Source organism: Pollicipes pollicipes, unplaced genomic scaffold, assembly GCF_011947565.3.
Source record: "Pollicipes pollicipes isolate AB1234 unplaced genomic scaffold, Ppol_2.1 Scaffold_7261;HRSCAF=8764_pilon_pilon_pilon, whole genome shotgun sequence".
In the NCBI taxonomy this organism is placed as follows: domain Eukaryota; kingdom Metazoa; phylum Arthropoda; class Thecostraca; order Pollicipedomorpha; family Pollicipedidae; genus Pollicipes; species Pollicipes pollicipes.
The window spans coordinates 61,873,727-62,003,127 of NW_023597054.1; the positions used below are offsets into that span (position 1 = coordinate 61,873,727).

General features: G+C 52.2%; 6 protein-coding genes across 17 annotated transcripts in view; 2 read left to right on the forward strand and 4 right to left on the reverse strand.

Annotated features, from left to right (window-relative positions):
- Window positions 1-16,235: 16,235 nt before the first annotated feature.
- Window positions 16,236-18,133, reverse strand: LOC119112355 (lysyl oxidase homolog 3B). Its single transcript, XM_037236511.1, has one exon. The coding sequence runs from the start codon at window positions 18,043-18,045 to the stop codon at window positions 16,264-16,266; it is 1,782 nt and encodes a 593-aa protein (XP_037092406.1). The 5' UTR covers window positions 18,046-18,133; the 3' UTR covers window positions 16,236-16,263.
- A 2,227-nt stretch (window positions 18,134-20,360) lies between these two features.
- On the reverse strand, window positions 20,361-32,403 carry LOC119112314 (phosducin-like protein). Of its 6 annotated transcripts, none has more exons than XM_037236432.1 (9): window positions 32,150-32,230; window positions 29,291-29,392; window positions 27,504-27,693; window positions 25,970-26,088; window positions 25,525-25,662; window positions 23,924-24,029; window positions 23,318-23,431; window positions 22,109-22,233; window positions 20,361-21,465 (listed from the first exon to the last, which is right to left on the reverse strand). In XM_037236432.1, exons 2-9 carry the CDS (start codon window positions 29,344-29,346, stop codon window positions 21,387-21,389), a joined length of 927 nt encoding a protein of 308 aa, XP_037092327.1. In that variant the 5' UTR covers window positions 29,347-29,392; window positions 32,150-32,230; the 3' UTR covers window positions 20,361-21,386. The 6 variants fall into 6 exon arrangements, with proteins under 6 accessions (XP_037092327.1, XP_037092331.1, XP_037092329.1 ...); XM_037236436.1 differs by having other exon boundaries at window positions 29,276-29,392; XM_037236434.1 differs by lacking the exons at window positions 29,291-29,392; window positions 32,150-32,230 and adding an exon at window positions 32,301-32,403.
- Window positions 32,404-32,592: 189 nt separating this feature from the next.
- On the forward strand, window positions 32,593-35,995 carry RpL32 (Ribosomal protein L32). Of its 2 annotated transcripts, none has more exons than XM_037236728.1 (4): window positions 32,593-32,665; window positions 32,880-32,976; window positions 35,277-35,429; window positions 35,782-35,995. In XM_037236728.1, the coding sequence occupies exons 2-4, from the start codon at window positions 32,884-32,886 to the stop codon at window positions 35,938-35,940; spliced, it is 405 nt and encodes a 134-aa protein (XP_037092623.1). In that variant the 5' UTR covers window positions 32,593-32,665; window positions 32,880-32,883; the 3' UTR covers window positions 35,941-35,995. The 2 variants fall into 2 exon arrangements, with proteins under 2 accessions (XP_037092623.1, XP_037092624.1); XM_037236729.1 differs by having other exon boundaries at window positions 32,650-32,711.
- Window positions 35,996-61,722: 25,727 nt separating this feature from the next.
- Window positions 61,723-71,650, reverse strand: LOC119112132 (dnaJ homolog subfamily C member 5). Of its 3 annotated transcripts, XM_037236168.1 has the most exons (7): window positions 71,441-71,650; window positions 69,475-69,613; window positions 68,775-69,059; window positions 68,116-68,169; window positions 67,343-67,568; window positions 64,786-64,856; window positions 61,723-63,780 (listed from the first exon to the last, which is right to left on the reverse strand). In XM_037236168.1, exons 1-6 carry the CDS (start codon window positions 71,458-71,460, stop codon window positions 64,819-64,821), a joined length of 762 nt encoding a protein of 253 aa, XP_037092063.1. In that variant the 5' UTR covers window positions 71,461-71,650; the 3' UTR covers window positions 61,723-63,780; window positions 64,786-64,818. The 3 variants fall into 3 exon arrangements, with proteins under 3 accessions (XP_037092063.1, XP_037092065.1, XP_037092064.1); XM_037236170.1 differs by lacking the exon at window positions 68,116-68,169; XM_037236169.1 differs by lacking the exon at window positions 64,786-64,856.
- A 10,065-nt stretch (window positions 71,651-81,715) lies between these two features.
- LOC119112339 (transmembrane protease serine 9) lies at window positions 81,716-120,995 on the forward strand. 4 transcript variants are annotated; one of them, XM_037236476.1, is made up of 8 exons: window positions 81,716-81,828; window positions 90,564-90,699; window positions 90,995-91,709; window positions 91,943-92,031; window positions 92,669-92,804; window positions 93,306-93,444; window positions 94,668-94,813; window positions 120,084-120,995. In XM_037236476.1, exons 1-8 carry the CDS (start codon window positions 81,723-81,725, stop codon window positions 120,243-120,245), a joined length of 1,629 nt encoding a protein of 542 aa, XP_037092371.1. In that variant the 5' UTR covers window positions 81,716-81,722; the 3' UTR covers window positions 120,246-120,995. The 4 variants fall into 4 exon arrangements, with proteins under 4 accessions (XP_037092371.1, XP_037092369.1, XP_037092370.1 ...); XM_037236474.1 differs by lacking the exons at window positions 90,564-90,699; window positions 90,995-91,709; window positions 91,943-92,031; ... (1 more) ...; window positions 93,306-93,444; window positions 94,668-94,813 and adding exons at window positions 115,821-115,956; window positions 116,271-117,018; window positions 117,255-117,343; ... (1 more) ...; window positions 118,399-118,537; window positions 119,380-119,525 and having other exon boundaries at window positions 120,084-120,986; XM_037236475.1 differs by lacking the exon at window positions 120,084-120,995 and adding an exon at window positions 96,077-96,781.
- A 3,028-nt stretch (window positions 120,996-124,023) lies between these two features.
- LOC119111712 (uncharacterized) overlaps window positions 124,024-129,401 on the reverse strand; it is an 8,544-nt gene continuing 3,166 nt past the window's right edge. The window contains exons 2-3 of the mRNA XM_037235517.1: window positions 125,430-126,302; window positions 124,024-125,119 (exon numbers count right to left, since the gene is read on the reverse strand). Coding sequence (XP_037091412.1) covers window positions 124,676-125,119; window positions 125,430-126,032 — 1,047 coding nt within the window. The 5' untranslated portion in view covers window positions 126,033-126,302 and the 3' untranslated portion in view covers window positions 124,024-124,675. The remainder of the gene's footprint in view (window positions 125,120-125,429; window positions 126,303-129,401) is intronic.

Here is a 129,401-nt window from a genome sequence, read left to right on the forward strand (position 1 = left end):
AAATAGACGGGCAGTTACGGCACTTTCATTGACAGTCGGAGAGCTCCTCAACCACATGTTGTGACGTCCGCAGCACTTAGTTTCATGGCTCTTTCGCATGATAAGCATGAGTCCGCCTCCTCATTCTACGCATACATAAGTTGGTAGACAGTTCTACGCATACATAAGTTGGTAGACAGTAGCAAGGGAGTGGCCTCATCACATGCAGACAAACCCATGTGGACAAAAGCAGGGCGGCGGGATTCCTGGAGGGACGGCGCAGGGGCGAGGCAGGGGCGTACAGAGCTGGCCGGAGGGGCACTTCCGGGAACAACTTATTGGGTAGCAACAGTTGCCACGGGGGTGCTGTTTGCACATGGAGCCGGCGGGACAGTCGCCGTCAACAAGACATGCGTCCCGCACGCACTTCGTCCTCGTTGATGACGACCCTGGCGGCGTCAGTAAGATCTCCCAGTGGGTCGGTCTGCGCTCCACGCATCGCTCGTCCTCCTCGCACGGCGGCACACACTTAAGATGAGGGTTGTACGCGTGCCTCCCAGCCTCACGCTGTCGACTTCCGGACAAGGCGTCTGAGGTGGCGTCCTCATGGCAGACCTGGTGCGACGGGCAGTCGGCGTCCCAGTTGCGACCAGCCGACGGCCTCGACTCCAGCTGGTGGGAAGGCGTCAGCAGGCTCAGGCAAAACAGCAGAAGAAACGGACGGCCCATCGTGACGTCACGGCCCCTGCGGCGACTGCGGATCTCCCGTGGACGCTGCGCTTCCTGGACTAAATCACCCGTCTTTGCCGTTCTTTGCTCAGGTTGCGAGGAGAATGACGCCAGCCCATGCAGCCCGACTACCGGGTCGCAACTGGTTATGAGCGCCGCCTAGTCGACGCGAGGACGACTAGTCGTGTTCACTTGCGACGCAAATGCCCGTCACGTGTTGGCCACAACCGTGAAGATTGCAGTGGAATGGTTTTCCTCCCCGGCACGACGGGAGGGAGTGAGGGATGCGAACGGCGCCTCTGAACTGATCCCGTTTGATGCCTATGAGCCGAGCACATGGACTACGGGAACCGACCCTGCGTTTGTCACATAAGTGGCATTAGCTTCACATGTTATCTTAAGTATCGAACACCTAACATACGCCCACACGCCATCTTAAGTATCGAACACCCGACATACGCCCACACGTCATCTTAAGTATCGAGCACCTAACACGCGTACGGGTGGCCAGTTGAATACCCTTCGCTCGGGTGGGGCTAATTTCATCCACCGGGATCCCATTAACTAGGATAGCTAGAGGCACCACATTGTCAAGGTAAGTTTGCCTGTACATAACCTCACTTGTGTCAACATTTAAAGTTTCTAGGTCAGGACCTTAGAGTCGAATAAAGTCAAACAAGGCCAAACTCCAGATTGGTTTCTCAAGTGCTCCCCGACCTTCTCGTGTAATCGCCATGAAGCTAGATACCTGTGCTAAGCTAAGGGTCAATGATGTTTACTTAGAATAGATGACCTTGTTTTACCTTTATAAGGCCAAGTTGACCGAACACCTATTAGCAAATACCACCTATTTTGCCATTTGAATCAGCTTTAGGCATTGTCATAGGCCTTATGTTCCTAAAAGCAAAGTGTTGACCAGGGTCATTTGAGGTCAGTGACCTATTCCAACCTTTAAAAAGTTCATGGAATATTTCTGTCGCGGTCTCTGTCATTGATGAATTCGAAATGAGCAGCAGAAACTACCCCATAAACCAAGCTCTCGAGTAAAAAAGCAGATTAGTCTTGACCTCGGTGTGACCTTCATACTTGACCCTAAGTCAATGAAATCGGCTGTGATTTCAAATTTAATTGGTGCATTACCTTAGAAATTGTTTCAGACATGTATTGATTTGCTTAACACTTCGTTGTTGCATCACATTGAAAGATACCTTGGAAATGCCCTTCGCTGGCAGTCATGGCCTGGCTTTGACCTGCCCTAGGTCAGCGACCTTACAAGGTACATATGACATTTTATATCAAATGATCCGCTGTTAAATTTTCTACAACTGTTTAGATGTTAGCGTAGCTACGCCGCGTTGTTAGGAAATCATTCTGAAAAAACATTGGAGGAGCGGCCGAGAGTCTACGGCAGGCGTCATCGTTTGCGAGGGAGTCCCTCTGCGGCGCCACCAGCGTCATTCGGCTGTCACGGCCGAGAGTCTACGACAGGCGTCATCGCTTGCGAGGGAGTCCCTCTGGAGCGCCGCACCGTACGTCATTATCTCCACTGTAAATGCCGGTTGGATCACCGCAGGCAGGCCCGGGCCGGCCGCGCGATGCCGACGTGGCTTGTAAATAGCGACGTGACATTGGCAGAGACCGAGCCCGCTGCGGCCCGCCCGGCGCCCGCACAGACGGCTGCGACGGCCATTGGAAAGTCCGGATTCAGGCGGCCATATTTGTGCCATCAGCTGCCTGCTGCGCAACACCGGGAAAACCGATCTCGATCTGCTCCAGAAGCTCCCCTTCAGCCTGATGGTGTGGTGCATGAGGGCACCGGGTACTTGTTTTCCGCTTTCAGCTGCGATGAATCTGGGGTGTGTTTGGAAGCTGCAGAGGAGGAGAAAGACACCGCACACTTAGCGGTTGGCAGCGTAGTTAGATGTACATTCAGTGGATGGCAGCACTGTACATGCTCTATGTTCGCGACGGCTGGTAAATAAAGGTAGGTACCGAGTCGTGTTGTAAGTTGTGCGTTGTGAATGACGTAGTGAGATGTATAAAAATTAACGGCCCATTCGCGACTGCAAACAGTCTGCGTTCTACGTGACCACGCAGAATGCACAGCATTTTGAACAGTGTTGAGTGTAAATGGAAGGTTTTTATGATTGACAGTAGCTTGAGGCTAACAAGGAAGGCGAAACCAAAGCGACGGAGGCAGGTGCAGGTGCAGCATACTAAATGGTGGCGCGGTAGGTATGCTGCATGCGCGACCATTTCACTGCACGCCACCGCATGACACCGCTTCAAGCTTGGCTGGAGAGCGGAGCATATTGAACAGAGGCATGACGTCACAGGGTATGAATCCACCCCCCCCCTCGACAGCGAATTTCGTGCTTTTTCACTGCCAATGGAGTGAATAGATCCTGGTCCATGGAAGGTCCATGGATCCATGGAATCCAATAGATCCTGTGAAATCAGAAGTGACGTGGTGGCAGCGCACACGTTATAAATATAATGTCTGGTTTCAGCGTCAGCACCGTATTGAGCCAGTTAGTTTGATCTAGCCTGCACCCAATCCACAGCTGGCAAGCCGTTATACCGAGGCACACCTTTCAGTCACGAAGCCTACAATGCCACAGTGTAGCAGACGTTGCGCCAGCGGTACCTCCTGCGCAGGAATTCACATCGGTACACACCATGACCAGCGTGTGCTAAGGTAACTTCCGGCGTAGCCTTAGCACACGCTGCGAACTGCTAAGGAATCCTGGTCGCATACGGAATTTCCGGCCATGGAAAGTAGACCCACGGTGTCGTCATAGACGTAAAAATACCATCGCGAGTTTATCTCGGTCCCAGCGCATGTGCCAACATTCCACGGCATATCCTACGCCTGCTGAATGCCACAGATCGCAGGTAACACCCGTCAAACCAGCCATGGATGAGGCCACGCTTCTGGCCATTATGTTCTCGCCGCCGAATCGCCGGATGCCGCGATGCTGCCGATAAAAGCTCCGCCGGCATGAGAACGAAGCGCCGGCATGAGAACGAAAACCACTCTCCGCCTCGCTGTCGCCACCTCCGGCTCCGCATGCCTCGCCACAGCCTGGCGGCGTCAGTCGCGCCGGGACGCCCCTCGTTCCAGCGGAGTGGCCGCCGGTGAAGTCCCGCCCAGTCGAAAGGTCCGTAACGTCAGGGGATCAGCACGCCCGCGCGGCGCAGCGGCCGGCGAGGGCGGTCATCCGCCGACCTGGCCAGCCTGGGCGGCCAGGGATGGGACTACTGCGCTGCTTGTGTCGTGTACGCGGTGCAGAAGTGTGCCGCCGATGCGTGCACAGACAGCGGTGCGCCGTCAACGCGTGGGTGGATAGCGGTGACTAAGTTGTTGAGCTAGTGGCGTGTTATCGGCAATCGATTAAAAAATCTAGAAGAAGCAGTATCCACCTCTCATTTGGTGGCTCAAATCTAGAAGGTCAGTAAAAATCTAGAAGCTTGACGACACGCATGACGATGCTGAGTTCTAGTCGAAATGCGCGTGAATGCAAAACGAAACACATACCACGACTGTCGTATTGTCCAACTTTCAACAACAAAGACGACGCGTCATGCACACCAAACGAAACAGTTCGCTTATGCCGACCATATTAAGGAACAAAGGCCGCCCTAAAACAAACCAAAACAGTAGTGTCAGATGAGGCTCGCAACATTACCCCCCTGTCGTTGGTCGGGTCAACTTCAAGGCCATCAGGCGGACAGCAGTCACAGTTGCCCACCGAGGTTCCGCTGCCCATGGCCCGTCGGCGAACCGCAGCGTCTTGGGCGCGGGTGGCTCAGTCGCACCTGTCTCCCTCGAGCTGGCGAGGGGAGGGCGCCACCGTCTTAGTAGCCGTCCTTTTCCTCTGCAGACCATTGTCCTGGATCAGCACATGTGCCGCTATCCCTAGGCCCTGGAGCGATTCGGCCTATATGCTGTGGCGCTCTAACCTGCTCTTCTCACCTCCTCGCTTTCTGGTCGCAGACCTCGGCCGCTTTTTGTCAGCTGGCGTCGAAGGTGCGGTGGTACATGGGAACCGTGGGCCGGATAGAGTGACCAAAGAGTACCTTGAGCAGGAGAGCGTCCATCTATCCGAGGTGTGCTCCGGACCCCCAGGATGCCGCGGGTGAACTCGTCGCAGTCGGTGTTGTTGGCCACCAGCGTGCTCTGTTGAAGCCGATTCAGGGTCTCGACGGCTTGCTCTGTGGGGCCATTGGATTGCGGGTAGTGAGTGCTGGACAGCACTTATCTCACTCCTCAGCGTCGGAGGAAGTTCTGTGCGTGGTTCACGGTGAACTGAGGCCTGCCGTCACTCCGCAGGACGCTCTCTCCCGAAGCTGGACATGAAAGTCCATGACGCTGCTTTCCCTCGGCAGGTACTCCATCTGGCTGAGGGCCACTCACCGGCGGTCCTGTCTGTGGCTGGGCGGTATGGGGCGACAAGCCAGAAATGACGTCACCGGGCTGTGGATATGTTGGTCTGTGGCTGGGCAGTGTGGAGCGACAAACCAGGGATGACTTCGCCAGACTGTGGATGTGTTGGTCTGTGGCTGAGCAGTGTGGGGCGACAAACCAGGGATGACTTCGCCAGGCCATGGATGTGTTGGTCTGTGGCTGAGCAGTGTGGAGCGACAAACCAGGGATGACGTCACCAGGCTGTGGATGTGTTGGTAAACCGGCTGTCTGGCTCGTCGCTTCGTCCTGTCTACTCCCCGGTGGGTGTCGTGTGGGCTTGCAAACACTTTCCGTCTGAGGCTGTATGGGGTGACTAGTCGCACACCGCACACTAGAAGTCCGTCGTCTACAGACAGCCGCTACCAAACGTTCCAGTAAGGGGGGTCGGGCTCGGGAGATCTGCCTTGTGGTCGGGAAATCCGCTCCGAGCGATGTCAATCAGCGTCTTATACTCGTCATCCGTGCTGGCTGTTTCCTAGATCTGGACGAGATCGGCGTCCTGTAAAGATGACGGTGTTGTCCCGTCGGCGTCCGTCTTCCTGATCCGCGCCGTCTCAGGACGCTGCGCATTTGATTCGCTGATTTATGCTCCGTCTCTTGGTCTCAAGCGGGACGGCTGAGCCGCGGCAGTTCTTGATAGCGCGCCTGAAAGCGGATGCTTCTTTCCCGCCTTCCATATGGCCGTGAAGCTGGACGGCATCAGCTTCTTCTGCAGCCGTCGGAGTCCGGGGTTCTCCGTCTCTGTCAGTGACTTCATGTGGATGATCGATGCCAACGGCCTGTGGTTGCTGACGGTGTTGGGCTCTAGCACTCCTGGGAGGTAGAGGTGGCATTTGCCAAGGGCTGAGGTGACGGTCATCATCTCCAACTACTCCAAAACAGCGTAGAGCGATTCGACCTCGGACAAGAACCGAGAGCCACGCCGCACCAGATTTAATTCTTGATCGTGAAGCAGGAGGGGGAGGGGGGGGGGCGCATCTGAGGTCACGCAGCCGCGAGGCATCGGCGTGTACGGCTGTGGGCAGCGACGCGTTGAAGTACGCCAAAATTGGAGATGTCACCAGTGTTGCCTGAACGATTTGGAACACTGCCCGACGCACCACAGTTCACGTTCACAGGCTTCGGGCCTCAGTAGATTTCGCAGCGGCTCAGCCGCCCGAGCTGTGAGGGTTGAGATTGGACCGAGTTGGTTTACTAGTCTCATGTTGCTCCTCATGCCGGTGATGTCGGTCGGAACTGGAAAATCTGCGATCGCCTGAACCTTTCACCGCTCTGCCGCTCTGCCGTGCACTCGTTGGGACTAAGGACCTATCCGCAGAAGTCCAGTTTCTGCGCGGCGAACGTTACCTTTGCGGGGTTGTAAGATTCCACGAATGTCGTACCACTGCAGAATGATATCCTGAAGGTAGGACGAACAGTCTTTGCCATAGGTCAGGGTGTCATTCACCACCTTGCATGTATGCGGCACCGCAGCCAGGGCTATGTCACCGCGTCTGTACTCGTCCCCAGACGTGGAGGCCCATGACAGCGCGCTTGAACTGTTGGTGTCCCTGGGGTGTAATAAGACATGTCAGATCCTGATTTTCTTCCGCGATAGGTATCCGATAACACTCAGATTTTTCATTCAGCTTCGTGAAGAACCTGCTGCCCTGATCTATGCTGGTGACGACGTCGTGGTGCATGGCTGCCGGGTGAGCCCCATGTCGAACGTGCTGGCTCAGCCATTTTGAGTCAGCACAGCTCATCTGTTGATGTTTCGACACTGGAAGCATCCGGTGATACCACTCGGTTGCATGGGCGACGGGCGCGATGACGTCCTGTGCCAGCAGCTCGTCCAAATGGCGTTTAATGTCCCTCCACGCGACGGGAACATGTCTGGCAACTGTCACCGTATACGCATGAGCGTCTGGTCATGGCTCGATCCGCATCGGGTCGCCTGGCATCTTCTGCACCGGAGGCTGGGTGCTGAAAACGCGTGGAAGTTTTCTCGTGTCTGAGCTGGTGTCGGGTCGCCTTCGTTAACACCATAGGTCTGTCGAGGAAAGTCCCGCGAGATAATTACATGGCGATAGAGCCTTGCCATGACGGAAGGGCGCCGTCCCGGCTCGTAACCACGCCATGGCGGTAGATGTCTAGCGCTGCTCCGAGGTCAGCTCGGACGAGAACGAACCGTAGTTTTCCAGCTGGTTTCTGCCCGCAGCGAGCAGCCGCGCAGTGGGCTGCATTGGCCGCGCAGTAGCCGCGTAGTGCGCTATGTCAGCCGCACAGTAGCCGTACAGTGGGCTGCGTCGGCCGCGCAGTAGTCGTGCAGTGCGCTACGTCAGTCGCACAGCAGCCGTGCCATGGGCTACGTCAGCCACACAGTAGCCGTGCAGTGGGCTGCGTCAGCCGCGCAGTAGCCGTGCAATGCGCTACGTCAGCCGCACAGTAGCCGTGCAGTGCGCTACGTCGGCCCCACAGTAGCCGTGTAGCGCGCTACGTCAGCCGCACAGTACCCGTCCAGTGAGCTGCGTCAGCCGCACACTAGCCGCGAAGTGGGCTGCGTCAGCCGCACATTAACTGTGCAGTGGGCTGCGTCGGCCGTGCAGTAGCCGTGCAGTGGGCTGCATCAACCGCGCAGTGGGCCGCGTCGGCTGCGCGGTAGCCGTACAGTGAGCTGCGTCGCGTCAGCCGCACACTAGTCGCGCAGTGGGCTGCGTCACCCGCACATTAACTGTGCAGTGAGCTGCGTCGGCCGTGCAATAGCCGCGCAGCGGGCTGCGTCAGCCGCGCAGTGGGCCGCGTTAGCTGCGCAATAGCCGTGCAGTGGGCTGTGTCGGCCGTGCAATAGGTAGCCGTGCAGCGGGCAGCGTCAGCTGCGCAATAGCCGCGTAGCGGGCTGCGTCAGCCGCGCAGTGGGCCGCGTTAGCTGCGCAATAGCCGTGCAGTGGGCTGTGTCGGCCGTGCAATAGGTAGCCGTGCAGTGGGCCGCGTCAGCTGTGCAGTGGCCGTGTAGTGGGCTGCGTCAGCCGCGCAGTGTCCAGGTCAAGCCGCTTGGCTTCCCTGGCACCTCCTATTGAAGTCTCGGCCCTGGTGTTGGATGTCCACAGGAGGGGTCTTTGACCTCCCTGGTGTCTGACCAGGAAGTACACCCGCGGTGTTTTTTGTGCGGTTGCGCCCTGGTCGCTTACATCGCTGACGCACGGATTGTTCGCCGGACGTCACTCTATGGAATTCAACTGCATGCACTCACGTCCGGATCTTTTGCAGACCGATACATAATGTCTTTTGGAGCTGTGCGTGTGGCACGTGACGGTCCTTGCCGGGCGGCAGGCCAGCTGCTCCCTCGGGTACCACAGTCCATTACAGTAGCCCCACCGTCTACCGAGGGTGTCGGGGCAGCTGTCCCTGCTGTCCTCTCGATCTCGCTCGTCTCGGTTGTCCTGATGATCTCGCCTGTCCCAGTTGTTCCGAGATATCGTCTGTCTCCTCTATCATGGTGATCTCGTCTGTCTCGGCTATCCTGGCGATCTCGTCTGTCTCGGCTGTCCTGAGTCTAACCACGCCAATACGCGAACACGAAGTGCGAGTGTTTCCACGGGGTGCTTCTGAGCTATGTAGGGCTCTCGTCTCCGACGCCTCCTTCGCTCGGCAGATGTCGACCGTCTTCTACAGCGTCGGCGTCGCTTCAGCGAGAAACAAGCAAACCGTATCCTCACAACGACCGCCTGTGACGCTTTTGTCCCTAAGCCGGTTGTCAAGCACTGGGTGAATCAATCACAGCACTCAGCAAGCTCCTGCAGAGCCAGTGTTTATTGACCAGACGGCTCATCATCTGCTTGTTGCCTCGAGTGGAATTCCTTCCTGTCGAAGGCCACGCTCCTCTGGCTTTCGAAGATGTCACTCTGTCTGGTCTGGCAGATCGTCCACCGGCGCGTTGTCCTCGAGGCTGAGGAGTAGCGCACGACGCTTCTGAGAAGTGGCGCCGACTCGTCCTCCAGAAGAGCCAGGAGTGCGGTACGCTGCTCCGCAAAAGACAGGGTGATCAAGTCCGAGAGCAAGCGGTATCGCGGTGCCTTTTTCACCAGGTCGAAGTTCTTCGAGGCTCGCGGTGGGCGTCGGTCGAGGTGCGGGTGTCGTCGATGACAGCAGACGAGGTCAGCCGGCTGCAGCGTCTGAGGGGATTACGATGTCGTCAGCGGGCGCGCCCCTCGGCGTATTCAGCGGCACCTGGGCGACCACACCTGCCGGCCGCTGCTCGCGTTGACCGGCTGTGCTGGCCTGCTCTCATAATATCGTAGTGAGGCCCGCGATCGCAGCAGCAAAGTCCCACTCGTCCGATGTAGAGTGCTGTCGGCGGAAACGCTCTAAAAACAGAAAAACGGTAGTCCCCGCCCCTGATTCGATTTCGCATGTGATGCTAACGCGGTGTCGACCGCGCTACTGAGACTTCACCAGCAGAACAGCGCGGTGTGCTCTTTGTGTGTGTGTGTGTGTGTGTGTGTGTGTGTGTGTGTGTGTGTGTGTGTGTGTGTGTGTGTGTGTGTGTGTGTGTGTGTGTGTGTGTGTGTGTGTGTGTGTGTGTGTGTGTGTGTCATCGAGGCTGCATGACGCGCCAGACGCTGAGGCTGTATGGCGTGGTCTGCCTCTCACCCTGGCAGAAAGGGCGGGCACCGCGGGGAAGCGAACCCCGCACCTCTGGTTCCCCAGACGTGCGGCGGATAACGCAGACGTGTTAACCACTACACTTCCGGCACCCCCGGTGTGGTGTAAGCAGGTACCGTCGTGTCCAGAGTCGCGCACTGTCTTTGGGGCGACAGCGGTGAGCAGTGCAGCGACAACGCAATGTGATTGTAGTTACGAATATCGAGTATCACACTTGAAATTCGTACTTTTGCGCGACAAGGAACGACTGGCGGCTGTCATCCTTGTCGCCGGTCAATGCCGGCCGCGTCCCGCTTTTCGTCCTACCGCGTTCTCGCAGGTATTTTTGTCGTAGACCGCCGGCCGACCGCGCCATGTTCACTCCTCGCCGGGATGCGCGCGGATGTAAAGTCGAGCCATATGCCCCGACGGTCGTATTGACCAACGTCCAACATTTAAGACATCACGCTATGCTCGCCAAGGGAAACAGGCCGCCCCCGTCGACCGAACTAACTTACTAAGACTGTCCGCGAACAAAACACAATCAGCTGACAACGTCAGCCGGGCTCCATAACATCACAGGCATGGAGTGCACGACGTTCTTACGGGGGAAGGGTGGAGCCACTACATCAGCTTTGATTGCACGAGGAAGCATACGAATTAACGGAGGAAATCCACCCGCGCAGATAAAATCCCTACCGCTAGCTTGAACGTCAATTCTCACGCAACGCGCCTCACACTCCTTCCCCTCCCCCCACCCCCGCTCCATCCAATGCCAGGCACTGGTCCGGGAGCGGGCATAGGGGGGGGGGGGGGAGGGCATGAACCCCGGCCGGGCCAACCCCGGCCGGGCCGGCGGCGCTGGGCCGACAGTCAACTGTGACCTGCGCGAGGGAGCGGAGCGGCAGGCCGGCCGGTGACGATGAGCCGGGCACGTGACGCCACCCTGCTGACCGCGGCTGCGCTGGCCGCCCTCCTCCTGTCTGACCTCGCCCGGCCGGCTGCGGCGCAGTTCGTCGTGCAGCGTGAGTATGCAGCGGCGGCGGCGCAGGCGAGTGTGGGGTCACGTGAGGCAGTGAGCTTTGTGCTGTTTTTGCTTCGGTGAAAATCGGATGAAGACCGTGGCTTGGTAGCAAGCGGTCGAGACCCGTCATCCCATCAGCCCCCACAGTTCAGGTCGTCTGTGCGGATGTTACTCTAGCAAGGTGTGAGGGAAGACGACAAACATGTTTATCAGTTCGTGACGTTTCACCGCGCGACGAGGCTGCCGGCATACAAACACAGGGTGTCGGCAGTGGCAGCCGAACCGTTGTGTTGCTGGCACGGGGAAGCTCCATCAGCAATGAAAAAAAAACAAGCAAAGGCTAAATGCCTTCACAGCTTCCGACCTTCCGCCTTTGTCTTCGGGCACATAATTCCAAACATGGTATTTTTGCAGAATGAAAATAGAACCAGTAATGTAGCATAATGATACAGTACACGTATGTAATATGATTCGCGTCGCAAGAAAAACCTTCTTTCAATGGCTAGTCGAAGCCACCGTCTGCGAATTACAAAGCTTTCCATACGTGTGTCAACTCAATAAATTTTACCATGCAATCTGATATGTTCAATTGCTTTTAAACAAATTATAAAGGAAATATCCTACCTCTGCAGGCGTGCCTGTATCTCCCGATCAAATCCGTACAGTGACCAATGATCCGTTATTGGATGCAATCCGCAAAGAACGATGTGTAAGGTACAATGCTCACCATTTGAGTGTGTATGCTAAATATGTGCTTTTTGGACGGAAACATCAAAGGGTCTCCGTCACCATCTTAAAAAGGAGGAGAATATTGGGAGGTTCTTAGACTTTACTGCGCAGTGATTTGGTGCGTGTGTCTACCCATCTCATAGTGTTAGAGCATGTAGATGTACATGGCACGACTGGCCGCGCACACAAGCCGAGAGACGTGGCCCGAATGCCGCATATGGGGCGAATATTTTGATGACACCGTCGTCGCGACGGCAGCCAAGACGTCTTACGGCGTCATTCACCGCGCATTTGCATGCCTCGGTGGGCGCTCTGGCCTCCCGTCCTTGGGGCATGCATCACAAAGACGCAGTGCACGGTGCATGCTGCCTCGAGTTTTTGTTCGAGGGCGCGTGACGAATGCCACCTAATAACGCACCCTGTTCCACCTGCAGCCGCGCAGCCGACGTGCGCCACAGGCCGAGTGTTCCTCGGCTCGCTCGGCGACGACCTGGCCGACCGCGCCCGCTTCACCGGCCTCTTCACCGCGAGCCGCGACGCCGCCGGGGCTGTCACCACCTACCGGCACGAGCGGGGCGACCTCTCGCTGCGGCGGTACCGCCCGGCCGCCGGCGCACCCGTCTGGTACGTCGCCGCTGACGACCCTGCGGCGCTCAATTCGTCTGGCCTGCCGCCGGCCGGCGCGGTCGTCGATGGCGACGCCACGGCGCCGCGGTCCTTTATCCGCTCGCTCGGCGCCGCCGGCGACGAGCCGCCCTGGGCGCTCGGCTGGCAGGTGTGGACCGCCGACGGCTGGCGCTCGCGGCGCGTGGCGCACCCGAGGGCAAACGCGAGCGACAGCTGTCGGAGCACGCTGAGCGCCACGTGTGTCGGCCAGGCCTGGCGGCCGTGCACGGCCGGACGGCTGCGCGTGCGCGGCATGCCTGTCAACGCCGAGCCGGACATTGAGCCCACGGTGATGACCGGCCGCCTTCTCGGCGCCAATGCATCGTGGCCGTTCCTCGCGGACGTGAGCTCGCTCCCCACGGACGAGCTTGCCTTCTCCGCGGGCGAGGCGTCATTCTTTGCCGACGAACCGCCGTTCCCTGGGGACGGCCCGGTCGTGGGCGACGCGCCACCGTCGGAGGAGGGGGAACCGCCCTTCCCAGCCGCGGGCGTCCCGTCGGCGGGCGGCGGCGGCACGGGGCCGCGCCTCGGCGAGTTCAGACTCACCAACGCCGTGCACGTCGGCCGGCCGGTGTACCGGCACGTCCGGCACGCCACCTACCTCTACTTCGACTACCTGGTGACCGGGCAGAGCAGCCCGCTCCCGCTTTGGATCATCGGCCCGCCGTCGCAGCGCGTCGACTTCAGCAGCTCTCGGCTCCTGTACGTCGTCGACGAAGCGCGCTCGCCCGACCAGGCGCTCGGCTGCTGGCAGTTTCACGCACCTGGCGCCCACCACAGCGCGCTCGTCAACGTAACCTGCGAGGACGGCACGACCGGGCCGGCCGCGCTGGCCGCCGCCGACTGCGACTTCGAGCTGCCGGGCGCCTGCGGCTACCGCGTGTCCGCCGGCGGCCGTCTGGCACAGAAGCTGTACACGGCGGCGGAGCATAATACGTTCATGGCCGCTGGCGGCGCGTTCCCCGGCAGCTTCTACGCACAGCTGACGTCGGCGCAGGGCAAGGCGGCCGTGGTCACGTCGCCGGTGTTCACGGCAAGTTCCAACAGCTGCATATCACTCTTCTACGAGATGCGGACGTTGGCGTTCTTCGGCGTCAGCTTCTCACTCGTCAGCGAGAACAGCGCCAACTCGTCACAGGCCGTGATGCGGACCATGTTCTCCGCGGCGCGCTACTGGTCGCGCGTCACTAGCCCCGTGCCGCCGGGCTCCCACCGTCTTCAGGTCCACGCTCGCCTCCACACGCCCGACGACGAGCTCCTCCTCGACAGCGTGCAGGTGGTGGAGGGGCCTTGCGACGACGCGTCGCACCCCTGCGACGGCCAGCCGTGCCAGAACGGCGGAGCCTGCCTGCCGGTCGGCGACAAGACGTTCACCTGCCTGTGTCGGTCGGGTTACGAGGGCCCGGCCTGCACGGCCGCTGTCGCCTGCCCGCCACCGCCGGAGGTGCCCGACGCGCGTCTGCTTGACGTCGTGGCGCCCGGCAGCGCGCCGCACACCGCGCGCTACGCCTGTCGTGCGGGCTTCGCGTTTGACGTGCGGCTGCCGCGCGCGAGCGCCACGTGTCTGAACGGCACGTGGCGCGGCGTGCCGTTCTGCCGGCGCGTCCAGTGCAAGCACGAGCCGCACGAGGCTGCGGAGAGATCGGCGGACGAGGACAGTCAGGAGGACGAGGAGGGCAAGGCGCTGCCGTCCGCGCGTCTCTTCTGGTCGATGTGCAACACGACCGAGACTCCGGGCGCCGCCAGTCGGTGCACCGCCGGTCCGAGCGGCGCGCTCGACCTACGCGGCCGGGGCGCGCAGCCGCCGCTGCTCGTGCAGGTTGGCGAGTTCGGCTCCGCTAGGCTGGCCGTGACGCGACGCGGCCGCGAGGTCTGCCTTGGTCACTGGCGGCGGCCCTGTCCTCTGGCGTGTCTCCGGTCGGACCGCGCCGACGCCGACGCCAGCGCCCTCTTCCCGCCGCCGGGGGCCGAGCGCTGGCGGCTGCACGCTCGCCTGGAGGAGGCGACAGACGACTCCATAGAAGGCCCGTCGGCCGCAGCGAGGATGGCGCGCTCGGCAAACGGCGCGATGGTGGCAATGGCTACGCTCATAGTCACGCTCGCCACGAGGGCGTTGCTGATGAGATCGTAACGGCGTGTGGCGCTGGGAGTACGGCACGGCTGCTGATGTGTCAGTGGTGGTTTGGGAGTCAGCGAAGTGCGCACCGCACATTGCTGGCTTTAACACGCGTCCGAGTGACCAGTTGAATACCAAACGCCCGGGTGCAGTCAATTTGACCCCTAAGGTCTCAAAAACTAAGCAAGCTGGGAAAAAGCACAGGATGAATTAGTCTGTATGTGAATTCACTTACGTCAAAATTTGAGATTTCAAGTCTTTGCCATCGGGTCAAAAAGGTCAAACAAGGTAAAACTTAAGATTGGTGTGCAAAGTGCTCTCAGACATCCTGCCGCAGTCGCCTTTGACCTACATCCTTGTTGTAAGGAAGAGGTCATTGTTGGTCATTTTAGGTCAATGGCCTTTTGAGCTTATAAGTTTATGGTGACCAAAATCCTACGAGATTGTTCCCAAGTTTGCATTTGAATAAGCGTCAAGGATTGCGCTAGGCGGTATGTTCCGAAAAACAGCGTGTTGACCAGGGTTATTTTAAGTCAGTGGCCTACTCCTACCTTGAAGAGTCCATGGACGATGTATGCTGTGGTCCCCGCCATTCATAAATTTAACATGGGCATTAGAAGGTTCTCCTCACATCTAACTTTAGAATGAAAGCAGGTTGATTTTGGCTCGATTTGACTTTCATGCCTCGCTCAAGGCCAATACGATTTGCCGTAATCCTAAGTTATATTATTGCATTGCCTAGGATATGTAACCTATCTCAGAGATTGTGGTTTCACCTAGTGCTCCGTTGTCGCATCAGATTGAACGATTCCTTGAAATTGCCTTCGCTGACAGCCACTGCCTGACTTTGATCTGCAGTAGATTAGCGACCTCACATGGTGAATCTAATTTTAGATGTCAAAAAGAGCCGCTTCTCAATCCCTACAACTATGTAAAGTTTGGTGCGGCTAAACCACACCTTTCGGGCATTACTCTGGAACAACTTTCAGCGGGTCAAACTGACTTCCACCCGAACGCGTGTTAAGAGGGTTGGGTTTGACCGCATTGAGTATGCCGTTGCACATGTTTTGTTACATTGTGTATATGAACTTCCGTGCTTTGTGCTATGTACTCATGACTTTACTGCTCGCTGATCATGGTTACAAGGAAGGAGAATAAAATATGACGAAGCGATGCACGTCTTCATCACCAATCACAGCCCGGCAAGGAATACTTCTCACGGACTGGGTTAAGAGATAGAGTTTATTGTTTCCGAGAGAGCGCAAAATGGCTACGCGATCGATGTTCCCTCATCACCAAATATCATCATCAGCGGCGGATCTGCTGAGATCGGAGAAACCACGGTCACCACCACTCCAGGCCTGCTTCGTTGTTTATTGAGACATCGGATCTAAACGGCATTGAAAGAACATCCATGCAAAATAGTGGGTTCACCGAAAATAGGGATGAAGTCACTTTTCACTTATGTGCAAAAGATCACCATTTCCTACCGTTAACCACAATCTTATGGCAGACGAATACCTATCGGCAAACTCCTCGTAGCTGTCAAGCTACCGGCACAAGAGCAACAGTGTCCAGGTCACATCGGGATAAACGCTTTGCCAGTTCTACTCGGCTGGGGGGCTACTCGGTCCAGCAGTCTCTCAAAACGAAACGCCCTCCGTACAGAAATCCCATAGGGATGAGAGACGGCCGCTCACTCGCGCGCTTCCCGACATCCACCGCGTGCGAGGCCAGCACGCTACACCTCCTCCTCGCACGTCAACGCACTGCAGCCCTCCACCGTCCGCTCTGCCACCTGGTGTCGCAGACCAGAACGACGACGATGGCGCGCAGGGAGCGTCGGCCGAGACCCGCCGGCGCCGGCAGCGGGCGGAGCGAGTCCTGCGCTGTGAGCTCCTACTGCGGCGCAGCGCCGTGCCGCCGCGGTCAGGGCCGGCCCAGGTGACAGTTGTTGACGGTGCCGGCCGTGGCCGCGTAGTGGAAGTCGCACGTGACGGCGTTGTTCTCCCAGGTCTGCTCGCCCACCTTGTACTCGCCGTTGATGACGACGCGCAGCTGGTAGTGACCCGGGTCGATGTCGGTCACGTCCAGCCACTGGCAGTCGATGTTGTGCGCGTAGCTGTCGGCGCAGCCCACGCTGATGCCCTGGTCCCCGAAGTTGGCGCAGCTGAAGCCGGGCTCGACGCCCTGCGAGCAGAGCGAGTCCTCCAAGCAGAAGGAGGCCTTGTGGCCCTCGGCCACGCGCCGGCCGGCGCTGTCCGTCACCTCGTACGTCGAGAATACCTCCATGCTGTGGTAGTGCATGTGGCAGGCGTGCCACTCCCAGGCGTGCTTGGGCAGGAACGGCCGGAAGGGGGCCGTGCCGATGTTCATCACCTTGGTGGTGAAGCGGAGCAGACGGCGCGGCATCACGTGCCAGTCAGCGTTTTCCTTCCGGATACGGTAGGCGGACGGCGCCAGGCAGTTCTCCTCCATGGCGCACTGCAGGTAGAACAGCTGGCGGTCCTCCAGGTAGGCGGACTGCATCATGGCCTCGTGGTCGGGCAGCAGGTCGGCCATCTCCTCCTCGCACACGACGCTGGCGATGTTGGTGGCCTGGTCGCCCGGGCAGAACATCACCTCGTCGTGGCGACAGTCCATCAGCGAGTCCTCGTTGCCCACGCACTCGAGCCCCGACATCACCTTGGCCGTGCCGTTACCGCCGAAGAAGCCGGTCTGTAGCGACGCCGCCGCGAAGCCGAAGCCGAGCGTGCGGCAGACGATGTTGGCCGGCAGCAGGCTCCAGCCGTCGCCGCAGACGACGCCCCAGTCGGCGGCGCCCACCTTCAGCTCCAGGCGGCCCTCGGTCGGCAAGCGGCCGCCGCGCAGCCTCGCCTTCAGCTTTCCGCGCGTCGACAGCCACAGACTCGTCTTGGGCACCTCGGGCGGCGGCGGCGCCTCGGTGGGCTTCTCCGTCGCCTTGGCGTCCTCGAGGCGACGGCCGCGACAGCTGATGCCGGCCAGCTCGCTCGGCATGCAGTCGTGCTGCGCCCAGCCGTCGAACCGACACTCCGACAGGCTGCGCTCGTTGCCCAGGCAGTACATGTTGTCCATCCAGAAGGTAACGTCGCCGGCCGGGCGGCCGAAGAAGCCGTCGTGCGTCGGCTTCTGCGCCGACTGGAAGCCCAGCTGGCGACATGCAATCTCGGCCTCCGGCATGTCCCACTCGTCGTCGCAGATGTGGCCCCAACTGCCCGCGTGGAAGATCTCGATATTGCCCTCGTACGAGCCGCGGCCGCCGCTCAGCCGCAGCTCGCCCTCGAGCGGTGGCGGCGTGGCCGCCGTCGGCGCCGCCGTCGTCGTCGTCGTCGCCTCTGGGTCCACCCACTGCCGCACCAAGTACGTCACGTTTCCGGCCGTGGCCAGACGAGTACGCTGCCGTGCAGAACTCGCGGCCACCTCCGCGCTTAGCCGCCGCTCCACTGCCGGAGGCGGCGACGGCGGCGGCAGCGGCGACGACGACGCGGGCAGCGCAGTGGTGCTCTCACCTGAACCATCAAACGGCGCCACTGTCGACGGCTCCAGCGACGGCTCCACTGTCGGCTCCAGCGACGGCTCCACCGTCGGCTCGGGCGTCGGCTCCGTCTCCGTCATCGGCTCCGACGCCTGCTCCAGCCGCCGCTGGAGCATCCTCTGGCGCATCCGGCGCAGCATCATCAGGCGGCGCATGCGGTGTGAGGCGCCGTCGCTTTGCCGCACGACGGCGGCCGCGTCGGCCAGCGCCGCCACCGCCAGCCACACCAGCGTCCAGCGCACCACCTGCATGCCGTCGGCCCCGAGGCGCGGCGCTCACTGGCCGCCGCCGCCGACGGACGCCGCCGCCGCCGCCGCCGCCGCCGCCACCGCCGCCGCCGTCGCCGACGCCCGGGTAGCCTAGTTGGCAGGCCCGCCGAGATGACGGCCACTGAGTCAACATCGACTGTTTTGCCGGCGTTTATTTGGCGATGACGCTAATTGACGGCGCCGGCGCCGTGGCGGAGCCCGGTTATTCGCAGCAGGTGAACGGACCGCCGCACCCGGGGAACCGCGTGACGTCACCGATCAGCTGAGCGATGGACGTTGGGTGGGGTCAGGAGGAGCGGGCGGCTCACGCGGACCGAGCGGGTGTGTACACGGCTTTCACGGGGCTGGCTGATGGCTGGCTGATTTTCACCGAGCTGGCTGATGCATGAGCTAGCAGAGATTGGGAGTCGTGGTCCCGAACCTTGCACGCGTCGTAGCAAACGCTCGGCAAGGGATGCCTGCGACGTCAGCTTGTTGACACTGTTGACGAAATTGTTGACAGAGATTTAACGAGCCTAGCATAAGGCATGACAAACGACCAGTCGACTCCGAGAGCTTTCGGCCAGAAGCGCTTGCTGACTGGGCGAACGCCAGCGCTCCCGGGCAATCCATGATGGAACCGATCAGTTATTTGCATCTCCCGTCCTGCAGTCAGTTCTGGTCGTCGCCCTCCGCGTTTGACCTTCACGCAAATCAATGGCGCGATCGGCGGGATCGGCCAGCCGGGTCGATCTTCTCCGCGTCGTGTCAAGACGGCCGGCAGCCCGCCCGCGACGCCGGACGGGACGTCGTTGGACGGTTTTTGTGCTCCGTCTGCGCCCTTGACCGAGACGCTGGTGTCTGTTGTTGCCAAAAAAGCCGTGGCGTCGATCGTTCTGTACCGACGGCAAGACGGTCGGCAAGAAACGGGGCATCCCCGTCCAGAACGGGCGAGAAGAAACGGGGCATCCCCGTCCGGAATGAGACGATACGCGGATTATTCGGATAGGATCGCAGGCGCCCCTCACATCACAGACGTCTGACTCACTGAATCCCAGACTGGTTCGAGGAACGTGGGTCGCTTGAACTTGGCGGCCACAATTCGGTCGATGGAATGCAAAAGTTTTCCGCAATAAATTTGCCTGATGAACAATCAACATGGTACCGAGCAACTACCGACGCAAACACGCGTGTCTGAGATCAGGCACGATGATGCTGTACAAAAATAACGTGTCTTATCAGAGTTGCGAGTGGAATGCCCGTATTGGGGATGGCATCAGTGTAATATCAGCACCTGCTCTTAGCGTTCATTAATGCATGTTACTGCCATGCGATTTCTCTCTGCCATTAACTCAAAAGTAATTCCACTGCAATTGTCAACGCTGGAAGCAATCTGAAGCTAAGCTGGGCATTCCACAGCAGAGCGAGTACGCAGGGCGTGGGTTACGCCCCCAAAAGTGGTCGAGTGATATTCTCGCTCCAAGTTTCCATGCATCGTCGTCGGTTTTACTATTAATAAACTTCCACCGAAATGGGTGAGCCATATCCTATTAGGCCGCTTCTACGCCTGTCCGGGAAAGAGCGCGATCCCACGCTCCGACGCTTGAACGCCTGCATCCATTCAGCGGCCTGCAGCCATACTACGACGCCACCGGCCTCCAAACCCGGCCTAAGGTCGTCCGATTCCCCGGGGAGACAGAGCGGCACAAAAGCGATCGGCTTTAAAGTTTCCCCGGGCCATCCGGCCGCTCGCTCGACCCGATCTCGATAGGGCAGCGGCCGGTGCGGCGCCCACGCCGCCTGCTGAACGGCGCGCCCGCACGACCGGGCAGCACTCAGAGCTGCCGGAACGAGCGGCGGCGGCGCGCGCGCACGGGCCGCCGCCGTCTGACGCAATCGGCGGCGACGCGTCGGCGGCGACGGCTGTGATTCACGAGCGGAGGGGCGGCCCGGTGAGATCACCGCCAGGCGGCGGCCGCGGGGGAGAGGGGCGCGGGAGACCCGGGAGACGCGGAGGGGAGATTACAGGCCGCCATCGCGAGCGGACATTAGAACGTTGCTGCTTGTGAAAGATCCCGTGGGAGGGCCGCGATCGGAGTTGCCAGTTGAGGAGGGCACCTTCGTGATATCAAACTTGCACATCCGTGCCAACAGAGACTTGCGCGGTCTTTATGAGCTCAGAGCCCTTTTCTGAAAAAATCGCAATTATAAAAGTCGACAGCTGAAGTCATTGCCACGCCGTGTATTTTCTAGTATTTGCGGGTGTGGCCAGGGCGAAGCAAAATACGTCAATCAACCACTTAAATCCACTTGTACGCCCCAACACTATTTGACGGATCAGTCCAACGAAGTATTGTATTAAGTCATCAAAAAAATTCACGAAATCCGACAGACAGCACAATTCTTCAAATATGGGAGAAGCACAACACCTACCTCACAAACACATCACGTCATATGCAGACTAGATAACGTAAAGTACGAGGATTCTTACGGTCTTCAAGATCGTAAACAATAGTGTACCAAGATTGTTCTACACCTGTTCCAACCAGGCTTGCCTGAGCTGATGAAAAACGTCACTGTCTACATCAAGCGAAGCTCAAGCCTTTCAGCACTGCGCAGCGCAGAATGCGTCAAAACCATCCATAATGAGAGATCCGGGGAACAGGCCACAACCTCCTGCCTTCCAAAGAAACTGGCCGCACTTATCGGCGCCTGCCGTTCTCAGTGCCGGCCGCCCGTCTGTTCCTCTCACTACGGGTTACAAATAGCTTCCCTATCGCGGCTCATTCAGCGCGGGTCGACACCTGAATGATACACGACCTCGCGGCGGCGGAGCTGTCGGCACGTAGGCGTCACCACCTCAGCCCGCTCCGGGAATGGGCGTGGCGTGCTTCCGGGAGACGGACACATTGAGATCACCGCGGAGGCCGTGACCTCCTGCCGCGTCGCGCTGCGTCGTCGCGCGACGAGGGCATTAATGCACTCTCGCGTCGGAGCACGGAGAGTTCGCACCGCTCACACCACAAGGACAGGCCAAGTGTCCATGTGCCTCTGGCGTAAAGCCACGTGAGAGCTACGCGGTGGGTAAGCGACAGTTCCCTCGACCGGCCCGCCGCGGCTTCAGTCTTGTGGCCACCTCCACCCGGCCCGGCCACGTGACCGCACTCCCTGGCGTTAGGACGCGTCACGTGACCCGGGGTCGGCCGCAGTGCGTCCCCCCTGTCCGGCCCTGGGGCGTGGACCGGCCGCTAGTCGCTGTCGTCGCTATCGGTCGCCTTACTCCGGATACAGGCTGGCGCGCAGGAGCGGTCCTGCAGCAGCCCGTGCCTGGAAGGAGGCACGGGCACGGGCACGGTCACGGTCAAGGTCACGGTCACGATCACGATCACGATCACGATCACGATCACGATCACGATCACGATCACGGTCACGGTGAAGATCAAGACATTGGTCACGCACGGTTACGGTCACGGTCACGGTCAAGGTTACCATTACAGTCACCGGTCAGCGAGACCAGAGCCAGTCACCTTCGTACACACTCCCATGCCCGTGGCCATAGACAAAGTTACTCCCGTGTCCTGGGCCGTGATCAAGCATCTTCCTGGCTAAATGTTAAACATTCCAGATTCAGAACGATCGGTAAATCGAGCCGCCTGCTCGAGGTTGCATAAGATTCAAGTTGCTTTCAAAGATAGCTAACGTTTGGCAACCTTGGACCATCAATAACACAGTTGTGGTTCGGAATCCCTGGCCGCCGTTCTTAACACTCATCATGTGTGACCGGAATGTGTCATATTCGATGCACATCAAAACACTTCGGGGAATATCATTCACCACGACCCCCATTGAATTGGCTCCTTCCAGCCAAATTCCACGGAGTCCATTCCTGGGCGGCGTTCAAGGCTCACGCGGCGCCTGGGCGCCCTCGCACCACCTTCCCTCTCCTAGAGGCAGCAACGAAGCCACTCACTCGATGAGGAAGTTCTCCACGTCGCCGGCGCAAAAGTCGTCACCCAGCTCGTCCTCCATGCGGACGAAGTTGCCGATCACGGCTCCGGCCTTGTAGGCGATCAGTGCTGGCACGCCCGAGTCACTCTGGGGGACGGGCGACGGCCGAGTGAGCGGTTGGAAGGCGGTGTCGTCAGAGTCCGGCGCTGACACGGCAGGGGTGGCGGGACGAGGGCGGTGTCGTCAGGGTCCGGCGCTGACACGGCAGGAGTGGCGGGATGAGGGCGGTGTCGTCAGGGTCCGGCGCTGACACGGCAGGGGTGGCGGGATGACGACGGTATCGTCAGAGTCCGGCGCTGACACGGCAGGGGTGGCGGGATGAGGACGGTGTCGTCAGAGTCCGGCGCTGACATGGCGGGGGTGGCGGGCCAACTATGGTGCTCTTAATGGGCGCCGAGCGACCTGGACAGTCCAAGAAGCGACCACAACAAACTTCGGCTTCAAAGTTTCCCTACCCCCTCCCACCTCCCAATTAACGTCAAACGTGTCTTCCTTGAGAAAATGGAGGAAACATGTCGCAAATGCGTCGCATGCTGAGGGACGAAATGCGGATAGAAAAAGACACTGAGGAGGGGATAGGAGTGCCTCGAGGACTCACGATCCACCGTCAGTCCTACCGGTGGAAGGCAGGCACAACGGAGAGCGTTCCAGCGGCTAACGGCAGTCATGACTACGCTTTTACAGGCCCGGGAGTTCCGTGCCGTGACGGTCCGTTCTATGGCTTCCGCACGGCACTCCACGCTCGGCAGATGTCCAGTCTTTTACCACGAACGAGCGAGGCAGCGCGCAGCTGTATCCGCGTTCGACGAACACAGCCGCGACCGCCGACAATCACCTGGCCATTGTAGTCGCCCGCGCCCCACCACGTGCAGAGCAGCCGCGCGCACCGCATTAACTCGAGCAAAATTAAAGCCCATACTCGGAGAGACGCGGCCGACACGAACACCCGGAACGCGATCTGTGAGCGCTCCAGCCAGACTCCGCCGGTGACGGCAGCGTCTGGCTGGAACGTCGAGCGCTGGCGCCAGTGACGGCGGCGTCTGGCTGGAGCGTCGAGCGCTGGCGCCGGTGACGGCAGCGTCTGGCTGGAGCGTCGAGCGCTGGCGCCGGTGACGGTGGCCGCGTCCGACCCCGACTGATCGGCCGCGGCACCCGCCGCCAGCTGACTCACGAAGCGTCTGCTGACGCCGGCCGTGCTGGCACGCAGCTTGCAGAACTTGTAGCCCGGGTACTGCTGGCTGACGGTGGCCAGGCAGGCGTTCATCGTGCAGCAGCTGGGCGTGCGCTGCCGACGACGGGGAGACGGCGTCAGGGGTGGCACGCGACGCGGCGCTCCACGTCACATGGGCGCGACAGTGGCTTTACACAGGCACAGCGTGCTGCGGTCCACGGTTACGGTGCGCCCTGGGTTAAGCGAAAATGTGTTTGATGTCGTCCCTTGGGACCTCACGACGTGCTGTCGACTTGAATGGTGCGTTGCAGGGCTTTCTTTGGAGTGTTGTCATAAGATGTATATGATACTGATGGTTGGATATTGCTATTCCGAAAACCCCGACTCGACACGGGGCTGACGTCAGCATGCAATCAGTAATCAAGAAAAATCGTTAGCACAAAGTGTGTGCCCTGGAGCCTCAAATCAAAATCCTCCAGTAGAGTTCCGCGATTCGTGTGCGTGCGTGCGTGCGTGCGTGCGTGCGTGCGTGCGTGCGTGCGTGCGTGCGTGCGTGCGTGCGTGCGTGCATGCGTCCGTGCGTGTGTGTGTCAGACTGCTGCGAACCTCGTCATAGACGTGGACGATCACGATCACGTCCTTCTCCTCCTGGTCGACGGCGTCAAGGAAGTGTTCCGCGGAGTCCAGCGCGATCAGGTGCCCGAACTTGGGGCTGTGGGCACGGGCACAAAGCTCTAAAACCCGTCCTACAGGTCCCTCGGGCCTCCCTTCAATGAGTGGCAGATCTCGGAGATTTGACCATCACCACGTAAGCTCGTACGCCCCCAGCCGACATTTGAACCACGTTAAAGCCGCGGTTTAAGATTCCACCAAAATACCCTGCTCAGTGGCCGTACCAAATTAAGACGACGCTTGGCAAAGACACCTGGGCGGTGGGGCAACCTGAAAGCAAGGCGCCAAGCAGTGTGCACACTACACTCCGATACCGAACATGTCAACTTAAAAAACTGTCAAAATCCCCAAAATACTAGTACGTAACTATATCAAAGCGAGTGTTCCACCTTCGGGGCATATTTGAAAAACATACGCTAATGAAACTTCAGGACTAGTTACGTCTAGTAATAGCAATGTGCAGAGCCGCTACAGAACCATCAAGACATAGTAAGGATATAAATTCCAACTATGTTCTAGCTAACTTGCGCTGTTCACGCCTTGTGACAGCACTAGCGAGGGCTACTACGCTCCATCTCTGCAGCCGTGACCACCGTCGCCACGACAATAACCGTGCGCACCTCTACTGGTGCGAACAAAGGAGGTGTGTAATTGGCCCAGCGGGCACGGGCCTGTTACCGAGGAGCATACTGGTTGAAGCTTAAGCCAGTGTGCCACATGGGTCATATGATACTCCTTTTTCCAAAACCCAAGTGCGCCTCGAAAAGAGCCACTGTGGTACGCGTAGGGGAAAAATCAAAGTCACAGTATCAAGTTTCCTTGAATTCGCAGGATACTAGCTGCATGTTCGCATATATTTTCTCTCAACAGAGTGTTGCAAGTTTTTGTAGCACTTATTACATGAACATTTTAACACATCAGTTTTCCAAACATTACAGAACACACAGATTGGAAAAAGCAAGGCGAATAAAATGCATCACTTTCATAGTGGTAAGCAAGGAGTCAAATGAGATTTCTGCCGCAGGGTCGGCTACTTTAAATCGCAATTCTGAGCTATTCAAGAGAATTTTGAGAAAACTGGTATTACTGATCAAATCATGCACGTTTGATGTCACATTAGTGAAAAGTACAACATAGATGGGATATTCCCTTAAAAAGTGAAAAGCTGACAGAAACGGGCACGAGACAATATCAAAGGCAAGTTGGTGAGTTGTAGCCTAGCTCCGGCGGATGCGGCAGGTGATTTCCGTCCAATCTCTGGTACCAATCAGTGAGCCTTTCGTGCGAAAGTTTCCCCAACACAATGCCCACAATATACCCCAGCTCTTTATGCAAAGCCTCCATCATTCTCATATGAGGCATGCAAGTTCGTTCCCTTCGCCCGGTTCCCACATGTTCATGCGCTCGCCCGTCCATGCGTCCGTCTTACCGCGGAGCTATGCGTGCCCCACATGCGTGCCCCTTTGGCCTCCCCTCCCCACCACTGGCCAGAGGGTGGAGAGACCCCGGACCGGGCGGCCCGGCTCGCGCCTCACCCGTGCTGCCGGACCGCGGCCATCTCCTGCATGCGGCGCTGGATGAACTCGCGCAGCACCTCGTCGTCCTCCAGCATGCCGAGCTCCTCCTCCAGCTGCTGCTGCTCCCGCTTCTCCCGGTCATCCTCCAAGTGTGACCTGCGGTGGTGGACAGCGGTCAAGCTAGCGGCGGACGGCGGTCAGGTCAGCGGCGGACGGTCGTCAGCCCAGCGGCGGACGGCCGTCAGCCCAGCGCCGGATGGTGGCCAGGCCAGCGGCGGTCAGGCCGGCGGCGGACGGCGGCCCGCCGCGGTTCCGGCAGCTGCGGTAAGCGGATGGCGTGCGCCGAGTGCAAGCGTGATAGTGGATCGTGATCACTAGATAAATTTGCGCCACTGGAACGAAAAGAAGCTGCGTTTCATTCGCCGCAGCTGTGGAGTGCTACACACCAACGGAAAGTACGCACCGGCACGTCATGGTCAACTTTTTGGCCAGCTGCATCTTCTCCAGCGACTGTGCTGCCCTCTTCTCGGCCTCCAACTGCTTAAAGCGTTGCCAGTCCTTAATCACACCCTTCGGCCCCGTCTGTAATGCAAACAAAACGCCCACACACGCATCAGTAATGGGCTTACAAACCGAGACACTACCGAGATCATAAGAGCATATGTCGGCTTGTCGGCCAGCTGTTAGCAGTAAAACTGCGGCCTTTCAAGAACTTTGGAAATGAGGCGTGCTCAAGTGCGGTACTTCAGTCCCACTTAAGGTCCGCATAATCACAGTCAATCGATCTCATCCGCCAATGTATCGTGCCCCACGACATGCACACCGTAGCGACCACGCAATCTACAAACCGTTATCATCCGCAGACCGGATCCCCGGGAACACCGCTTTTGCTGCACACGACTGAACTTCTCGGACACGAGTGAGTCATGTGACCCAGGCACCGCTTCAGCTCGGGGTCCACCCACTCTTGCTGCATGCCATTAACCGCCACAGACCCGAGCGCGCCCTTTGACCTCTGCACCACTCCAGTTTTAAAGGATGTGTTTCACGTTTGAAGACATTGAAGCAAGCACCAGATATGATGAAACAAGCTCACTTATACCTTCTGGTATGCTTTTTAAGTGGGAACGGCAGTTCCACTCCTCCTCACAATCTCAGCGCTACTCCAGTTTTAAACGACATGTTTCACGTTAGAAGCTAATGAAACAAGCATCAGATATGATGAAACAAGCTCACTTATAACTTTTGGCATACTTTTTAAGTGGAAAATACAGTTCTAGACAACACAAGTATCTGCTCAGTAAAAATGCTTCTCAACGCGTCATGGTTCCGCGATGTCATCGTACCTTGAACAGTATTGATTGAGAGTCAATTGGCGGCCGTTATATCTGGAAATCGCGCTCACGAACGCCTGATATGAACGCCTCGGACATCATGTTTATTTTTGCCTTGATCACCGCATGGCTCATGAAATGACAGGACTTTAATGACGCTATTATAACATCGTGAATGCCAAGGTGACTTTGAAACACTCTCTCCGATTTACCTTCCCCATTTTCGCAGGCGTCTAGCTCAGAAAATAGGGGGACTTGGGTCTTAAGGAGGACAGGATTGTGAAGAACACCGCAAAGTCCTCAAGATGGCTATTTCAGTTCACAACCCCACATACATGTGTAACACTCACTCAAGCTTCACGCCTCCTGCACACGACCAAACTGTAGATGCTAGGGCAAGCCTCGTGACCACCTCTGTCTGACGCGTGTGGCAGAGGACCATTCAATGAGTTGAGGGAAGCTATTTTCATCTGTTCCTTTCCAAATGATGTCACACATCAGTGCAAACTTCTGGGGATGGGGTGGCTGCCTCCCTCCGACCCCGTCACCTTTCCTGCTGCTATTCCCTGTCATCCCTATCTGACCCTGCCTTTGACCATGCCTATGTCCCTGCCCCTGCCCCCCCCCCCCCCCCCCCCCCACCTCCGCCCGCTGCCGACTCACGTTGGTGGAGGAGCCGGCCCAGGCGTCACCCGGCGGGGGTGGGGCGGCGGGCTCGGCCGCGGCCGGCGCGCCCTCGTCCCCACTGCCGGCGCCCTCGTCCGCGCTGTCGGCGCCCTCGTCCTCGCTGGAGCTGCAGTAGTACTGCAGCTTCTCACCCAGCAGCTTGTCATCCAGAGTTGCCATGGCTAGCCTGAAAGGCCACAGTGAGACAATCACTCATGGCAGTGTCCTCCTGGCAGGTGCGAGTTAGGTTCCATCTAAATCGTGGATTCTTGCTAATCCGGTGGTAATGGGCGCTGTCAAAGCCAGGAGTGGAAACGTCATGTTGACGACACCATGGCGACACCATGGTGAAAGACCCAACATTGTGCAATGCGTGACCACGCGCTCTGGAAGCGAATAAAAGCAGGGAATATCGCACAGGCCCCCTAGTGTCCTTGACATGAGTCTTGTCAGTCTTGGAAATAGCAATCCCCAGACGCCTCTCGCGAATACTTTCAATGTCTCAGTAGGAAGCTCCACACACAGCAAATACCAGAGCGCACGTCGCCACTTCGGTTGTTCAAAGCCGTCCCCATACTTCTCGCCATGCTTGTTCCGCTGGGGTGGAGCTTCGCATCTATCTGCGGGGGGGGGGGGGCCATGACCCACAAAATGTCGAACTAGGCCCCCAATACAAGCATAAAAACGAACTAACAAGTTTGTGTTTGTGAGGGTCTCTGAATATCAAACTAGAGTTGCATTTTGTGAAAGGAGCCACAAACACCGCATCAATATCGATGAAGCGCGTCTTCGTCACCAGCTTGCCTTTAACACGCCTGCACAGATTGGGTGAGCCCATCGCTATCCATATGGAATGGGTTAACAGCTGGGTACAGGTTCAATTTACAGGTTCAATCAGGTTCAATTTATTTTCGAAAATTCGCAACATCTCAATAGGAAGCATGAGCACATGCATGGGTAGGATGCTAAGGTGATGTCAGGTGGACTGCCAAAAAATCATGATATTACTGCTTGTGGTTCTTTTGATAAAAATTGGCTACAGTAACAAAACACTTGCAATAATGAAAACAAAAGTACAAGTCTCGGTATCAGATTCAATATTTTTCCTAAAGAACACAAGTGCTAGCAAAATGCACATAGGTGGGTAAAAGATAGGTACAACTGATAAGGAATGATGAGCAGTGGGTAAGGGCATGGCCCTAAGGGCATGGCCCTAACGGCAGCGGACGGCCAAAGGAAATCCCACACATGAAGGTTTCTAGTGCCTGTGCATTGTCAGTACCCTCATACAGATATGGCCTTGTTGTTAACATGGACAAGTGTCACCTTATGGTGGGCATGTTACTGGTCAGGACTCCGCAGAGGCACAGCCAGTCTTGTGATCAAGTGTCACCTTATGGTGCACAGGTTACTGGTCAGAACTCTGCACAGGCACAGCCAGTCTTGGTAAGGAGAGGGCTGAATGGGCACAAAGCTTCATGCACAGCCATTGGTGAACACACTCCTTCAGTCACTCCACAAAAACACAACAGCACTGAATCTGGCACACTTTATCTTGAGTTGTCAATGTTTGCTTGTTTTCTTTCCATTCATGCCTGCCAGCATGTTCATTGAGGAGCCCAGTGGAATGGACATTGAGATGATCCCTTTTCTAACAGAGGCCCTGTAAAGGTGTATGATAACCATTGTTATATACACTTTTGCAGATACACTAAGATGTGTACCTTTACAGGTATCATTGCCAGTTCTCACTACAACTGCTTGCACACCTTCAAAAAGCAAACCTGCTCATAAGCACTTCTTCCTGGGTGTGAAGCTCAGCCCCAGTTAAATCTGACATCTGGCTGAGGAGCCACAGATCTATCTCTGGCAGGGGGCACCTTTTCCTGTAGTGGTGGAACAGGATTGTCACAGCCACAGTTTGCTGTAAGTGGTAGACAAATTAATTTGCCAGAAGCTTTCACACATTGGAGTGGGAACATTTTTATTAGTAAAATGATAAGAAAATTACTGAATTAGGTACACATCATCAGCTCATCACCACAAACTTTGTGCTTTTAATATTTAACACACTGTCTTAAAAGTTAAGCTTTCATCCTTATATTCATTGTGAGAATTACGCTACCATGGGTCTCAAACAAACTAAAAAGATGTGACATGATGTGGCCTTAAGGGTTCCCAATCTTCAAAAATGTGATGGAATGGTCAAGTAGGGCCCTTTATGTAACAACAGACACACACAGTATACAGAAACATGCACTGACAGAAACACATATATACATACACAAACAAAAACACAATTAAATTCTGTCCTGGAACCCCTCTAACAGCACTGTCAGTTGCAATCAAATAATGATGTTAGCTATGAACTAGACCTAGAAACTAGTTAGCTAGAAACTATGATCAATACATATTGTCAAAATAATAAAACAGGGTAATTCTTTGATAGGTAAATGGCAATTCCCTTCAGTGAGACTCCTTTGAGCAAATCAACAGCTCAAGACATTTTTAAAACTATTTGAGACAAAGTTGAGGGAGCACCCAGACAGTATGTCAGGTTGAGAAGATGCATTTGTATCAGAGCTATAAAAATTGCTTAGGTAAATTTTCCAAAGAAAAGAAAAAACACTATTGCAAGCCATATTTGAAAAGCACACCAAATCACTGTGTGCCATATTTCCACACATGCCCTCATATCAGGAAGACTGGGGCATGCAGTTATCTCCTTTTATCAGGATTATATTGCCTGGCTTAAACAGCTATTTCAATTCTCTACCACAGGTGAATCATGATTGCTCCTTTTATCTATGTAGCAACAGATGAAATCAAGCTGGCATGCAAAGTAAGACAGGTTATGATGAGATTCTATTACTTTGACTATACTGCAAATCCTAAATGTGCAAAAAGCTGTGGGGTCTGCCAGTGAGTGGCAGATCTCAAATGTGAAGTGTTAGTGGTGGCACATGCATATACAGCATCACAGGCAATTTCAAGATTAATTAATGAGGGGGCACTTCACAATAATTTGCAATGAAATCTGAGTTCAGTATGCCACAGCTGCCCCCAGTTTCTAGTTGGCAGTGAAATGAAATAGCATGCCCTTAATGTACATGTTATGGAATATGATGCCCGCAGGAGTTTTGTACTGTCAATATTAAACATATGCAGGTCAGGGTGTACCTTCCTACCTGACGTTAGACAAAATCATTGTACACCATTTGTCGTGTTTAAGGCAGGACATATCGTAAATGATCGCAAACCAGGTAGATTCATGCTCTTACCTTCAAATTCTTTATAATTACGATGGCGAGCTCCCGAGCGCCGCACACACACGGCAGCCGCGACACCATTACCGCGCGTGGTCACAACATTACCGCGCATCAAGCAGCATCAAGAACCATAAAAATGTATGGGGCCAGGGTAACAAGAATCCATGAAATTTGATCCTTGACGCCAACAGGACGACGGGCTGCAGGGGGATTGGGTGGGGAATGTAAAGCAAGATGAGAACATGGCAGCTAAATAAAAGCTCACTACATGGTACCTATATATGGCATGGAACATGGACACCAATGGCATGCTGGGTTGAAGGGGATATAGGGTGGGGAGGTTAGGTTAGGTTAGGTTAGGTTAGAGGTTAGGTTAGGTTAGGTTAGGTTAGTAGGTTAGTAGGTTAGGTTAGGTTAGTTTAGCTTAGGTTCTGGTCTATTCTCAGTTAGGTTAGGTTAGGTTAGGTTAGGTTAGGTTAGGTTGGGTTTGGTTACGGTTAGGTTAGAATAGGTTAGGTTAGGTTAGCTTAGCTTAGGTTCTGGTCTATTCTCAGTTAGGTTAGGTTAGGTTAGGTTAGGTTAGGTTAGGTTAGGTTAGGTAAGGTTAGGTTAGGTTAGGTTACGTTACGTTAGGTTAGGTTAGGTTAGGTTAGGTTAGGTTAGGTTAGGTTAGGTTAGGTTAGGTTAGGTTAGGTTAGGTTAGGCTAGGCTAGTTTAGGCTATGTTCTGGACTATTCTGGCCTGTGCATCTCACAAACATACCTAAACACGATAAGAAGCAATTTTCATTGCATTATTATTGTTACATTTGTCCCATACATTTTTATAGTTCTTGGTAAGCAGAAATATTGTAATTACATAACAGCAATGCAGAAACGGTGCTAGGGATTCCGGGCCATGTCGTGCATGCGGTGCTCGGGAGCTCGCCATCAAAGTTACCAAAATTTGAAGGTAGGAGCATGATTCTACCTGTTTTAAGATTATTTATGATATGCCCCAGCCTTAAACACAACAAATGGTGTATAAAAGCCTGCCAAGAACTTGGAAAGGAGGAGCACAAGCCCCAAGGGCCACTTTGTATTTGTGCTCTGCACAACATGCCACATGGTGTGTTCACATCACATAGCCAGGTGATAGTTTCAAAAACATAACACAGACCCACACAACCCAAAACACATAACACACCATCATCTGACACCTTCACCCTCACTCTGGGACTCTGATATGCTGAAAAGGCTGAGGCTCCCTTATGACAAAACAAAAATATACTTTTCATACGATAATCGGACGCGCCGTGAATAGTATGTTTTGAGGCACCATGAGGCATAAACAAAGACATCAATTTCCATGGCACACACAGTCGGACATGCTTACGTAGATCTACACAAGATAGACCCTGTGCCATTCTGTCACACACACACACACACACACACACACACACACACACACACACACACACACACACACACACACACACACACACACACACACACACACACACACACACACACACACACACACACACCTTTTATGTGAGTCGTTATGGTGGTTATATTTATCTAGAACGCGACATTCGCCCGGAAGAACGCCGCTCCCTGCAAAACGGAGTAAGCCATCACGTACAATTCGCTCTTTCCACCAGTTTTGACTTGACTGCGTCAGTTTCGTAAATAAAAACATTAAGAGTTTTGACTACTTCACACGTTTTAAATGTGAGGCTATGACAAAACCACCATGACACATTAATTTTTTTAAAAATTCAATCCTTTTAAGATTGTTTTCTGGTGCAAATATCAATAGACAATATCAAAAGAATATTAGAATTGTTAGTTACAACAGGACACACCCAGATTGTTTGGCGCCACCCTTTTCCGGTGTACAACCAAACGGGTAGGTGTCCGTGGGCGCGTGTGCGAAGTTTGTTTCGTGCACGTCGGTAAGGCATTGGAAATTGCATCCTGTTATGTCAATTGTGTAATATTATTTGTGGTAAGTCGCTCTTAGTTGTGTTGGAACAGGTTTGAGTGGTCAGTCAGGGCTAGTTGTTGGATTCTGTGCGCCGGTCTCGTCTCATCCGCAGTCTGAGACGTTGTACCGTTCTCAGAGCCATGGCACCTAAGCCGATCTCCAGACCGAAGATTGTCAAGAAGAAGACCAACAAGTTCAAGCGATTCCACAGCGATCGTTATGACCGTGTTAAGGTAACAGTGATGCATGATGATGAGCGTGTCTGGACTAAAAATGCATGTGATGTAGTAATAGCCACATCGCACGAAAAGCTCCAGGCTATATATGCTCTTAGTTATTTTGAGCAGCTAAATGTAAATGCTGCATTTATGTCAAAATGCATGTGTTTGCATGGCAATTGAAAGTGCTGTGAATTGTAGTTAATTGCATGATTGCCTATTTCAGCACCTAAGCTGAACTGAACAAGGGAGCAAATCTTTCAGGGAATTATAATGTTCCAAAAGTTATTTCAGGCAATCTTGCTCTGTACTGTGCTAAATCTGGCCTGGCCTGAGTTAGGGGTGTGTGCAATAGGCTCGGTACACTGATATGACATGAGGGTTGCCGATAGTGTAGAGGTTAAAGCGTCTGTGTTAATGACTGCTCATCGAGGTGATCAGAGGTACATGGTTTTGTTCCCCACTGTGCGTGCCCTTCGTGCCAGGGTGAGAGGCAGGTGATGCCTTGTAATCTCAGCAACTGTGTGTGTCCCAATGACATGATTTGATGTAGGTTACTTAATAAACCTACCAAAATAACCCAAGTGTGACTTGTTCCCAACATGCTTGGCATAGATAAGGTTAACAGAATATACCTAAATTGGTCTGCTTTTTGTCTCAAGTGCTGTTTCATCTAGGGCAGGAACCAGACTGTCTTGTTGACGTGTTGATATTAAATTAGGCAGTCTTTTTACAAGCATGCCAAATTAATCAAGAATGGGTGGTTAGGTATGTCACTCTCTATCCAAGTGGCATCACAAATCATATATTAGGATCAGAAAAGATAGGATTAAGCTGTGGTTCTCCCAACTATGAAGCAGAAGCATAATACAAGGTGTTGCTGACTCAGCAGGATCAGTGTTATACATTAGGTATGGGTATGTGCTGTGACCACAAACTGTGGCTTGGAGGTTAGTCAAGTGGTTTTCTGGTCTACATTTCTTAAACTTGATGACATTCTGCTACTGTGACTTGTGAGGTGGTTCTGCATCCCAGGCAAATGGCAGATATCAGACATTATGGCCTCTGTGCCAGGTGTTCTGTCCATGTCATTGACTAAATTACAGTACCTAAGTAGGTGTTCTAGTGATAGCCTCATCTTAGGTCAGTGTAAGACCAAAATCTCATAGTTATTATTGCATATTGGCAGAAAAGTCTTAAAAATAAAGCCATTAAGTTGATTCTGAGAAGGTCCACATGGAGAAATAATGCTAATGGTTTCCTTTTTTGGAAAAATATGGGATAATCTGGCAGATCATCTGCATGAAACCTGCATTACATGACCAAGGCATTTTAACTTATCCACATGTGTGTAGTGTGTGGATATTGTATTTAATGTTTTGCAAAAAGAATGACTGCAAAAAGAGCTAGTGGTGGATAATTGGTATTGGTGCTGCCAGGCAGTGATGTGCCTCAGATAGGGAGGGCAAGTGAATGGGAGTGAAACCACCCATCCCCCTACCCCACCCCACCCCTTTACTCAGAGGACTTCTCAGGGCTGAGTGTTAGGCTCCCAACACTGTGTGGTGGCTCAGACCTGGCCTGAAGTGGGAGGGATGAGTGGAAGGAGAAGGTTGCTGGGAAAAGCTAGGTGTTTGGTGTATCTACACTATGTGTGGAGAGGTCATATTATGGCACATTTGTTGCGCAGGGGAAAAAAGCCTGAGAGCCACCAACTAGTGTAGCACTTGGCTTTTTGCCTTTGGACAGCAGATATTTTACCTGTGTCAAATGAGGGTTTGTCACCTGCTGCCAGCTGAAATGTCTTGTATTCATGGGCAGGCTGTGCTGTAGCATGCCATTCCTGGGTACATGTGCTCTCCCCCCCCCCCCCCCCTGACATCCCCCAACCCCACTGAGAATGTTTTGTATGATTTGGCTGCTCATCTTTACACACTGCATTGCCTTTTTGGGGAGGATGTGATGGCTACAACCAGGGCATCATTTTATCAGCATTGTCTAGTGCATTTGAATGCTGTGTAATGCAGTGTTGAAATATCAGCTATTTTTACATGTTTTGTTTTTGAAGTATGCTATATTCATGTCTGGCATGACCAAGCATACAGGTGGCACTCATTAAACTCTCAAGGGTAGTGGCTATGAAGGAATGGAGTGTTTTGACCACTACCTTGTCTACTACCACCACCACATAATGCCACCATTCATAGTTGATAGGAAGAAAATGGTTCCAAACTCAAGTGCATGCTGCCTTATTTGTATGTAACTCACAACAGTTCACAACCTTATGGCTAATCTCTGATTTTTACCTTTTGCAGCCTAGCTGGAGGAAGCCTAGGGGTATTGACAACCCTGCTAGGCGTCGCTTCAAGGGCCAGATCCCCATGCCCAGCATCGGTTATGGCACAAAATACACTCACAGACACATCCTACCCAATGGTTTCAGGAAGGTTGTTGTCCACAATGTGAAAGTGAGTTTTTATTCTGGCTCTGCATACTTTTTGTTGGTGATAATATCATGTAGCCTTCCACTATGTAATTGGTTATGGGTACATGCACTATGAATGTTTGGCAGCTGTTTGGCAGAATGACAGCCTGTCATAGATGAAATTAACATTTAAAGAACTTCTGGTAATAGAATTGGTTGGCTGTGGTCACAAAACTATGTTGTATCAGTGCACCCAACTTCACTTCTTGACTGATCTCTAAATTTGGAAGTCATGTCTTGTTATTATGTCAGAATTGTCAGTGTCTGAAATCCAAGCCATGTGCATGCAGAATCACAGTTATTTTTATTATTATATTAACTTGCATCACTCTTAGGAGCTGGAGGTGCTGCTGATGCAGAACCAGCGATACTGCGCCGAGGTGGCGCACGCCGTGTCCGCCAAGAAGCGCAAGCTGATCCTGGAGCGTGCCCAGCAGCTCAACATTTTGGTGACGAACGGCCACGCGCGCCTCAGGAGCGAGGAGAACGAGTGATCCCGCCCTGTCAGTTGCACCGTTCAATCGTCAATACATGCCTACCGCGAGCTGGTCCCGTGTGTGAAGCATTCCGTCGTCGGCGCTGGTGTCGACCTGACTGGCTGCAGGACATGGTGCAGGAGGGAGAAGGCCAGGAAGCTGACAGATGGAGGCGGCCGCCGGCTTGTGGGCGTGGTAAGGAGACAGGAGATGGTTGTGCGTTGTGTGACATAGGGGGATCGTTAGGCGTGCTCGTGCGACCCAGTTGGGATGCCCTGCGAGCTATGGGACGCGACACGTTATGCAGGTAAAGCCTCCCTTGACCCTTCAGTGGAACGCACCGCCCGAAATTTGCTCATTGGCATGGCTTTTGTGCCTGTGATTTCAGGATTCAATAGCAAAGTCCACCTTGTAAAGTTGCGGACAATATGGGAGGTGCACGTGGCGGGTGGTCTCACTACGGATACTGCAACGCTGTGCCGTAGCGAAATTCGTCAGTCTGGTGCGTGGACGGTCAATACGAACCAGTGTTGGGAGACGTCTGCCTCCGCCTCCGCCATGGTTCCATGGCTATTCTTGCGCTGTCAGTTGACCCCGAAGCCAGACATCCTAACCTGCCCGTCTGATACGTCCTGCCTGAGGCGCATAGGTGCTAGGTTGACGGCTACCCAGCTCTACGCCGAGCGAGGATAAGAGCAAGGAGAGGACACTTAAGCACGGGTACGATGTTTTTATACATTCGGCCTCATTGGCATTCAGCGTCCGAAGTCTGCTACGCTGCCACTCCGTGCGGCTGTGTTTTTGCAAATTATAGTTGTAAACGCGATTGTCAGTGGCAAACGTACGGGGCAGCCTTCGAAAGCATGTGCCTCTCCCCCTGCGAAGGTTATGAATATGTGCCTGACGAAATGTTCTCAATTTCAAGCGCAAGAAAAGGCGTCAAAATAAACGATCGAGAACTAAACTAAGAGATAACCTAAGTTAACTATTCGGTTGTTTTATTCTGCCCTCCCCCCCCCCATCCCGCATTGACAAATTCCTACGCTCCCGATCACGCGGAAACAATGTGTGTTTGGGAGTCCTTCCCATTCCTGTTTCCCGGGAGATCAGCCACTCCATTCTCAAATGAAAGAAAAAAGGTTACTTCATTTATTGAGATATGTACGGTCGACGTTAACATGTGGTTTGATGTGATGTCGGATATGAGGGGAAGCACCACTAGGCCTATTTAACGTTATTCGGTTCATTCTCACATGAACTGTTTGATATTTTTCGTAATATCTCGATTACATTTCGCCATTCAATTGCAACGGCGAAGGAAATTTTACGTTCGCGACATACGGCAAACCTATTTCCCACATCTGTGTCATTCTCTCCGATCATGATGCTTAGCAAAGAACATAATGATGCCAGAAATTTTTCGAGACCTTAAGTGTTTGCAGTTCATCTATATTGGAGTTGATCCGTCTTCTCGACGGAAGGGAAGCTATCTGGTCCTCGTGACCTCACGCTCCGAACGACTCATGGCAGCGCGCTGGCCTTGTCACATTCTGCGTCTGCATCACTAAGCCCAGCTTGCCCCACTGCTGCGGACTGAGGGGTCGCACTGGCGCAGATCTCTGGTGGTGTAGCCCGTGACTGGCGACGGTCCTGCCATCTACGCTGAGGAGGCCGCCCGGGGTGGGAAAAAGGTTGCGGCGCCGCCGCTGCACGCGGAACGCCACTAGCGACTCGTCGCAGGTGGCGCTACTGCTGCTTTCCACATGCGCTGCCACCGTAGGTACGGGCGCCTCTGCCGATACAGCACCATCACATATCTTTTGACGGGTTTGCTCCCTAACATGGTACTGTTTGATGTAGTTTTATTACGTCACCTTGTATCGTAGTATGTTTAGTAGTACGTATAGTACGTCACCCGGTATCTTGTCCTTCCGTCTTTTTTTCGGGGTGCATTCCTGAAATGCTTCATAGCGGCCCGTTGATCCCATTTAGTAGTACCCGGTCGCACCGTGCGTGGCTTCGTCACCCATCTCTGATTGCTATCGTCTTTACTAGATGGCGTATGCGCGTGAGTTATCCCTAATGGAATTGTTCTCGGAGGTATGGCGCTTAAGTGGAACGCGGAGCACAACTCGCATGCAACGCTACAACACCATGCGAAAATATCTAACAAACTTTGACATAGCAAATAAAACATGGAGTATAATGCGAACAATCGCTTGTTCCAGCTCATAAAAGGTTTGGTTTGACAGCTGCCTTTGGTCATTTTTGTTTGTATTTTGCGCCGAAATACATCAGTGGCACGGATAATATATTTTTAAGCGCTTATTAGCGTGATAATGATGACTTAACTGTTGCTGAGCCGAGTACGTGTCATGTCTTTTTATCCAGACGGCCTTGGTATGCCGCCGAATGCAGCTTCTTGTTGCCAAAACAGAGCCTCTAAACGTGCACTTTAATCAAAACAAGATGAAATGCATTAATTGTATGCAGGAAAAATGATTTCGTCGATCTGAGTTCTTGAAGCCTGTTAAAACCCACTTGACCTGTTACTTTACCGGCAATATCTGATGATAGTCATACGCAACATTTGCCCGTATTTTTGTGTACCCCGTTTTCGAAAGTGGCAACTCCGGTCGACAAGTGGTGTTTCCGGGATACTGCACGTGCATGGAGATGGGGACCCTGCTGGGCACGCAGATGGCATTGTGGCCGACAGTGGCTACCACTTGGATGAAAACTTTCAAATGAATTTGCACAGCGGAGCTTACTTTATCATTCCAGGCGTGTGGATGGTGATGGAAGGATTGCTAAGCATTTAAGTATGAGATATAACTATCCCCCCCCCCCTCCCCCCCCACCCCACCCAATAGAACTGCGAAAGATAGAGTCCGAATGAATTTGATCAAGATGACACTTATTCGGGTTGATAAGAAGCATGCACGATCAAGCGAGCGATTGAGCGTGGTGATGCAGTTGACGAACATGTGGCCCGTCTCGATAGTTCAGTTGGTTAGATTACATGCCTCCCGATCCATCCATCCGTAGTGGGGCGGGTTCGAGTCGCTCTAGACGCTTGCTGTAAGGCCTTGACAGGCGTGTCCTGCGGCCGGTAGCAGCAGCCGCGTTAAAAGCCAGGTAACGTCATAGAGTAGGACGGACTGTGCCGAGCTTTGCGGCTCGGTAGACTCCCGCCATTTATTCTACTGTTGATCTGGAAAGGCACGATCGGATGGTAGGAATCAGGGCTCACACAACGAGGACTGCTTAGCAAGAACTCTGATAACAAAAATCCACCCATTCAAAAAGCTTGGATAAAGCCTTTTTGACGGTGGATGCTGACACGCAGAAGGCATGTGGGGTGATTGTGGAATATGAGAGATAATAACTCATATATCTGGAAAGTGCATTGAGGCAAATATGACAACTAAATGGCAGTGATCCACGTTTTTTTACGGATTTGAACTGAAAAGGCCATCTTAAAGATTATTCGGTGTCCGTTCACAGTCATGCCCTTCTTAAAATCTAAGTCATTCTAGTTTCTGGCCAACATACACGCAAAGATGTCTAGACTAATTCGGTGAGACCATTTCTTCTTCACTCAGGCATCCATGACTCCATAACACTATTCAGATCCTGCCATTATTTTGGTCATGCGGCGATCAAGTTCACGACAATTATAACCTTCAAATAGTGCATATCTGGCGCATGTGAGCACGATTTCCAGATATATCGCCTGTCAATTGCCTCTTAATCCGTATTCTGCAAGGCACAATGGCATAATTAAACAATGACGTATTGAGGAGCAAATTTACAAAACGGAGAAATCGTGTTGTCTAGAGTAGCCTGTTGTCCTAAAAAGTACACCAATGGTTATAAGTGAGCTTATCTCATCATAACTGATGCTTGCTTGAACATCTTTAAATGTGGAACATTCCCTTTGATCACAGTTTTCTAAGAATAAAGCAATCAGGCTCGATCCAGCTTAGCCTGCTTCTTGGTCAAAGAGTCCGCAACCGGCCCCATTGCCAGCACTAAGGCTGGTGTGTGGTGACTCTGCTGTGGGCCTGCAACAGTGGGTCCAGCGTGCACGACTACGACCAGAACGACCGTCCTGCCACAGGCATGCCGTGATGGGGCGCTACTGGAGGTGCTGCTTGAGGTGCTGCACTAGGCCCACACGGTTCCTAACTATGGCAGCACCATAGTCACCACTGTGATAGGAGCCGCTGCCGTCTCTCGACAGAAGAAGACTACTTGTGGTGGCGCGCTGCCCCTGGCGCCTCTGCTTCGCGCCTGCTCCAATGAACCCAGCGTGCCCTGCTGTTGACCGAGAGCTCGTACTGCTACAGCTCTCTGGTGGCGCTGTAGAGCCTGGCGGGCAGCGATGCTCTGACTGACCAGGTTACGCGAGGAAGCCGCCCCGGGGTGAGACACCGATAGCTGCGCCGTTGAGGTGCTGCCGCTGCCGGGCCGCCGGGCCCCCGAAAACGGGCGGCTGGAAGAGAATTGTACGGCAAAAAGTCGAGAGGATGGAAGTCGGTGGGCAAGAATGTCGAATCGGAGGAAGTCGGGCAAAATGTTGACAAGGATGAAAATGAAGGAGGAGAAAGTAGAAAGAAATCAGTCGGTACTGACAAAAGTAAAGGCGGAATAAGTCGGAATTAAGAATATCGACAGGGATAAAGGCCAACTAAACTCAGATTCGTAAAAGCAGGAAGGACGGGACCAGACACATTTTAAAGTGGCTCGTGAGGAAGCTCGCTTAATAAGGGCTTGGGTGCTATGCCAACATAAAGGTTCCAACTGTTCCGCACCATTACCTGGCTCTCGACGGTTGCGAAGCGGCGCGCGGCTCCGGTATTTACGGGCGGCGTTTTACGTTAGGGAGAGGGAGGGAAGCGGGATACGCAGGGCGTCTGCAGGACAGCGGATGGATGCTGTGTGGCTGTGTCGGCACTGAACCTTCATGTGCACTATGGAACCCTGAAAACACCACATTGTGTTGACCCTTTCCAGACACAAACTTATGGTGATTTGTATCAGTGAAGAATTCCTAAGCTTCTGATTGATCGGCGAGAGGCGTGGTTTTGACGAAATGAGTTGGGGAGTAAAGGAGGGTGAATGGTGCAATCTACCTCCAAATCACCAACAGATTGATTTCGCCTTGGATTCGATCTATTGTCTTCCAAAGGCTGGACGGCTCCCCCACACCCCTTCCCATACTAATAGGAAACTTCACTCCTGCATTCGGCGTTATGAATGCAGAGCTCCTATGCTGAGTTATCGACATCCAATATACCAGGATGCACGGATCAACGACGTTATAGAGTAAGCATTGGCTCTATTACCAGTATTTGACATTTCAAGCTGTGCATGTTATGATGAGCATATTACAATTAACACTCAATAGTGCCGTGGCCATCATAAACGAATGGGGCGCATGGACTCCCCGGCATGGACGATGTCCTTCCCATGTTTTTCACACGGTTTGCACTTAATTTCATAAACCACGTTTTTGCGTGCAAACCCCTTGAAACCCAGAAATGCATAAATGGCATCTGTTGCCCCCCGGGCACTTAGGCTTCGAGATGGAAAACTTCACCAGAGACTTTTTAAACTTCTTGTCGTTTTTCCAGGCTATGCGTGCGCACAGTTTTCATTTAGCAATGTGTTTGATTTTGCAAAGCAAATGCTTGTCTATGTAAGGTAGCATTAAGAATCTGTCTTCCGATAGGACGTCCTCCCACCTCTTACCACCCATCCCCCACGCGCTCTAGACTTTTTTTTACTTCTTCCAGCATTCTACCTCCAAGGGCACGCTGTCCGTGGGTCCATACAGCAGCATAATCATTGATGTATCTAGCTAAGAAAGTTGGTTTTAATGGGCTGCCGGCCGGAGCCTTCGTTTCAAATTGGTCTGAAAACATTATCGCCAGAGGAGGAGCGCATGGGTTCCCTATTTCTATTTCCAATTTTTGTGGGTAGAAGTCATCTCTGAACGAGAAAACCCTATCCTGGAGACACTGTCCCAAAAGACCGCAGGTACCCCCTTTTGACAGACCGAAAGCATCCATTTCATGTAAATGTTTGTCTAACTTAGCTTTCACGGCAGCGATACGACTGCAATATACCAGTCAATGGGACTATTGCTGCCGTTAAAGCTAAGTTAGACAAACATTTACATGAAATGGATGCTTTCGGTCTGTCAAAAGAGGGTACCTGCGGTCTTTTGGGACAGTGTCTCCAGGATAGTGCTTTCTCGTTCAGAGATGACTTCTACCCACACAAATCGGGAATAGAGATAGGGATCCCATGCGCTCCTCCTCTGGCGGTAATATTTTCAGACCAATTTGAAACGAAGGCTCTGGCCGGCAGCCCATTAAAACCAACTTTCTTAGCTAGATACATCGATGATTATGCTGCTGTATGGACCCACGGACAGCGTGCCCTTGGAGAGTTTTTAGGGTTCAAGAACAACCAGCATCCAAATCTAGCTTTCATGATGGAGCATACAGGGGACGGAAAGGGGTCCCATATTTAGACGCGCTAGTGATGGTCGAAAGGAAGAACAACCGCACAACGTTAGAAACGGAGCTTTTTATCAAGCCCACCAACTCAGGTACCATTCCGCACTGTGAATCTGCGCATCCAACTTCCACTAAGCACAACATAATTCGTAACATGTTCCATAGGGCTCCAAACAACTTGGCAAGGAGTGAAAAGGAAAGAAAGAGCATAACCAAAATATGGGTTTTGCTGATGGGCCACGGATATTTTCCGCAACTCTTAGGTAGAATGCTGGAAGAAGTAAAAAAAAGTCTAGAGCGCGTGGGGGGTTGGGTGGTAAGAGACGGGAGGACGTCCTATCGGAAGACGGATTCTTAATGCTACCTTACATAGATGAGCATCTGCTTTGCAAAATCAAACACATTGCTAAAATCAAAACTGTGCGTACGCATAGCCTGGAAAAGCGACAAGAAGTTTAAAAAGTCTCTGGTGAAGTTTTCCATTTCGAAGCCTAAGTGCCCGGTTGGCAACAGATGTCATTATGCAGTTCTGGGGTTCAAGGGGTTTGCACGCAAAAACGTGGTTTATGAAATTCAGTGCAAACCGTATGAAAAACATGGGAAGGACATCGTCCATGTCGGGGAGTCCATGCGCCCCATTCGTTTAAGATATAATGAACACCTGCGAGACGTTAAAAACAAAACAGGGAATATCCCTTTCGGTGGCCATTTTTTGGCTAAGCACGCTCGGGCTGAAATCGAGGGAAGTAAGAACCTTATGCTCCTTTTAGAACTCAAAGTCATCTACGGAGCACAGGACCGCTCAGACAGGAAAATAAGTAAATCGATTCTTATAACAAGTCGGCAACCAAATCTTAACATACAGGGCTCATCATGGCCGATTATGCGAACGTGATATGTGCCTTTATGTGTGATGTGTGCTGGCTCAAAATCGTTTACACGTGTAAGTGATGCTTGACGCGTGATGTGCGATGCCTGTTGATTTGAATTCGTTTGCATGCATAATTGATGCGCGATGTGTGATGCCTGTTTACTTCAACTCGCTTGCATGACTGAATAAAGCGTGATGCGTGATGCCTATTTGCTTGAATTCGTTTGTATGTGCTTGTATGTTCGCGCATTCTAATTCCTAGATAGACACTGCATCGTGGTAATGGCTGGCAATCGCCCTTTGTTCAATCCGCTAAATGTTGGTGTCCTGTAAAAACTATGGCTTGTTTTTTCAGTACAAAACAACAAAAACCTGAAAATCGAGTAGGATCGGCAGGCAATTTTGAACCCACTTTTGCTATGGTTTTGACAAAGGTACGTTGCCGAAATATCAACCCAGCTATATCTTCATTCTCGTGGTTTTTATCCGAGGAATGATGCTAATTCTACTGTCTTTTTTATTTCGACTTTGTCATTTCGACTTAGTGTTGTCTACTTTAACCTCCGACTTACTTAGGTTCTGTATTAGTGATTAGTGTGTGATCAGTACGCAGCGTTTTTCAACTCGAACTTTCTAATCCAGTTTCGCCCAATTCGACGTTATATCACACATGAACTGCCGACTTTTTGTCCTATGGCTTTTTTCTAAATTTTATGTCTTTTTATTTTGTTTGCTTTGATTTTTTCGGATTCGTATTTTATTCCAGTCTAATTTTATCCCTTTCGATTTGTTATTGCTCGACTTTTCTGCTCGACTTCTTTCCACTTTTTGACTTTTTCCACGTTTCTTTGTGTCTGGACATTTAGCTGCTGCTGCCTTCAGGGCACTACTGTCACTGCATCTCAGGTGGCGCTGCGGTTGCCTTCTTGGGGGCGCTGCGACCATCGGCATGTGCGCCTCTGCCGATGCCTCCCGAGCTATTCGATCTGCCTTTTCCATGATCATTATTTGTACAGTACCATGAAAAGGTCTCATAGCGTGCTAGCTCAGTAACTTGAGAATGACACGCTAATCGCAATTTGTCGCATCTTTATTCCAAATCTATGGCGCCACTGCATGTCTGCATGGTATGATTAACTGCATGTTACGATTTCATTATGCCCTACCTCTTGCCCGGTGCCTCACCCTCCCGACTCTCCTTCTGTCAAAGTACGCATTCCTGAAATATTTCATCGCAGCTCGTGTTACGTGTATCGAGTGTTGCTTTGGAGCGTATCTAGTATGGAGGTCCGCAGACGGCGCAGGCATCACTCGTGGGCCATGGTGATACTCGGAAGGCGTAAAGGCGGTATGTTCGTGCCGCATTTGAACGAAATGAAAGTACCAGTGTCATTGACACCAACTATTGAATCCACGCGGTTTCATACATGTATCATCACATGCACTTAGTATTGGCGACCTAATTCTACCAACTTAGTAAGCTGGTCAGTTGCTCCGAGTTGAAAGGTGAATTAGAACTAGCTTATTTTCGGCTGAAAGGTGTGCTCCACGGCGCAATATAAAAGTGCGCTTGACTGGATCCCCCCTCCTCCCCCTCGTGCGGCTATGATAAACCTGCAATAGCTCATGAGCCAGAATTCAAATGGGTAGTGGCGTTCCAGGCTTCGGTCAAATGTGGCATCTCCCCCTCCGATTATTGCTGAAGATCTCATTTTGAGCCAATGCACTGGCATGGCAAAAAAGGCGTTTTCGGGGCAGTCGTCCCCCTGTACTTTGGTGAACAGAAACGGCCAATGAGAACTTTCATCGCTGATGACGGTGAACATGACGTCATTTTTCTCATGACCTTTAAAACGAAATGTTTTTCCGTTTCTCTTCACTGTAACAGGTTCTTGCTCTCCCGGTAATGTGCGCGCCGCTGGCGCATGATCTTTGATGATGATGATTGGGGTTTTAGGGCGCGTCGACTTCTACGGTCATTTTGCGCCCACCGCACGATCTTTACCACCCATCAGTTGACAGTGTGCTCACCAATTATCAGCTATTTCCGCTTCGACTGTTTCAGCGGGTGAGGCACGATAAAAACAGAGGCGTGAGTTGGGGCTCAGGCTGAGTTTGGCACAATCCTGGTCAGGAGAAGGAGCTTTTCAGAGTGACCGGTTTGCAAAATGGGCTTTTACGTCGACTCTTTGTACAGTGTTTCAATAGACGACACGTATAAGACTCAAAGCGGGATTTCCCGTAGTGAGCCAACTGATCTCACGACTCCCACAACCTCAAAACTATCGAATCGTGAGCCGATTCATGATTCGGCTCGAGTCGAACACAAGTATGTTCATGCCTTGAACTTCCCAGTCGCATAGCGCATTGGAGTATGTATATCCACCCAGATCTCTGCATTGACACCTCATCGTTCCAAGTATCACCGGTGTGATGCGTCAAATCAGTTTTGTCTCAGATTTTGGTGGCCGTCATCAACCTTTCATCACACGGTGACTGGTGTGTGATTTGGTAACATGTTAACATCGGCTGCGCCTCGCATTACTTCAGCTGTCCTTCGCTGATGCGAATTTGGCAGCCATGCAGTTCAGGTTGCCACAAGACAAATAAGGAGACCACGATTCTTTCTTGTTGCGTAGTGCAATTTTTACGAAGTGAACTGGAACCTGAAAGTAAGATGCTGGATATTGTTGCCCTGAGGAACGGAACGGCAGAAATGTTTCTATGTCTTCCGTCCCATGCGGATCGAATTAAATGGTCAGTTTGGAACTGTATCTGTTCTCCGATGTAAGTCTCAACGAGGTCTCAGCAATTGAAGGGAGGAGTCGCCTCTCTATTGGTCCACCCTGCCAATGCATGCGCACCTAATGACAGAGTGGACGCTATATTGCCGGGTTTTCTAACCTATTCATGTTTTTCCGTGATTAACTTTCACTCTCCTCGCGCCCTCCAGTAAGCAGAGAAATTGCTTGACGATCCGTTTTTCAGAGCACCGGTGAATTGCCTTACAGACATGTTACGTCAGAGAAATATTCAACCATCTCTACTGGTTATACTCGTGCGCTTAAAAAGTGGCGAATGACGTCTTGCGTGCATAGTGCGAGATGGTTTCGAGATTCTTAGCACGTTTCACAACTGAGTATGTGTTTTATGCGCTTTGGCGCGTGATATTACAAAAACGCGGTCAAGTGAGAAATTTAGCGATGATGTCTCGATGTCTGCATCGCAGTGATGTGGTTGCCAATTTTATGAGGCCGCAGAGTGGCAGCTCTCAACACAGGTGATGGTATGCGACCCAAAACATGTCATAAAACACTGAATTAGGTTGGCCCTGACCCACCGTATGCCTGGATCGTGTGGTGAAAATGTCACTTATTGTCAAAATACGTTATTTATAGCGTCATTTAGTGTCAAAATGTGACATTTTTGGGGGTCATTTTGTGTGCAAATGTGTCATTTTTAATGGCATTTGGTGCCTAAATGGCTACCAGTCATTTAACCACCTAAAAACTACTTGCAAACAATTGCCTTCACGCATCAATGCCGGCCTTCCGTCCCGCGAGCCAGTTGTTTCCCATATCAGCCACGATTTATTCGGTTGAGGAAAACGACAACACGCAACGGAATGGGTGTCGAATGTGTTATCATATTGCATCGTTTAGACAACGGCAGTTATCACACTCACGAGTTCAATGCTGGGAGCAAAATATGGGGGGGGGGGGGAGTCAAAAAGCCCAGCGAAACTGTATCGGCAGTCACATGGGTTCATTCACTCAACCTGCATGGCTTGCAATGACTTTCCATGTCGAATATGGTCTCTTGTTGCTTTTTTATTCGCTTTCATCATGGTTCGACATTTTTCATTAGGTTTAGCTTTGCAACCAAAAACAAATGCTAGAACGATGGGTTCCACCAATAAAATTTGTTTTTCACCTATATGCATGAAGAGTTGCGGCATCTTCTTATTTGTAAGGCATGATTTTTTTTCCTACAGCTCGCCCCTCACGCTGTCAACTTTCTGCAGAGTTTTTACTTTGACATGTGCCCTGGGGGCAGCTACAAGATAGTAATACCTGCACTGCGATAGTGTATTACGCCATCGCATTCTGACCCCGCAATGCATTTGCTGCCTTTGGCTTATTTGCTTGCCGGTTTGGCGTTTATTGGGTTGAAACAACATTTTCCTCGCAAACCCAGTTTTTCCTTATTCTAAAAGATGAAAAGTAAGCGCATTTTTGGAGGGCGCAATCCCCCTAACGGGATTTAAACCACACTCATGAGCCCACGCCGCGAGCAATGCGAAGAGCAGACGAGAAGGGCACATGGCTCGATCGTGGGCAGGGCAGGGGGCTGTGGACGCACCGAAGGCGGCGCATTCCAGCCCCGTTCCCTGTCCCCGCGCGCGCACCCTTTGACTTTGGTCAAGGTCAGACGGCCGCCATTGTTGACGCAGTTCCCCGCGTCCCAGTGCGGCCCTTCGCGGCCGTCCCGTACGCACACCGCGCATAGCGGGGGCGCAGAGGCGGCGTCAGGGACACCGCTTGGGGCGCGACGCGGGGGGCGTAATGCATCCCGTCCACATATATTGACACGTGCTTGGCTACATAGCTGGTCAAATCCCCGGGTAATGCCACGAAAGAGCGCCGAAGCATGGATCTTGCTGGTCGTCGGTTATCTGGCGGAACCGGCCTTCGTCCTCTCCTGCTGGTCTCCCCTCTGCACCGCCTAGATAACGCGGCGTAAACATCCGCTTATGGGAGACGGACGCCGCGTGCGACCGTACCGTAGCTTTGAACTATTGAACTGGCAGTTGGTTAGGCGAGACCAGTCGGGGGTAAAACATTTAAAATTGCGGTATTTGGTGTCAAAACTGAGCCCTTTAGTGGCAATATTTGAATAGCACTTGTCTAACTGCATGTGTTTTTCTATTACGATGGTATGCGACTACCTTTTCGCCTGTGCTGTGCTAATGTGAACACAGCAATGACAGCAGTCTGCAGCTATCTTGTCAGTGACGCAGGGCTGAAGCCGAGCTGTTCGAGAACAGCGCTGCATGTGGAAATTTTCTTTGTTGTCTGCGATCTGCTGATACAACAACAGATCTATATCTGATCTAATAGCGGACACAACAAAATCACAACGGGATTCTTTAGCAACATCTAAACGCAATAAGCGATGTGGTTTGCCGTCGCCTTGAGCCAGGCGTGCGCAACTTTAATAAAATATAACTTTTCTTACGGACGGAGTTATGCTGTTTACATGAGGGGAACACTAAAAAAAAAATGTAAGGGGTGGCGAGCCACAGTTGCAATTCAAACATAGAAACAAGTTGAAGCCACCTGGAGATGTCAGACTCAATTTCGCTGTGACCCAACATCACAGCTCTCGAATAATGAGTAAAACATTATGCTGCGAATGACCAAGTAAGAACCGCCAGCTCTGAAGTACAGATTTGGCAACGGAAAATATTCGTCCGCCTCGCGGTAGTGCTAAATGCAAGATGGTTAAAACACCTTTCCCCAGAAAGGCGTAGGTGTCCTGATTTTCTGAAGAGTCAATACTTGCACTAGCTAGGGGAATGATGAGCTTTCTTGGAAAATTACGGCAGCAAAAAAAAAGTTACGTAAAACAGGATGAGTATCCACTTCGCGTAACAACGGGTTTGGCATCAGTTTGTCGTGGAAACGATGGTTATCCCCAAGTCATGCGACACATGGGTCGTGTGATGAAACTTCCCCACTCGTTTGAAAGAAAACGATATTAAGCGACTATTTTAGTACGTCTAGCCCCAAAGCATTCCTAAAGACCAAGAATCCGGTGGACACTGGAACAGAGAGCCACTTTGCATCAGACGTATATGCCGGAAATGAATCGAATTGAGGAGATAATCCGTTTTGTGAGCGTCATAAAGGCTGGGATAGGACGTACGCTTTTCAGTGAGGCAGCGGTACGTTCAGCGAATGGGCAGCAATCGGTTCCATCCTGACTTAACGAAAACTATGGTGATTTTGAAGACGAGTCTGGGTTCATTAGAAGTAAAGCGCAGGCCTGCTCCACGGTAAAGAGCCACCCAACCACCTCTGCCCTGAAGTATTTTTTAAAGCAACTTTTTGTTTCCATTGGCGGTGCGAGGCGGTGCATTACCCTGCTAGAGCTATCTCTCAATTTGTTTTTGAAACCCTTTTTGCCTCCAACAGAAGCGCAAAATTTGTTCCGTGCGGCTTTTATGGGAAGATTGTATGACGTGCCACATGTGCACTACAATGAGAGGCTTTAGCCGACGCATTACGCATTTAGCCATTACGCATATTTCGGGAGCGATTAGCTAGATGGTTGTGAGAACGTATGCTACAGATATGGCATATGACAGGCTCTCGCAGTGTTTGCATAATCCGTTTGAAAACACATTTGCTTGTGTGTTCCCCTCAATTTTCAAAATTTTAAGAGAATGCTCAAAATGATTATCAGCTTATTTGAAACAAGCGGGTTCTTTTGAAGGCCCGATATTCTAAGAACTTTTTCAAACGTACATTTATGCATGCGGCTTGCAAAATAGTGCAAGGCCGCCCCTCTTTCCGTATTTTTTTAAACTAAACTTTCCTAAATATCACTTGCGTTCGCTCACAATGAGCAAGCCCACGCCCAAAACGTCCTACACCAAGCAAACCAAGCGCGAACACCCACCAGCGCACTTCCTGGTCTTTGTTAGAGGGCTGGGGAGGGGTGCCTCAGCCGCCCGAGGCAACGGCGTCCCCCCTCCCCTTTACCCAGCCAGGCGGTGCCGTCTCCCTCCCCGTCTGCCTGCCCCTTTCCTCGCCCGAGGGCAAGAACAGCTGCCCCCCCCCCCCCCCCTCCCGCCGGCTTCCTCCGATGCCGGCAGGCATCTTCATCCGCTTCGATCCTGACAGCCAATGGCACAGCGCACCTCGGCGTCGGGGGCGGGGCCACCGAGACGTCATCCAATGAGCGTTCGGGACAACTGCCGACGGCGCCGCCGCACTCTACGCCGTCTGCCGTTGACTTGCGCCAGCCACAGCCTTCGCCGCCGTCCACCTGGGAAGACGTACGTCGGACTGTGCTCGACCGGCCGGCCGCGGGGTCGTTGGCGACCTGGCTCACACTGTTGCGCTGTGACTAGATCGAACCAACGTCCCTGGGACCGGTCGCGCCCGCCGCGTCCCGAGCCGACCGGTTCAACGTCTGCCGATGCACTGCTCTGTAGCTGTATCACAGACGATTAGAGCCATCGGGTCGGGGCTGACCGCATCGGTCTCCAGGTTCTGCTGCCGCCGCCGCCGCCGCCGCCGCCGTCGTCGTCGCCGCCGCCGCCGCCGCCACCGCCCGAGGAGTTCCGCTGATGGTCGGGTCCCAGTGCTTTACAGCTGTGACTAGACCAGCGGGGGAAGCTCCTCGACGGCGGGCCACGATGCGTCCGATTCGCGCGGGTGGGGCACTGCGATACACGACTTACACGAGCTGTATCACAGTCGCTTCACCTGAGCGGCTCGCCGACGGCACGCTGCTAGACCGGCACGGCGCCAAGACGTCACGCGAGCGCTCAGGCAGGCGGTGTCTCTGGCGATGCAGAGTTCTTGACTTGTATCACAGAGGAAACGCTTCTCCGAGACTCGCGGTGCTTCGGATTCGACAGCACGTGGTCGGATAGGCCGAAGTGAGGCAAGAAATGAGTCTGGGTGAATGCGTGGTTCAAGTAAATTCAAAAGTGTTTGTCAGGTGGTGTTTGTGGTCACGTCTTTTGTGACAGGTTTCGACAAGTTTCGCACGTTGATTCAATGAATTGCCGGTCATTTACCATGTTCAGTCATATTTGCATGCTGCTTTACAATATGTTTCCGCGCTAAAATGCCAAAATGTGACCATCATTATGGGCATGTCGAGTTTTGTAAAACATATATTTGTACCTAGGGGACGGAGTGTATCAAGGGGGTGGAGTTCGCTTTCACATAAGAGGCCGGGTTTCGTTATCTGTGGCCTCTGGGCGATGCAGACTGCTGCAGTCGCTTGTGCAGCAAAGAGCGGAGTAGCATCAAAATTCATTTATTCAAACTATCAGAATGAAGCTCTTTTTGAAAAGACGGTGAAAAACAACCGCTCATCTAAGCGCTTTAAATAGATACCTTGTGGAGCTCCCACTCGAATGTACTGTTGATCCACGATATGTTAACATAATTGACTAATTCAATGCTTCAAAATATAAAAAGCTCATTTTTGGGTACGCGTTTGTGCAGCGCGAGTCGGCACAATTCAGAGATGTTTATGCAGATTTCAAAACGCCTTCTCTTTATCACGCGCAAGACGTGCCTGCGCCCAAAAAGAGCGAAAATAATATGCAAAATACATAATGTCATTGATCTCGACGACGAATATGCCGACCATCGTCCGATTTTTTTACAACACCGAACGTCATGCAGCGATGGTTTTCTTGTGTGAGCTTGAATCACAAATTGCTGGGTTTATACTGTTACCTATCCATACTTGTAACACCCTCATACATACACACAAACGCTCGCACATGACTTGCACCTATATTTTCTTCTTTACTGCCTTTGGAAGGTTTACTTATCAATTTTGCCATTTTGTTTTGGGGCTGAGGGGGGCGGAGGCTGGGATACAGTACTTAATGCTGAACTTGTCAGCAATGAGCGGACCTTCTCCTCTGCCTATGAGCCGCGCCTCCGCAAGTGCTCAAAATTGTTAGGCACGAAAAAGTGCCTAAATTGCCACGCGGTAGCAGCATTTGATCGTCTTGAAGTCAACGGTGCACGTTGGGCATCGACAGACACGCTTGATACTTTCCATCCTATCATTTCTCCACATCGTTTGGGAGCAGTTTCACACATGAGCGCCTTGCAATTACTGCTTAAGAAAGGCATTGCAAAAGGGAAAATAAGACCCCCGCGCCCAATTTGCGCCGAGGCACAACCTCTGCATCATTCACGTTGAGACTCCCTCTCCCCTGTTTGCTGCCGTCCCCGCTCACTCGGCACCCCTTTGCTAATGGAAAGCTGGACCCGCGGAGTGTTCATTAGCCTCGTACGCCTTACATCTTTTATGAAGATCATGTCAAACATTCCTCGTGGCTGATTTGCATGGTCGCTTCAAACGAGTGGTCAGATTTCACTTCCTATCTGATTATCTTAGCATTATCATTCTGCGAATCACATGTGATTGTTTTACTTGTGTCGAGACATGAGAAACAGAATGCCTGATATGTTCGGGAGGTTCGAGCAATGTTTTTGATGGCTGATGATCGTGGTGAGATGCTTTCTAATCCAAAACCTGGTATGGTTAATCGTAGCTTTCTAGTTTAGTCCCATGTGTTTCGTGGAACCCTTAGCGTATCGGGATTAAGATGCGAGAGCTTTGTTTATTTCTTAACTGCATATTTTTAGTGGCAGTATCTGTGTACATTTTCTGGACACGCATGTCCCTTTCAGCTGTGCATTTGTATTTGTATCTGTTCAAAGGCCACCCATGAAGTGGCTTTTTAAGTATTCAGCCCGTTACGGGTTTCGCTAGGTTCGCTTCGTTACACGTTACTAAAAAATACTATAAAATACCATACCACGAAATAGATTGTAAAAGCAATGATATCGTGTACATATGTATATATATATATATATATATATATATATATATATATATATATATGTGTGTGTGTGTGTGTGTGTGTGTGTGTGTGTGTCCATATATACGTAAGAAATTAAACGATGAATATGATATACATGCTAATTTGACACAACACGATGTGTAATGAGAAGACAAAACCCAGAGCAGACAACCAAACATGAATGAAAACAAGTGGTAAGTAATGGGATCCGCATTGGCATGCAAAGATCACATACATACATACATACATACATACATACATACATACATACATACATACATGCACACATACATACGTACGTACATACATATATGCATGCATATATACATACATATGGGTGTATAATCACACGAGTCCTCGGCATGAGCTAAAGCCGACGCATATGACGTAATGTCAGCGTTTTAAAATGAACGTTTTTAATCCTATCAGAGATGAAAACGTGGTGGTGGCCGGAGGCAGGTGGTTTCCAGTAATTGCTGCGCCATAAGGAAAGGTTTGTGTGATGACCTCCAGTCGGCGCCTGGGCAGATGGAGAGGCACTGGCATGAGGAGCATGGCTCTCCTTGTGAAAAAGAGGAACGTGGCTTGGAAAAAGACTGGACATCGCGGGCCATTGCTTGCACCTTGGTGCTTTAAATATTTCCGCACGTCCCTCTCTTTCACCAAGCCAACAATCCTGGGCCAGCTTGGAGGCTCCATCGCCAGTATTATATGCCGGCTGCGTTTAATAACAGCGACATTTTCAACAAATCAGGTGTAAAGTAATACCTACGGTGTTACAGCCAGACTAGAACCCCGTTGGATTTTTGCACAACTCTGACGACATGCTTCTCTCACGAAAGCGTCGAGTCCACGATCACGCTGAAACAATGATGTTCCGTGAAGGCGTGATAGCCTCTCCATCTGTCGCAAAGTGAAAATCACAGCTTTCTTTTAAACTGCGTTCTGCACCTATAATGACAAAATCGGTTTTGTCTTGGTGTTGCTTGCTGGTCCAGAGAATTTACACTGAACCAATGTCGAAGTTCGCAAAGTCATGTTTCGAGACGACGGTTTGGTGCACAAAGACTGTTTGTTGGAAGGAGCATGATCAAAGGATCGAGTGTCATCTGCATATGAGATGAGGCGTCAGTGTGCCAGGAGAGTGGACAAATGTTTGTGAATAGGGCTAATAATAGAAAGCAGACAATGAACCCATGGGGTACTTCGTAACGTAAGATAGTCAGTCCTCCATGCAAAACCCGACCCCGATAATTTCAATAGCCTGACACTAATCGGGGTCCACGCCGTGTCACTGAATATTTGCTATAAGCAAACCATGATCAACGCTGTCAAAGGCCTTGGACAGGTGCTACTGTTATCGAGGATAGCTCTCTCTTGTCGATGCTCCTCACCAGCTCCTCCAACAGCGTCGAACGGAGCGATCAGTGCAGTGACCTTGGCGGTAGGCATGTTTTGAGCAAGGCTGGGAATACCATTGCTGTGGAGATACACGTGGAGAACCTTGTCCACCTCTTTTTCCTTCCATTGTCGTCGCCAATTTTCATTTTTTAGAATCTCAACTAACATTCGCCTGGATATGGCCATCGTGTTGTGCACAAACATTGGAGTTTGTTCCGTCACAAGGGATACAACATCCGCATGATATTCGGCCGATGTCAAAGTTCATCTGCCTTAAATGTATTTAGCACCTGTAGCAAAAAACTTATACACTTACCTCCCGTGGCTTCACAAGAGTAGCTGCCTTCCATTACACCATGTCATTGATGGGGTTTCCCTCAACAGTTCATCCCTCTTGCAATCATTGTGCAACGCAATTCCAGAACTTAGGAGCTTGGAGTTTAGTTAGGGCTTAAGAAACTCACTCCCTACCCTGCAAAGTCAGTGAGATTTTTAAAGAAATCATACACTGCCACAATGGAGCATCACGCTACTAAAGCCTGCTGGACAGAGCCTATATCCATTCTCGCGAGCATTCGTGCGATTTCTATGCACCATAACCATTTTACGTGTGATCTCTGCTCATCAAGTTTATCTCAGTCACCAAATCAGTCTTTAGACCTCGGGCCTCAGACATCCTTCGACGGATATATTGCATGTACATTGTATATATATATATATATATATATATATATATATATATATATATATATTCATGTACAATCCAAAGAAATCGAGCGATGTTGTATCCGATTCCCTCTATCAGAGGCTGGATCCTACGTACGCATCCGTTCCTCTTACCCTCCGTCTTGCTTTATCCTGCATCCTGGAGACTCCCCGCTTGTCCGGGGCAGGCTGAGTGCGTCGGCCACGAGCGGGCCGAGAGCCCCGTGGGAAGGGGGACCCCGACCGGGTACCCAGCACGCATGCGCGGGTTGAAGCTCGGCGGTTGGCCCCCCAGGCGCATGCAAGTCCGCCCCACCCTTAACCATTTTCCCTCATCCCATAGCCCTGAAATGATCATTTCTGGTCGAAAGGGCTCTAATAAAAATCAGCCTTCGTGCGCGACGCTGCATCCTTTCTCCTTTCATCATATACAGTCTCCATCCGCTCATCAGGGGTCAGGTCCGTATCTTTTCGCTGTACGGTCGCTGCTACGGTACTAAGCGTGCATGCCCGCCGGAGCGGGACTGCGGAGACGTTGCAAACTTGACTTGAGCCAATTGCATTCAATTTGATGGGCCATCCGCCATCTTAAGACAGCCGCAGGACTGAGGAGCACGAAATGGGCCGTTACCAGTCTTTTGTTGTTGAATTTTGTCCTAGCCTGTCATGCGTGGAAACTGTGAAGAGTTCCCTCCCCCATGCCGCATTAGCTGACGAAACGGCCGAAGCTGGCCAATATTAAGTTGGCACATGACCAAATGGGAAAACGTCTCCGGTGCGTACACAATATTTTTGTGGTCAATATTTTAGTATACCACGTGAACCAAATGGCTACATGGCGGTGTATCTACCGCGTTCAACGGGCGGGGTCCAGCTGTTGTTTTGCTCTGGACGTGGACGTGGCTATGTCAATGCTTTCTTTATCCTCGAATCTTAATGTATCCAAATAACACGAAGTTTTCCGCCAGGTAGCTTGCTCTGTGACCGACTGCACGCCCTAGCATGTATTTCATATTGCCGTGGGCACTTAGAAAATTATGTGAGAAGAAATACGTTCGGTGCACATGACAGCAAGACGCGGTGAGAGTAAGGGTGGTAGTGCAAGAGAACTGATTATATGCAAGGGAGCACTACGAGCCAAGCGTCAGTTTATCTCCACTTCAGTCATATCCGGATGTACAGTTATCAGTCCACATACCTGTCTTAAACAGCTCAAGATCGCAAGACTGAGCTCAAACAAATCACACGCGAATCATGTAAGAATATTAAGAATAATATGCCGGCGAAAGGTGCTGCTCTCTACGGAAAAAGGAGGTGCTGCTCTCTACGGAAAAAGCCGACAAAAGCCCGGAAGGTGGCCGCATTGGAAACGTTAAGACGCAAATGTCAACATGACCAATGTATGCTATTAAAACACCGAGCCTTTATCAGTGTAGGTTCGGTGTTCAAGTTTGCCAGGTCAGGTTTGAACTCCCGGAGTTTGAGCACGATCCATGCATCACAAAATGTAAGTGAGGCTGTCAGTACGGTCCGACTGTCGCTTGGAGCCAGCGAGTCGTTTACGACTGGGGCACTGCAAGCCTGCTCACGAATGGGGCAAAACGTTTGGAAACGGCGCTTCTCACGAGCCCTTGACCCCGTATTCACGTCGAAGTCCGAATAACAACGCTCCAAGAAACGGAATTTGACCCTAAAGCTACATCTACCCCTTGAGATATGCTGGATATTGTTGCTCCTTTCGTGGGACGTTGTACGTATGTCACGACGCGCGGTGAGCCTTCGCAGCAAAATCCGCACTGTGATATCAATTATGGTTGATTGCCGAGCGGATGGCAGTGCATGGGCATGTACATACCTTGGTATGTACTGTCCTGATGTGCTCGATCAAATATCAGATTCATCTGATATCCCAATCAGATGAATGAGGAAATCAATGAATCAGATCAGATCAGATAACGATGTTCGATCAGAAGCTCCCAATGTCTGACTGCCACCCAGTCTGTCAGCCTCGTCTGCTTAACGAAGCTCGGGGCGGGACTGGCCGGGGCGGCGCCGGGTGGGGATTGGGGTGGGGGGCTAGCACCGGGCGGGGGTCCTCGGTGGAGGGGGAGGGGAGCCGGTGCCGGACAAACAGCCCAAGTCCAACCGAAATTCGCAGAAAACCGGGCGAAAACAGCCGTCCATGAATGTCACCCCGTTAGGCGACGCCAGCACATGAATAGGGGGAGGAGGCGACAGACGACACCGCCGGCTGGCCCGCCACATGGCCGGCTGGCGGGCCGGAGGTGTGGAGCAAACAGGGGGTTTTGGAGAAGGGAGGGGGGGGGGGGGAGCGCAAGAGGGCGCGCATTTTTGTCTGCTTCTTGTACGTATCTCATTTGGTTTTGGAAAAGATTGTCGTAGTTCATGCATTTTCGTGGATAACTTATGGCTGCGTATTCTACTTCAGGCTTTGCATTCCTGTCTGAGGAAATTCTGAGCAGGTCCCTGGCCACAACTGCGCATTATCACAGGACCAAAATGCATGGTTGGAGGCACATGCATGCCGGCGTCCCGGTTGATCACAACGCCATGGCCAGTTAGCTTCAAATCAACGAAAACCTTGACAGCATAAAACGCATCAGTTGCGACGTTTTTGTTCAGCTGCACAGTGCCAAGCTATAAAGCGTGTGACGCCTTATTGCGCTGCGTTGTTTCGTAATCGTCGGAGCAGTCAGACTGAGAATGGGCTCATGAGCACACAACATAACTCGTAAGATCAATCGAAATGTTGCTGGAAGGCTGCCATCCCTGAACTAGACAAAGGTCCGAGGTGAACCTCAGTGTCTATGTCCCGACTCGATCCTTTGTGAGCACGGCATTTCCAAAACCATACTGCTTGTCTCTTCGTTCTTTGTATTGGACAGCGCGTTTTGTGGACTTGGCAACAAACATCCTGTGGTGCGCCAAGATGTCAAAACGCACGAAGCAATTTTACATGCAACTTAGTTGGATGCAGTGATGTAACAAGTCCCATGGGCAGCCACCTTAGAGAGGGGTGCAGTTTTCCATTCCTTTGGACGGGGAGGCTCCACCTCCCGAACTTTGAGCAGAAAGTGGGCCAACTCTGGCGGAGAACACGTTTATTGGAGCATTTTTAAGGTAGGTTGCGTAATTTTTCACTAGTCAGCGGATATGCGGTAACTGCACTGACCGAGGAGGTTTATGCAGCTTTTCATGGCTAAGATGGCGATGACCTGAGGTCACCAGCTGCAAAGCGTCTGATGAAATCTTGGTAGCTCTATCTACCTATCGACACCGATTTCTAGCAGAATGCCTTTCCAGTTTCCACACTTGGACTCGGCGGCGGTGCCAGGAAGCGGCTTATGCGGTTTTTAAGATGAAGGTGGTGACCTGCGGTTTCTTATTTCAGATTGGCTAATGCAATCGTACTCCACCGAGTCTCCAGTGGTAAAGAGACCTCATGGGGATCGCTTAGCTCGCTTCCATGTTTGGACTTCGTTCCGATACTCCGAAGTGGTTTACGCATACTTTAAGATAATTGCGGTGACCTCAGGTCACCGGGGTGCCGATCGTATAGTGGGTACGGCGCCTGCGCGGCTGGGAAACCAGGGGTACGTGGTTTGATTTCCCGCGATGTCTGCCGTTCTTGCCAGGGTGAGAGGCAGGAGACAAGGTATACCTCAGCAACCCAATGGGCTGTAGTCACAATGACGATCTGGGGTCACCAGTTTCAGAACAGCTCAATCAATTGTGGGTCCTCTTTTTGTTTTTTAAACATCAATTCAGCGGTTTCTGAATTTGGACCTGGCCACAATATCCCGAAGTGGTTGATGTGATCCTCGAAAATAAATAGGGTGACCTAAGGCCGCCAGTCTAAGACCGCGAAGAAAATCCTAACTACTCTATGCATTGGGGAAGACTTCGAGGTAATCTCTTCAGTGGTTTTCGAGTTGGGATGGGCTGCGATGTCCCAAAGTGGCTTCTGCTGTCTTTCTAGGTGAAAACCGCGGGCCGAGGCCGCCAGTGTCGGAACGGTTGGCGAAATTTGTCGGCAATCTTCCTCTTTGTAGATGTTTCCCGGGATCACTGGAGTGGTTTCCAAGTTTGAATCTGGCTGCAATGTTTACAAATGGCTTATGCGGTCTTCTAAAGGTGAGGATGGCAGCCACGGATCACCATTTCCTGAAAGGTTAAAGTTAAACTTTGCTCCGATGCCCCGTTGGGGTTTAGACGGTTTTTGAAGGTGGAGGTGGCGATCTGATATCATCAGTTTCACAACTGGTTCACTCGTAGATGCCCGATTACCCGGCAAAGCCTTTGATGAAATCGGTAGAGCGGTTGCCAAGTTTGAACTTAGCTACATCGCCCCAAACTAGTTTGTGGTTTTTAAAGGCGAACTGATGAGATGAGATCCCGAGTTCAGGACAGCGAATGAAATCGTCGATGCTCTGTCCATTGGTGAAGGCTTTAAGGAGATAGGTGGAAGTGTTTCCGACGTTGGACTTGACTGCAAAGCCCCAAAGTGGCTTTTACGATTTTTGAAGGTAACCATGGTGACCCGGGGTCACCATGATTCGGCAACGAGGTAGCGTGATTCCCTCGATATTGCCATTTGACCATTGTTGCTCATCTGGCAAGCTGCTTGTAGCATCTTCCTATGCGGTATCAACAACTAACAAAGCTGCAAAAATCCCAAACGTTAATTACCAAAGTGTAACCACCACTGGACATCTAAAATGCATGGCACCGACCGGGCGCAGCAAGACGCACTGAAAAAGACCCAACAAGAAGCCGTGCGCCTTGTTCCGGCCAGACGGCTGGCGTCCGGCCGGCCTGGCACGCGCCCCCTCCCCGGCAGCGGGTGGGAGGGGAGTCTAGCGCCCCGGGCCACACTCCCGGGGGAGGGGGGGGGGGAGACACGAGACGGGCCTGCGTCTAAGCCGACATGGCAAGGGCGCGTTCGGCGAGTCTGGGCTACAGGCCCGGCCAGCCATACTGCATCTTGAATTTACTAGTTGGTAAGAGGATCGAAGAGGATCGAAATTTAGGAATGTAGCTGTTTGTCAACATGATTTGTTCATGCTGTCGCGTGGCGGTCAAAGTAAATCGCGCTGCCACACTGCGATTGCTAGTGAATTTAACTAGTCGGGAAACGCGCAGTTAACACGAACGCGTCGTAGCACGCTCGTACTTCGAACCGGATCGCGTCACTGGCTCTCGCAGTTGTGCGCCACATATCTATCAATAAAATAACTGACGCTTGCTCCTAAGCTGCGAAGCGGCTCCTCCGTCTGCATCCACTTATATTCAAATGTCATGCACCCATGTGGCTGACATTGTGGAACCAATCAGGCAATCAGGTGCCTTGCCAGCGTCGCTTCTTGTCACAACACGTGGCCCGGCCGGGGCATGTGTATTTGCACTGACGATATCAAAGAGGGGACCAACGTCGCTATATTGTCTCGTCGCCAGCGTCAGGTATCTTGCCATAAGGAGACAATGACTGTGTCGCATAAGATCCGCCGTCAGCTTTTTCTGACGCCGGATAGCAGGAAGGTCAGGTAGACCGTTTGATGGACAGGATGAGTACAACACGATAAGAGTAAGTCCAGTAAGGCTTTCGCAATTATGTTCTGCACTGGGACAAGCCAACAAGAGCCGAGTTTATTGAGCGCTGGAGTCGTTTTGTGGTTCCTGAGAGACAGCCGCTGTGCTGGTCACGAAGTGGACTTTTGGGCTATGGCGCGCGCTCGGGTCGGGTCGGGGCTAACTTCTCTCTCGCGTAACCCACTTAGAATTTGGAATTCCGGCTCACGTATGAGCGGGCGACTCCCCACGTCTAGAATCACCCAGATATTGCATTCTAATAACACCACCTGACGCTTATTCACGCCGTGGCTTAAGGACGGTGTAGAAACCCTATCTGTCTCTACTCCTTCCGCTTACTGGTAACCAGACGAGCCGCCAGCAGACTTTCCGCCCGCTGTTCAGCTCTGCAACGCTTCTATTCGCAGCTGCCCATCCCACCGTATTCCGGGCATTTGGAACTGCTTCATTCGGTCCTGTCGAGCATAGCGCTCCCGCAGCCTCCCGCTTATAAATACGCAGAGCTGTAGAGATTTTAGTAATAGTGGCATTTGCTGAGCTTCCCACTTAGTGTCTTTATCTTTGCCAAGCGTATGCGCAGTTGGCAAACATATTACGTTCATTACCACACCCGGTGCATTTGCTCATTGTTCTACGCCCGCAAGCTTCAAAAGCTGGTATACACACACACACACACACACACACACACACACACACACAATGTATATATATATATATATATATATATATATATATATATATATATATATATATAGCATATCGGTACGCGTTCGTTGCCGCGTTTCCTCTCGATCTGGCATCCATTAGCACAAGAACACACATCAAAACTCACATCAAAATATACGTTTTTTCTACACCCTGCCATCGCCGCCCAGCTAAATTTCGCAACAAGATATCGTTCTTCTTGAAAAAGCCCACCACTGGTAGGCTTTCTGGTGGTTTGCTGGTGGGTGGGCTATGGTAAGCCCACGCAATGCGCGAAAAAATGTGGTAGTTACACATGTTCGGGCTGAAGTCCTCCATACGCGACAATGTCAACAGTCCATCCGAGCTGCGACTGTATTGGATCTCAGATTATCTACACTTATACGCAAACGTCACAGGATTACACCCATACATGCTGGCGCTCGCTCCGGCGGCGTCGCCTGACACCGCACGCGGCGCGCCGCACTTCGATCGGGCGGCGCGTCCGTGTGCGCACCGGACCCCAATCGGGCGGCACGTCCGTCTGCGCGCCGGACGGACGCACCCGCTGTGTGCGGCCGTCCACCACCGGCCACCTATGCCTTGATCGCCACGCGGACCGGGGTGCGACGGCGAGGCGTCGTCCGATGCCGCCGCTTCGTCGGGATAAGCCGCAGCAGCGCGGCACGCCCGCGGTAGGGAACGAAACCAAAGTTCACTGGTGTGCCGTCAGATGGCAGACCACTCCGCGGCAACTCCCGGGACAGAGTAAGGTTAACACGTTACGACCCGTGATAAGATGTATGCACAAGACTACCAGCAAAACAGGAAATCAACTATATATATATATATATATATATATATATATATATGTATATATATAAATATATTCATAGAACATCTTTAATTTTCAAGGTTCAAAGTTTTCCCTACGTTCCCCATCTGTTTTGCTCATGGTACACAGTTAACTATCTAGGAACGTCGAAAGTGCGCACACGTTTGTCGTGCGGTGCTAAGAGTGAAGATCAGAGCAAGAGTAATGCCCGATAAGACGAGAATGCACGCAGAGCTCGAAACGTCCCGAGGCCGCAGAGGCCAATGAACACCCAACATGCATCCACTAGGACAAGGTGTTAGCTGAAGGAACTGAGTTGGTGGTAGTCTCAAAACTCAAAGCAGTATAATCGGGACAACAGCCACGGGCACAAGGACCGACCACGGTTGACGCAAGCTCGGCAGACAGGCCGATGCCGAAATGCCGAGGGGCTGTAGTATATGCAGTCACGGTCATGGGGCAAAGAACAGGCGGATATCCTGGGAGCACATCGCCACTTAGCGGAGTCAGAGGCGAGACAAAGCCGCAGTCGTTCCCCACAGTGTCAACGGACAACTGTGCACACCTCGAAAAAAACGATATATCACAAAACAACGGGCTACTGCGGACGCCGCGCAGAAAGTGGGTTTCCTGGGGTGGCGACGGCCGAAAGGGACTGCTTCATGGGCCTGTCATTCGGAACCAAACACACGATCACAGCATAACACCAGGCAAACAGCTTTGCGGTCACATCGAAGAACAAGAAACATGGATTATTACAGTTTTTCCCCTATGGATGGTCAAATACTGAGATACCTCAGCTAAATACTGAATGGGTGGTCAGACGCCTGGACTGGGAGACGCTTGTATGATTGAGACGGCATATCTCCGGAACCAACGGCAATGAAGCTGACCAATGCATTTTCTCCGACCAAATGCGCGTGATATCTTTGCTGTTCTCATTTGGTACCTTTCAGCGGACTTAACTTGAACTGATGAGATACACCCAATCCCACAACTGAGAACCTCGCGCAGCTTGCCTTAACAATCAACAGCCACTGAAGGATGCATCATGCACGCATCCGCAAGGATGAAGCCCACGGGTTTCTAAACGGTTGACGAGTGCAACTGCCTGATAAGCAGATTGACACCGACGCACGTGAATATTATGGGGGCTCGGGACGTCGTGAAAACACAGAAAATCTTCCCATAAGGGTTTACAATCACATTACACAAAGAAAGAAGGCCCGAATAAGATAACAAATAGACCTAGTTAGCATATTTCACAAAATATATTTCCACCCGGTTGCCCTTGATCCAACATTCCCAATCACCCGCTACGCCACCGCAGACCAATCGACGGCAGCGCCACCACGTGGACGAGCCAGTATAGATGACGCGGCGGTCGCCAGCCGAGCCGCGCGACCCGCTGCGTCCGCGGTCGTCGCCGAGGCGGCCGGCCGCGGCGTCCGGGGCGAAGTCGGCCGCCGCAGGAGCGCCCGGGGCCGTTTCGCAGGTGCGCAGGGAGATCGGACGACCGGGGCCGACGGGACGGGCGTGGCCGCAGGTGACATGCGGGTCGCGACCGCACCTCACTGCTGGCCGGCGTAGCCTGTCGGGACCACGCACGTCGCGTCACGCGCTGTCCAGATGAGGCGACAGGGAAAGAGGAAAAGGATCATGTAAGTCGTTACAATCTATCACAAAGGACATCATCATCCACAAAGCAGTATCTTCCCCCTCATCCCGTCATATCGCTGTCCACTGCTGAGGGTGGCACGCTAGACGTAATGTAAAAACGAGCGTGTTGCAGACGCGATGACAGCGACGTGCAAATTGGTTTGATGTTACACAGCGTCGTAGGGTAAGACATGACAGACGAATTACTAGAAGGGCCGATGACTCTCACTAATATACAACAGGAAGATGTTAAGCTCGAAACATTATTTTGGGCGTCTCCCAAAGACAGCAGTAGCGTCAAATAAATGGTTAAACGTACTAAGACTGCAAACAAGACGCTTTAGGTGATAGCCGAAAGCAGCTTAAATCTAAGGGTAGAAAGTGTTGCGTGCTGCTGTTTGTTTCCGACAGTAACACCACGATGAACATTATAAGTGGTTTGAAATCTAGATGGAACGCAACACATTCGTCCTTAAGTCTAAGGAAACAAGAGGACTCACCACTCAATCAACGCTTTATGCTAGAGCCAGGTTTGATCAAAGATATAAGGATAGATGGCAAAACCGAAAAACCGAACCAGTGAAGAAGGCATCAGTTACGACGGACACAAATGTCACGTAATTATCCATCCAAAGACCTGGACGACTAAATTTCATAGCGCCGTTCAGCTCAACACGAGCAAACTTATATTAAACAGCGAGAGGAAGGAGGAGGGCAGAGATCTTGCCGAGTCCAACGACATGAGAGGGCGGGAGACCCAGTAAGTTCCCACTCTCTGTCGTAACAAAATCACGACTTACGAACAACCAAGCGGAACAAATATCCAACAAACAAAAAACGAAAAAACAAAAACAAAAGCACTGACATCAGTAACAGCGAAGCAGGAATGTGAGGACTAAAACAGAAAAAGGAAGAACAAATCAAAACGATGGCTTACGCTGGCAGTAGCGGCTATGGGCTGGCACCAGACCTAGGGGAAATGTGACTGAACTCCCGCCTGTGTCATGCCTGCAAAACAAAGGAAACGGCAAGGGTCATCACACGTGTTTCTGAGAGATCGTGGATCATGCGCGGGAGGGGTGACGGGTTTCGGAACGCAATGATCCAGGATTATTTAGGACGAACGTAGACACAGTGGGGGAGGGAGATCAGGGTATAGCGGAATACCGACCTTCATACCTGATCCTAGGTCAGTGAAATTTGTTCATTCAATTGTTGTGTTGCCTAAGAAACTACCTAAGAGATGCATGATTTCGTCTCACAGTCCTTGTTACATCAGAGTCAATGAATCCCTAGAAGTTGTCTTCGCTGAATCGATGACCTGACTTTGACCTGTCGTAGGTCAGCGACCCTTCCAGGTACATCACATTTTTTTATATCAATCAGTCCGATTTTCAATTGTCTACAGCTACGCAAAACTTTGCTTTACCCGAAAGTTTTACGAGGGGGAGGGCAAATTGACTCCCACGCGTGTTACAAGCGATTTCACTATGCTTTTCATTATTTGGTAATCATGGCAACGCAGACGATGAAGCGAAACCTTTTCTGTCTTACTAGTGAAAGGAAACATTTTATGTCTTACTAGTAAAAACGAAACCTTTCGTGACTAAAGTAATGAAATGATTGGCTTCTTTAGAAGCGTTTTTCATTGATAGAACACTAATGAAAAGCTCCCCAAACAAATTTTTCACACAAGGGAACGATATAATCCTCGCAAACCAATTTTCATTCCCGACATATGCAGAACAGAGACAGGCATCGCCGCTTGCCGAGTTAAAGTGACGTCACAGTAACAATACAGCCGTTGGTATCGCCGCATTTCGGTATACTGCAAAGTTGAGAGTATTGCTATCCCTGTACGGAGGCTGGGTTTAAATCCTTAACTTGTCAAAAGTAACGCCGCGTGACCAGGAAGCGCCCGGCAAAAACAAAACGTAGTTATTTTCTTTATTTCTATGACATAATAATAATAAATAATAGTAATCTCCAAACTTATTTCATATGTTGAGGGAAAAATCTTGCTTTGCGCATATTTAGCAAAAAACTTATTAGTAAATGCGTACTACCACTTCAATCTCGGAGCACACAACATTGAAGGATGTACGAACATACTGTATGCACAAGGCCTTTGATTCATTCATCGAGGTAAGTCTGGACCTGGAATATAACACATAGCAATAGATATATGGAGTAAAACTGACCTCATGTTAAAACATTGAGTTTTGAGTTATTTTGCTGACAGTTACCATATCCCATTGTGCCAGCAAATACTGGTTAAGCGACATTGTCAAGAAATATTGGTTAAATTGCCGATACCCGACGCTGCAAACTTTGCTTATGATCGCAAATGAACATAGACAATTAAATTGAAAACATAAGTCGCGAGAACCCAGGAAATGTTACCAGTCTTTGCAAGCTCTGACACTAAAAAGATGCGCAGGTTCATATGCCTTTGTTTCTAAATGTATTTTTTGGTTAACCTTGTCCACTCGTAACCATAAACACAGCTTGAAACGCCGGCTATCGACAACGCAGTTAATGTTTGCTGGATAGCGCCGTTCAACCAGCTCCTCTTGGTTTATTGAAGAAAGATGGCTGCCAGAATAAAAAAGAACTCTGAACTCATTATATCTAAAACCGGGACACCAAGGTCTTTCTGGCTCACTAGACAAACTCACATTACAGGTCTATATGCTTTCAAGATGCGACTTCCAAACGAACCAAACCGCTGGTTTCGCTTTCGAGATCCCGCCTTCAAATGCTCCTGCTTGGGCCTCAGGGTGTCTTACTTGGCTGCATGTAACAGACATATCCACGCCACTTGGGCTACCTGAGGCCGGCACCGCGCGGGCCGCATCATGAATCATGCATCATGCACACACACCACACACCACACACTGCATGACAGGGGTCGATATCTGCGACAAGCGATCGCTGCTTCCACGCGTGTGAACATCACGCTAATCACATAAACCGCTGTGTCACAGTTGAATGCTTTACACGGCTGAATGCACAGGATGCACGGTCGCTTCACGCTTGCCTCTGTTGGTATGTCCAGTGTCTGACCCGCGGTCACCAGAGACTGACCACAGGAGCTGACGCACAGCTGACCAAACAGGGTAGTCTCCTCAGCCACTACACCGCTTTTCAGCTCAGCCTTGAAACCGACTCACATGCCCTGGCCTGGCTCGCAGGTGATTTGTTTGACGGTCGTAAACCCTCTTCCCCACTATTCGCCTGCACACAACTAAAGCGCTATGGGGCCTTATATTTCTCTCCTCTTACCTGTAGACGCACTCCGTTTGGGGCCAAATTCTCTAACCCTTCACTCGGCGCCTAGCTCTCTATTCTGCCCCCCAAAGCGACGTTTCCGTCCCCTCACCTCGCGCGTGCTGCGCCTGCTGCAGTCGCAAGAGCCCGTCCTCAGCTCTCACCTTGCTCGCGGCCCTTCCGCGCCGCACACAGGCCAGCCGCCGCGCCGTCCGTCCTCTCACCTGGCGTGTAGGTGGTCTGCTCGCTGGTCTTGAGACCGGTGCTCTCCGTGGCCGGCGGCGGGGCCGGCATCGCGAACGGGTTGTTGGGGTTGGTCGACTGGTGCGGCTGGCTCTGGTTGGCCGCCGGCGGCGGGGGCATGGCGAACGCCAGCGGCTGGCTGGTGACCGGCTGGTCGGCGCCGTCGTCCGGCGGGCTGCCCGCCTCGAGGTCCAGCTCATCGTCGCCCTGGTGGCGCGGGCGGGTGTCGGCGTCATCGACGGCGGAACACGCCCGATGCAGAGCCCTCGCCGGGTCGGGGTAAGCTCGCTTGGTCAAGACCCAGGACATCAAACGCCTCCTTAAGAGAAGAGGAGCTCGAGTTCAATGCCCCCTTAGGGTCAGCGGGCCTAGTGATTACGAAAAATTACAGGATTGGGCTCTAGCGATTTACTCTCCAGAGAGCCGGGACAAATGCTTTCTCCGGAACAGGCGATCCTCGTCACACGGGGTAGCACACAAAATACGCAGCAACGTACCCATCTTTCCTTCCCAAAGCGCAGAAATACCGAGCACTGGACTGAAAACGCGAAGACCGATTTATACACGAGTCGGCCTTTCTCTCAAACGCCTGCAATTCTACCGTCGCCCCTGAAAGGAACACGTTCTCGCATGACAAATTTTTGCACTCCTCCTGCCAAAGCAAGCATCGCCCAAAACGACACGGCAGCAGCTGCACGCTGCCTCCAGCGCTCAAGGGGCGCACTACGCGGAAACTTCCGCTCAGCACTCGTACCTTCTGGAAGCCGGAGGAGGACGGCTGGTCGACGACCACCTGCGGCCCGTCCGGCTAACAGGGCAAGGCGGAGAACGGTTCAGTCAAGCTAGCAGGCGCCAGGCAGCCCAGCCGAACTACAGACGGGTGCCAAGTTGCACCACGCGATAGCGGTAACTAAATGTTGATGCGAAACAACAGTCAGGCGAATGTACGACACCGAGAGAACGTTCAGCACTACGCCATACGGGGAATGCATGATATTGGAATGCACCAGGAGTCCGATCGAACCACTTGCACTGCGGCTGTGGAGAAGTGGATTTAACGAGTGCTTCTCCGGGATTACCAGGCGGGGACAACAAATATGCATGCTCACGTTTACGATAGTAATAAATTCAGAGAATGGTGTCCACAAGAAATGGGATAAAACAGGCACCCGGATCGTAACACAAAAGCGTTGCAGCGGCAACTGAAAACGACCGAAAAAGAAGCAGGATTTGCAGCAAGCAACGAAAAAAGTATGCCCCAGCAAGCAAACAAGCTCATCAGGAAGCACAAAGATGGCATCCCGAGAATAACCATCTATAACAACACTTAACGTCCACGTCAACTTGCCACAGACCCCTCCGCGATACACGGAAGACCCCGCGGCTCACCGCCCACGCGCGTCGCCCACTCACGTCCAGGTTGTGGTAGGCGCCCGTCTCGTCGGGCGGCGCCGGCTTGCACTTGCCGCAGCAGAAGTTGCAGCAGCAGCAAAAGCAGCAGCAGAGGTAGCAGCCAGTGATGATGCCGCAGAAGACGAAGAGCGCGCGGCACCAGCCGGACGTCACCAGGAAGTAGGTGTTGACGTTCTCCTCGCCGAACTGCTCGGCGATGTACAAGCCGAGGGAGCCGTAGTTGTCGTAGATGTTCCGCTTCACCGCATCACTCAGCGTCGAGTGCGCCCGATTGATCTCCTTGAACTGCGGCAGGGTGGCCGGTGCTAAGTGCATGGGGGAGGGGGGGGGACACCAGTTCATCACCATCAGTTCTTTTTCCATTGGGACAGGGTGGCTGGTGTTCAGTGGGATTGAGCACAACCCACAGTGGTAGCATGGGTGATACTCACTGGGTGTTGAACCACAAGCTTATGGCAGGGAAGGAGGTGTTTAGGAGGTACAAGGCAGGAATAAAAGACTTAAGTTCACAGCAACAAGTGGTAAATCATACACAACATGTGCCATGTTGTTCTGTTCAAATTGTGGTACAGCACAGCTTTAGTGGGGTAGCAATCTGCCCCATGCTTGTTCACTGCTCTGTAAGGTGGCCTGAAAACTTCATGTTATGAAATTAAATAGTTGAACTGCTATTGTAACAAAATGTCAATGGCTGTTTTACCTTTTCTGCTGCCTCAGGATTGTCAGGATTCTTGTCTGGATGATACTTCAAAGCTAACTTTCTGTAAGTTTTCTTAATTTCTTCTGGGGTGGCTGTTTTAGGCAAACCTAGGAGCTGATACAGTGAGTCTCCTTGAGTACTGAAACATGACATGCACATTCATCAATCTTTGATACAATATATACACCTTTTTAACACAGCACATTCATTCTCATCACATTGGCTCCTTATTTGGGCTTAAATAATGTCATTAACATATTTATTACAACAGATGTAATAATAATGGATGAGTCCTTTGTTCTGGGCTAAAGCTTGAGTCTGTGATGCGAAGAGACCTTAAATTTGCACGTCACACATTGACACATGCAAAGTCAGCAGTCCTGAACAGTAGGGACAGCAATGCCTGTACAGTGTACCAGGAGAAGCACTAATGGAACTTCCAATGCCACTCCTGCATGCTCACTTCTCAGACAGTTAGTGCTCCTTTAGCCAAAACTTGCATGCACACATAATATGACATGAGACCCTTAGTGCTGCAAGGGTTAAACCTGGAAGCAGGAGGTAAACATACCTGCCACACCAAGTGACATGAACCCTCACCGTAATCTTCAGCTGCGCTCTAATAATATGTTGATTACATGCTAGGTGTATGCATGAAATGCCCACAAACACAAAGTTATCTTTATGTGATTCATGAGGACATAGACCAAAACATGATGCCAAACAAAAGGGCTTGTGCAGTCATTAAGGACCACATGATGCATGTTTTAGATCACCATGGCTTGTGATAAATATTTGATCAATGTTAGAGATAAGATATCAATCTGCAAAAACATGTAGTCTTTGCTTACATAAATTACATTAAATGACCAATGGTCTCCCCAACATACAATATGCAACAAGCCTTAGTACCACAGATATCAATCAAAATAGCCTGCGAGTGACAGCATCGATGGGGGAGCCTAAAACCACTTCTATACAAAGTAATTTCTGGCAGTCTGATTATCTATCCATTTTGCATGAAAGGAATACTCCCCACAAAACAATTCTTTTCAGTCAAATCCATAGCCAGTGAGACATTTCCTTACTTTACTTGCTTTAAGCCATACCATTACTGAGCCTTTACTCTGGTCAAGTTTGGTTTCACTATGGCCCATTGGGAGTTGATCATACTATTCCAGTATAAACTTATGTCTCCACTGGATTGACACTGTCTCACTATAGCCTCAACTGAAGGAGAAGTACAACTTGCTGTCCTGAGTTTGCCAGAGCTGAAAATATTCCTTTCTGGATCACAACTTCTATCTGGTTTAAGAACACATCAGAATGAACTTTATTTCTGATTTTATTGACTTAATTATAAGATCATTATAAATAAATAGCTAGATATTGTTATATATATACATGTATATATATATACATATATATATATATATATATATATATATATATATATATATATATATATATATATATATATATATATATATATATTACCTTGCCATCCATATTGCAATATTTACTTTTTCCAACCTCTTAGATGCAGTAAAACTTTCCTTAAAGCATTTTGACTGCATTGAGAAATAAAAGCATGTTTAACAGATAATTGTGGATATGGTGTCAATGTTAGCACCTACATACAGTAACCATTTACTCTATTCCACATGAATGGTGTTAATGCAACCTAGCAGAATTTTCAGCCTAACAACACATGAAGAAGTAGTCAACTGAAATTTTGTATGCACAATGTTACACATAACTGACTAAAACATTGTTATTGTTACTGTCATACATAAGAATCTGAGCAACATAATATAAGCCTCTCCCCCCAAAGAAGGATCTGATTTCAATAGATAAATGATATGAGCCAGCAGATGAAACATTCTGAAAGTCTACCTTCCTTATTCTTGTCAGGCGAGTAACCACAAATTTTGTGCAGTTTGACGGAAAAAGGATGATTACTTACGACAATTTCCTTTTGTCCATTTTCTTCTACTGACTTGTTCGTTGACTGACTGACTCGGCACTGAAAAAACACTATCTCCGCCCTTTTAACGGTTGTACTTATCTAATGCAGGCAATAACTTATTCTAAATTTGAGGATTGTTCCTATAAGTCCCACCAATATGGACCACAAGATTGGAGGGCGGGGAAAGCCCGGGAGCACGCAGGGAGAACCGCCCAAACGCAATGAATCATTGTCGCTGCTTTGCGACTATTTGACACAAATACGCCAGAGATGTCGAAAAAAGAAGAATCCGCTAAACTACTGTCAGCTTATGCCGCGACAGCAATTTAGCATCTCCAGTTCATTCATTGGCCCTATGTTTGGTAGCTACAGAAGCACTGATGCGCAGAAGGCACCTGTTTTTTATTTGGTGCATTGTTAAACCGCAGACAATGGGTGTCGATTTCTGAACATGATTTGAGTACCAAAGTCATAGAAGTTCCCAAAAGGGAACCGGTACGAAAAACTTCCCGCATTTCATCCTGTTTTGATCAGTGGCAGCGTATCTTGCAAACTGAACCCCCATCTGTTGAGGTAGGGGCAAAAGCATCTTTATGCTCCACCATGATGTCAGGTGGCCCAGAAGCGGACTTCGGATATGTGGTAGTGCTTACTTATTGCAATACCAAAGCAAGCGTAGAGGGTCTGTCTATTCCGGATAGAGCTCATCTTAAGGTCAGAAGGGAATCCTTTCGTGTCTGTGAAGGACCCAGGCCGGAAATGAGCCATTTTAAGAAAGGGAAACACTCATGTCACTCCCAGGCACGGTAGGGGCCTCTTTCTAGTCTGGAAACGGCTTATCGTAACCTCAAAAAAGGCCTGTCTCAGGTCGAAAAAATCATCGTCATCATCATCAAATCATCGTTTGCTCAGAGAGGCCCCTCTCAAGTCAGGAAAGCGTCCGTCATAAGTTCAGAAGAGGCTCTCTCAAGTCAGGGGAGGACATGTGATGCTTGGAAGCTTAAAGTTTGCTAGTAATTTTGGGGTGATATGGAGTTTCCAGTCCTTAAAGCCTGGATTTTACCTTAGAGCATGACCTTCAGATATCACACTGACGGACGCTAGCTCTTGAACTTATGAATGTTTTGTTGTTTTCAAGCTTAAAATCTGCCGGCAATTTTGCGTGATACTGAGTTCCCCGTCTTCTGAACTCGCCTTTAAGGGTGGTTTTGAAAGGTCAAGACTTTGTGACGGACACTAGCTTTTGCGCTTATGAATGTTGAATCGTAGCCTCGTGTCGCATCGTAGTCGTAGTTCATGGTCTTACCGCGAGTGGCGCCACTGTCGGTCATTGCGAGTCAGTCGGCCCGGAGGCGCCGTGCCGCGCGGTTGTTGTTCCTACTTCGTAAATTGAACTCACGTTAACGTTAATAAAGAGTCTGGAGACAAAACAACCTGGCGACGAGGATGGGACTTTAAAGTAGGGACAGGTGCAAGTGACGCGCGGACCGGCAGGACGTGTGGGACTGCGAGGACTGGCAGGGCATGTGGAGCTGAGGACTGGCGGGACGTGTGGGACTGCGAAGACTGGCAGGGCACGTAGAGCTGAGGACTGGCAGGACGTGTGGAACTGCAAGGACTGGCAGGGCGCGTGGAGCCGATGGCAGCAGTGTTTGAAAACGCAGGTGATCAATCGACGGGCTTCGGGAGTTTTCTGACTCGGTCGACGGGACAGGGCAGTGTCGTGTCATCCATTTATTGTCACAGTGTGTCAGGGGCAGGACAGTGACGGGGTCCGATAGCCCTGGGACAGGCGCAGGGGCGTCAGTTGCCACAAAGGCTCCAGGACTGACACGTGGTTTTGCCGTAGCGGCGTGCCGCCATTTTGAACGTTAGTTCAGCGGGGGCCCGGCAGAGTCGCTGCGTCGTCGGGTCAACGACCTCCAGAAGCGCAGTTCGGCAGCTCACCGACAGAGGTGCTGTGATAGCCAGCGGAGGCGTGACTCGCAAGTCAGCACGGCATCAGCTGATCGGCCGGAGAGGAGTCGAGCCGGCTGGGCGGCCGGGCGCGAGCCAGCTGATCGGAGCGTGGGAAATGATTGAACGCCGTGCGCGAGACAGAACAGCTGATCGGACCGTGGGAAAACAGCTGAGATCGGAGCGCCGGATCGAACAGCTGATCGGGACGTGGTAAAGCTGAAGGGATGGCGCTGCCGGGAATGCATCTGCCCACGGTGGCACCCTACGATACAGGGGAGGACTTTGAAAGGTGGGTGAGAAGCATAGAGCGGTATTTGGTGGCCGTGAACATAACTGATACCATTCAGAAATGTGCAGTGCTTCTCCACCTGGTTGGGCCGGACGTCGCAGATCTCAGCGAGACGCTGCCGGACGAAGACGCGACGGGAGATAACTTTGAAAAACTTAAGGAGAAGCTCACGGCGTACCTGTCGCCGGTCAAAAGCGCTGTGACTGAGCGGGCTGCATACCACCGAATGGGAATGCAAGCGGGTGAGGAATTCGAACAGTTCCTCGGGCGACTCCGGATTCAAGCACAGAAATGCGGCTATACAGCGGCTGAGATGGACAGGGAACTCCGGGACCGGTGTGTCTGAAGCAGCCCCGGGCTGAGAGAAAAGCTACTGCAGGAGGCGGCGACCAAAGGAGACGGGCTGACGCTCGCGAACGTCCAGCAGACAGCGCGGGAGTACCGAGACATGCGTCAGCTGAGCGCCCAGCTGAGAGAGAGTCAGCCAGCAGTCACAGGAGTCGACTGTGAGGGGACGGCCGTGAACGCAGTGCGGCCGGACCGGCCACAACGGCCACAGCGAGGCCAGTGTTTCCGATGCGGATCCAGACAGCATTGGAAGAGGGACTGCCCGGTCGGGGTGCGGGAGTGTGGCGCTGCCGACCGGCCATCGTCCGGGGATAATGGACGGCGTGAGGAGCGGCGGCAGCAGGGACAGACCCGCCGTCCCCCGCCCGTCCGACGCTGTTTCCGGTGTGGGTCGGACGCCCACCTACAGCGCAACTGTCCACAGCGCCGCACAGTGGACCATGTGACTGAGACTGAAGGAGGTGTGCCACAGCGCCTCGAGGACATTCTCCTGCAAATCGACATCCCGAGCGAGAGGTATGGCCTGCCACTCATCACAGTGAGGATCAACGGTCAGGACATCACGATGATGATCGACACCGGCTCGCCGGTGACAATCGTCGGCAGAGATGTCAATATCCCGAGACTGCGCATGCGGGCATCGGAGCTACGTCTGCAGTCCTACACCGGTCAGACGGTGCCCCTCCGCGGAGAGGCAACGGTGGAGGTGGAACACGCAGGCCAGGCCCGGTCACTGCGACTGGTAATATGTGACCGACAGGGGAGCGCGCCGCTGCTGGACGAGACTGGCTGCGCCAGCTCCGACTGAACTGGCGAGCGGTTAGCATGGTTGGCCGGCCGGGGGACGCTGACGGGAGAAACACGCCGGAGTCGGGCGCGAAGACGACGCTGGAGTCGGTCGTCAAGGCGCACGAGACAGTGTTCACCGACGGACTGGGGAAGATGTCGATGAAGACCCATCTCACGCTGAAGCCTGACGCGCGTCCGGTGTACAGGAAGGCCAGGTCTGCGCCGTGCGCCCTCACGCCTCTAATTGACAAGGAATTAGAGCGCTGGATCACGGAGGGAGTCGCAGAGAAGGTTGACCCAGAACAGAGACCGTCAGGCTGGGGGACCGCGCTGGTCCCAGTACTGAACCCCAACGGTCAGGTCAGGCTGTGCGCAAACTACAGTCTGACAGTGAATCCACAGCTCGGGGTGGATCCGTACCCACTGCCTGCGCCAGAGGACCTATTCGCGAACACACGAGGTCGAGTGTCCGCAAAGCTGGACATCCGGCGGGCATACGAGCACATGGAGCTGGACGAGACGTCACGGGACCTTACCACAGTGACGACGCACCGCGGCTCATTCCGGATGATCCGTATGCCGTATGGCTTTGCCAGCTGCGGCTTCCTGTTCCAGTAGGCAATGGACAAGGTGCTGGAGGGACTGCCGGGCTGCGTGTGCTACATTGATGACGTTCTCATCGCAGCGGAAGACGAGGCAGAGCTGGTGACACGGCTGGGCCGGGTCCTGACTCGGCTGGAGCGTCACGGCCTCCGGCTAGAACGCTCAAAATGCACTCTCGGGACGAGCGAGGTGTCTTACCTGGGATGGCGGATCACCGCGAACAGCATCAGGCCGGAGGAAGACGGGGCAGCCGCGCTGCTGGAGGCGCCAGAACCACGTGACGTTCACCAGCTCAGATCCCTGTTGGGATCGGTGAACTAATACAGTAGTCTCCTGCCCGGGCTCGCGACAACGCGTTGCTGAAGCGCGGCTCGCCGTGGAACTGGACGCCAAGGTGTTCGGCTGCAGTAGATGAAGTAAAGCGGCTGCTGGCGAGCGGCCGCGTGTTGGTGCGGTATGACTCCGCCCTGCCACTCAAACTGGTAACAAACGCCAGCGCCACCGGAGTCGGCGCGGCTCTCATGCACCGCATGCCGGACGGCACAGAACGACCGATCATGTTCGCGTCGAGGACGCTGACACCGACAGAAAGACGTAACGCACAGGTTGAGTGGAAAGCCACCGCTGTGCAGTTCGGGCTTCTGAGGATTAGCAGGTTCCTGTTCGGCCAGAAGTTTACTCTCACCGTGGACAATCGGGCTCCGTCCCGGATGCTGAGTCCCGAGCGCGACCTCCCCGGTCTGACCGCGGCACGTCTGCAGCGGATCGCCACGGAACTGGCAGCATACCAGTACAGCGTAGAGCTACGCAGAACGGCAGACATGGCGCTCGCGGACAGTCTTTCGCGGGTGGCGCTGCCGTGCAGCGGAAACGAGCGGGCGGAGGCGGACAGAGACGTGGCGGGAGTCCACTTGTTCATGGACGGCGCGGGAGCGCCGCTGACAGCCCGCGAGATTGAAAACGTCACCCGGCGCGACCCGCTGCTGGCGAAGGTGCTTGTGTATATAAGACACGGATGGCCGACAGAAACGGAGCTGGAGTTGGAGTCGTTCCGACACCGGGAGGCGGAGCTGTCCACAGACCACGGCGTGGTACTGTGGGGAGGCAGAGCGGTAATACCCCAGAGGCTGCGGTCGCGAGTACTGCAGGAGCTGCACACCGGACACCTCGGCAGCGCCAAGATGAAAGGAGTGGCGCGCCGGTACGTGTGGTGGCCGGGAATAGACACATAACTGGAGGTACTGGCGCGGGATTGTACCGCATGTGTAGAAAAGCGAGGAGCCCCGCCACGAAGCGCGCTGCACACCTGGGAGCCGGCTGGCGGCCCGTGGGAGCGAATCCATGTGGATTTTGCCGGGCCGTTTCAGGGCTCCAGCTTCCTCGTGGTACATGACAGTTTCAGCAAATGGCTGGAGGTGTGTCCGATGAGAGACTCGGGCACAGAGAGCACGGTCCGGGAGCTGCGAGCCATGTTCGCTCGTTTCGGTATACCACAGCAGCTTGTCCCCGACAACGGACCTCAGTTCACAGTGTCGCAGTTCACGGAATTCTTGAGTGGGAACGGTGCACGACACGTCAGAGTAGCACCATACCACCCGAGCAGCAATGGGGCTGCCGAACGAGCGGTCCAGACCGTTAAGAACGGCCTCAAGGCGGCGCTGAGGGACGGGGATCCCTGTCTCGCCGGCTGTGCACTTTTCTGATGGCATACCGCGCGGCGCCACACTCGACGACAGGTCGGACGCCGGCGGAAGTGATGTTCGGGCGCCTGATGCGCACCAGGCTCGACCTCGTGCACCCAAGCGTCACACGAGATGTACAAGAGAAACAGCAAGACCAGAGGGAGGCAGTGGGAGGAAGGTCGCGCCAGTTCAGGGTAGGCCAGACCGTGTGGGCGCGGACATATGGCGGCCCCCGACGGTGGCGGCGCGGCGAAGTGGTAGGCATCACGGGCCCCGTCTCGTATCAAGTAGACGTCGGCGAGGCCGTCTGGGCCCGCCATGCGGACCAGCTCCTGCCAACAGCAAGACGGGAAGAGCAGCAGCCGAACGAGTCAGCTCCGCTGGAGCCGTCGCAGCAGTGTCCGGCCGACCCTGCTCCCGGCTGGCAGCAGCATCAGATCCCGGAGGCTCACAGCTCTCTCGGGGAGAGGGAAGAGGAGGAGGAAGAGCGACCGGCGCCGGCCAGGGAAGAGGCAGGTGGTCGCGACCAGACCAGCACGGAGCCGGAATCAGCTCAACAGAACCGAGCTCCTGACGGGCCGGACGCTGAGTACCACCAGACGGGGCAGCCGCGCGCCGTCAGCGCGCCGCCCCTGCGGACGAGACAGGCGCACACGGCCAGCGCGCCGCGTCACGAGACGCAGCCGCGCCGATCAGCGCGCACCATCCGACCTCCGCTGCGTTTCAGGCTGTAGGGAAGCTGCAGTATGGGGGCGGAGGGTGTTGTATCGTAGCCTCATGTCGCATCGTAGTCGTAGTTCATGGGCGCAACGCGAGTGGTGCCACTGCCGGGCGTTGCGAGTCAGTCGGCCCGGAGCCGCTGTGCCGCGCGGTTGCTTGCTCCTGCTTTGTAAATTGAACTCACGTTACCGTTAATAAACAGTTTGGAGACACAACAATGAAGATTTTGACGCTTGCAATATTCATATCGGCCGGTAGTTTTGTTGGTGATATCGGGTTTCCCGTCCTTTTACACAGCCATTGACCTTGAAGGTCACATGATACGGCAAAATAAAGGTCATTTTTGATGTTGTCGTGCCATGATTCACCTTGAGACTGCTTCAGAGAAGTCGGAACTCGTCGCTGAATAAACCACTGATTAAATCATTAACTTCACGGACATGGTGAGGACTCGATATAAGCAGAGGAACGAAGAACTTTAAGCTCGGAAAAGGCCTATCTCACTTTTGGACCTGGGAAGAACCCATCTGTGATAGAGAACGGGCCTGCCGCAGGCCCAGAAAGTCAGTGGTGGTGCATTCGCGGGGCAAACCGTCCCCCCCCCCCCGTATGACGTAAGCGGCAAAACTGTCCCCCAGATTTCACGTAGCCCAAATGGGACCCCTGCAGATTTGCGGAAAAGATTGGCTTATTGTGTGTAATCAAAGTAAGCGAAGAGAGCCCATTCCAGGTCTGGAAAGGGTCAATTTCAAAGCAGTTAACCCTGATAGCAGTTTCAGACACGGCAAGGGTCCTTTTCCCGTGTGAAAAGGGCCCATTGTAGACCCAAAAGGGCCCGTCTCTGGTCAGGACAGGTCCATCGTAAACTTAGAAGGAGTCCGTCTCAGGTCTGAGTAGGGCTCGTCGTGAGCACAGAAAGGGCCCCTTCAAGTCTGGAAAGAGCCCATTGAGGAGTCAAGGAGGGCCCTCCTTAAATCACAAATGACACATTTTAGATTAAGAAAGTGGGCATCTCGGGTGCGGAAAGAGCCCATATAAACACTTAAACCCGAGAAGAGCTAGTTTTAGATCCTATGAGCTCCATCTTTTACGAGGAGAGGCCAAAGTTTTGGTAAAAAGAGGTGGGGGCGGCACGCAGCTCGATAAAGAGCTCCCGGTGGAAAGACACCCCAAAAAATCGACAGTTTCGATCATTTGATTTCGAAGGGACCTGGCTTTCTTCATTTGGCATCATAATACCGACAAATGCGTTCGCTGGGAGCCCGTTGGATTAAACACCAAGGAGACCCTTCACCTTTCGCGGGCTGGGAGCCCCGTAAGAAGAACACTAGGGAGCCCGGTCAGGGCTTGAAGGGGATTCCCGTTCCAACCCGCCACCTGGGGTAATTGCCGGCTACTTTTCTGGAGACACGGTAACCGGAGCCCTCTGGTCGATCAGAAGTCCCGCAGAGGGATGTATCATGCATCGCCCCCCCCCCCCCCCCACAGGACGCGCAAGGCCCTCCGACCGGAGCAGTTGATCCCGTATCGACGCCGAGGGCTTTAGTAACGCCAAAAGATCGCCTACCGACACAGGAGGTTTACTAATTGGCAGATGACTCCAGTTCGGTGTATCGGGCCCCTGACTGAAGTAGGGTAGAAATCGGGGACCACTTTGATTACTGGGCACGTGGCTGACACACGGCCATTTCGCTGTCTCATGATAGAGTCTTTAATTTTCATTTATCCTATCTCTTTTCATCATCAGCGGGCCCCGTCAACTTAAGGGGCTCCCTGACATTCGGCGTCACCTTCCTGTCCCTATTCAGAAAACCGAACCACAGCCGACACGGGGCCTTACCGACGTCGGTTCTCCCGTTAAGCGTACTGTCGCCCTCTGACCAACACACTCACTCACAACACTCAGAAACCCCAGCCAATGCAAAGAATCCTCTAAATGACAATCGCGGGCAACAGGATGGTCCCGGTTTTGGAAATGTACTCTAGGCCGCCACGGGACAGAACGGCCAAATTCGTGGTCGTGGGTCGACTGGCGAGCCCTATTACAGTGAGGGGACCCTAATCAGTACCAGAGGCCCCCTGATGGACATTTGAGGGCCAGGATCCCTTAATACAGTCTATGACCAACTCTTTGGGTCCTCTAATTGGGACCTTAACCGTCGGTCCCTAAGAGTTCCAAGCGCCGGTTTGCACCAAAGTGTAAAGGGAGGCATGCATATTCCTGGCATGTCCCCCCCCCCCCCCGCTTATGCCCACCTCCAATTTATGATGGGCCTGTCTCAGGTCTGAAAAAGAGCGCATTTCCAGATAAGAAACGTCATTTAAGTTTAGGCCTGGAAAAAACCCATCTCCGATCAGGGAAGGTCCATTGTAGACTCAGAAAGGACCCGTTTTCGGTTAGGAAAGAGCCGGTGGTAGGTTCAGAAAGGGCCCTCTCAGGTATGGAAAGGTTGGAGAAGATTCAAAAGAGTCCTTATTAATCAGGAAGGAATCCATTTTAGGCTGTGAAAGTAAGCATCTGGTGTGCCGTAAAGGCATTTGCATGCTTGAGACTTAAATCTCTTCACGTTTGAACGTCCAACAAGGTCGCTCTTGCAGCAGCCTCGTAGGCAGTAGCGAGGGAAAATGTCCAGGATCGACGGTGAGGGGGACTCATAGGGATTTTGAGCCTATTTTCACATGCATCACCGGAGCCTTGTGCTAAATTTCCCAAAAATTTGGGGTTTCTTAAAGCCCCCTCCCCGTAAAGAAATGAAGCTCCCGCGGCTATGCTCGTAGTGCTTCAGTTAAGATCAGGTTAGGTTAGGTTAGTTTAGATTTGCATCAGTAACAGCTGTCATGCTAGGTATCCAGAGGTGCCCGTTTGCTGGCCTCCCGACACCTCCTGTCGCGGTGGCTCTCTCGAGCCGCACAGTGCACTTGATGCACCGTCGAACTACAGCAATCAATCAATAAGTCAATGCGTTTCCGAAACAAAAACATGCGCTATGTACAAATACGTGCATGTCGCACTACTCTCCCCACTCCCGCGGCGCTCCTCCACATCCATAGCAACGTGGCTGGAACGAATAACATTTCCTCGATCAGTCCACGAAAAGTGATCATCCCCTCCCCCCCGTCCTAGAGCATCTCGGCGGGAACAGAGGCGACGGGTGAAACATGCAACGCCCGCAGATCTGCCGGTGGTGCCGAGGATTTTCCGCTGGTGCCGGGCATCTGCCGCTGGTGGCGAGGGCTCGCCGCACGGGTACACGGGAGGTGAGGTGGCGGCAGAGGAACGGCGGTTCCTGTAGGGCACCCAGCCGCTGTTGATCCACGTTATACACATCCCGTTGTGGCTACAAGCTGACCAGCCGGTCGGTACTACGGCTGAAAGGCCGGTCGTGACCTTGCTGTAGCCTCTTATTCAGTTGGGGTGAGCGAAATCCGAGGAGAGACCCGCCGTTTGTCAGTGTAACTTAACGGTAGGTTGAGTCTGTTTTTACTCCTCAGTCCCCCCCCCCCCCAATTGCCTTTTTAGCTTTATTGTAGCTACTACGGTGGTGGAAATCGCCGTTTGGGCGAGAGATGTGAGTCGACGACCTCAGTGAAGAATTCAGAATGGTACCTCTTGCACTGCACATAACAGCTGAGATCACGACCTCATCAATAATATAGCAATGAAAAATTACTGTCGTGGAATAGCTGCCAAAGAAGCCTCTCTGAGATTGCTGCGATATGTGAAAACAAATTCAGAAGAGCGCCCGAGAGAAACAGGACAGAAGAGACTGGCACGCTGACGTCTCGTGAATGCCGGTGCCCCCGGCCGGCGCTGGTGACCGCACAGCAAGCGGGGTCGGGCCCACGGCCGCCGCCAGTCGGCCACCAGCAGCGCTGCGGGGAGGCCGCGATGACGACCGGAGCGCTGATCGTGTCCGCCTGCCTGCTGACGCTCGCCCGCGCCGCCACCGTCGACAGGGGCGTGTTCGAGACAGACGATGCCGTCATCGTGGAAGGTGAGAGGCGATTGCAATGTTAGTTTGCTGAGATAAGGGGATAATGGTGATTGGCTGGCATGCTGTTGTGGGCCCATGCAAAAACGAAAATGAAACGTTTTGCAGCTGTGTGTGTCTTGTAATTATAACCACTGGCTCGCACGGTTTGACAACACAGCAGACAGTTTGACAGACAGCAGACGACAGTCAGGTCAGGGGGAGGACAAGAGTCTGAGTTCATAGCAGTGATAAAGCGCAGTCGACGTCGGCAAAAACCCGTGCAAACAGTTATCCATGTGACAGTGATCAATGCGATTTCCTCGCAAAACCGGACGCGGCATCTCGTATGTGGTTCGATAGTGCTTTTCACGACGACATACGGTCGGCCTCATACATATTTCAGTGTCACGCTGATGGCCGCGGCGTACTGGCCCGGAGCTGAAGCTCGAAAACATGAACTTCGAAACAAAGCATTACGCACCGCTTGCAGTAGGCCTTGGGCAGGACAAAGTTGAGTTCCGGCGTTAACGGACTCATGCTGTCTGCAGATGACGAGCCTCGCCACGTCACTGGAGCTTTCGATGCTTCAGGAAGGTGCCTCTTATGGCGATGTAGGTGCCTACGACACCTATTGCATACTGGACGGAACCAATATCTTAGGAGGCTGATTTGACTGTTCTTGGGCTGGTGATCAGGAGATAAACCTTTTTTTGTCGTAGCTCCGGCATGCACTGGTGGTGTTGCACAACCTGCATTGCGCTAAACGATGGATACGGCCATGCACTACGATGCAAGGCCGTAGCCGTCATTGCATTGCTGCCAGGATGCAATTTAATCAGGCCGAGAGTTTAGATAAGGTTTAAAACGACTGCTCACAAAGTTTTCTGTTTTATACAAACTAAAGAATTCCACTAGATGCTGCAAGGTGCCTGTGATTTTTGAATGAAACTGAAGTGACCTTCAGCTTGTAGCAAGCCTTCGAATATTTTCTCCGGAACGTTTATATTTTTCGGATAACATGCTGGAGCATTCACACATCAGGGAAAGCGATGACCATAAAATGTCAGTGGCAGCGGCACCCCTTCAAAAGCTATGGGGCAAACCTACGTTTGCTATTTCTTCCAATACGGAGGTAGAAAAACCTTCAGTTTTTCCAAAGTTCGGGAAAGCATAACAAGTTTGGGGGCATCCGTCTACGTTCGAAGAAAAAATATTCAGTTCGGTGAACTCACCTGCCTCCTCCCTCTAATCCACCGATGGTTGTTAATAAGCAGCATGTAACACGCCTATACACCATTACGTGCATTCCTCAGAACACGTTTCGACATGCCTACATCAAAATGTGCTTGTTCGCCGTCACAGCATATCACTCGATGTCATGCCGGTTGCAAAACAGCATCTTAATGCTCTAGGCGCTGTTGATCGGTTCAGGTAAGCTAAGTAACAATGGATCGATGTTGACATCCCAATGTAAGTGGGCGATATCAAGGCAATTTTTATCACTGTGGCGGAGGCGCAGTTGTGCAAACTGAGTTTAGGGGTGGGTTTGCTGGGCATTGAAAAATGACGTAACGCACCCCCAATATTCGCAAACAAACAGATTTTCCCGGATTTTGGACTTTTCTTCTTAAAGTCGGAAAGAGGCTGGGGTTGGGTGGGGGAGGTGGGGGCTGAAGGCTAGAGCCCACACTACTTAATATGAAACTATATCTCCGCACCGTGATGCTACAACCATGAGGAAGATAGACGCTCAAGAACTGGCTTACATGCCTTGAGCAGCTTTTAGAGGAACTGCGGCTGGTAGACCTTACCTTAGTTGTCACTCAGTAAGAAAGTTCGCTTGATTTATGCTTCAAAGATTAGCGCTGGCATGGGAGGTGTCGGGTATCATCATGGTGCTGTCACCAAAGCCTGGACTCAAGACATCGATATCAGCGATATCTGACCTTCCAAAACGTCAACAAAATAAGGTGAAACACCTAACGCGAGCTTGTCGTCGCGTTCAATGACGTCTTAAGGCAGTCAATTAATGCATTTTGTTCGTTCCATAACACTGATGTTTTTTTACACGAGCCTCTGAGAATGATCAGTGACGAATAAATATCTCCATCAATACCGAGCGCATCTCGATAATTCTGTTAACCTTTAGTATGCTTGAACAGGCCAGCTACAGCTAACTTACAGCAGTTAAATACATGGCTCAGAGCCTGCCTATTCCCTTGAGCAAGACAGGAACGATGATTAACGCATGCACAACAAGAAGACTGACAAAATACATGCCCCACTTTCTTCAGCTGGATGTTTCGTCAAGTTCAGACGTACAAAACCCTCTTGCCGTACAAAACCGCAATCCGGTTTTGGCGGCTTTTGGCTTTCACAAGCTAAAGAATACAGCCAACAAAAACTACCAAGAATGCCCGGCCCGCTCTTCCTTGTTCACTGAACGTGTCCATCAGCCTAGACCAGGAGCGAGATTGCGGTCTCCCCGCGGTCAGACCCCCAGTCCGCTCCGACCTCAGCACGCCCAGGCGGGCCGCACGCGCCATAACCCCGGACGTGCCGACCGGTGCCGGTTCAGCGGCTTCCTGTCCGGCTGGAAAGCACGGCTTTGTGGCTGTTGGTATTATCCCCACGGTTGCGGTGGCTAGGTAGCGACGAAAGGCATCAGAAAAAACTTGCTTGACGATCGCCTGACTGATCCGCAGCCTTTTCGAAGCCCAGGGCCGGCTCGGGAGGAACTGGCGGAGACCTGTGCGCGATGCCTCCCTCACCAATGGCAGTCCATGGATACAGTGCCTTGATCACCAGCTGCCTAAAGTTCCTCGCCAGTCAACCTCTTTCGGCTCAAGACCGGGCAGCAGGCCAGCAACGGGACCAGTTGTCCAGCCTGACCGGTTCAAGTAATGACTTGCAATAATGCACCCATCACATTGCCGCTGATCTGTCGCCTCGTGGTCGGCGCGGTCGCTGCCGTCGCCGCCGCCGCCTCCACCGGCCCCCGGACCCCAGCGAATCGTGACCGTGCTGGTAGCTGTGTGCTGAAGATATGAGAGTGGTGAGCCGCGGAAGAACCTCGTTAGCAGCGACATCCCTCTATGTTGCGCGCATGGTACAAATTCCATATGTTTTTCCCTTTGTAGTATAAATTTGCCCGCCCGTGCACCACATCGCCGATGGGTGATTTCCCAGCACAACAGGTGAAATGATTGAATACCATTTTTGCAACACTGCGCAGCCCAGCTTACTGTTAAGCACCGGGGTGTATTTGGTTCAGCTGACTGTTGAGCACCGGACTGTATTTGGCTCAGCTGGCTTTTAAGCACCGGGCTGTATTCAGCCCAGCTGACTGTTGAGCAGCGGGCTGTATTCAGCCCAGCTGACTATTGAGCGCCGAGCTGTATTCAGCGCAGCTGACTGTTGAGCACCGGGCTGTATTCAGCGCAGCTGACTGTTGAGCACCGGGCTGTATTCAGCGCAGTTGACTGTTGAGCACCGGGCTGCATTCAGCCCAGCTGACTGTTGAGCACCGGGCTGTATTCAGCCCAGCTGACTGTTGGGCGGCGGGCTGTATTCAGTCCAGCTGACTGTTGAGCACCGGGCTGTATTCAGCCCAGCTGACTGTTGAGCACCGGGCTGCATTCAGCCCAGTTGACTGTTGAACGCCGAGCTGTATTCAGCCCAGCTGACTGTTGAGCGCCGAGCTGCATTCAGCCCAGCTGACTGTTGGGCGGCGGGCTGTATTCAGTCCAGCTATCTGTTGAGCAGCGTGCTGTATGCAGCACAGCAGACGGCTCAGCCCGGGCTGTGCAAGAACCGTTGGGACTCTCTTCCGGCAGCTGCCAGGAAAACATTGCACACCGCGTGAAGACTGATCGATGTTGTAAACGTCCCTGCAGCATGGCGTAACCCTGTGGTTGAATCGCTCATCCCACGAGGTTGTTGTAAACGGTGGGCATGGCGGCATAGCACGCTATTTAAGGTACGATGTGATGTCATGCAACTAACCACAAATCCAATAAAATGCACTTTGATTACGAGAGCCCTCAGTTTAAATAACGAGATGACGTCAGGTTCTTCAAACGCACGTATGAGTGATTTGAGTGCAAGGTTGCCGGAGAGTGAATAATAGCTTTCTGCTCAGTTTTGTACTTTGTGTTTTCTTTGTGTTTTCTGCTTATCGTATGGAGCCTGTAAGCATACATCTGAAAATAAGTACACATAAAAGCAAGAACGGAACTAAGAACATGGTTAAGTGTATAATTGCAAGAAGAAACAACGTCACTGAAAAATGTCGTGCCAAGTAACATACAATGCGCTATTATTTTGGAGAAAGCAACGTCCTTGGCGTAAACATGCATATTTATTTTTGGCGTTAGCTCCAGGGGCTATACATAGCAGATTTGGAAACACCGGTCGGAAATTAAAACCTTTTAAATTATGATGCTTGTGATGCTTTATTTCGCAAAGTTATACCGTGCTATGAGATTGTGGAGACCCGTGCCTGTAACCATGACGACAACTGCAATGGGTTTTGTAAAGTATTAAATTTAGCACTACTGAAATGTTTGGCGTACAACAAAAAACATCTACTAAATTGCTCCGGTTTACCTTTATCGGTTTGCTTCGGTTATCCGGTTTACAATAGCAAAAGTCAATCAAAATTTTACAGCATACACTGAGCGCTCGGATGGTATTGCATTCATTTTTCACCAGTGGCCATATTATTGAGGAAAGCCGCATTAGCCCAGTGGTCTAGCCGATAAAACACCGTATCCGGAAACAAATCTAGGCCCCCGCGAGTACGTCACTGGTAACCCGGTTCACATGATATTTAGTACCAGTAGTAGTTCTTTGGAAGATGACCACATCATCGCGTGTGACAAAGATCACGAACACCTGCAGATTACGAGAAGTGAGTGCCTACATGTAGGTAAGATCTGCTGAATACAAGTAAACTTTGGATGAAATAAGAACACGATTTTGTTTAAGGACAGGTGCGTTGAAGGAGCCTCAAAAATGTACCAAAGATAGCAAAATGTGACCTAACGGACCGCATGGCAGAGGCTAGTGTACAATTTCGGGCACCAAGATAAGTCATCTGGTGTATAAGAATGTAGAAATCCAATACCAGAACACCTGAAAACATTTGATGGGAAAACAACCAACAGAAAATATACACAGACTGCACAGGAATCTAACAGAGCTACACCATGCTATTCTAAACGCCGGATTCTGTTCATTGTGCCGTTCATTGCCTGTTTCCTCGACTGCCAGGATGGCTTTGAAGGGGTCAGATCACATTTTAACCGCAAGATATTGACGTTCACCCTGCTCAAACCAGTACTACAAGGGAGACACAATGTAGCCTTATTTATCTAACGTCTTTACAAACACCTTGTTTGGGAAACGGGCTCAGGCGTAGCTCACCACTGATTGGCATGAAGTAGAAATTATTCCACACTCGGCCGACATGAATTCTGAAGACCCCAATGCTTTTTACCTTTCGGACCTCAGTTTGCACTATCGGTCTAAAAATCAGGAAGGCGCCTCCGTCTTGAGTTCCACCGTCGTGGCGCGGCATTGCAAGTACTGCACTGTCGGCCAGATCTACCACTTAATGGACGACATTCCCTTAGGTCGTCGTAAAGCTGTGCCACCACTTAATGCACGACATTCCCTCAGGTCGTCGTAAACCTGTGACACCAATTTATGAGCGAATATCAGCTGCCTGTTTAATGTCATGAATCTGTTCATTAACGAAGAAAGAGGCATCATTACATCTATTGCCTTTATCATGGCATGTTCAGCAGCAATTGCTTCCTTTGCCCCGTCCTCACCGAGCACCGCGTTGAGCCTTCTAACATTCAGCTCACAGCGATCGTCATCCTTATTATGGCACACTGCGCCGCAATGTTTCCCCCGCTCCCGCCCTCCCGACCGCAGAGCCCGGTCAGCGTCTCGATTCGGGGGTGGCGTGGGCGGCGCGGTCAGTCCACTTCCTGGGTGAAGGAGGCCACACTTTCTCCGGGTGCCTGGGCTCCGATGCCTTCATTCCATCCGGCTGCTGACCTCTACCGGCTGCGAGACGTCGGCGGGCGCCGTGCGGGATGAGCACGAAGATGAAACCCGGTAGTGGCATGAGTCACGTCTCGGTCTGCGGACTGCGAGACGTCGGCGAGCGCCGTGCAGGATGAGGACGAAGATGAGACCCGGTAGTGGCATGAGTCACGTCTCGGTCTGCTGGCGCAAGCACTGCACCAGCTTGGGACTTTTTACGGCATTAAGTGGCCATGTGGTTGGGTGTGTCAAGACTGTTGATCTTATGTGGCAGCTGTGGTTATCTGCTACCGGAAAGTTACGTGGTTATCTACTACCGAAAAGTCATAGCAGATTCACTTCAAAGCAAGCGTGTATTAGCAAACACAAAAAGGCTCTCGGGCAGACATGTGAAATAATGGTCGCACGTATCTATCCGCACGTTGTTGAATGAAAAAGCCTTAAGTTATACAATAACAGCAAATAGATGGAATTATGGCTGATCATACTGAAAAAATTAAATTTGAGACGCGAGGAAACGTTACATTTGGAATGGCGGCACTCTAAGCCCCAACGGTGTTGACCTTCACACAGCGAGGCAAGCCAAATTGCTTGTCTAATTCACTCATTTTCACACGCATGCCTGTCTGTTTGTCCGTCTGTCTGTTCGCATTGCTTCAGCCAGACTCAGAGCACAGAGGGCTACATGTATGGCTGTAAAGCTCATGGGTACGATGGGTTCAACGTTATAAAATAAGTTAAGCCTTCGCGACGGACTCATAACATAGATTCACGCCCACACCATGCCGGTGTCAGTCACAGCGCACGTGAGAGCGTGACGTGTTATGACACTCAGCAAGGAGACACCTTTTCTATTCCTAGGTATCAACGCCTTGCATCCACGCTTATATGTAGGGGAGATGAGACGTGCAAACGTCTGGCCTATATATATATATATATATATATATATATATATATATATATATATCCGCATGAAGGAAAACGCCAAATCGCTCAGGTGCTGAAACATAAGGAAGACTAATAAATCTGCTGAGCTTCACTGAGAAACGCACCAATGTGATACGCCTGAAGGCGGTGCTACAGCGATGCCGACGACTCCGGCTCTCTGTGCAGCAAAGCCAGCATGGACTACAACTAAACAGTATCTATTTGATATCTGGAGTGCGAACAGCAGCGGCTGGACTCTAGACGGATAGTGTGCGTCCGTGTGATCCTTGAGCGTAAAACAGCTTACAACACTCATCCCAGGAACGTGGCCAAGGGGAGGGGTATGAGGGTTGTGGCACTCCTGAGCTATAGGGATTGTATTGAATGCTCGGCGATTGGACAGAAATTCGGTCAAAAGTCGCGGAATTTCAGAGAAATTTATATATACATATATAAACTTCATTATATACTTGTATTATATACTTATATACTAACATATATATATATATACTTGTTAAGAATACTTATACTTATACTAAGAATATATATATATATATATATATATATATATATATATATATATATATATACTTGTTTCGCAAGTCACATCATTGGAGAGAACGGCGGGTTTAGTAGGAAGGGCTTCCAAAGCCGTAAATAAGTACCAGTAAGGTTTTCAAATGGTAAAATCTCGTCACAAAGATCAATTCTCAATACGAGTTGACCTTCGATGACCACGTTGGTGGTCAGGTACCTACCGATGCTCTTTTCGTCACTCATTCTTTGTCACACTGTTGTTAATGTGACACCATGGATAAACAACCGCACAGGGATCCTCTTTTGCAACCATTCATCGACCTGTGTTCATGGCTTCTACTGGTCGCTACATTCTGGTTTTCTCTGTTCGCTTCTTTGCAACTGGCAGATGTGAAATCAATGAACACGCGGCCGCCGATGTTCCTCGCTCCTCTGATGAGGTTCAAATGGCGCGGAGCCAACCGTCACCTATGTTAACCCTATGGTGCAGGTCAGCTCACATTGTGCCGGTACGCTGGTCCGCTCTGAAACAAAGGGTCACATGAGCCTTCCTCCCGCCACGCTGCTCAAAACCTGCCAGGTTTTGGGGTTCTGCCACCGACGGTTCTCGAGTTATTAGAGGCCAAACGACAGAGCTTCCCTTCATCTTATGAGCAGCATTAAAGTGATTTTTACATCTTTCATATATGTTTTTTTCAATATCCAAATGTTTGATAAGATTTCAGTGATTTGCCACGTAGGTGACGCGTCATTTTGTGCCGGCCTGGTTTTGAGGACTTCGCGGCCATCACTTTTAAGGCCATCACACCAGATGAAGGTAATTTTTGACCGTTCTCCGAAGGCAGGCACTATACAAAAACGTGAGTTGTGAAAACGACATCAGCAGCTGATATGCCAGATGACAAATAACTTCTTAAGCAACTCATGGAATCGAAAATAATTGCACGAAGTAGTTTGGCTAATAGAAAAACGAATGCCATTTTTACTCTAAATCTGCCATCGTCACCATTTGGCGTTTTACAGGGTCTGAGAATGCGACCCATTCGACTCCCGGCTATACCACTTTATCTTACCCTATAGCCAAATTGATCACTGACCGCTTTCTGGAATGGTGCCACATTCCCTTCGCGCTCATTTTTCTCTGACTCATGTTTGTCCTCCACTCCCCCGCCGGTAAGACAAGACAAGGCTGCTTCTGGTGCGTTACAGTGTTGTTGACGAGCAGCCCTTTTCAGCGGCTGGTCGGGAGGAGACGCTCCGAGGAGGGCGGCAGCTGACGAACGCATTTGAGTGGCCGCAGGCGGCGGCATCACCTGGCCGGCCCGACAACCTGGCGGGAGGAAAGAACACCTGTGCTACACCAAGCGGCCGGTAGGCGATTCGACAAAATTTGTTAGAATGGGCAGGGTGCTGTCGTATGAAGCCTTGCCTTTCCTTTGTTTGCGCCAGTACCCAGCGCTTGGTAATCTCCACGTAGGCAAAAACACTAGTACTTGCTGGCTCGGATGGTACAAATGCGTGAGCCGAGTACCATAGATATATGAAACGCCTAGCTAGTTCCATCCCCTACGGTACAACTACAGATTGCCCAAGTCATGCCTTTGAGTCTGAGTTTTTGAAATGGTCGATTTCAATGTTGATCACGGCTCTCCATCGGGTGGCGCAGGTCAGGCTTCTGTGTGGCTTGGACGGTATGCTACTGGACCCGAAACCTGCCGGCCAATGACGCCAGGCTCGCGCGGAGCTTCGGCTTCTGCTTCTCGTCGACCGGGCACGGTCGAGACAACTCGGTGCGCAAGGTCTGCTGCCCGGGGCTTTTCGCCAGCACGCCGGCCCCCGCCACTGTCACAACAACCAGGCAAAGCACAAACATTTCCGGTGAACCGGATGGAGTCACGGCCCAGCCCAGTTCCGCTCCGCCAGTGGATGTCACCAACTGGTGGCAGACCACGGCCGGCACCACTCAGCGGCCGAGCACCAGCTCTGCTGGCACCACTGTGTCGCGTCCGACGGCGTCTACCATCCCGCCGGTCTCGGCCCTGCCGCCAGATCAAGTCACCGGCTGGTGGCAGACGACAGCCGCCGCGTCGGCCACCACCACCAGCGCCACCACAACCACCACCAGCGCGACCACTACTACCACCACCCCCACAACCACCACCACTACCAGCGCCACCACCAGCGCCACCGGCAGCGCCACCACCAGCGCCACGACCACCAGGCCGACCACAACCGCTTGGTGGGAGACGACGACCGTCGCATCCGTCGCAGCCCTTGCGAAAGAACCCAGCGAGGACTTCAGCGCGTGCGGCACGAAGAGCAAGAACGCCTACCGGATTGTTGGCGGCAATGAGGCCGTGCCCGGCGAGTTCCCCTGGATCGTGAGTGTTGAAGCTGAGGAGAGTTCTTGGCTCTGGTTTACATGGCTGGCTCGTCAGCATACTGGGCGGTGCGCACAGCACGCATCATTACTAAGAGTACAATTCAAGCCTGCTTAAAATGGATGCAGCTATTTTTGCCCTCAAACAGTGAACAGTACAGCCATTTCTGATGACATTTTTGAGCAGTGCCATGCACTGAGAGCGGTGAGAGCAGCATGTGTATATGTTGGCAGGCGGGTATTTTCGATGGGAGTCGGCAGTTCTGTGGCGGCTCTCTGATCGACAGGAACCACATCCTGACAGCCGCCCACTGCGTAGCCCAGTGAGTGCCGGACTGCGCCACCGACACCGAGCAGATGGCGCTTCCCACCTGAGTGAAATGCACGGCGCCTGACTTGTGACTCAAACGCCGCCGTTTTGCCCATTAATGTTTGAGATGCCTCGAGATCAATGCTAATGGTACATACATGAAATATCATGCACCAATCTTCTGTGGATCAATAACATACTAAAAGAGCACGCAGCAAACGTTCGCTTAAACTCTCGTCCAGTTTAATAGCGTGATTGCGCTGGGGCGTAGTTTCCCAACCTAAAATACGGAAAGTTAAGCAGAGCAAAATGGACTAAAGTGTGCCGAAAATGCACAAAAAGCGGAGTTTCCACAGTTTAATCAACTCTGTTCTCAAATTTAGGTGACTGGGGCCCCAGCTGAATAAGAAAAGCTCGCACCTATGATTGCATGCCTGTGAGCTCGAACCTGCGTCGACTTGTGCATGAATTAGAGCGGTGTGTGATGCTAAAATGTACAGGCTTACGTATTTTGGAAACTAAGAGGCCATTTAACCATGTCAATATCGATCTCTCAGTATCGCTGTAAGTACAATTTAATGCACTCGTCGAGGCCTCTAAACTATATCGGAGGCCACGTGCATGTGAGCCGACCTGCTCGTGTCGTGCAGCATCACGTCCGCTCGCGTGCGCCGGCTGGTGATCCGTCTGGGGGACCACGACATCAGCACGCCCGACGACGCGCCGCACGACGAGTACCACGTGGCCCGGGTCATCCGGCACAGGGGCTTCTCCGAACTGACGCTGGTGAGGCACCAGAGGCCGCACACTAGACGGTTGGAGCTGACGGCTACAGACTGGCAGACTCCGGAGGGCTGTGCGACGCAGCAGCTGATGACAGGACGCTGGGGGCTGGTGAACTCTGTGGCAGACTGCTGGAGACTGCTGCACTCTGTGGCAGACTTCGGGAGAGTGCTGCACTCTGTGGGAGACTTCGGGAGAGTGCTGCACTCTGTGGCAGACTGCTGGAGACTGCTGCACTGTGTGGCGTCCTGTGGGAGACTGCTGCACTCTGTGGCAGACTGCCATAAATTGTGAAAAACGCGTTGGCAGATGACTAGCACGTACTGGCGGAGTGCGTCAGGTGATGGCATAAGAATGCAGTAGTGTATTTGTTCCGTGGAACAGGATAAAAGTGAGATCAGTCGAGCCAGCTCGACTGCGACGGACTTTACCAACTCTTATGCGGCTGCATCCCGCTGCATTGCTGCATTTTTCCTGTTGGTGACCTGCACTGGTGGCTTGCAGTACAACGACGTCGCTCTGTTGGCGCTGACGGAGCCGGTGACGTATCGAGACAACATTCGGCCCGTGTGCCTGCCCGAGGGCGACGACAACTACACCAGCGAGGCGGTGACCGTGGCCGGCTGGGGCACCCTCGCGGACGGTCAGTTGCGGCGGTTTGACTGGGAGGGAGGGGTGCTGCGAGCGGGGACTAGGGCACAGCCGGGGGACGGGTTGTCGGACGTTAGTAGGAGACGGGTAGAGCGGAGTCAGCTGCAGGAATTTCAGCATGGTACTTGAAATTTACCGAACAATAAATTGTTGTGCCTGGATTTCACTTTCCACCAGATATTTGGCAACTTGCATTGTTCGTGATGCAGATATTTCGATTGCGCATGCTTTTTAAATTTAAGTGGATATCGTACCCAACTTTTTGCAAGGGACTGCGGAGGAAATGAATGTCACGTGGTGCACACAGCACACATCAATTTCAGCAAGCAAGTTATCATATTTCCTTGGGAACTGGCCGAAATGTCCCCGGTTTATTAGGACTCGTACGCACGACCTACTAATTTTGAACGAAGTGCCCTACCGAGTGCGCCGCTTATACCAGGGGGCGTGCTTGGTAAGCAGACAAATGCACCGGGGCACCCTGCACGAAACCATTGACCCCGTATGCCGTGGGAATTTGGTTCCTCCAGGTTAAAACGAGCAAGAGGTTGCCGTAAGATAACAAACAGATCTTTCATTTAATGGTTCATCGGAATCGGGGAAATAACATTCGATCTAAACCTCTCTGAAAGGTATGTTTCTAAGACGTAGTACGTATCAACACATCAAGCACATGAAGCGTAAACCCCATGTATTAGGAGGAAATGTACCTCGTAGGCCCGTCTTGCTACCAACTAGCTTAGACGGGGACCCGTCGGACTGGCTGCTCCGGCACTGGGTACATGATCCAACCCTTGACCTTGCTGCAGTGAACGGGTGCGGTGGATGTTTCTGAAGTTGTAAAGTAAGAAGGACCGTACCGTGGGATTTATCCCACGGTACCTTCGGTGCCTTTCGATTTTATGGTCCTCCCTTTATAAAGCAAGGATGAAGCGTGTTGGCGTGAACAAATTTAATTTGATCCGCTGATGACCGCAGTTCACTGTTCTTGGAGCAGCGCAGGGGTTAGTATTCAGACATTCTGAATTCGTTTCCAATCCGATGGAGTGGGAAAGTCGCCGCTGTCGTCCCTTTTGAGCAGTAGCGGACGTCACAGTCACTCGTCTCAGGCTGCACGCATCCAGACATTTTCTGCGAGCACAGGTGCTTGTGCGTGCCACAAACCCTCCGAACTAGAACAGCATGCGATAACCAAAGAATCGGGCTGTGTTTCAGGCGCCCCTCAGCCGGACAAGCTACAGAAGGTGCGCCTGAAGGTGTGGAAGAACGCGGACTGCGACAGCTCCTACGGGACCTTAGCGCCGGGAGGCATCATCAGATCCATGCTGTGCGCCTCGCGAGATGGCAAAGACGCGTGTTCAGTGAGTGCAAGGTCAAAGTCCTAGGGCCAAGCACCAGGACTCATGAGAATAATATGCGAATTTTTGACACCAATTGAGAAAAAGTACATAGATAGGCATTTAAACGCATAGGTTCACAATGAGAATTGAGCTTCATTTATAAAATTACGCATGAGATTACGAACAAGCAGATATCGCGAACGTGTATCACTCAAATTAACCAAGAACATGACATCGCAAAACATACCATCGCCATCGGCACTAACCCACATCCCAACCTTTTCCATACGCGCGCAGTGCATTGCTAGACTAAGACTAAACGTCACTCGACGCATCGATTATTTACAGACTATCAGTACGCAAACTGTCATCAACCCGGAAGTCACTTTTTGAAACACCACATGAATACCCGGAGGTAATGAGTGCATTAATTTAGCAGTTGATCGCCGCTGGTGATGACCTTCAACAAGCAATATCGGTCTTGAGCTTGTGTGAAGTCAGATTGTGCTCACATGTAGCAGACCCTTTTCACTGTCTGCGACCAAGACCAAAGTACACCTTTCCAGCCGCCCGGTCTTTTGACAAGGCCTCCTGAAGGCCTCCTGTCAGAAAGTCTGAAAATACCGGGAAATTATGATTTATTATGATAAATTATGACTTCTCACTCCCACATGACGGCCGCGGAGAAGCCCGTCCCGGACAATTTTTAGACACGTTACGGTGTGTGTACCACCTGTGGTTGCCAGCTGTATATACTGTGCCGAATGTGAGAGGGGTTGGCAAAACACCACTCCTAGAGTGCAGCCACACCCAAACCCGCGGCATAGCACGTGACCACGGACAGGTGCTCTAATCCACCGCCCCACACCAGGCTAGATAGCGATCACCGGAACAGGAACGGCGGGGGCGGGCGCACGGTTCGCTGCGGGATGATCCATGGACAAGGCGGATTTGCTGACGGGGTCAGGTCACGTGATGTGTGACAAAGTCACGTGATAGCCACATTTTGCCGGGATTTTGCTCTTTATTTTATTTGCTGTTGCTGCGCGCGCTCCAAAACTCCGCAGAGGGTTTATCTTTCTTTCGAACCACTAACATCTGGTATGGGTGTACCGTTCATTCCTGACTTGCTTCCCCGACCGATATCTGGTCCCGTCCCTCCGCGTCCCCTCTAACCGTCTCGTTCCCCGCCTTGCCACCGCGCCAGTGTCCCTTCCCCTCCCCCCCCCCCCAACCAGCACCAGCACCTACGTGGCGTTGACCCGAGCTCGCCGCCGGCCGCAGGGCGACTCTGGCGGACCTCTGATGCGGGTCGAAGACGGGCTGGTCTACCAGGTCGGCGTCGTCTCCTGGGGTCTCGGCTGCGGCGAGCCCGACCACCCAGGAGTCTACACCCGCGTGACGTCACTACGCGACTGGATCGAACGCAACCGACAGGCGTACTGAGCCGGGCCGCTGACCAGAAGGTCAAAGGTCACCAGAGGTCAAGGAAGGGTGCGGAGGAGTACCCAGTACAGGGCAGAGTGCAGTGGGGCATTGTGTAAGGCGTCGTGACCTGTCTGACCCCGCTGGCAGACCCGTGCCGTGTGCCTTGAAGATCGGGTTTGTGCTACGGTGTTCGGATGGACGGGAGTTCATAGACCGCATTGGCGCACATGTGACGGAAATGCATTGTTGGTTGTTGTGTTTGCCAGGCATTGTTTAAAGCGTTTATTTACTTGTTTTGACATCTTGGAATTTATTGGATACACGCGTGTTGCATTATCTTAAAACATGAAATATGGCTTGGTAGTATATTCATGTTTGGTAGGTGCTTAATGTGCAATGGCTTGGTGTTAGTTGGTCATGGCACTTCTTTCCCCGTTGTACGTTTCCAATATGTGTTTATATTACGCGTACGCGTTACGCGATCACCACGCAATTTCAAAATCCACTCGAACATACGGAATATATTGTTATCTATGCTACGCACGGTGGTATAGAGCACTCTTCACACTTTGAGTGGATCGATGCTATGAACACGCTCAGTCTCCAGCCCCAGGAAGTCCTTCAATTCATCGACGCCACGCGCGAGGCTGAGGTGCTTGCATATGAAGTTAGAACCGCTATTTTCAAACCAAGGAAATGGGAATGCCTAGTCATATCGAAATTATCACAAATCGTCCGCGATTTTCATTAGTTGTGCCTGAGCTTTAAAGCTCATTTAAGGGGAGTTATTTGTGCCTGAGCTGTAAAGCTCGTCGTTCATACGTGGGGTGGTTTGTGTGGTACAGGGAACATAATTTTTCAGTTCGGCCCTTGCAATTGTCAACCGTAACGTTTGGCAGCGCATTATATCGTGACCGATCATATTGCATTAACCGATAGCGTCTCACCCACCTTACTTTTTGAAAGGTAAATGTGTCGGAAATATTGCTACTTAGTAGTTTCATGTGATTAGTCACAGACTGTCGTATATCACGTCTTTTCAACAGTCTTGGCTTCTATTTTTAGTGGCCTGATTGTTAAAGGGTAGGCAAAGAACGGAATGAACATTTTTGACATTGTGCACTGCTCCCAATGGACTGTAAAATTGCGGATCTCTCATGGCGGGTTCTATGGGTTCATCGCAACAGATCAATAGCATCTGTACCCGTAGTGCCTGACCTATAGTGTCCGAATACTCCTGAATACTACTCATACTCCACCCCCCCCCCCCCCCAATGCTTGCTTGAGCCCCCTCAAAGCTCCGCTGACCCCCCACCCACAATACACATAAGCAAATAAGGGAATACTGGGCCGATGAAATGCAGCATAGCTCTGAACTGCTGGTAACTAGGTGCCTAAATGCATAGCTATCTTTATCATTATCATCATGTCATCGTTATCACCATGAGATCGGCGTCAAATTGGATATCATTCCCTGACATGAAAACAATTTGAAACCCACAAATAGTTTTTGAAGCAATCTTAACTTAACATTGGAGACGCAAATCCCATTGACCGAAATTCAGAGAGATATGATTTGGAGACGGACTAAGTAAACCTTATTGACTCAGGCTCCCTCCAACCGATTTTAGAAAGTCACGTCCCTGCCACCGAAGCATGTGGGACGCTCCCAAGGCTATGAGGTGGACGATCTTCTGTGTGTACCCTGTTAACCCCTAACTATGCCGATGAAGATTCAGTTCCTAGCCATTTTCTGGGACGGTCGCGGGCAACACCGGCGCACACGGTGTGAAGCGGTGCACGGTGACGGCACCTGTCGCGAGTCCCGTTTTCCATAATTCCTGGTGCCAGACAGAAACGTACCTGGCTCCCAGTTCTCCCTTCTGAAAACGTGATCTTGAATCCTTCGTTCTAGTCGGTTATTTTCCAAACCCCACCTTTTGGTTTCTGGTCATCACTGGTCCGTTCGTGAATATAAATATGGGTTCGTGGTTCTCACTAGTTCCTTCACCCACCCCAGAACCTTGTTCTTGGCTCACTTTGGATTTCCGCAAGCACTAGACTTAGGTTCCTTGGTTCTCACCAGCTCTTTTACAAACAGCTCTGCCCTGGCTCATGGTTTCCACTGGTGCTTTGGCTCCCACTACTGAAGTGCTCTCCGATCTTTTACCCCTGTCAACCTTTATCCCTTTCGGTCTTTTCTCATTTTTACCACTGTCGACTGCTAGCCCTGTCAGCTTTTTGTCCTTCGACTTTTTCCTGATTCGACGTTTAACCCTGTCGACCGTCATTCCTGTCGACTTTTTGTCGTTCAATCCTCTTCGTTCACCTTTTTGCAATCGGCTTCTTTCCACTGGAGTTTTTGGCCGGACACCAGGCAGTCGACAGGAGTGGGGCGGTGCAGCGTGACGGTACCCGCATGGGATTCGTCGTGCAGGTCGTAATGACTCGTGAACTGGAGATCCATAAATCCTGTTTCTGACTTGTCAGAAATATCAAATCAAACCGAAGGAACTTACGTATCCCGTCGCTCCTTTCCCATGACTTTCAATATTGTAGCCCCGCTATAATCTGTATGCTGCTATATGCGACAATCTCGATGCTGCTGTCTGTAACGTGGCACTGTAAAAGACGAGAGCTATTTTCCATATTTCATGAATTACATCCTTCGTCATTGGCCAGAAATGATCACAAATGACATTCGCAGTATCGGAGAGGCGAGGCACAAGCGATCGGCGCACCCCCTCCCCCGCCCCCTACTAGGGTCACAGTCGGGCGCAAGCTCAGATGGAAAATACACCGCGGAACTGTACTTCAAACCCATGGCCAAAGCTCGGCGCTCGCCACGGATACTTGTGTATCTTCTGGTCCCCAGTCGTGTGGGCGTGGTCGGATCAAAACGCCCATTCTTTACCGTGGGAACAGATACCCAGAACACTGTTTGTGGCCTGCTGCCGCGCCGCACGTCTTCAATAACAATATATCACGTCCGCGACGAGGCCGTAGAGATGCGACGCGAGACGATTTTGTACATGTAAAGCTTCCGTATATAGTTGACAAGTTGTGCAGACAGGCGAACGCTACCATGGCATCGAGTGGTTGGCACCGCATTAGGGCTAATGGTCCCGTCTTAATGTCCACGCTAGTTCAGTTGGCCGCGGGACCACGGCATGGCCAACTGGGAGTACGGTTTGCCACAAATGTGTCAGCCGGTTGAAAAGAAAATATGCATGGAGGAACGTGGCACAAAGTTTTCTTGTGGCTTCTACCCGGAGATATGCTCTTTAGGAGAAACGTAACGTAGCGTCCGCGACTGGTTTAATAAACACATTGGAGACGCACGTTTGCGGAGACCGTGCGCACTATACATATGCACAATATTAGTGTCATTTGGAGACTCAAAATGCGGTAAGCCGATTACCGATGCAGACAGCCTTGGTTTTCTGTTCGTTTTGGATAGCATGCTCCGTCACTTTTGGACAATGCGATTTTGAACATTTTGTATTAGGTTTTACAATTCGTCAGCAATGCTATGTGTAGCGGACAATACTTTTCAAATCTTTCCAGGCAGTTTTCAATTGCTTCCAATCGCTTCTTAAAAAGGCCGTATCACGCGCACTTAAATCACTGCAGCGACGAGAGTTATGGGTTGAAGGTCTTTTGCCCAAAGACATGGCCTCGAAGGTCTTTGATACTTGACTCACGGTATGACAACTCACCACAATAGACTAGGCTGAGCATAACACATGGCAAGCTACCACTGCATAAAACCTGATTCGACGTTTTGGCAATATTTTTCATGTACTCCCATGGGAAATATTGCACAGGACATTTATGTGCGCCCCTCTCGAAATAGGCTGTATCATTAGCACGTAAACCACTTCAGCAACACCGAGTTATGTGTCGAAGGTCTTTTGTCTAGAGGCATGGCCTCGAAGGTCTTTGATCTAGCCCTCGAAGGTTTTTGACCCAGAGACAATCGCGTCCCATGTGCCATGTCAAACGTGCTCAAGCTGATGGAACTGAGCAGATGTGCGAGGTGTTGCATGCCAATACAATGAGTGGTCAACGTTCATGTTCATGTTCTCGCGACTCGTTTTAAATGCAAACGCCTCGAGGAACAAGAGCAAAAGCCTGTCACGTCGTTTTTGTCCTTGTAGCTGGCTGCAGGGTAAGGAGCACTGGGCAAATTCATCCTGCGCGAACAGTTTGCTATTTCAAGGAAATGTTTCACATTTAAAAATATTGAAGCTTCTACTTCATCATATCTGAAGCGAGGTAGTTGAGATGAAATGATGACCTAGTCAGAATGTGGCATTGAGATCTTTCAAATGTAGTAAGGATGGCCAGGGCGGTGTCCGGTGATGTCGGAAACTTGTCGAAATATAGTCCAAATGAGAGAAAAATGGCGGATTCACCCAGCATTACCCATTCGCTACCAAAAACGTGCTAAAAATGTTTTCATCGCAAGTTTTTCCTGAAGAAGTTTTGGCCTGAAAATTTTGTTGACAACGGTTTTGACGCTGAACCAAGCGGAGCTGCAGGCCGAGTCAGTCTTAATGGCACCGAGACGGAAACGTCGTGCAGCTGGAGACGGCTGTTCAGACCCGGTGCCCCCAGTCACGCGTGTGGCGGGCTTAGGTCCTTCATGGAACCAGCCATCGAACCAACATGAAGTATTTGGTGCCAAGTAGCACAACTGATTTGAAGTTATGCCGTGATATTTGCAAGTGACTTGAATGCTGGTTGTTTGATCAATCTAGCAGCTTGTAGTGCCATCACTATTAATTTCACCCTCTCTCCACCCTCCAGGCCAAGATCTCAGCGACGTGGCAGGAACTAGACAGAAGGGGGAGAAAATACAATCGTACGTGGATAAGCGTCAGTCAATGTATGCCAGCCAAAGCGTGCAATCCGCACGTTTTTGAACGCTGCTAAGATTAAGTGTGCGATTTTGGTGACCAGAGTAGATAGAGGAAACCAACTTTATTGTGTAGACAGACGTACAGTCAGCAAACCATTATGCGATCTCAGTACCGTTCGGAGCACATGTGTGTGCCAATAGCACGGCAGCACATGCTACCTTTTTCGAAACGGGACATAAATGGAATACCAGAGACGCAGGATGGGTTTGAGAAAGGGGAACGGGGCACGACTAAAATGAACCACTGAAAAGCGGGCTTAGCGCGCTGCAATCGGGCCAAATATTGTGCGTTTCGTAAAACAACATTGTGTGTTCTCGGTGTTCTGTTTTGCATGCACTGCCTGGGTCTTTTAGCAGTCAACATTTAGTCGCGCACACCTTCCATACATTACATACATTACATAAGCACATAAATTTGGTAAAGGAGTCAACATTTGGTCGCGCACGCCCTCCATACATTAACATACATTACATAAGCACATAAATTTGGTAAAGGAGTCAACATTTAGTCGCGCACGCCCTCCATACATTTACATACATTACATAAGCACATCAGTTTGGTAAAGGGAGACCAAGCGCACCCGGTGGTTACTATATGTTACTATCAAGTGCTGTGCATCACACCGTGGTTTGGACGGCAACAAAGCGTAAACTTTCTAAAGTCATCCTCCTCGTCGATTCTCGTGGATTAAAATTTCCATGCTTCAGCAGGCCAGGAGGCGGACATCATCTACATGGTCATAACATCACGTCTGCTCACCTCTTCCGCCCCACGTCGCGGCCAACGTCCTCCGGCTGCTATCGCGACATGTCTGTCACGGCCGCCCGATGACAGCAGAGACCTGGCACGCTGACGTCTCGTGAATGCCGGTGCCCCCGGCCGCCGCTGGTGACCGCACAGCAAGCGGGGTCGGGCCCACGGCCGCCGCCAGTCGGCCACCAGCAGCGCTGCGGGGAGGCCACGATGACGACCGGAGCGCTGATCGTGTCCGCCTGCCTGCTGACGCTCGCCCGCGCCGCCACCGTCGACAGGGGCGTGTTCGAGACAGGACGATGCCGTCATCGTGGAAGGTGAGAGGCGATGAGCGGTTGAAGAGTTGTTATGGGTTTTGTGGTTACACTCAATTTGGCGCTGCTGCCCCGCTGTGCCCCGCTGAAATATGTTACGCTCACTTGAAATTTTTTTTCCCCGCCAATGGTAGGCGGTGATTACTAGGTTGTTAGGTATTTTTGGGTTCACTAAGTACTTGAAGACGAGGACTTTTATGCCGTTGCGTGTCACTATATTTTTGGTCCTTGGCTTGTGAAGTTTGATGTCAGTTGCAAGCTATGATAGGTGACGCTGCCGGAGATGATCAACTGAGCTGTTCCAAACCACTGTTAAACAAAAAGCAGCGAACCCTAAAAACTAGAGACTACAATGTTTGGATCGAGATGCAGGGAGGTGGCTTTAAGTGTCGGAGAAGCAGCTGCCTCCCTCCTCCAACTCTGGAAACATTGGCCTCAACGATAAGGCGCTGCACAGCAAGAAACGACTTATAAATCGACTTTACCAGCATCTTCATGGAGGTTTCAATGTCGCCGTTTGCGGGTCCGCCATCTTCCAAATGTTTTTTTTCAGAATGGTTGAGGAACGCGTGTTGAGAATTTAAGTAGGGATCCTTCTCATAAAACACCAGTATAGGTCATGTTAAAATACAGGATTATCTAACGTGGCTCAAGAATGCATGGAAAGTTTATCAAGAAAAAAAGCTTCCCTCTAAATAAATGGGAAGTTTTTTATGCGTGGAATGTACCATTTGACGCATTTAACAACGACAGATTGTAGGTTGCAAATTTAAACTACAACTAGATCTGAAATGTAGTACAATCTTACTTACAACTTTCTGCCGCGCACTTCCTCCTTCAAATATTTTCTGTGTGTTGCATAGCTTGGCCCTTTTGTTGGGACTTCCCTAAAAAGCATCGAAAGGTATGTGGAATATCGGAGAGCCCAATGATTGGCACGAGGCGAGCATTTGTGCAGAACGCTCGTGTTGTGGCGTTGAGTAATATAACATGGTGCATCGTGAGTTGCATCTCATGGCCTGCTCGCAAAACTAGGTGTGAGTCAGCAAGTTCAAATAGTACCAAACAAAATGAACCTTGTTCGATGGAGTACACTTGGTCGGTTGTGTGCGCGTTTTAATGCCACGCGGAATGTCATCCGATACATGGTCCACAGCTGCAGGGTGAAGCTATGCATTTCGAGCGGAACCCATGCGTGTACTGTTGGCAGCAGCCTTGAGCACAACAGAGCTTGATTGTAGTAGTGGCCATCTGTGCTCGCCGGCTTCCGAATGCAACTGTCTGGTCAATCGAGAGCACGGGGCTCATGATGCGTTAGGCACTGGCCACTGCACAAACAAACGATCTGTTTCTGGAAAAACTATCACGTTTTTCTTGACCGTGTACCAATAAGAAACGCGCTCATGTAAGCATGCATTGATGATGTTCGATAACTCGCGTTGCATAATATGCTGACCGTGAGTATATCTTAGTTAAATAACTAATGCATTTGATTGCATTTGAAGCTGCTGCTTGGCTACATTGTAACCGCCTTGGGATTTAACCGATCTGCATTGAGATGTGAAATTTAATTCGTTCCGTTTAACGCTAAACTAAACCATTTCTGTCGATGTTGTGCAGGAACATTAAGTTGCATGAACGATGCAAAAATGTCATGTTATCATTGCTGCGATTTGTTACTTCATATCTGTCACTTTGTCCATGCGAAGTGTTCGATATATTTATATTTGGTGCGCGGCAAGTTTTCCTGAATAAAAGGCAGCACACTTTATGCATATGTTTCAACTGTCAGCTATGATATTCAGCGGTTGAATACTGAGCGACTGTTCACGCACGCTATGACCAAACTTATACAAGATCTCGCACATGCCTTCGAGCACGTTCCCTCATACTTACACCAAATGTGCGATATTATGCAATATCATGTCATGCCACATGTCAGCTGCAGTCTTACCATATCATGTCATATGATGTCATGCTGTGACGTGCTGGCTGCTCAACGGGCTTGTAATGCGATTAGTGCCGTTAATCCTCTTCGGTAACTATGCAACGGTTCATTAGCGCCGGTTTAAATATGCCAATGCGCTGGCAGCTTTCGTTTATCCAGGAGGGGGAATTCACCTCTATCAATACGCTGTGGTTGCTCCTCTTGGCACTTATGGGAATGTTGAGACTTAAGTATTTGACTACCGCGACTCGTAAATGCTTTGCAGAACACCCATGACATGATCTGTGCTGAAAGGGTCTGCGGCGTCACGTATAGATATCGACGTGTTTCAGAACTGTTTGCGTGATTGTCGCAATGAGGCGAAATAAACACAGTATTGCAACTATAGCTTACATATCACTTCGCTATGCATCGTTTTACCACGTGCCATGCACGATGCCCGCTATTCACGTGCGCCACATGCAAATGAGGTTCAATACGCATTGTATGTCATCACGCAAACTACTCATCCAGCATCACAATAACGTCAAGGTATGCGCAACTAAAACATTCTGAATCCAGTAAACACTTAACTGCAGCATGAGCACAATTCCATGTACATCACAGCAATGCAGCTCTTTCGAATATTACTGACCTCTTGCATTAACCTAGATTCAAGGCTGTCGCCTGGGGCTCGTTGCACGGGTAGCTTCATTACCGTCGTCGGACCAGAGCGCATTTTGCAGAGCCCCTTGCTCTTAAAGACTAAAAACGCTGGAAAGCTGGCTAAAGCTGCCCAAGCGCGGGGCTGCTTGGGATAAATCGTGTAAAACAGCGTCGGATTAGCGTCACTGAGCAGCAGCGTAAGTGACGTTCAATGGGTCAGATAAGGACAAAAGGAACCAGGTATCCGTGATATCTTGCATACGCTGTGGTTGTCGGAAGAGTGATACTGTACAGCCCCCTCAGGAAGCCGCATAACGTGCTCATTGAAAGGCTTTCAGTAGATGTAATCTGCGACATGTCAAAATAAAGTCATTCGAATCGAGCCATATCTACCAATGCCACGCATCAAGTGGTTTTATGAATCATTCAGGGTACAACAGGACACGTAACGATGGGAAACAGCTATCAAACTGCCCCAGAATAATGGCCACAGCGGCTTGAAGCGCTCCACATTATATAACGAGGGTGAAATGTTATTTCCTGAAAGCCATTATATTCTCTTATCTTACATTTGCGAGTTAGCTCTGGCTTAGACTGATTGGCAGTTAGTTATATCAAATTTAACAGCCAGCACTTACTAGCTATGTGAAGTTTGTTGTTATAATGATGCAGCATGGACTGTGATGATGAAGAGCAAATTTCAAACATGGCAGTGCTTTAGACGGCATATTCTGCGACTGACCTACGTTATAAGAGGCATGAACCAAAAATGCGACCCAAATAACCTCAAGAAAAAGATTATCACCAATGGCCTATCAGGTGTTCACCAAAGGCGCAGATTGCCGTAAAGTGAGTAATTGTTAGCTTCCGTCCGATACGTTCACAACTTCAACGGTTATTTCAGAGTATCCCGAGGTGAATTCCTGGAACTTTCCTCAGGAACTTTTCACCTTTCAGGAACTTCCTGGGAGAGTTCCTGCGGGACATCGCCTTGCGAAGGTTACAGGAAATGGTGACCCTTCGAAAGTAATGCGACTTTGAAGTATTGGAGCTGAACATATCCGTTTAATAATATTTCACTCAAAATGCTGAACAGCAAAAACATTGATGGCATCACGTACATTGTTGAATGCTTTCATTCAAAGCTTTTTTCGACTTTTTGCTGTAACGCAAACCATCATTTGGAGTCAAAACATACCTGGCTCGACAGGTTTTATTTGCTGTTTCAGCAAAATATACAAGTTGCAATGCTTTTTTGCGATTTAAAATGTCACAAATGACATCATGGGGTTGAAAGACAGCTGCAAAACAGACCAATGCCGTTTCAACCGGCTGTTGCACCCAAGGGCTCCTTCACGGCTAGGGTGCCCCAATGCAGATGCACAATGGTACGGACAAAACTGTCATTCGCCGCTGTCTTGCAACCGTTAGGAAAGCATCATCCAACACCTGAATTCGATGCCACAGCCAAGTCATAAGAAGCTGGGATAGATCAATGCGAAGGGAAAGGCAAGGCCGCTATGCAAGGAATAGTCTGCCTCTTGACGTTGAACAAGCAGCATGAGCCGTAACATCTGACGGGTTTAGCCTTGGCTTACGACATTAACATAGACTGAATTGCTGGCATGCCAGATGGAGCAAAGTCGCCTAACGCGAACTTCTCGTCAGCCTCGGTGACACCGTACGGTAGCCAGCCACCGTTCGTTTCCCATACCCCGTCTTTAGTCTAAAAGCCTGAAAGAAAGCTCTCAAGAATAAAATATCGATATAGAGCGTTATTATATAATTATTTCAACACGTCGGATTTCTATATAATTCTGCTATTTTAGTTTGTGGCGCATCATGGATGTGAATTTTACCCATAGAATGAGTGCAGGTTATGAACTCAAAAGGATTCAGTCCCCAACCTTTGTATCCAGCTCGACACCGCACCGAGTTCAACGGGAGCATTCGCTAGTCACGAAGAAGCCCGATCCGGTTCGGCGGCGAGGTAGCGTTTCATCGAACTGAAAGCACAACATCCAGCAAAAATCGCCAATAATGTCCGGCCCGGACCGCTACTCTTTGTTCACCGACCCCACTCATCAGCTTAGGCCGGGGTCAGCGGCTGCGGCCTCCCCAGCGGTCATGGCCTACATCAAACGCGATCAGCTGCAGCGAGTCCGGGCCCGCGCAGCACGCCACAATCCCGGACATGCCGACCGGTGTCAGCGCGGTGGCTGTCTGACCGGCGGCAAAGCATGCATTTGTGGGCGTTGGTATGATCCTTATGGTTGCGGTGGCCAGGTAGTGGTTGAGGAGAGCAGGAAGAAAGCCCCGCTCGACGAGCTCCACATGAATGTGCAGACTTTATGAAATCAGGAATATCTCGGAAGGAAATGGTGGAGAATTACATCAGCGTCTCCTTTAGGAGGATTTGGTAGGGAGAGGCGTGACAAATTAAGATATGGTGCACCTGTTCCTAGACTCTTTTTTCTCACTTAATTTCTTAAAAAGGCTTTTAACCCAATCGGAGACATGTCGTTTTAGACTTCAAAGGGACTGTTCAACACTTCTACGGGTTGTATACTAAGGTAGCCATTTTCGCGGCAATTTCCTGCAGTTCACGGCTAAGCTCTTTGTAAAACTTTACATCATATCATTCTGAGCTAGACGCATGCGAACTTGTGCAGACCATTTCGCGCTGCCTTGGTGTAAGTGACCCAGAGATACATGACCTTATAGAAACATGAGACGAATTGCGCCTTTTCAATGGGCGTGTTGTGTTCAAGTTAAGAAATACGTCGACACAAATTGAAACATCGACGGACACCAGTTGGCTTTCAACCAGCTTGACGTGTTGCAAGCCCCGATTACGAACAACGTTTGGTAATACATAGTACAGGCATTTGGGCAGCTGTACTGGTTATGACGGACATGAAGCTGGGAATAGAAGAACTTAAGAACAGCACCGTAAATGAAAATGGAAATGCAAGCAAAGCATGCTATCGCGGAAAAATGTACAAGAACACCACAAAAAAGTAAAAATAAGCGCACATAACAATAATCAGTTTTTCACAAGCATAAGTTAACAAGCCACCTTGTCGCAAGCTGAAGTATTACAAGTGAGTCAGCCCACCCGCTGCAGTGATAATTCTGACACGGCCAGTCTGGCAGCGACTCTGGCATCATAAAACATTTCATGACTTGCCCAAACGATTGCATAACGAGCAGCATATTTTCTGAATTGTGATGTTTTGTCTCTAGAGCGGTCTGTTGCACTTAGAAAGCATTTATATTGTCACAAGTAAGCTTGTCCTATCATATCTGATTCTTATCTCAATATCTTCAAACGTGGAGCATTGGCATTGCCACCCTGCAACCCTTTGTAAATGCGCAGACGACAAGAATAGCCCCTGGAGATTATTCATAATTGTGTGTAGTTTATTGCCTGTGTCAGAATTTACTGATACATTCACTTATATTCATACCAGCTTCTTTGCAACTTCACAAAGCATGGACGTAACTGATTCAGCCAGACGAGCCCAGACCACTGCGCTCAGTACATAACCAATGAGGCCCCTGTCCAAACCAGGAACCCCTCGGGGCTTGATCTGAAAACAGTCATCCGAATCTTTGACTGGATGAATTGCTGGGATCAACGCCCATGACAAGCAGTGCCTGTTGCGCGAGCTTTAACCCCACCATCCGACCATTAAATTATGTGTTAACGGCAGCATTTTGTAGCGAAAGCTTACGCGCCGCAATGTTCAAAGCGGTCCGTCCCGCCCTCCAACTTGACCTGACCTCTAGCGTGGGCACTGCCACCGGCCGCAGACCATCCCAGTCAAGGGGAAAAAGTGGGCACTTCTAGAGACTCAAACCTACCCCGGCACGAGCGGGTGAACCGGGAAGCGTTCGTTTGAACCAGTTGATGAACTATCAGGACGGACCTTTGGCAGTCGGACCATCCATTCAAATTACCAGCACTACTAATAACAAAATGCATTCTTTTCTACCGTGTCATGGCTTAAATATCCCATAAGCTGGTGTCACACATTAGTGCCACGACAAAAATCCTACGGATAGTAGTGTTAACAACAGTTATCCAGGACATTACTTCGACTGCAAGAACCCACACAGACTTAACTGATACGCAACTTACCTTCTACTGCAAAGACTTGTGCACAACATGAGTACTACACGACAAAATTTATATTTCAACAACTTTTGCACATCTTTACATGTACCGCTAAGAGTTAAAGCCTTAACTTACACGCGACTTCACTTTTGTTGCAAAGACTTACACATGATATGAGAGTTCAACGATGCAATTTACTCTGTAAAAACATACACCCCTCATTACTTCTACAGCAAGGACTTATACGGTCTTTGCTCATGCGTGGCATTACTTCAAGTTACAGGTAAGTTACATAACGAGGCACTGGCGAAATGCTTTGTGTAAAAAAGTTTTGTCGTGCAGTACTAATGTAGCGTAAAAGTTTTTGCAGTAGAAATAATGCCGCTTACAAGTAATGCATGCATAAGCTTGTGCAGTTGAAATAATGACGGGTATAAGTTTTTGAAGTACAATTCTTATCTTGTAGCACTATTGGCGTGTTTAAGTCTTTGCAGTGGAGGTAAAATCGTGCATAAGTAACGACTAGAGATGTTTTTGCAGTAGAAGTAGTGACAAACATAATTTTGCAGCATAAATGTTGACATGTAGCTCCAATGTCGTGTATCAGTATTGACAGCAGAAGTTATGTCGTAGCAGGTCTGTCGGAGGAGTTTTTGTTGCACCACTGATTTCGTGGAACTGGAGTATTCCATGGCATATGGGAAATATTTATCCCCCATTTAACGTATTAATGGAGGCCTTGAGTTGCGTCGTATATACCGGTGACAAGTGTTGGTCAACAAGTACCGTGTCATGGTGCGAGCTGCCTAACATAGCTTGCAAGCCATACGCTCTCAGCTCAAGTTCTGAGAACGAACCAGCGCCGGGACCGGCTAGCCAGCGCAACCAGTTTCAAGTGTTGAGTTGGTGATAAATGCAGTTCGCATCACATAACTGTATTATACCGCGGTTGGCACGGTCGGCGCCTCCCCCTCCCCTGCCACCAGCACTCCGGTGCCAATGAACTAAGGACTCAGCGACCATCTTGCCTTTGAGACTCCCCCCGGGCTATATGCCGGCGCCGTGGAAATTCTCTGTCAAAAGTCTAAAAGCGGTGTGCTAATTTCTGTACGCACGATACAAATAGGATGCATTCCCCGATCAATTTGCGCGGCTTAATTTGCGCCATCGATCATATAACCGATGATGGGTGATCTATGAGGTCTAGAAGCGCGATGGTTCAGCAGTAGTTTAGCGGGCCGACGCGGCCCAGCAGATGCCGCAGCCTTGGCGGACGGTCCAGCTGACGGGGCCACCCCGTCCGCCGCCGCGCCGCCGGCGGCCGCGGCGCATCCGGACGCTGCGGGGCCGTTCACCCTCCGAACCAGTCGGGCTGAACTCGTCCCGGCGCGCGGCGCCACGCGGGCCGTACCGGACTCGCGAGGCCAGAGGCTGCCGCCACCTTCCGCCGCCCGCTCGCGTCCGATGCCGCCCGCCGCCGCGGGCACCGCCACCGCGTGCGCAGGCATTCCCCACGGCTGGCAGGTAGCTCAGAACCCTCTCAGCGCATGTTAACTGCCGCTGCAGCCCGACGAGGGGCAGATTGCGTCTGCTGCTGCTGAATGGCCAACTCGACGCTCAATGAGCTTGGATAGAAATGAGGTTCGCGACGGACGCAGCTTGCCTCACTGTACCGTTCGGAAGTCAGCGAAAAAAAGCACTGACCGCTGGCGCCTGAAACGAGTGCGACCGGGCTGGTGCCTTACGTCGAAAAACACCCGCCGCTCGCGGGTGTGCGTGGGATCGTTGCGGCCGGCGGCGGCCGGGGCGCAAAGGGCACTGACCCTGATCCGTGACCTGTTGTCGGCGATCGCCAGCCACCGCACCGCGCTGGCCGGGTCACCGCACTCGGCCTCCGCGACCGCCGCGCGCTGCCAAGGGACGGCCTGGACCGCGCGTGGGAGCTTGGTGCGGTGATCGCTGGCGGTTATGGAAGTGGTCAACTGGTGCGGATAGCCGAGGGGGCTATGCTGGCATGCCACCACGCTGGGCTGTCTCCGGGTTCTTTTGGGGTACATAGGCAAGCTTTTGGCAGTTGCGATTTTTAATTGATATTTTCAAAGTTGGAAAACATTTTTATTTTGTTTGTAAACATGCATCACACCACGCAGCTGGCAATATTTGAGAATTCATTACCTCCGACGCTGCAGAGAGAGAAAACGAGACTGGGCGAGAGCGAGAGAGAGAGAGAGAGAGAGAGAGAGAGAGAGAGAGAGAGAGAGAGAGAGAGAGAGAGAGAGAGAGAGAGAGAGAGAGAGATAGAGAGAGAGAGAGAGAGAGAGAGAGAGGGAGGGAAATGAAAGAGAGAAAGAGAGAGAGAGAGAGAGAGAGGAAGAAGAGAGAGAGAGAGAGAGGAGAGAGAGAGAGAGAGAGAGAGAGAGAGAGAGAGAGAGAGAGAGAGAGAGAGAGAGAGATATATATATATATATATATATATATATATATATATACATAAATAATGTTTTGAGGCTTATTGGACAGCTTATTAGCGGCTTAAATTAGCCAAAGAAAACCTACAGGGAATTTCCCCTACCCCAAAAACAGAAGAATAAAATGGTCGGTTTTTCAGCTTTGCTGCAAATCCATGAAGGTACGTCTATTCTTGCGTCAGGCTTCTCACATGAAAAGTAATATTGGGCTCATATGCGTAGAGAGGTCTGAGAAAGTGGCACGGAGGGAGAGCAGTGACAGCCTTTTAAAGTTGATTCTTTCCATGCATCACCATCGGGTCAATCTTTGGCAGACTCAAAAAGCAAGGGGCATGGCTCCCTGGCTCCCTATTCGTAAGGTATGGGAAGAAGATACCAAAATGCATTGAAAAGAATGCATTTTGGCCGAACAGATTCAGTCGAATGCTATTTTGTCAACGCGTCTGTCTGGCGCCGTGTTAAAGATACGAAATGCGAGTAGTTTAACTGTAGTCTACCGACATACGTTTTCCTCTAAATGTCAAATTGGCAAAATTTTGAGAAGTCGAGACGCATATTTACCGAATGTTGATTTGACTACATGTTAAGTTGAAAGTCAATTGACTGAAATGTTCTCTGGCGAGATGCTGCTTACACAAATGCTTCTCAGTCAAATATTTATGCGTCGAGATGCTGTTAGATTGAATGTAGAGGCCGCTGACATGTGTACGGGCTGTGAAAGCTTAATCGTGCCACCTATCATTTACATGCCAATCCGCATTGCAATAGGCTCACAACATACCTCATATGAATCATCAGTTTAAATCGAATTTGCAGTTAGATGCAAATTTTAGGTGCCTTAACATCAAGCGGCACATACAGTCTATTGCACATAAAACACCGACGTTCACAGCTCACCTGTCAGACCAGACCACCTCTTTACTGAAATCCTGAAAATCCTGAATCCGCCCCTGAAGGCATGCTCCTCCTAAGTCTGAGAGACATTGGCTCCTGTCTAGGCTAGAAAGCGCCCCTCTAGCCGACATAGGCTCCCCTCTTGCCAATGTAGGTGCCGTCTGGCCGATGTAGGCGCTCCTCTGGCCGATATAGGCTTCCCTCTTGCCAATATAGGTGCCCGTCTGGCCGATGTAGGCGCCCCTCTGGCCGACATAGGCTCCCCTCTTACCAATATAGGTGCCCGTCTGGCCGAGGTGAGCGCTCCTCTGGCCGGCATAGGCTCCCCTCTTGCCAATATAGGTGCCCGTCTGGCCGATGTAGGCGCCCCTCTGGCCGGCATAGGCTCCCCTCTTGCCAATATAGGTGCCTGTCTGGCCGGTGTAGGCGCTCCTCTGGCCGATATAGACTCCCCTCTGGCCAATATAGGTGCCCGTCTGGCCGATGTAGGCGCTCCTCTGGCCGATATAGGCTCCCCTCTGGCCAATATAGGTGCCCGTCTGGCCGATGTAGGCGCTCCTCTGGCCGATATAGGCTCCCCTCTGGCCAATATAGGTGTCCGTCTGGCCAATGTAGGCGCTCCTCTGGCCGATATAGGCTCCCCTCTGGCCAATATAGGTGCCCGTCTGGCCGATGTAGGCGCTCCTCTGGCCGATATAGGCTCCCCTCTGGCCAATATAGGTGCCCGTCTGGCCGATGTAGGCGCTCCTCTGGCCGATATAGGCTCCCCTCTGGCCAATATAGGTGCCTGTCTGGCCGATGTAGGCGCTCCTCTGGCCGATATAGGCGCCCCTCTCTTCCAAGCAGCCATCACGAGGGCAAGGTAGGTGCTTACATGCATAGGCGTCCAACTGGGAACACGTGTTTCCTCTCGTCGATCAGAATTCCTGGGTTCGCCGCGTGCGTGGCTCTGGTTATTTCCCCACTCTGAACAGATAAGAAATGAAGCCCGCCTGACACGTCTACGTTAATAGAGAAAACAAAATTGTCGACTCAGAATTTATATCCGTCTGATTGCTGTTCGGCAAATTAACATTTCCACAAGCAGGCACTAGGTTACTTAACCATTTGCTAAAATTCCTTTCGTCTAATTGACATTCGTCGGGATCCCATTCGGCATATTCGGGTAATCAACATTTCGTCTTATCAGTTGTCGGATATTTAGCATTTTGAACTATGTGTGTTTTGGCAGCTTAAAGGTTGTCAAAAAGCAATAGCATCGATATGCATTTCGCCTTTAAGCCGTGCACCTTTTTAACATCACGGCAAAAAGACGGCGCAAAAAGCTTTCGAGTTTTTCACATTCGATGACATAGCATCCACTAAACACCATTCAGCAAGCTGTCCCGGATCCGTTCCTACGTCCTTGTTTGTGTTTCACGCAAACGCTCATTTAATAGCGGATATTTCTTACCGAGGGCGTGATGACTCCCTACCAAGTCGAAGTGTTGGACATTTTCCGACACCCAGATTACAGTCTCACAGCCAGGTATCATTATTTCACATGTCGTGGAACTGAAATAAGCTCAAGCCGCTACCCGGGTAGGATAGCATGACCATGTGGTTTTAGCATTTATATGATGTGTGCATGCTATTTGATGGGTTTACTCATTTCATTCGGAAGTTATTTAAAACGATGTGATAAAAATAAGTTCCATACAAATGCAAGTGAATTCACACGCACGAATATTATTCATATCATGAAAAGTTGTTATAATTTTGTATCACCTCTATCGCATCGGGCTCAAAAACAATCGCTCCTTTTCCTCTGTTCTCCATTGAGCATTTTCGAGTTTGCTGACCTTGAGCACGCATGGGCCGCCCATGACCTTGGCCGAAAACACTGTCATCTGACCGCCCCTCCTCACCCCTGCGGACATCACATGGTGGGGATGGTCACACCTTCTTCTTTTACCCTCTATCTCCGGGCGTCTCGGCTCCGATGCCCTCACCCTCCGGCTGTTGACCTCTGTTGACTGCAAGATGAGATCCGGTATGAGATCCAGCAATGGTCTGGGTCATGCCTCACTATTGGAACCGCGTGCTGGACTGCCCCGTACATATTAAAGACATATTAACGGTCGCTTACCATAGCAATGTGAATAGCAATGTAAATAAGCAAGTTGAAAATAAGGCAAATTAACGAGATAAAAGGCTTTCGTACAAAAACACTGCACGATTCTTCGACGTGTTATGGTCTAGGGTTTTGGGCCTTATCCCGTCGGTGAAGTACAACTGGAACAAGTGGAAAGTTTGAGCTTGCAATGACGTAAGTTCAGTATATACGAGTTCATAACATATTTTAAAACAGAGACAGCAAATTTTGCGATAGTTATGACGGATAAACATTTCAATGTCAATAAAACAAATCGGAATGGAAACAGAACACTTCGAAGACCACAGCCACAATAACATTAACGGTAGCTACCACCCATCACATAGTAACACAAGAGCTGTGCAATAATTTGACTGCTTAGGGTTTAGCGGGGAACTCACTAATAAATATGCTCCCCAAATTTGGTTGATTCTTCCGTTATTACATGTCTAAGGGATGCCAGTGCTATTCTTCAGCTGCTGTCATGTTAATGTTCTGTCATGTTCGTGTCGCATGTGCTCCACAGGCAGGTTACCAGTCGCTGTATGTACATCGTCATGCGTCGTGCGGGCGTCGTGGTTACACCAGTGTAATATTTGGAACCAAGATGGCAGCCTTCGAGATTATGTCTTAATGGATATTCTACATTGGTGTGCTTAAGTTTGCTTAGCTTATCAGGACTGTTTCTCATAAGAAAGCTGGATATTTTTATGTTGCGGCAATGTTTACTTACAATTAGCATATCTTCTATTAACGAGTGAATTGACCATGCCAAGTAATGAGAGCGCTATCATATCATATGTAACATGAACAATGGAAGACTGGGCTGACTGAATTAAAGACTAAATCAACACACTAAAGTCGCAAATGAAATTGCTTACTGGGGTAGGATGCGCCCCCCCCCCCCCCCCCCGGCTTTTTCTCTCAGGCGGATACGTGGAGGAATGATGCATGCATGCCCTTACATATTTTCACGGAGTGGTTAAAGCTACATGACGACAGAAAAATGACGGGCTTGCGGTGCATGTGGAGTAACGATGAGCGTTACTCCATTTAGCGTGCCATGCATCCGACGCTAAGACGAAACAGCCCGTTTTTATGAGTTGAAAAAGAACTTGGAAACAAAGGAGCGGTTACAGTTAATGTTTATTAAACAAACTGAACAAAATCCTTACAGAAACAGGAGTTAGCTTGGATGACCCCTCTATCTAAGGTGCCTTACATCTCATCAGCTTATGCCTCAGCCAAATTGACCTCTTTGTCAGCTTGCTGAGGGGGTGAAATGTCACTTGCGCTGGCCCTTTTCCTAACGATGACTTGGCCTACATTCCCGTGGCGATAATACAATAGTCTTGGTCATAACGACTCCACTACCATATTGACCAGCAGTCCTTCGCAGCGGCCGGTCAGGAGGAGACATTCCGGAAGGGACGGCAGCTGACGAACGAGTTTGAGCGGTCGCAGACGGTGGTGCCACCTGGCTGGCCAGGTCTCCCGGCGGGAGTGACGGACACCTGTGATACACCAGATGGCCGGTAGGTGACCAGACGGCGAAAGCACAATGCGCTGGGCGACGATGGCTGGAGCGTTTGATTTCGTTGTCTGCCAGCACCAATATTTGTTTATTCCGATAAAGAGGAGGGCACTGTCACTTTTTGATTTTGACAGTACACAGTCAAAACATAGTCATGTTTTACCCTCAGAGCTACGAAATCCCAAACATTGAACCCACACTGATCCAAGTTTGCCGCGTAAAATCCTTAGTTTGATGTCGTCACGACTGAGTGATTGTGTCAGCTCTCAGATGGCGGGTGTCTTGCTAATCGGGGTTTTCCGCCCTGTGGCGCAGGTCGGGTGTCTGCATGGCTCGGACGGTATGTTACTGGACCCGAGATCTGCCTGCCGGTGACGTCAGTCTCGCACGGAGCTTCGGCTCTTGCTTAGCGGGCGGCAGTGGTCGGGATGCCTCCGGGGCAGGGCGCCCCCTGGTGCGCGGCGTCTGCTGCCCAGGGCTGTTCGCCACCACGCCGACGACGGCTGCCGTCACCACCAGCCGTCCGAGCACCAGCACCAAGGCCGGTGAACCGTCGGGGGCCGTCACCAACTGGTGGCAGACGACCGCGCCCGCCACCACCACTACCACCACCAAGCGAACAACCACGACGCGGCCCACCTCCGCTCCGTCAGCAGACATCACCCAGTGGTGGCAGACCACGGCCGGCACCACTCAGCGGCCGAGCACCAGCTCTGCCGGCACCACCGTGTCGCGTCCGACGGCGCCCACCATTCCGCCAATCATCACCCATCCCTGGCAGTCCACCTCGACTCCATCACCGATTCAGGTCACCGGGTGGTGGCAGACCACCGCCGGCGCGACAACGACCACCTCCACCACCACCACCACCACCACCAGCCGCGGGCCGGCCACCACCGCCTGGTGGGACGTCACCACTAAGGTGACGTCCAGCCCCTCGACGCCCGCTGCGGCCGTTACAACAAAACCGACACAAGACTTCAGTGCGTGTGGCACCCGAAATCTGGAGACGGACCGGATTGTGGGTGGCCAGGAGGCTACCCCCGGAGAGTTTCCCTGGATCGTAAGTGCTGGGGTGAGGAGGGAACGAGAGCGAGACCCACAGTTCTTGGTTCAGGTGTTTATGGTTAGCTAGAGCACTGCGCAATAGGTAACGCACACAGCGCGCAGCATTGCTATTTGGTGAATACGGCCTTGAACTCGTTTAAAACGAGGAAGGCTGGTTCCGGTCTTCAAAAACAGCGAGTGCAACTGTCGTCTTCTTCTGAGCTGTTCAGTAGCATTTCTCTGTCTTGGCAGGCGGGTATTTTCAAGGGACGTCGGCAGTTCTGCGGCGGCTCTCTGATCGACGAGACCCACATCCTGACAGCCGCCCACTGCGTCGCCCAGTGAGTACCGGACTGCTCCGCCGACGCCGTCGAGAGGCTCCCAGCTAGGTGAAATGCACACCACCTGACTTGCGGCCGCAGTGTCCTAGTTGTACATTTGATCCAGGGACACGACGGCATGCTTTGAATGCCACACGAAACTTAATGCTAGAAACTGTATCGTTGAAGATCGTGCACTGACGAGTTGCTTAAACTTACATGCACTATAAAATTACATAGCTGTGCGTTTATCAGCTTGATCATGCAGCGTTATTGACCGGAATTGGCACGCAATACTAGTATGACAAACAAATTGTCTTAATCATGCCAATGTGCACATCTCCACATCCCTAGAGGCAAATTTTTGCTGCATGGCGTGATAACCCTGAGTCACACGCCATCAGTACATATGAGTCGACCTGCTCGTGTCACGCAGCATGACGTGACGTCTCTGAGTGGCATGTCAAGCCGAGTACACATGAGTCGACCTGCTCGTGTCACGCAGCATGACGTGACGTCTCTGAGTGGCATGTCAAGCCGAGTACACATGAGTCGACCTGCTCGTGTCACGCAGCATGACGTCGTATGACGTGCGCCGACTGGTGGTACGCCTGGGAGACCACGACATCAGCACGCCGGATGAGAGATCACACGAAGAGTACCAGGTGGCCCGCATCATTCGGCACAAGGGCTTCTCCGACCAGACATTGGTGAGGCGCCCACGGTGGCAGACTGCAGGATTCGTGCAGACAGCTGCAAACGGGCAGACTCCGGCAGGTAGCAGACCAGTGCATTCCGCGACACGCTGTAGCACTTTGTGATCGACTCCGCGACGGATGCTGAGAAATGGTGGCCTAGTGCAAAACGTATGCTATAGGATCATGGTGGTAGATGTGTTCTGTGGAATACGGGGTGCACGCATAGGTATTCGCCGCCGGTTGCAGCGTCATACCCCGTAGCGATGCCCCGTTGTGTACCCCGTCATACCCCGTCGTGCCCCGTCGAACCCCGTGGTACCCTGTAGCTACGTGATGCTGTCCGCAAAGCGAATTGTTAACCTTCGCCGGCAATTCCAGCATACGGACATCGCCCTGCTGACCCTGACGGAGCCGGTGAAGTACCGGGACCACATCCGGCCGGTTTGTATGGCCGAGGGCAGCAACAACTACACCGGAAACCTGGTGACCGTGGCCGGCTGGGGCACGCTCAGCGAGGGTAAGTGTCGGCTGGGGCACGCTCAGCTAGGGTTAATGTCGGCTGGGGCACGCTCAGCGAGGGTAATTGTCGGATGGGGTAGGCTCAGCGAGGGTAAGTGTCGGCTGAGGCACGCTCATTGAGGGTTGGTGACGTCTGGAGCACGCTCAGCGAGGACTTGTGTCAGTTGGAGCACGCTCAGTGAGGGTTAGTGTCAGCTGGGGCACGTTCAGCGAGGGTTCATGTCGGTTGGGCACGCTCAGCGAGGGCAGTGCCAGTTTGGGCATGCTCAGCGAGGACTAGTGTCGGCTGGGGCATGCTCAGTGAGGATTAGTGTAGCTGGCGCGGCCGACAGAGGCCACGGAGCGCAGAGCGGGCGGCATCGGGGGCAGTCAGTGCTACAGGTCCGTCTCACAAACGAACCCAGTTGCTCCGTTTGAGAGATGACAAGGTGTTGTTTGCAAGAAAATAAAGAAGTGAGAATGGCAGGGGTGCAGAAAACTTTTGTGTGGCAGGCAACACAGCTGAATAACGTCACAAAGCGGCTTGGTGATCATTACTCTTTTGAGAGGTGCCTCAATAGACTTAAAAGAAAACGGCAGCTTTCTGATCCCTTTCCACGCCTTGAAAACCTATTGTTAGCCACATTGTTAGGTAGCTATGTATATACAATTAGAGAGAGAGAGACATATATATATATATATATATATATATATATATGTATATATCATAGCCACTTCTCGCATGCTGTTCGCTATAACATTCAAAACATCGTTCCATAAACACCAACACCTTGAGGCTAACATGACACGCCCCCCAAACTGAAGAGCTTACAATAACAAGCTGATGGGGCGCTGTTCCAGCCGGCCGTCAGCCGGACAAGCTGCAGAAGGTGGACCTGAAGGTGTGGAAGAACGCGGAATGCGCCGCATCGTACGGCAGCTCGGCGCCGGGAGGCATCATCAGCTCCATGCTATGTGCCTCACGAGATGGCAAGGACTCGTGCAGCGTGAGTAGAACTTACCGTGGTCAATCCCGACTCAGATAAGCACAGGGATATTTTTTTGACGTCTTCAACCGCTGTGGTCACTGAGGTCGCAGTCCGTCCACGCGGTTCGTAGTGGGGATGGCGAAACGCAGGTCCGATAGCCGGGCTGGAAATGGTAACACAGCACGCAGATACCGGCAGACTGTCCACCCAACTGGGCTACACCGCAAACTCTGGATCATAATCTGAGCGGCAACGGCGGGCATAGCCATGGGATATGCTGCGATATGATTTCTATGCGAGATGGTTTTGATGTCAGAGCTAGGTCCTCGCCGTTCGTTTGGCTGAGCAGCCTATTATTCCCACGCACCCAAAATCGGTCCATTTTGCTATTGGTTACTCTCACGGTCTCTTCAAAGTATAACCTGATTTTCGGATTAGGCCTCATGTCTGATTGGGCTTATCTTCCCGCCTGAGTTAACTTCGCCTGGTCCATCCTTCACGCTGACTCCTTCACTCCTGTCTCCCTCGCCCGGCGCCCCTGTACGTGACCTTGACCGCGGTCGCCGCCGGCCTCAGGGCGACTCTGGAGGACCGCTGATGATTGTCGAAGGCGGGCTGGTCTACCAGGTCGGCGTCGTCTCCTGGGGCATCGGCTGCGCCAAGCCCGAGTACCCGGGAGTCTACACTCGCGTGACGTCACTGCGCGACTGGATCGAACGCAACCGGAAGGCGTACTGAGCCGGGCCGCTGGCCGCAAGGTCAAAGGTCACCAAAGGTCGAGGGAGAGCACGGAGGGCACTCGGGCGCCGCGGGATATTGACGGAGGCTTTCTAACCTGTTTGACCTCGTTGACGTCGCTGACCTCGTTGGCCGACCCGTAACATGTGATATTTGTTCTGATGTGCGGGAGCTCACCGACTGCGTTTCCATTCAAGTGACGAGGAGCGAATCGTTTGTTTGTTGTTACGTTTTTGTCTGTTGTGCACCGTTAAGGGCGTTTGTTCGATCGTTTCACTTTTTAATGTTGCGGTTAATTATACATAGGCCATTTTAGAGTTTAAACAAAATTAGGAATCATGGGCCAAGGTTTTTTTTCGATCGATTTGCCCTTGTGTGGCGAACTGCCCAATATGCAGATAGCCCAATATGCAGTTACTTGAAGCGCGGAATGTGAATCGCTGGAAGATATATGTAGTAGGCGCTTACTTCCTACCCAATGCTTTAATGGTGATTTGTGCATTTTGCTTTGTGCTGTCCCCTGCTATCTTGTTTCGTGTATTTGATATCCTTGCAGATGCTTTTGGATTACGTGATTCCATACAATCCTTTGATGTGCTTCAGAATAAAAATAACATTTTTGTGCATTTTGTATGGTGTGATACTGGGCGCTATTCACCGTCCACGTTGTTCTTTGCCAGACACGTGTGCTGTACAGCGCCCAGCCGGTCTTTAAGTCGCCAGCGTACCCCATTTAGTACAAGTAATGTTAATATATCCGAGCATGACTTGTTAGTTGCATTGCTCGCGTAGAGAGTCCCGAAGCCTACCCTAACACAAAGTGCCCAATACATTAATACACCATTTTACATGACATCTCAGCATGTTAATAAGCTGTCCATTCTGTCACCTATACGATTGATGGCCCAATATGCTGATGACAGCTTGTCAGCAAACCCTCAAGCAAGGCACAATACCCCTGATTTGATTTAGAACGCTGCACGGTGCATGTTCTCAAACAATCAACATCATGCCCCGTTCGCGCTTATGACGGGGGGGGGGGGGGGTCAAATTCGTGGCGAAAAACCGAGCAGATGCGTTTAACGTTTATTCGTCGTAAACAACAATATGTCCCACTTTCAGGACGATCTCAGGATTGTGTACAATAACACGACTCTTCAGTTAATTTCAAGGAACAACCTACTGTTCGTGATGAAAGAGCACGAACAAATCCCCATCACACTTAGAGGTTTCTATATTGAGGTAGTACGTTATGTTTTTGACATCGTTTGATTACGATAGCGGACCGTCAGTATACCAGGAGGTATGTTCAAGTTAAACGACGATATCAAGCAACTGTTGGGATGAATCACGAGGATATTCGGCGTTTCGAGGCAGCACTTGTGGTCCAAGAATGTGCATCGGCAGTGCGCAAGAGCCATGAGCCGGTCTTTTGCTGGTCTTCGGTGAAGCTGAAATCAGTGACTTAGTCACGGACGTGTCATTTGCAGCATGAGATCTCGTAAAGTTGAAAAACCAGGAGCTCAAGACCGGTGTTACCCGTGCCAATATGTGTGCATACACACACACACACACACACACACACACACACACACACACACACACACACACACACACACACACACACACACACACACACACACACACACACACACACACACACACACACACACACACACACACACACACACACACACACACACACACACCACACACACACACACACACACACACACACACACACACACACACACACACACACACACACACACCACACACACACACACACACACACACACACACACACACAACACACACACACACACACACACACACACACACACACACACACACACACACACACACACACACACACACACACACACACACACACATATATATATATATATATATATATATATATATATATATATATATATATATATATATATATATATATACATATTTAGTGGCGCGCGTATTTTGCTACCTCAGGTCAACGGCTCTCACCCATGGCCAACAAGCCCAAAAATGTGTTTTGCCAATTACATTACACCATAAAGCTACTCTTGCGTCAATGAATGGACTGTCCCGGAAGGCCCAGACGTTGCAGTCGACCATGTACCGAATAACCAAACCTGTATGCTTCCAAAGCAGTCATTCGCTCTAGCAGTCATCAAATGGGGGTTGAGGATGGGATAATTGTTCGACTGTGGACGTTTCGGTGAATGCTCGACTGTGGACGTTTCGGTGAATGCCCGACTGTGGACATTTTGGTCCGGGGCTCAGGCACCGGGCACGCCCCTACTGCATCCCACATGCTACTAAATAAAAACATCCATTTGGAAATGACCTTGGCAGTCAGTGGTATGTAAATACCCAATCATGATTACTCTCTATCAACTGAAAACCGGCGCCTTCCTTTGCACGATTCGCAAACCGCTTCGCCGTCCACCGCGTCGCTGGGTGGCGTCCGCCGTCTCCATGGCAACGCCGCCGTGCCACCGCTGCCATGCGGGTCGAAGCTCGCCGCCGCCGACGCCTCCGAACATGCGCTCGACAGTTGAGCACCTGCCAGTGCGTAGTGCTGTGAGCTAGCTGTGCGACTCTGGAGAGCGAGCCCGCGGAAAGAGAGCTGTGCTGGAGGCAGAGGCGGATCTAGGTGGCCGTATCGGGTGGGTGGAGCCCAGTAGACGGACAGGGTGTTTGCGACCGGGTGCTTCGACCGCGGCCGACCCTGCTGCCACATCTTGCGAGACGATCAAGTTCAGGAGCCGACGCGGGGCATTCCTGTCGAGAGCGTTGCGGCCACCCAACTCACCGAAACAGCAAGTGCGCCGGCCTCCCCCTTCCCCACCGTTTTCCTGCCAGGAGTGTGCACCGAGGCCGTATCCGTGTCCGTACCGGGACCCTCCCTTCCCCGACCTACCGACATGCTCTGGCTGCTGCTGCTCCTCCCGGCGCTGGGTGCCGTTGGTCACGTGACCCTGTGCGGCCGCGCTGGCGACTGCCACGTGACCCGCTGCCGCACGGATGCCGACTGTCCGCCGGACAAGGCGTGCGAGTCGCATCTGACCGGCCTCTGCCTGTGCGCGCCGGGCCTGGCCTCCTGGCTGAACGGCCAGTGCCTCGGGCGGCGCCGGCTCGGACAGCGGTGCCGAGCCGGCGCGCAGTGTCTGGCCGCCGTGGCACACGCGCTCTGCGACCCGGTGCGCCGCCGCTGCGCCTGCGAGCCCGGGTACGAGAGGTCGGGGGAGCGGTGTCTCCTGGGCAGAGGCTCCCCGCAGCGGCCGACAGGTAGGACTGAGAGCGGCACCAACAGCGGCGCCAACGGCGGCATCAACAGCGGCGCCAACAGCGGAGCCAACAGCGGCACCAGCGGCGGGACTGGCAATGGAGCTGGCGAGACCCGGGGCCGAGCGAGGTGGCGCCTCGTCCTGGCGGTTCTGGTCCCCTCGGCCGGCCTCCTGGTGGCTGTTGGCGGGGTGATGGCGGCTGTGATGGGTCTAAGTCGCCGCCGAAACACGGACAGGCACCGGAGGCGGCAGCGGGGATCAGACAAGAGCCTCCCTCCTCCTTCCGGGGAGCTGCCGCCGCGGTATAGCCTCTGCGTGGGCCCCTCGGCACCACCGCCCGAGACACCCGAGCCGTGACGATGAGGGGTTGTCAGTAAAGTGGTGTAGTGGCTTGTAGAAGTTATTTAGCATCACGGTGCCTGCTTGCCTATGTTTGCTGTTAACCGAATTTGTTGATAAAGCAGCCATGCCATCTCTGTTTCTTCACATACCTATATTGCATGTTCTTCGCAGGAGATACCAAGAAACACACATTGGTGGTACAAAACCAAAACATTCACTTCGCTTGTATACAGATCCAATGGCGTACAGGGCTCACAGCCATCTGTATGTTGTTCGAACATATATATGCTTGTGGCACCGATAACATTTGGCAGTCACGCTAAGCTTACGAAGCATTTAACTGAAATGGTTGGCGTGAAACGCATTACACGCTCTCGTTCTTTATGCACGGCTGTGCCACCATCTGTTGACATTACATGCTACGTCACGGCTGAGGGCATGCAGCATAGCTCGATCATGAAACAGCTGGCGACAAAATGTCATCAGCCGCGCTTATTGACCGAGGCAGACGTAGTCCAAGCAGCTTGGTGAACAGCACGCCTCGGCCATTACGCGATACTCAAGCACAAATCACAGATACGTGTTTTTGGTTTGAACAACAAACTCCGCGCAAAAATCCGCCAGACGTACAGCCATTTATCTCCGGGTTCTGAAAGTCCTCGATCGGCTCCGTCACTGCCAGCGACCTACCAACCGCCACTCCTGAAAGACCTCTTGCACATCACCACGTCGCTGGGAGGAGCCGGAGGCGCCGCCGCCGCAGCCCTCCGGCGGCGGTGACGCCCGGCCCCGCTAGTTGGGCCCGGAGCCCACGCACGCCGATGGGATGTACCCCTCGCGACCCACCGCATCCTTCACCCAGAACCAGTCGCCGACGGACGTGTTCAGCAGTATCACAATATCGCCCCGCTTCACCGTCAGCGTGTTACGGCCGCAGCTGACGAAGCCGTCCCATATCACCGCCTTGTTGTTGCTGCGCGGCGCCACCATCTGTCCGCGCGGCGGCGCCACCTCCGCGCGCCGCAACGCGCCCAGCGAGCGCGCCGTCGGCGGCGAGCACGGCCTCAGTGGGTGGAAGGCGCTCGGTCGCGAGCGGTCGAGCGCGTCGGGCGGCGGCGCCAGCGGACGCTCGCAGCCGGGTGCCGACTGGTCGCGTCGCGGCCGGCTCCGCACGCGCCGCGCGGCCTCGCGGCCCGTCGACTGGCTGCGCGCCCTCTGGCGACCGCGCGCGCGATCCTGGCGCAGGTGCAGCTCAAGCAGCAGGCCGAGCGCGCGGCCGTCGCTCGTCACATTCTCGTACAGCTTCTCCGTGTCCGTCTTGTTGGCGTGAGGCGCGGCGTCGACGGCGGTGGGCGGGCTCGAGCGCGGGTCGCTCCGCCGGTCGGCGCGGCGGCGGCGGCGCGTCGGCAGCGCCGTCGCGGGCCGCGTCAGCCGCCGCCAGGGGTCGCAGCGGGCTGCGGTCGGCCCGCGTCACCGGCTGGCGAAGCGGCTGGCCGCTGGCCGCCTCCTCCCGGCCGTGCGGCGCCGGCGGCGCGGCGGCAGGCGCCAGGCCAGGGAAGTGCCGCGGTGGCGCCTCGTCGGCGTCCTCCCACGGGCCGGTCGGCGCACCGCGCGGGATGATGCCCAGCGGCGTACAGGCGCTGTAGGCCAGGTAGCCCTCCTGGTTGTGCGGCGTCTGCACATAGAGCCACTGGCGGTGCTTGAAGAGCGCGTTCACCACTAGGCCCAGCCGAATGGGCACGGTCGGGTCCTCGGGCGTGGCCGCCGGCGCCAGCACGTACAACTCCGTCCGACTTGTGACCACCATCGGTATGTTGGCTGGTGTGCGCGCCGTCGCCTGCGACAGGAAGTTGTTGATGTCGTCGATGTCGTAGCCGAACACGGACGGCGACGGCATCTTCTTGCGCCGCGGCGTGACGGCGTTCTCCTTGTTGGCCTCTGCGCTCGTCAGAGACCCGAGATCTTCAGTCACGTGACTGCCAGCTTTGCCGACGGTCTGGTAGATGGTTTCGCCCTTGCTTACTTTGTTGGTGCTTGATATTTTGGCGCTCTTCACCACGGCTTTGGCATCGTTTCGCATCTTTGCGCTGCTCCCGACCGACATGTGTCGCTTGCTGCCACCTGCCGGGTGCATCTGGAACTCTCCCATGAGTGGTTGCGGGCGAAGAATGAATTCAGATAACTCAAATCCCGATTGCCGTCGCCCTGTCTGCCACAGACGGCCGTGTTGAAGCCACTCAGCTCCTCGGATATGATACGCTCATTTCAAAAGACGACGAGACCGCTGAGGTTGTCTTTGACACTTTCGAACGCACTCAGCTGCCGCGGTCTGTCACTCAGACACCATTCTCTCCGGCGCGATCTCCATCACGTGGTGAGCGATGCCTCTCCGAAGCCGGGACCCGCCGCCGCCGTCTCCCTGCAACAGAATAATTTCAAGTCAGCGGGCATGTCGCGTCCAGCGACGCGAGAGCGACACGGCGCCGCACAAAGGCGAGACCACCACTAGGCCGTTATCGGCCATCGCGTCTGCATAAGAGGGAGGGGAGGGGGCATGATGACCGAGCTAAACAAAGGTTTCTGAGACATACATCCGTGTTCGTGGTGTCGTGTTTCTAAGAGCTCGTATCTCCTCTCGATTCCTTGTAGCTGTCGAAACGACTTGTTCGGTCGCTCTATCACAAGGCCACAACGGGACCACGGCTCCTGGAAGGTTGTTGGGGGAGAGATGGAGATGAAGGGAGAGAGAGCTGGGCGCTTCATTATTACGAGTGGCGACATGGTAGCTTGCAGCTTGTGTCTTCGAGGCCCCCAATACGCAGCAATCAGAAAGCAGCTCTGTTTGTCAACACCACTCCGTGTACATGTAACATTTTTGGACACGGTTTGAGTGCGCTTTTGATGGCCTGACTGCAAGTGCATGCCCTGTTAACAACTAACGGATGCTCACATTTCCACCGAACAAAATTAGCAGACGTTAGCTCTTTCCCATTGAAGTACGCACAACAAAAAAAAGCTACCAAAAATCCCCTAGACAGAAAAGAGTAGAAGAGGCAACGCGCCGGGTGACTGATAATGGCATCAGAGGGCAGACGCCACGAGGGCGAGGCATTATCCTTCAGCGCCCTGCGCGATATCATGCAAGGTCTCCTCCGGTCTCTCTGACATCGTTTCCCCGCACACCGGCGCGGAGCCGTCAGTCAAGCCTGCTCGCCCTCGCTTTTTGCCGGCATTCGAGCACGGCGCCACAGACAGCCGGCGGTTTGACGTCCCCCTGGCAGGCCCAGCGTTCGGCCGAGGCCGCAGACGTCCCCCGCCGTGTAATCAGCCCGGGCGGCGAGCGAGAGCCCGGCGACTGCCCGGCCGGCCCCGCCGGCGGCGTCGGCCGCTCGCTGTCCGAGGCTGTACCCCGGTAACTGCTCCGCGGCCGCTGCCAGTTTTATACGGCAGCTAAAAACCCGATGCTCAATTTATGCATGCAAACAGCCATGCAGCATCGGGCTGCGCTCGACGCTCCGCCGGCCGGGGAGGAGAGGAGCAGCGGGAACCGCGGCGTGCGGCGGTCTCCTTTCCGCCCCCGGAGCGCCCGGTGAAAGCGGGAGCTCCGCAAAGAGCCGCCCCGGCGCGGGGTGCACTGGTGGCGGCAGCAGTGGCCGCGCCCGAGCCTGGCACCGCCTCCAACTGCGGCTGGGGTAGAAATGGCGGCCGCGACGTCTTGCAACAGAAGATAACAGCGGCTGGCTGTTGCGGCGGCGCGCTCACCCCTGTCGTCGTCCCTGTCCGACGGGGTCGTGTGATGTGTCCTATCTCGCGCCGTGTTTGCACTGGGTCTGATAAGGCGGCCTGCACTCAGCCGCACAAAGCCGCACAAACGCAGGTGTCGTCTGTCCGCGATAACTCAGGGGGCCCTTCGGACCGTCCGAGCGACAAGGTGTGCCCACGCGCCCAACCGGCACACCTCCGGGGTTGACGCCTCTCCGTCCCGTGCCTCTCCCCCTCCCCTCCCTGTCTCTCGGGTGAGGCGAGCCGACGACGCGAGCCGGCGGGGCGGCGGGCCGCCGCGGCGGAAACGAGGCCCGTGCAGCAGCACATGCCCTCGGAGGAAATGGAAGCTTAACGGCCCGCTGCAGCGGGCGCCGGCCCAGCCTGCGGACCCGACGCCGGGGAAAGTTCGCCGGCTTTCGCGGTTAGGCAAACCTTCGCGGCCTGACACCGATACACCGACCCGCCGCTGACCGGCTGGAATGAGACGCCGCGGGGGGAGACGCTGCGGGGACGTGGCCGAAGAGGAGACACCGTGAGGAGAGGCGCTGCGGAGACGGTGTCGGGGAGGAGACGTCGTGAAGAGAGACGCTGCGGGGACGTGGTCGGGAATGAGACGCCGCGAGAGGAGACGCTGCGGGGACGTGGTCGGGAATGAGACGCCGTGAGGAGAGGCACTGCGGAGACGGGGTCGGAGAGGAGAAGTCGTGAGGAGAGACGCTGCGGGGACGTGATCGGGAATGAAACGCCGCGAGAGGAGACGCTGCGGGGACGGTGTCGGGGAGGAGACGCCGTGAGGAAAGGCGCTGCGGAGACGGGGTCGGAGAGGGGACGCCGCCGCGTCCGAAATTGTGCCATGTCTAGTTATGCCATGCCTCCCGCACGATCGGATTGGAATTCTGGTGACTCACCTGACTCTTAAGGGGTTCTATAAACAGTCAGCAGCTCGTCCCCACGTTCGGAGGACATCACTCGATCAAGCATGGTCGGCAAGCAGCCTTCGGAGCCCGCTCCAATGGACACAACACAACGCCACGCAACTGCAACCAGGCCACACTGTACTTGACATGGCTGCAAGCCTACCGGCGAGCCCATGTGACCTGGGACAAGTCCCATGCCGGCTCGCTCTGACTCCTAACCCGTGGCGGCGTGCCGTGCCGACTCGCTGCTGGCTTGTGGCTCAGTCGGCGTCCCATGTCAACTCGTTCCTGACTTCCCACTCGATCAGAGTGTCACGTCGACCCACTTATGACTCATTGTTCATTCAGAGTGTCATTTAAACTCACTCCCGACCTCTGACCCGTTCAGACCTTTATTTCGACTCGCTCCCCACTCATGATTTTACCGGCGTCCCGTACCGACTCGCTCTTATCTCACAACTCTACCGAAGAGCGGCACCGAATCGCTCTCGACTCCTGACTCTGCCGGAGCGCCGTGCCGACTCGCCCCTGACTCGGTTCTCGCTCCGCCAGCTCGGCAGCCGGTTCTGAGCGGCCTGCAGCGGCGGACGGCGGCAACAACGATTTCCGCGAACGACAATAAAGAGCGGCGCAGTGCAAACAGGAGGCAGCCGGCTAGGTCGCGCGTGCTGTGGGGATGAGGAGCAGAGCGATGAACGGCGCGGCGTACTGGGGCTCTCTCTCACTCTCTCTCCTCTCTCTCTCCCTCTCTCTCTCCTCTCCTCTCTCTCCTCTCTCTCTCTCTCCTCTCTCTCTCTCTCTCCTCTCTCTCTCTCTCCTCTCTCCTCCTCTCTCTT

Bases quoted from the DNA above. Each gene is read 5' to 3' on its own strand.
- LOC119112314 (XM_037236432.1), bottom strand. From the start codon at position 29,346: ATGTCAGATTTAACTGGGGCTGAGCTTCACACCCAGGAAGAAGTGCTT. The intron at 24,030-25,524 runs GTGAGGCGCGAG...CCGTGCCCACAG, and splicing joins GCCGCGGTCCGGCAGCACGG to CCCCAAGTTCGGGCACCTGA. The intron at 23,432-23,923 runs GTTCGCAGCAGT...CGTCGTCGGCAG, and splicing joins TCGTCCACGTCTATGACGAG to CGCACGCCCAGCTGCTGCAC.
- LOC119112339 (XM_037236474.1), top strand. From the start codon at position 81,723: ATGACGACCGGAGCGCTGATCGTGTCCGCCTGCCTGCTGACGCTCGCC. The intron at 117,344-117,896 runs GTGAGTACCGGA...CGTGTCACGCAG, and splicing joins GCCGCCCACTGCGTCGCCCA to CATGACGTCGTATGACGTGC. The intron at 118,538-119,379 runs GTAAGTGTCGGC...GCGCTGTTCCAG, and splicing joins CTGGGGCACGCTCAGCGAGG to CCGGCCGTCAGCCGGACAAG.
- LOC119112132 (XM_037236168.1), bottom strand. From the start codon at position 71,460: ATGGACAAAAGGAAATTGTC. The intron at 69,614-71,440 runs GTAAGTAATCAT...GTCATGTTTCAG, and splicing joins ATGGACAAAAGGAAATTGTC to TACTCAAGGAGACTCACTGT. The intron at 67,569-68,115 runs GTACGAGTGCTG...CCGCGCCACCAG, and splicing joins CCTCCTCCGGCTTCCAGAAG to GGCGACGATGAGCTGGACCT.
- RpL32 (XM_037236728.1), top strand. From the start codon at position 32,884: ATGGCACCTAAGCCGATCTCCAGACCGAAGATTGTCAAGAAGAAGACC. The intron at 32,977-35,276 runs GTAACAGTGATG...TACCTTTTGCAG, and splicing joins ATCGTTATGACCGTGTTAAG to CCTAGCTGGAGGAAGCCTAG. The intron at 35,430-35,781 runs GTGAGTTTTTAT...CATCACTCTTAG, and splicing joins TTGTTGTCCACAATGTGAAA to GAGCTGGAGGTGCTGCTGAT.
- LOC119112355 (XM_037236511.1), bottom strand. From the start codon at position 18,045: ATGCGCCGCCTGATGATGCTGCGCCGGATGCGCCAGAGGATGCTCCAG.